This window comes from Lygodium microphyllum, chromosome 4 (assembly GCF_053477565.2).
Source record: "Lygodium microphyllum isolate KBCC chromosome 4, Lygodium_microphyllum_v1.1.10, whole genome shotgun sequence".
NCBI lineage: Eukaryota > Viridiplantae > Streptophyta > Polypodiopsida > Schizaeales > Lygodiaceae > Lygodium > Lygodium microphyllum.
The window spans coordinates 4,933,936-5,078,114 of NC_141138.1; the positions used below are offsets into that span (position 1 = coordinate 4,933,936).

Below are 144,179 nucleotides of genomic sequence, written 5' to 3' on the forward strand. Positions count from 1 at the left end.
AAGCTGGCTATGGAAAAAATGGCAACACCCAGTAGTCTAGAATAGCTGATTTCTTAGTGGAAATCCCCAAAGTTGTAGTTCTAAAGCCATCTCCCTTGGTGCAATGTTCCCTCCCTAGGTGCTACTACATGGTCCCTGCCATGTTGGATGTGTGGTGAGTTGGTGGTACCTCCTATGGACGACTCCGACTCAGATTGCATTGACAATGGTCCACATCAACCAACTAAATGGGCCAAATGTTTCTAACCCTACCTCTTGCATTCATATATATGTGTTATATCTTAAGTGTGAGGATGTAAGGGTACAAATCATGGTCATGTGCTAGGCCCTTATTGATTAGCCAAACCAACTTGTTCAAGTTTTAAGTGTGGGGACACATCCTTGCATGTCTTATTTGTATATATCCATGACCACATTGTTATTTGATATTTAAATAATATCATGTTTTATTTATACCCTGTTGGGGTCCCTTCCTTCCCCATCCATCCTTTTCTACCCCATTTTTTAGGTCTTTTCTAGCCTCTTTGGCCTTTTTTTTTCCATTTTGTTGATCTTCCATGTGAACACATCCTACGTTCACCAAAACTCAAATATGATCTTATAGCCCTATTTGTCCCTGTGAATTTGATATTTTTTCTTTTTCTTTCCTCTATTTCGAGCAACAGTTCTCACGCCAAAACTCCAATTTGACATGATAGCCTTGCCCCCTCTCCTAGACACTTTTGCTTTTTACAATCTATCTTTTTGATGCATAGATTGGCCATTATTTATTTTTTGCGTATTTATGGGTATTTTCATATGTGATTTTTGCTATTTTTCCATGTGAACATACTCTTTTCACATCAAACAGTATCTTGCTTGGATAACCTCAAGATATCAATCAAACTAGATATTTTTCCTTTTTCCTCCCCCTCGTTTTGGCCCACGAATTTCGTGTTATCAATGTTTGATTGGATTTTCCTATGTAATTTTGATCTTTTTCAATGTGAGCATGCTTTTCTTACACCAGAATCTCATTCTAACCTGACAGCCCTATCAAACACCACTCCCCTAATATTTTTCATTTTCATTGCCCCTCGTTTCAACTAACAGATTATCGCAAAGTAATTTTTATTTCACTTTTTGTGTGCTTTTTTATTGTTTTTTCCATGTGAATGCCCCAGTTTCTCATCGAATCCATGTTTTGACTTGATGGACATGTCCATCTTCCCAATGAGATTTTTTCTTTTCATTGTATTCAATTCCGGCCAATGGATTTTTGGTTATTAATTTTATTTTTTTAGCAAAATTTTTATTGTTTTTTCCATGTGAATGCATGTTTCTCTTATCGAACATCTCGTTTTCCTCGTCCATGATGTTTCTCCTGTTACTCTACCCACTTCCCCTTTTTGGCACATGCCAATCCGAGGCCCAAATCTTTGCAAATCAAAATTTTCTCAAATTTTTAGTATTTTCATACTTGCATGTCCGCGCAAACACCTCGTTTTTGGCTTGAATCACATGTCGTTGAGGCCCTCATCAAGGTGGCCAACCCACCCATCCTCCTCCCATGAGTGCTGACCATTCCCATCGCCATAAAATCTTTTACCTTGCCTTGTGGTTATGCACGGGACCGGGGGTAGCCATTGCATTTCTATTCTTTCTTTTATTCTTATTATTATTTAAATTATTCAAACTACCCTCCCCCACTTCCCAGTTGTCCCCCCTCCCTTCTTCTCTCTCTCTCTCTCTCTCTCTCTCTCTCTCTCTCTCTCTCTCTCTCTCTCTCTCTCTCTCTCTCTCTCTCTCTCTCGTTCTTTCTTTTCTCTCTATCTTTTCTCTCTCCTCCCTCCCTTCTTCCCTTACCCACCCTCCCCCTGTTTCCCCTCCCCCCGGCCTTCCAACCTCCCTTCTCCACTAGCTTCCTCCACTCCAAGCTTCACCCCCCGCTTCTTCTATGCCCCACCTACCACTCAGGCCGTTTTTGGCTACCGTCCCCACCACCTCCAACGGTTACCACTGTCATTGCCATCGCCCTTGCCGCTAGGCCACTACCCTATTGCCACTAGGCGCCCCTACCGCCCACTCTTCCGATAGCCACCGCCATCGTTGATGACAGCGTCGCTTGTGCTGCTAGCCATGCCATCCCCATCCACCACCTGGCACCATGCATCTTCCTTCTCGTCCACCCCATGATCCCTCACGCTTCAGTGTCGCCAACTACTATCATGCCCCCGCCTACCCCCACCCCCCCAGTTCCCTATCATCCACCCACCCGATTGACCCCCTCAGTTACCTATCGCCCATCCACCTCGTGATTCCCCACCCTGATTTCCATTGACCCCTCCTCCCATTGACCCCCCTCCCTTGTGATACACCTGCACTCATTAATCACTCAACACTGCATAGAAAGGTAACATGATATGCGAGAGCAAGGTATACTCTTGTATTATTCAATCAAAGAAACAGTACAACATAGGCACATCCCAAGACTACACCCTCGTGACACCGCACATAAGAGGGTTCACCACTGGGTATAGGGAATCACACGTAGAGTGGAAACCAAGCAGGGCTCTAAGTCACTACTACTCCTTATATAGGTGTTTTCGGTGATAAAGCCAAAGTATAGCTACAAAGCCCTTACACTCACCCCCGCTTATTGGATTGCTATCCTCAGCAAACTAAGGGTAGCGTTTATTTAACTCATCCGTTGTCTTAACACAGCTTTTTACTAACAAGCTAGCCAATGTCTGTCGGTCTAGGACGTGAGATGATTGCGGGGTCTTAACACAGTTTATACTATCAGACTGGTCAATGTCTGCCGCACTAGGATTTGGGGGTCTTAACACAACTCTTTCTAGCAAGTTGGTCAGTGTCTGCCCATCGAGACTTAGTAGGGCTCTTTGGGTTTATTGTTTTTTGGGTTACCATGCGAGTCCACCCTCGACTCAAGTACATTTGAGGAGTGGAGTCATCATTGAGCCTATGATTGAGATCCATTTGTTTGAAGAGGCTCAAGGGGCATTGGAAGGAGTAGTGGGATTCTCCTTGAGCCAGATGGCGAAGGCGTCTTTGCTGCGTTTGTGCACCTCCACTTCCGAAATCCAAGTGGCTTCGTTGAGGGGATGCCCACACCACTTGGTAAGATACTTAGGGTATCCTTTTTGTTCTCGACGTCGGAGGAATGCTTCTACTTCGAAGGGACTGTTGGAATGGAGCATTGGTACGTGCCATCCCCATTGGTTGTTGGGATAGAACCTGCATAGAAGACGAGCATGAAAAGCATTATGAACACATATACTTTCTAGCAGGTCGAGTTCATAGGTGATTTCATTCAGCACTTGACTAATGCGGTAGGGTCCATAATAGTGGTGATTGAACTTGGGCTCATATTCTTTGGGAGTGACATATTCTTAGAGTTGACTAGGACCATGTCGCCTTTAGTGAACAGTATGGCCTTTCTCTTTTTGTTGGCTCGCTCTATCATGGTGATTTTGCTTTGTTCTAGCTCTGCTTGGCCGGTGCATTCCAATCTCTCCATGTCTTCAAGAATTGTTATGTAGATTGATCTTCAAATTTGGCCGCTCTAGATGCTAAGGCAAGGGGGGTGATGACTTCTTTTCCTATGGCCAATTCAAAGGGCATGTAACCCACGGCGGAGTCGATGGAACTATTGTAGTGAAATTCCAACACATCAAGGTACAAGGCCCAATCTTTTCGGTCCACCCAGGCGTAACTCCTGAGATAATCTTCAATGCCTTGGTTGACTCATTCTGTTTGTCCATCTGTTTCAAGGTGGAAGGATGATGAGAATCTCAACTATGTTTCCAGAGTCTTGAAGAGTTCCTTCCACATGTCACTCATGAATCTTCCATCTCTATCTAACACTATGACTAAGGGTAGGCCATGTAGTTTAAACACATGTGTGAAGAAGAGGCAGGCTACCTCTTTGGCATTCAATGGTGGTTTGGCAAGGATGAAGTGGCCTTGCTTGAAGAAATAGTCCACCACTACAAAAATGATGGTGTATCCATGTGATTCAGGGAGCTCCACAATGAAATCCATACTGATTACATCCCACAGGCAACTCAGTACATGCATAGGTTGAAGTAATCCCACTGGCTTTGAGCATGGTGCTCGTACAAGTTGGCAAGTAGGACATGTCTTGATGTAGTCAATGACTTCTTCTTTCATGTCGACCAATGTTTTGCTCTGTCCTTTGTGTCCTCCTAGTTTTCCATCATGTATTTCATGTAGGATGAGTTTCTTCAACTCCACATTGTTGGGGATATACAATCTCTTCCCTACACATAGGATTCCCTCCTTGAGGTGTGTCATGAGGATTAGGTCATGGTGTATGGTCACTAATGTTATGAGGTTGCGAGTGCAATGAGGGTTCTTACAAAACTACGAGGGGTGCAAAATAATGATGAAATGATTAAAATGAGTTCTATCCCAACCTATAAAATGGTGTGGTTCTAAGTGCATGCGCATGAGTTGTGGAAGCCCTAAGTGATTATGTGTGCACTTAAGTAGGAGTTGGGTGCATTCACTTGAAAATGTATATCGAGAGGGTGGGGTTCTACATGCATGTGCATGAGTTGTGGATGCCCTAAGTGATTATGTGTGTACTTAAGTAGGAGTTGGGTTGCATTCACTTGAAAATGTACACCTAGAGGGACTAGTGGCTTTGATTAGTGACCCTATCATGCCTATGTGGATGGAATTAAGGACGTAGATAAACCACAATGAGAGTAATGCTTGGTGAGAGTTCCCAATGGTAGTCCTACAGTTGTATATGGCTCCAATTCACTGCCAATGCTAATAGCGATTCTAGCTTGAGTAGTAGATGCACAAGGAAAATGATGAGGATTAATGGTTTCTTAGGGTTGGATGTTGGTCTCCCTCAACTTGTGTTGCCTAATTACCCAACAATGATATGAGATCCTAGTATCCTACGTCTAAGGGTATTGTACCGTTGATGACCCTAATACAAATGCACCTAGTTGGAGTTAGTTTTAAGTGCATGTCATGACTTTGTAATGCATGAGATTCTAGTGATGAGAGCTAGGGTGGAACAAGGGATGCCTAAGGTGAGTGTGCAAGGGACTCAACTAGGGGGTACTAGGAATCTATCATAGGGTTGGCATAGTTGTAGTAGAGATGGAACACCTAGGAGGTGGGGATGATGCACCTAGGAAGGTGGTGTGTACTTTTAAGGAGTGGGTGGGCATGTGGTACCTATCCTGATACTAGGATTGAGTGAGTACTACATGTATGTGCCGTGATATGAAGTGCTTAATATTTGTGTGTATGTGTGTAGTGTATAGTGGAGTGTGGCATGTGAATGGGGTATCCTAAGTGTGGATGAGCATTCTAGTGTCAAACCACTGAATGCAGGGCAAGGGAAGTAGTTCTTAAGGAAGAATCTATAGTGGAACTTCTTGCTAGACTTCTCCTACTGTGTATGTGGGACTTCACAAGTTAATAACTATTTGTGGCCACCTCTTTCACATAAGCAATCTAGTGCTGCTGAACTCCTAACAATCTCTATCTATTCCTCTTCCTTGGATGTGGATTGCTATTGCCAACACCCTAAGGCATAATATTAGATGAGATGATGACGAAGCACTTCTTGAGTCAAAAACATATGTCTATGCATGTGCTTAGTCCTATTGGTTATCACACTGTACCACACAAAAGTGGGTCTAGGGTCGAATGTCCTCATCTACCAAGGGTCATGATCAGGTACTACTTCATGTAAAAAAGCCTCCAATGCTATGAGCTCCAACATCCAAATACACAAGTGCACACGCGTTCTTTTCTTGGCTAACCTATTGTCCTTACTCAATCATGATCGTTAGTGCTACCTTCTTTGTCCAACATTATTTATGATGCCCATTGCAATTGTAGCATCATTTCATGATGACATGATCTAATTAGGGTGGTTATAGGCTTATGTTGGAACAGGTGGTGGGGTGTGGATAAGATAGTGGACTAAAGTGGTACACTATTGGCTATGTGCACGTGGATGGACGAATTGGACTTGGTGGCCGATCTGTGATGTGGGGTGGTATGTGCCATGTGACTCAATGACTAACTGGTCACAAGTGATGTGACTAATGCTTGTTTGAATTCTATTACAGCTGGTGATTGAGTGGCATTTTGAATTGTCCATTGATGTGGTTGATGTGCACTATAACTGAATGAGCTATCAAAATAAGCCACATCCAAACGAGCCATCCAATTGTGCTATGTTCCAAAGCTCCATGGTTGATGTGGTTAACATGTCACATAGTGCATGCCACATGGTGCAACCTTAGTGCCAACTCAACATCACATAGTGGGCTATTTGGCGTGGTTGTTGGCTGTTGAAAAGCCACACTAGGCCTTGTTAAAAGCTTATTCAACCATGAACAAGAAGGCGACCGAATTGAAGCAAGAACAACTATGTGATGACATCAAGGTGGTAGCCAAATGGTAGCTTGGGTTGCATTCAAGAGATAACACAAGGAGACATGGGTCATAAGATGCCAAGGTGGCATCTATATTTGGCCATTTTCCAGATGACTTTTAAAAAGAACAATAATATCAATAATAGCTTGTAAAAGGCCTTACAATCGGCCAAATGGCTTGCTGACAATTGAATGGCCTTCTCACAAGACTGAATGGGGGAGAACTTAGACCAAATGCCAAGGTGGCAGCTGAATTCAATGAGTGGAGCCTTAAGGCTCATAAGCTTTTGGAACTGCAAAATGGCATGGCCAAAAGCAACTAAATTAATCTAGGGAAAGCCAATAGACCAAGCTTGCCACTTTGCCCAATTGATGTAAGCCCAAGTCTTAAGGCTTAAGTATGGCCCATTCAACATGAAGTCAATTCTAAAAGCCAAAAGGCTTGTAAAATTCAGCTAATTGACATGAAAAAAAGAAAAAGCTTTGAACCAACCAATTGTTGTGTGGACGAAGCATTAAGGCTTACATTCTTCATCTGAATCAACACCCTTTAAGCCCTTAGTAATTGACTTTGTACTCGTGATCAAATAACAAGGCCTAGTAATCAACTACAAAGACATTGTAGGCAATGCCTTCCCTCAATGCCCTTATGGACAATTACTAAGGCCTTATGGCCTTATAGTCACAATCACCGACCAATCAAGCTAATTTCTTATGAGGGGGTCCTATTGGCCAACAACATTAAGAGACCGCCACTTGATATGAGAGGGAACAAAAGGAGCTTCACTATGCAAGGAAAGTAATCACTCTGTAGCTTGAAGGGTGTACCTGGGTGCTCCATTGAAGATTAGAGTCAATCCGTACCTTTTGTCTCATTACTTTCCTCCTCCTTCCTTCATGAGCAACCACAAGCTGCCTCCTTCTTCTCTCCTTCTTCTTTCCCTGTTTTCAATGCTACGAAAGACAATTTTTGTATCCCAATAGCTCAAAAGTAAAATCAATCTTGCAGAGATAACCCTTTCATTCAAATATGGCAACTATAGAGAGTTACATGGCTACTCAACCTTCCTGCTCCTACAAGTCCCCTAGTTCTCAAACCCCTCATTTTCAACTCACAAGCAAGTCCTCTGCACATCCCATAAGGTATTAAACAAAGATTAAAAATTTAAAATATTTGATGGTTTTTCTTGCCTAAGGTGTATTCCCAAGGTTACATTAATTCCCTGATCTACGTCAAATAAAAAATTTCAACCTAAGTTATTCAAATTTAGCCTACTTTGTCTATCCTACATGCACACTTGTTTCGAGCTCCATTCCTATTTTGGTTTGGAGTCAATGCTCCTATTCCGTTTTGGAGTAGTGCTTCTATTCCAATGCATGATAAAGAGAATGTTTACCTTCATGGATGATTTCATTTGTCTTGGCAACAACATAACTAGTATATTAGAGCTTTCAAAAGCTCAATCGCCAAACTTGATAAGATGCTCATTGACTCAAGCGCTTCATCTGATTTGGCAACAACTACCTCTCACATAGCCTCTATATCCTCTACACTCATTGATCTATCAATTCTTCTCCCAAACCACAATAAAATAAGAACGAACAAATTGATGAAGGTTCAGTGAACTATGATCATACCTTACCTTCTCAACATTTGCAAAGTGAAAGCTCGATGGTGGCTCCATGATTCATGCAATGGTACTCGATTTGCATCTTTCACTCCATGGCTCCCAATCTAATCAGCAAGCACTTGATCCATGAGAGGAAATGTGAAGAAGAAAAGAAGCAACCCAACCTCTCCTCCAATGTGACTCTCACCCAAGAAGTGGAAGAAGAGAAGAGCATGTGCCAGGAAGAAGCTTCACCTCTCAAGTCCTTCACTCTCATACTCTCACTCTCTCTTGTATTCAAGATGAATCACAAGTAGATAGATTAGAAGCAAGAAGAAGAAGCATGCTCTCAAATTTGCACACGACAAGAATGAGCTTATCCATTTGCTTTTTGGTTTTCATACATGGCATTTTGAGTTTGGGCTTCCACTTAAGTTGGGTGTGTATCCCTCCTATTTGGCACTTGGCCGATCTTTCCTAGTTTATGCATACATATTTTGATTGCACTGATTGTCAAGAAAGTAAATGAAAGATAGTGCACACACCCTTGCCAAGCTATGGGTCTTCTTGATAGAAAATATTACAAATAATTGTACACTTGTGGACATTGACCATAAATCATTGCATTTGCACCTTTCACTTGATTTGCACTTCTCTTTGCTTTTGCCACCTTTGTCGATTTATTCTGCTATCCTTTGTTGATTTATTATGCCGTTCTATCATCTTTTCATTTTACGATTAACATCTTTCCACTGTCTACTTGCCCTTCCTATTCTTGACTTATTGCCAACCTTCTCCTTCCTCTTCCTTCAATGGAGCTAGCTCCTTATTTTTGTTACAACTCTAAGTGGATTTTGCCACCTTTGCCCACGATGATCTTCGTATTCATCAATCCTCCTCTTCTCCCTCATCATCCTCAAGGCACTCTTTGCAATAATGATCCTAATGGCTACATTTGAAATAAGAGCTAACAAACTTACTACATACAAATTTGAGCTTAATGCTTCTGAGACTCGATATGCGTAGGTCATAATAGTCTAGCTTCTTTTCCTTCGTACTCCAAAGCAGGCATATGATTTTCTTGAAAGGATTAGCCAAATGGAGGAATGTACGAAGGCTTACCCAAGCCTTATGTAATGTCAAGGATTGTATTCCACAATAAGTAGGCAACTTAGGGATCTCAACCCATATTGGGCACTCCTTGGGAAGAGTGTCCTCCTCCATATCAATTGATTGCCATGCCATGATGTAGACAAGATCCATCCCCCAAAAGTAGGTGCCATGATTGAGCACCCTTTTGCAACCTCCTTGCTATTGAAGAGAACTTCAAAAAATCCTTTGTCGCCATGATATATCTACTCCAATTGGCCTTATGATTTGATAATCATGTTGAACCATGAGGCGACCTCCATTGCCTTGGGATGCTTCCTTGTAAAAAAAGACCAACATTGCCTTGGGGGGCATCCCTGTAAAAAAAGCCCAACATTGCCATCGTATTGAATTGGAGCACATTGGTGTAGTCCTTTGCTTGAGTCAAGAATGACTTTCTTTGAAGACCCTTCTCAGCATTCTTCCATATTCCTTTGTAGCATAATAACCAAAATATCATAGGCCACTTGAGGATTTGTCTCAAGTGTAGGTAGTAGTCTTCCTATGAGTTTTGCAATTTGATGCGTGCAATCGAGTTGCTAGCCTCCTTGCTAGCAGCTTGTATAGAGTTTGCAAATTTAATTTTTGCCTTGCTTCTTTTGTGCCTATGTGACTCCACAATAATCTCTCTTACCAAATTTCTCTCCTCATTTGGACGGTGGTGCCGAATCCGCTTAGGATGCAGTGAGCTAGATCCCAAGCACATGATTGCATGCAACACGAGCCTCGAGAGGAGTACGGGCCCTTAATTGAGATCTATTAGTATTAATCGAACATATTATCTTAATGGCAATACATTAAAGTCATCTAGTGCCTCACTCACTCATCCCTTAATCACCTCGCTCGAAGGCACACCACGTATCAACGTTTTTAAGATTGTCTATTGATTGAACATATACACACCAGTTAATGCTGCTAGGATATTTATATTGTGTAGTTACAATTCTTAGTGCTGGTAGGAGACAAGTTTAGTGGGAGCGTGATGATCGCAACACCATCTCAGGGGAGGATTGCCTCATCAGACTGGCCTGTCAGTAGCTCTGGTTTCTGCTCTTGTTCTTCTTCCGACGCGACGATACGTCCTCTTCGTCGCAGGGTAGCTGTACAATTCAAAACTGTCAGAAAATGCTTCACGAGCCTCAATAGACATAGCCAATGTTCCTGGCGTGCATTGCTGCCACATGACAGCGTCTCAATCGAGCGCTCACCTCCCGAAGATAGGTATTGTTCTTTTCCTTCTTTATCCATGAATGGCTGGTGTGTTCTTCTTTCTCAGTCGTACTACTAATGTGTTATCCTCATAATGCATTTCTTCATTACGTCAATATCATAATTTATCTCTTCTAACAGATGAGACGTCATGAGAGATAGTTCTGGATGCCCTTCTTACTCAAATTTCCCACTCAACAGATGTCTCCAGTGTGTGTACCGTGGTACCTTAAGGAATAGACTCACCACAAATCCTTGTCTCTTTCATCCATAAATGCAAGAGCTTCGTGGATGAGACGGTTCTGGGCTTTCCGTCCAGGTTCCATCCCCATCTCGTCCCATGTTAGAGCCCCTTCTCATGGTGAGAGGGGATCCTGATTCCTATCCCCGACCCTGTTCCATCCCCAAAACCAGTCCCATGTTACCATGCCCTTCCTACTCGAACGTTTCTATGTTATCTGATGACTCCAATGTATGTACCATGGAGACTACCTCAAGGATTAGACTCAACAACGATCTAGCAATCCTTGTTGTCTCTTTCATCCGAATATGCAAGAGCTTCCATTCTGTCCTTGGTCCTCTTTACAAGCATTGCTAGCTTGAACTTACAACCTACAGTGCCCCAAAAATTTCACACACACTAAGCCATGAAATCAATGAGGGTAGTGACTTGCAACAAGCACGTCCTTAGGGCCTTGGGATGGAGGTATGGTAGGTGATAAGACTGCAAGTGTATGAAGCCAGACCAAAACAATCTCACAGGTTATCAGAGTACACTGACTTCTATTCATTAATCTTTCTAGACTTGGGCATTGAGTGTTGAGATGAAAGCATGCAAGCGTCACTGATCGTGTAGCATCACAAACACTACCAAGCATATCGAGTATCCTTCGCCATTCCTTAGCGGTTCCTAAAACTTATGTAGGAGTTTGAGAGTTACAGCCTTCTTACATCGAGGACCCGTGAGAAGCTTCTATGGGAGGAGCTATCCCCGCTTGTCTTGGAGCATGACGAGCGACTCAGAGAGGTCAGTGCTAGTGGATCCGACTCCACTAGAGCCTTTGTTGTAGGTTCGGGAGGACAGAAGAAGAAGAAGACGAAGTCAAAGGCTAAGAAGAAGGACAGTTCTTTAGGCTCTGACTCAGATTCAGAGAGACCGAAGTGCCCACACTGTGGGAAAGGGACACATCCAGAGGAGAAATGTTGGAAGAAGTACCCTCACCTTCGTCCGGGAGCGAAGGGTGGATCTACATTGGAGCCTTCTTCTACCTCTACACCAGCTGTTACCCATGAGTCAGTGTTCCTTCATATCCATGCTTTGGAGGAGGATCCTTCTTCCGTGGTTGCAGTGTCTTCTGCGCAGCCTTGGTTAGTGGACAGTGGTGCTTCGAGTCATATGACTCCCCGAGGTGATTTGTTACAGGATCTCCGTCCATCAAAGGGTTCAGTCACTATTGGTGACATTTTATCGGTGCCTATTAGTGGTGTTGGCACATTGCCTTTGTTTACCGACCGACCTTCGAGCTCCTTTTCCCAGGCCCTACATGTTCCGGATTTGGGCCTTCCCCTCCTCTCAGTTTATGGTCTTACGAGGCTTGGCACACGAGTGATCTTCACCGAGCATGCCGTTGTTATTGAGGATTCTTTTATAGGAGCTGTCTTATCTACAGGTTGGCAGGAGAGCGGGCTTTACAGGCTCCATTCCCCTTCTTTGATGCAGGGTCCTCCGAGGCAGTCTATTGCTACACCCGTTCCCGCTTGTGCACCTTCTATTCCATAGGTTTCTTCCCATCCCCCACCTTCTCCTCCGGTGGTTCCCTCGTACCCTCCATCCCTTTCAGAGAGGGACGATCTCGGTGATGCGGCTGTGGATTTCCTGGCCCCTACTGTTTTAGAGGGGGCTTCCCAGGATCGCGAGGAGTTTCTTCAGCAGCAGTCTACATCGACGGACTTCATTCACCTTGGCATTCCTCTTGCCACCCCAGGATCCGTTTCTCCCTTGGTCTTCAGCCACATCCAGGATCTGAGAGGGGGTGTTAGCAGTCATGTTTGTCATGCCTTGTCATCTCCTGCCTGTGAGCCTCAGTCTGAGTCAGATGAGGACTTTAGGAGCTCTGACTTGTCTATCACTTGTTTTGACGGAGGAGGTAGCTCATTCTAGAGCACTTAGTTTATTGCATTTCAGTGCATTTTCTCCTCCAGTTGGGATTTTATGTGCATTTCCCAGGGCAGTTTCTGCATTTTTCAGCCTGCCTCACCTGCCGGACATTGTCCACCCTTTCCGGGATTTTTCTGAGCATTCCTGGCATTTTTACCAGCATTAAATGCTGGTCGGACATATTTATGGCCTCAAATTTCAGGTCGGCCAGTTTTTGGGTTTTTTGGCTATTTATAGCCATTTCCCACTTGCCAGTCAGTTGTATTATCATCTTCTCTCCTTCTTTGGCAGGTGCACACTCCGACTCTGTCATCTTCCTCCATCTTCGGTGCTGCCGTCATCATTAGCCTGATCTGGTGCCCTCACTGACGCTTCGGGCTGCGTGCAGGGACTGATCAGTCCACACTTTTGTATTCAGCATTCATTACAGTCAGTGCAGATTTTCTTCCTTCATTTTCTGCTGTCTCTCTCTCCTCCTCTGTGTTCGTGTTCTTCTTCCGCAGCGCACTCTCACAAAAGCTTGGTGTGTGTTTGTGAAGAAAGAAAAAGAGAAGAAAAGGAAGAAGACCGCATCTTGTAGAGTCCATTCTCCTCATGTCTTGCACAAAGAACTTGTTGAGAAACACCATCAAGAACTCGGAAGGAGTCCTTATCAAACTCGACCATCAAACCAAGCGCACAAATCTTACTTACTAAAAGTAGACGATACCCTAGACCCGGCACATACAGCACCTCTGATGTGTGGGCACTATCTTGCCGATCCAAAATCAACTGTATATCACTCGTCTTGGATGGGGACTGAAGAACAATCACCTATGAGGATTTGCCCATGCATTGGACAGATATGGGCAATTCCATTTAATGGAGTCGTGTGGCGGGAAGCGCCATTGCCCATAATCCATTCATGATACTATGGGGCCATCATTGTTGCATTAGTGGCGGTTAGAGGAATATCTTCTATCGCCTCCAAATGGAGGAAGGCGGCCAATGAAGGCGCAACTATCACTCATGAGTGCTTTGTACTCTTCTCCTTCTTGGTATTCGGTCTTGTTCTTGTTGGGGCAGTCTTTCTTCCAATGACTTGTCTTGCCACATATGTGACAAGTAGACTTATTCGCTTTGTCCTGGTTAGACTTCTCGTCCTTCTTCTTATTGTTATTCTTCCCTTTTTGTTGGGAAGATTGACCTATCAAAGCCTTTGACTTGGGGAGCATTCTGTCCTTTGAGTTGTTCCTCTTGGTTGAAGACCATAGGAATCAACTCCTCCCACTTCAGAGTCTTTGTCCACCCTGAAGCAATTAAGGCAGAGTAGAATGCATTGAATCGGGGCAGTAATTGAGAAAGAAGAGTTATTGCCATGTCCTTCGAGGTAATTGCCTTTCCTACGTTTTGGATATGCTGTGAAGAAATACTCTAAATTCAAAAAACACAAACCAATCGTACGACAAAGCACATATCAATAAACATAGAACAAAGTTAGGGTTAGGGTAACTTAGAGATAGTGAACACAATGAATAATAAAGTGAATGAATAATCAATGTATAGTGGTATATAGCAAACACACTATGTAGTAAATATTGAACCTTGAACTTTCGTATCTTTGGGATCAAGGCTGAAGTTATGAGTTGTAGAGTGTGTCGTACTTTGAACGGATCTTGAATCGCAGCAAAGGCAGTTTCGAGTATTGAACACCAACAAACGTAGCTAAGGAAGGCTGGATTTGATGCAAACGGCAATGCAGGAGATGTTGAGCTTAAAATGCATTAGCTTTGCAGGCCTTGGTAGGCCATTGGGTAGCCGACGTGCACCCTTTGTCCGATGCCTTGTCCTCTCTGGGGTGATCACTTGGGCTCCCTTGGTAAGATAACCATTGCCTCGATAGTCTTAGTAGGCCATTGGGTAGCCGACGTGTACCCTTTGTCTGATGCTTTGGCTGCTTTGGGGTGGGAAGCCTTGGGGTAAAAGATCTTTCTCGTGGCATCGTTGTTGGGTCTGAGAGGGGGTGTTGAGCTAAAAATGCTTTAGCTTTACTTAAACAGCCCCAAAACTTGCTTATTTAATGAAGAAACCTTGTTTATTTAAAAGAAATGCGGTTCTAGAGAGTTTTTGTGTACCATAAGCCCAAACCCACTTGGGAGGGCCCAAACCTTCTATAAATATGTATGCTGCCCTCCATTCAGTCCTCAACTCATTGTTTCAGATTTTAGGTGTTTCAGCTTGCTGCCCGCACCTCGTTTGCAGAGGACATCTCAGTCGAAGCTGTCCATTGCTGTCTACATGAGTTGGCGCTTGATTTCCAGCCCTCTTCTCGCAGTTTGGAGCTGATCCTAGCCAGACGACTGCTGTTCTTGCACAAACCTGTTGCCGTATTGCCTGCCACGTCATCTGCAACCTGTGTTTGGCAGTTTTCTCTCCTCCAGCTGTCGCCTACCTTCTACAGGGTGTTGCTAGGCTATCTAGCTTGCGTTTGGTAGTTTTCTCTCTCGTGCAGACTGTTCTACCTGCATTTGGCAGTTTTCTCTCTCTCGTAGACTGTCCTGCCTGCGTTTTTAGTCTCTCTGTTGCAGGTTGTCCTGCCTGCGTTTTTAATCTTCTCTCTCTTCACTGTTGTGTGATTTAGATCCAGCTTCTCACTGTTGCGTTGTTGGTCTTTGACATTCAGAGGTTGCCTTGCTGTGCTTTGGGATCCGTTCAGAGTATGACACTCTCCAACTCATTACCCCTACCGTGATCCTTAAGATACAGGAGTTCGAGGTTCTGTTATGCCCAGGAGAATGCGAGGATTGAGACACGCAATGCTTTCTCACAGCACACAAAGAGAGAGAGAGAGAGAGAGAGAGAGAGAGAGAGAGAGAGAGAGAGAGAGAGAGAGATGTGTGTGTGTGTGTGCACGCGCGCAGAAAGAAAGAAAGTTATATTAACGTCTACAACAGGCCAAGTTGGCCTATGAGACCAAAATGTTGCATACAAAATGTTTGGGAGATTTCAAAAGTCCCAGTGAAGCTAACGTTTATGCTATGTTGAACTAAATTGAGTAGGTACAAAATGATGTCTAGACTAGATACAATCTAGAGATACTCCCAGTGCGGTGTGGAACTGCTCCTGGAGTGTTCATCCTAGGATGTCCCGCATGGGTCGGTCTAACATGGAGAGACTAAAGCGGCAGGGCAGGGCTCTCCGATGGCGGCGTAGTATCCCTTGTATCTTCGACATGTGTCTTCTGCGGGGATGGGGGCCGGCGGGGCGTGGGCGCCGGGCTTTGCCTCTCGCTGTGGCTATTTCTAAGGTGGTCCCCCGGGGTCGGGAGGCCGGTTGGGCTGGTGGGGGCTCGGTGGTGGGGAGGGTAGTTGGTATTTGATAGAATTCGTTGAGTGTGCGTTGGTTGGTGGCTCCTTGTCTTTGCTCCGTGGTTCGTAGGAGGTGGTCTCTGTGGCGTCGTATTTCCAGTAGAAAGAGTCCCAGGCATCTCTGGTCTTTGAATTCCATCACCTTGGAGAGTTGTCCGAATCCTTCGCTGAATAGGCAGTGGAAGCGTCCCCGGATTTCGTAGTACATTGGGCATCTACAGATATAGTGTTCCTCTGTCTCTGGCTCGAGATGGCAGAGCTGACAGATTCGGTCTTCTGGGGGGAGGGGGTTGGCCCCGTATCTGCCCGTTTCGACCCGTAGTTGGTGTGAGGACGTGCGGATCTGTCCGATGGCACTTCTGACCCCGTGAGACAGATGTGTGTCCATGTAGCTTGGGCGGGTGATGAAGCCATCCGGGGGGATGTGCAGGAAGTGCTCTTGGTAGAAAGCCTTCTTGGTTCCTAGTTCCGACGTGGGGGTCATCCATGTCCTGGCTGTGTCTGCCTGGATGATATCCATTCTGATGATGCGATTCACCTCCTCTTGGCTGAGCTCCAGGTGTGGGCAGTCTAAGCTGTATTGTAGTGGGGAGAGGTGGTCCATGTGTAGGCCATGGAGCCGTAGCCAGGTCTCTGTTTGGGCATACCAGCACTCAATGTCCCCTTGTGTTGCTAGCCGTTTGGATGACTCCAAGGCGAGTCTGGGGTACCGGTGCCGGGGCAGGTCCCATATTCGGTGCAAGAAGGTCACGGTCTGGAAGAGGGCCTCAGCCATGAGGGGCGGTGCTCCCAACTCTGCGCAGATGATCTTGTGTGGTACGGAGGGCTTGCTTCGGATCATCCGTGAGATCATAAGTATTAAGGGTCTCTCCATCTGCTCCCATCCCTCATAGGTGGCCTCCTCCTTAGGCAGTGGTTGATCCTGTGGGGCCCTTCGCGTGTGGTAGAGACTGGACCCCCATATGGGAGCCTTGTACAGGAGGGCTGGTGTGACCAAGGTGTCAAAAAGCTAGAGCTTTGTCCGGGGTTCCTGGAACTGTATGCGAGCACATTGGTTCTCCATTGACCCGAGGGCTGCATAGCCTCGGGTTAGTCTATCTTCTGCTGCTTTTCTCAGGGGCAGAGTAGAGAGGAGAGTGAGCATGACTTGTGGGTATAATGACAAGTGTACCTCTTTAGGTTTTCAAATAGATATATATATGAAAGTACAAATGTGCTAAGGGTATGTTCACACCTGAGCACATATAAAAGGCACAATGGCTCTTTATTCCCAATAACACTTGTATGTGCTTCGTCTTTGCATGAAAGACGGGATTCCGTGCTAGCATGATAGCACTCTGACTATCACAATGGAGAACATGTAACTCTGTCTTGCCAAGCTCTCCCACCAGACGTGAAAGCCATAAAGACTCCTTACACGCCTTAGTGGCAGCCACATACCCTGTCTCTGTAGTAGACAATGCAATACACTTTTGTAGCCTGGAGATCCAAGAAATTGCTCCTCTTGTGAAGGTAAACACATACCCAGAAGTGGACTTTCTGCAATCCGCATGACGAGCATAGTCTGCATTTGTAAAGCCAATGACAGATGCCTTCTGCTTTCCAAAGCATATGCACAAATCCTTTGTGCCTTTGAGGTATCTCATAATACCTTTCATTGCTTCCCAATGCTTTTTACCAGGGTTTGCCATGTATCTGCTAACCACTCCCACTGCAAAGGCAATGTCAAGACATGTAGTAACCTTAGCATACATCAAACTGCCAACAGCTGAAGGATACGGTATCTTGGCCATTTCAGCCTTCTCATCATTAGATGTAGGGCTGTCCTCTACATTGAATTTCACATACGGAGGCAATAGAACCCCAATTGTTTTCCTCCCCTCCATATTGAAACGCTACAAAACCTTGGAGATATACTCATGTTGAGATAGATAGAGTAATCCTTTTGACCTATTTTTGAGTATTCGCATGCCAAGAATGTGATTTGCATCATCGAGATCCTTCATGTCAAAGCTGCCATGAAGACTTTGTTTCAGTGAGTCCAAGGCATGAGTATCTACTATCCCTGCTAGCAATCAACATGTCATCAATATCCAAAACCAAGATAATCAGGCTGCCATTTGCGGCCTTCTTGGTGTACAAGCAGTGATCCACTTGACTTCTATGAAAACCTTGAGATTGCATAAACGTATCAAACTTATGATACCATTCTCTTGGTGCTTGTTTCAGCCCATACAAACTCCTTTTGAGTTTACATACCATCTTCTCTTTCCCTTTTGCCACAAACCCTTTAGGTTGTTGCATATATATGTCTTCATGTAGATCACCATGTAAGAATGCAGTCTTTACATCCATCTGTATGAGCTCCATATCTTCAGCTGCAACCAAGCCCAAAATGCTTCTCAATGTAGTCATATTGACTACAGGAAGATCTCATCAAAGTCAACTCCATGTTCTTGCTTGTACTCCTCAACCAATCTTGCTTTGTACTTTGGCGAGGAACTAGAAGTGACCTTCATCTTGTAAATCCATTTGCATGGAAGGGTTTTCTATCCTTTAGGCAACTGCACCGAGTTCCAAGTGCTATTTTTCTCAAGAGATTCCAGTTCTGACAATGTGGCTTTATACCATTTCTTGCTGTCCTGTCTATCCATTGCTTCCTTGAAGCAAGACGATTCACCACAGTTTGTCAACATGACATAATCAACCACATTGTTTGCACCAGGAACGAATCTATTAGGTTGTCGAGTAGCCCTAGACGATCTCCTAACCCAATGATCATTGTTTGCTGGCTGTTCTTGCAAATTTCCATTTTCAGCTTGCTGTCTTGGCATTTCAGCTTGCAAATCAGCGTTAACAGCTTGCTGTCCTGGCTGTTGGCTGTTCCTGCACATCCAGTGGCTTATCATTATGGGCAATGGCTAGTTGATTATTTCTAGCATTATTTTTTGCATTTGCAGGTTCATTTACAACAGGTATTTGCTGCTGTACAACGGGCATATTTTGCTGTCCAAAAGGTATTTCTTCCTGGAATACAACCCTATGGACCTCCTTAGTGTTTTCGGGCTTTTTATGCATGCGATCTTCTCGGTAGATAACATCATCGCTGCGTACTACTTTCCTTTTCTTGGGATCCCATAATCTATACCCCATTTCACAATACATTTACAGGACTTTCGCTCAAGTTTGTTGCGTTTTTCCTTACGTATGTGTACAAATGCTTCGCAGCCAAACACTTGTAAGTGTGCATACGAAGATGGCGTGCCCAACGACGCTTCTTGGGGAACTCTCCCCCCAAAAACCAGTTTGGTGACCGATTAATCAAGTGTGCGGCTATCATGACAGTCTCTGCCCAAAAACCATGGGGTAATGCAGCATGAGATAGCATCGTACGGACCTTATCTTGCATGGTCCGATTCATACGCTCTGCAACTCCATTTTGGGGTGGATTATGAGGGGTAGTGAGCTCCCTCTTTATCCCTTTGCTGTCACAAAATGCCTGAAATGCCTTGGACACATATTCCCCACCATTGTCAGAGCGAAGACACTTAAGTGTCTTATCAGTCTGATTTTCAACCAATGCCAATAATTTTTTAAACTTGTCAAGCACTTCATCCTTGCTATGAATACCAACGTACTATACTCACTTGATGAGCATGGCATGAAGGTGCACACCCGACTCACAAAACAAAACAAAAACTTGCTATGAATAGGGTAAATCCATACCTTCCGTGTAGCATCATCGACAAAGGTGACAATATTTATTTCCCCCTAAAGATAACCCTAGCATCTGACATACATCGGAATGTACTAACTCTAGAGAAGATTTTAGCGAAAGAGACTTGTTATGAGACGTCTGTGCATGTTTATCATAAACACAATGATCACAATGCTCAAAATCAGCATAACGAAGACAAGACAAGTAACCCAAACGAGAAAACACTTTCATTCTAGTTTGACTCATGTGTCCCAACCAGCCATGCCACAAAGAAATACTTGGCTACTCGGTCACGGCAATAATATGATTACTCACACTAGATACATGGAGAGGATACAAGGTATCACTTTTACAACCTCTAACAATCACTCTAGATCCCTTACAGATCTTCCATTTCCCATCACCAAAGGTGGTATGAAATCCATCGTCATCTAGCTGCCCTGTGGTAATCAAGCTCTTATTGAGCTGAGGTATATACCATACATGCTGAAGTGTGAAGACAAAACCATGCTGAAACTGCAACTGCATACTGCCAATACGTGCAATGTCACATGCATAGTTGTCCCTGAGATGAACAACACCATGTCGACCCCCTGTATAGTAAGAAAACCACTTACGATGAGGGGTGACATGAAAAGCACTTGAATCTAGAATCCAAGTATGCATGTCATCGTCCGTATCTGTAAGTAAAGCATGTGTACTAAAGTGTGAAGAGACCAAGAGTACGTCATTCCCACTGTCATTGTCATGAGTGACTACATTCACCTCTTCAATTTTGACACTGCTTTTCTTAGGCTGACTCTCTTTCTTCTCTTCCTTGCTATCATCTGTCTTCTTGCCCTTTCATTTTTCTTTCTTCCATTTGTAGCAGTCACGTTTAAAGTGTCCCTTCTTGCCACAATGATGGCATTCAACATCCTTGCCACATGATTTACTGTGTCCCTTGCTATCAGATTTGTCTTTCTGCTGTGATCTGTTCCTAGTATGCAAAGCATTGGAAGACTTACTGGATGCATTGTTTGTAGTGATGGGTCAGACACGAAGATCGAGACAGTAGGAGTTCCTTAGGCGTGAAGAGATAGAGAGAGTAAGAGAGAGTAGAGCAGAGAGTGTGCATGATTTTAGGTTCAATGACGAGTGTGCACCTTTAGGTTTTTAGATAGATATATATGTGTTAGTACAAGTGCTAAGGGTGGGTTTACACCTGAGTACATTTAAAGGCACGAGGGCCTTTATTCCCAATAACCTCACATCTAAAGGCAATGTGCCTTAAGAGGAGAAAAGAATCAACTAAGTCCTGGTTTGTACAAAGCTGAAATACATATATTTATCCAACTCCAATCATCTGTCAATAATGATTAAACCGCTCTGCTAGAAGACCCTTCGTGAGAAGGTCTGCAGGATTATCATCTGTATGCACTTTGACAAGCTCAATGCTCTTGCTGTCAAGTACATCTCTAATGAAGTGATACTTCACCTGTATGTGCTTTGTCTTTGCATGAAAGACAGGATTCCGTGCTAGCATGATAACATTCTATCACAATGGAGAACAGGTAACTCTATCATGCCAAGCTCTCCTACCAGACGTGAAAGCCATAAAGCCTCCTTTCATGTCTCAGTGGCAGCCACATACTCCGCCTCTGTAGTAGACAATGCAACACACTTTTGTAGCCTGGAGATCCAAGAGACAGCTCCTCCTGTGAAAGTAAACACATATCTAGAAGTGGACTTTCTGTAGTCCGCATGACTATCATAGTCTGTATCTGTAAAGCCAACAACAGATGCCTTTTGCTTTCCAAAGTAGATACACAACTCCTTTGTGCCTTTGAGATATCTCATAGTACCTTTCACTGCATCCTAATGCCTCTTGCTAGGGGTTGCTATGTATCTGCTAACCACTCCCATTGCAAAGGCAATGTCAGGACGTGTAGCAACCATAGTATACATCAAACTGCCAACAACTGAAGCATACGGTATCTTGGCCATTTCAGCCTTCTCATCATCAGATGTAGGGCTGTCCTCTGCACTGAATTTCACATACGGAGGCAATGGAACCCCAATTGTTTTTCTCCCCTCCATATTAAAATGTTGCAAAACCTTGGAGATATACTCTTGCTGAGATAGATAGAGTAATCCATTTGATCTATCTTTGAGTATTTGCATACCAAGAATGTGATTTGCATCACCAAGATCCTTCATGTCAAAACTGCCATGAAGACTTTGCTTCAGTGAATCCAATGCATGAGTATCCCTGCCAGCAATCAACATGTCATCAACATACAAAACCAAGATAATCAGGCCGCCATTTGCTGCCTTCTTGGTGTACAAGCAGTGATCCACTTGACTTCTATGGAAACCTTGAGATTGCATGAATGTATCGAACTTATGATACCATTCTCTTGGTGCTTGTTTTAGCCATACAAGCTCCTTTTGAGTTTACATACCATCTTCTCTTTTCCTTTTTCCACAAACCCTTTAGGCTGTTGCATATATATGTCTTCATGCAGATCACCATGTAAGAATGTAGTCTTTACATCCATCTGTATGAGCTCCATATCTTCAGCTGCAACCAAGTCTAAAATGGTTCTCAAGGTAGTCATCTTGACTATAGGAGAGAAGATCTCATCAAAGTTAATTCCATGCTCCTGCTTGTATCCCTTTGCAACCAATCTTGCTTTGTACTTTGGTGAGGAACTAGAAGTGACCTTCATATTGTAAACCCATTTGCATGGAAGTGTTTTCTACCCCTTAGGCAACTGCACTAAGTCCCAAGTGCCATTTTTCTCAAGAGATTCCATTTCTGACAACATGGCTTTATACCATTTCTTGTTGTCCTGTCTGTCCATTGCTTCCTTGAAGCAAGTCGGTTCACCACAGTCTGTCAACATGACATAATCGGCCACATTGTTTGCACTAGGAATGAATCTATCAGGTTGTCTAGTAGTCCTAGACGATATCCTAACCCAAAAATCATTGTCTGCTGGTTGTTGATTATTTTCAGCTTGCTGTCCTGGCATTTCAGCCTGCATATCTGCATTAATGGCTTGCTGTCTTGGCTGTTCCTGCACATGTAGTGGCTCATTATCATGGGCAATAGCTGGTTGATCAGTTCCAGCATCATTTTCTGCGTTTACAGGTTTATTTACAGCAGGTATTTGCTGCTGTACAGTGGGCACATTTTGCTGTCCAAAAGGTATTTCTTCTCGAATACAACCCTACGGACTTCCTCAGTCTTTTCAGGCTGTTTATGCATGCGATCTTCCCGGGAAATAACATCATTGCTGCGTACTACTTTCCTTTTCTCGGGATCCCACAGTGTATACTCCATTTCACCCTCATCACCATATCCTAGGAAAATGCATTTATAGGACTTTGGCTCAAGTTTGTTACGTTTTTCTTTACGAATGTGCACAAAAGCCTTGCGGCCAGTCTTAGGCTAATTGTCTTTCTTCTCTTCCTTGCTATCATCTGTCTTCTTGCCTTTTTCTTTCTCTTTCTTCCATTTGCAGGAATCACATTTAAAGTGACCCTTTTTACCACAATGGTGGCATTCAACATCCTTGCCACGTGATTTACTGCGTCCCTTGCTATCAGATTTGCCTTTCTGCTGTGATCTGTCCCTAGTATGCAAAGCACTGGAAGACTTACTGGATGCATTGTTCTGCCAATTCATTTCTTCCATGAGTAGAGCACTCTCTACATCAGCATACAAAAGGATTAGAATTGCTCATAGTAGTCTTGAATGTACTCCAACTCTTTGGTAGAGTGCAAAACAAGAAAGTAGCCTTAAATTCCTCATCAATCATGAATTTCAAGGCAACCAGGTGGCTGAGAATGGAGTTAAACTCACTCAAGTGAGTGGACATTGTTGTACCCTCTTTCATACGCAAATCCATGAGCTTTTTCAGCCAATACACTTTGCTTGCAGCACTTTTCTGTGCATACAGTTTTTCAAGTGGAGTCCATATAGCATATGCAGAATCCAAGCCTTCAATGTTGAACAACAAGGCATCAGAAATTGATAGCTCGATGGTTGAGCGTGCAAGCTCATTTACTTCATCCCAATCTTCCTGTTCCATGTCTACGGGCTTTGCCCCTTTGGTTTTGATCAGCTTTGCTTGCTTCTTTTGCAACAGGATATTGAAGCATTGTTTTTGCCAAACTGCAAAGTTATGTGCTCCTTCAAGCTTCTTTATGTGCATGAGAGTACTGTTGTCACTGCTGCCAGCCATGATTTTCAGCCCAAATGTGACAAAAAAACAGCAAATGCAGGCCCAAAACTGTCAGCCAAGTGACCAAAGTACAAACAAGTACCAACCTGCAATAAATGACCATGTAGAAGCACAGAATTCAGATCTGTAATTAAATTTTCAGAAGCGCCAAACCATGTGCTACAGCATTCCACAACTGATTACAGCTGTTCCAAGGGCATATGCATCACATTACATGAGAAATCCCAAATTTTAGCTGCAATTTCTGTTGTACATGTACCCACGGGCATAAAATTTGACACGCACTGTCAAAAGCCCCAAAATTTTTGTGCTCAAATCATCAACCGCACATTTGCAATTTCTTTGTCATGCATAGAATATGGCAATTCTGCCAAAATAGAGCAATTTCAGCAAAACCCCCAAATTTTACCAAGTGTTGATGTCCAAATTGCATGGAATTGAACTTGCATGTACATAGAATGACCAAATGGTGCACAAATTTTGCCCAAACTGCAAAAGCCCCAAATTGCATGGGGTCCAATGTGCATCAATGTCGAGAAATCGGGTAAATTTCAGCCCAATTTGTGCATGTACATGAAAAGCCCCAAACGTCGGAGGCAAAATGTCACAAACTTTTGCAATTTTTGAGACAAATATCATTGTTGTACCTTGCTCGCACCAAATCTGGACAAATCCCCAAATTTTCCAAGTCCTGCGTGCACTAATTTCAGTGAAATTGATAGAATTTCATTGAAATGTGAAAAATCCTGAAATTCTCGGGCAAATGTGTACTGACTTTTTTCAATTTCTGAGTCAAATTCTCTGATTCTGCATTAAGATCCCCAAATTCCAGAAAAGCCCCAAATTTATGGGCCTAAATCTGCACAGATTTGCACACTGTGCTTGTGCGCGCGAACACCCAAAGGAGAGGAGGTAAAAGAGGTTTTTTAAAAAAATTGATTTTTGAAAAAAAAATGTGAGGGGGGGTCCGTTGACCCGCTCGACCGTGCCGCCACGTGCTAGATTTGTCCCACCGACTGTTGCCCCATCACGCGCTGGACCCGCGTGGACTAGTTGCCGACTGCTGCGCCGACGCTGCCCAGTCAACTGCCCTGTCGCTTGATCTCCAGCATTCACGATTACCTTTTGCAGCTGATGACTTGTCATTTATCTATAGAGATGATGTTTTTGTCTTGTGCCTGCACCTTGAAACTGTCTCCTAACAGAGACGTGACTTGTTGACCTGCACGAACTCCGAGAAGTGCGAACACCTTAACTGCAGCTCTGATACTAGTTTGTAGTGACAGGTCAGACATGAAGATCGAGACAGTAGGAGTTCCTTAGGCGCGAAGAGACAGAGAGAGTGAGAGAGAGCAGAGCAGAGTGTGCACGATTTTAGGTACAATGACGAGTGTGTACCTTAGGTTTTTAGATAGATATATATGTGTAAGTACAAGTGCTAAGGGTGTGTTCACACCCAAGCACATTTAAAGGCACAAGGGCCTTTATTCCCAACATTGTTCTGCCGATTCATTTCTTCCATGAGTAGAGCACTCTCTACATCAACATACAAAAGAATCGCATTAGAATTGCTCATAGCAGTCTTGAATGTATCCCAACTCTCTGGCAGAGTGCAAAGCAAGAATGTAGCCTTAAATTCTTCATCAATCAAGAACTTCAAGGCAACCAGCTGGCTGAAAATGGAGTTAAACTCACTCAAGTGAGTAGACATTGCTGTACCCTCTTTCATACACAAATCCATAAGCTTTTTCAGCCAATATACTTTGCTTGCGACACTCTTTTGTGCATACAGTTCTTCGAGTCGAGTCTAAATAGCATAGGCAGAATCCAAACCTTCAATGTTAAACAGCAAGGCATCAGAAATCGATAGCTCGATGGTTGAGCGTGCAAGCTCGTTTAACTCATCCCAATCTTCCTATTCCATATTTGCGGGCTTTTTCCCTTTGGTCTTAATCGGCTTTGCCTGCTTCTTTTGCAACAGGATATTGTAGCACTGTTTTTGCCAAATTGCAACGTTATGTGCTCCTTCAAGCTTCTTAATGTGCATGAGATTATTGCTGTCACTGCTGCTAGCCATGATTTTCAGCCCAAATGTGACAAAAAAAAAAAAAACAGCAAATGCAGGCCCAAACAGTCACACAAGTGACCAAGGCACAAACAAGTACCAACCAGCAATAAATGACCACGTAAAAGCAGAAATTTCAGATCTGTAGATAAATTTTCAGAAGCACTAAACCTTGTGCTACATCACTCCACAACTGATTACAGTTGTTTCAAGGACAAATACATCACATTACATGAGAAGTTCCAAATTTTGGCTGCAATTTCTGTTGTACATGCACCCATAGGCACAAAATTTGACACGCATGGTCAAAAGCCCCAAAATTTTTGTGCTCAAAGTATCAACCATACATCTGCATTGTCTTTGACATGCATAGAATAGACCAATTTTGCCAAAATAGAGCAATTTCAGTAAAACCCCCAAATTTTTCCAAGTGCTAGATGTCCAAATTGCATGAAACCCTCATGTATATAAAATGACCAAATGGCTCACAAATTTTGCCCAAACAGCAAAAGCCCCAAATTGCACGGGGTCCAATGTGCATCAATGTCGAGAAATTGGGTAAATTTCGGACCAATTCTTGCATGTAAATGAAAAACCCCAAATGTCGGAGGCAAAATGTCACAAATTCTTGCAACTTCTGAGACAAATGGTCTTGTTCTGCATCACAATTTCCAAATCCGGAAAAAGCTCCAAATTTTTGGGCCAAGATTGCACAAATTTGAACTTTGTGCTTATGCGCGCAAATACTTGGTAGTGGAAGAGGAAAAATTGCAAGAATTTGACAAAAAATGATGAAAAAAGGAGTTCGTCCGTTGGACTCGACGTGTTGACCTGTCAGCGTGTCGTCAACTTACTTCGTCCAGTCGATTGTCCACGCTTGCGCTTGGTCACTGTTAGTCAGCTACCTTGTCCTGCCCCTGTCATGCTGTCACAACTCTATAGAAACAGAATTTGTATCCTTTTTCATTAATTTGTCTATATAATGATTTATTAAATTTATTTCCTTTGCACTAATTAGATATAAAGAAAAGTGCATTGGAGCTGGCCACTGATGAGTGGTCACAGGTTATGGTGGACCCACGCGGTGGGTTAGAGAAAAAATAGTTCACACTTCCACCTATATGGCCTGATTGGGCACCTGTGACTAGAACTCCCGCATATCAGGGTTAGATTCGCACACAGAAAGGATTGATGCCTTGAAGTGTGGGCTAGATCCACCAGAATAAACAGTTACAATCAATAAGATGGCATGATCATGAAATGCTTGTATAATGTGCATGTGTGGACTAAAAGCTTGAAATGCACATTTCTTTGCATAGGAAAGTCACATGAAGATTCGGATACCATTTTTGCGATGTACACGGAAAAAGCTTTCATATGACACCCATATTGGGGGGGTCCCTAAATTTTAGGAGGTCCCTAAATTTTAGGAGCCTCGAATTAGCCTAAAAATGCTAGTCCTAAAAAATAGGGATGTCATTCTAAAAATAGTAAGTTCTGTACTTTGACTGTGCTTACTAAATTTGGTTGTTTCTATTCTTGACAGTATTCAACCCAAAAAGGAAGGCCATAGAGAAGAGACAAGTGTCAAGACACTTGTCACACAAGTTTCCAAGTGTCCCACCACTTGTCACATCTCATGACATGTGGTTGGACACTTGTCTTGTGCTACTCCACTTTCCCCTTTTGTACTAGCTCTCCCCTCTCCTATAAATAAGAACTCGTTTTTCTTCATTCAACAGTATTTTTCTTTGCTTTAAACTCATGTACAACACCCACAGATAGCCAGAAACTGGCCCCATCCATCCCCATCATCATCCCCCACTTCTCCATTATCAAATTCCTCCATATTCCCTCTTCTATCACTGCTGTTTTACAGGACAGCAAGCCTGTAAATTCATTACAGCACCTCCTTCTCGAGCTCTTTCTTCTATTTTAGCAACAAGAAGCAAGCCCTATCCATGTACTGCTGATCAACGATGGAGAAAGGCTGATTTCCCCTTTTTCTTCTCTCATACTGTAAAGAAATCAGTTCTTATCATTGCATAATAGATAATGCATGTGTGTTTGTACATCTTTGCATGATCTTGTGAGAGTGAGAATTACTTCTTCTCACTCTCAGGTTGATTGTAACTGAGCTCTTCCCTAAGGGACTTGGGTTGAGCAGAAATACATTCCTTCCGGGGAGGGGTTGCCCATCTTCAACCCTCAATCTTGTCTCCATTACTTTTACATTTTCATGGCTGTAATTTTGTGAGTAATTTTCATTTTCAGCTTTAAGTGTTCATTCTCTTTTATATTAAATCTCGAAAACAAGCGAATATCATAATTGTTAAGCATACTACGTTGTTCGGGGCGTTTACAGTGGTATCAGAGCTTTGGCTCGGTCCTCACCCCCAACACTGGTAGTGCTTACAATTATAAGTTTGTTTGTTTCAGCCCTTGCATTGAGTGCTTGAGCATATTTTTTTTCTTAAGAGTCTCAATGGATCAGTCGAGTGCTATCCTTCAAGCCATTCAAAGTCTTAGAGAGAAGAATCAGCAAATTCGTGAGCAACTTCTCAAACTAGAAAAAGTTGAGAATCCCAAAGAATTCAAGGAAAGAAGTCCATCTACTTCAAGGAGACAAAGCCATACCAATGAAAGGAGCCGATCAAGAAGTCCAACTACTTCTAAGAGGCAGTCCCATTCTACTTCAAGACAAAGAAAGAGATCGCGTCGAAGCTCATCCTCTTCTTCAAAGTCATCTGGTGCCTATTCTGATGGATCCTCTTCTAGTAACGAAGAGTCACACCCTTCTCGTGGAAGACCTCATCATCGTCAAAGGCGTCGACATTCTTCACCCTCGTCTCTATCCTCATCCCCATCAAGCACTTCATCATCTTCAACCTCAAGATCCGAGCATGGACGAAGGCATAAGAAGAAGAAGAAGACTAAGTCACTATCTCAACTTGAAAAGAAGATCAAGTTCAGTATGTATGATGGTTCCCGAAATCCTGATCTTCTTTTGAAGTTTATTCGTCAATTTCAAATTTTGTATGGTCGTGACAAGTATAAAGAAAAAGAAAAGATTAAGTATGCAGCTTTACATTTAACCGACTTAGCCCATACTTGGTGGACGGGGTTGGAATATGATCATGCTGCCCCAAAATCATGGCGGTCCTTTGTTCGCATGATACAAAGCCAATTTCTTCTTGTTCATTTCAAAAGAGATGTAAAAATGGAATGGGATCGGCTTTGGCAAAGGAAAAATAAGTCACTTGGTGACTATACCAAGAGATTTTGGGAGCTACTTTTGAAGGTCCAACATTTCAAGAAGATCAGCAGTTCGGAAAAGCTTAGGAAGTTTCAAGGAGGTTTGCATTTTAAACTTCGTACTGCTCTTAATCATTATCATTGCTCTAGTCTCAGGGAACTCATTGACCATGCTGAGACATGGGAAATGGAGCACAATGGCAACAAATCATTCCAAAAGAATGATAACAAGAGAGTAGCTGACGATGAGGAGTACTCAGCCCCAAATGAAGGACAAAAACAGCGGCAAAAGCAGCCATCAAATCAAAAGAAGATGAAGCCCTATGCATCTCCTAATGCTCCTCAATTTCGCTCCAATCTATACCCACAAGCAAAGCAACTTTCCGAAGAAGAAAAGCAACGCTTCATGAAAGAAGGGAAGTGCTTTAAATGTGGACAAACAGGCCACATAGCGAAGCAATGTTCAAACAAGGGACAAAGCAAGGTTTCTGACAACAAGCCTAAGTCGCCAGTGAAAATCAATGCTATCAGTGATGTAGTTGCAAACACAACTCACACTCTAGAGACGCGCAAATTATTAAAAGCTTGGGGACAGTTGCAAGGTAAGCAAGCACTATTCTTGATAGATCTTGGGGCAAATGAAAATATCATTTCCTTGCAATTAGCTAAAGAGCTTGGATTAAAGAATGAAGAGGTGGATACTCCGGCAGAAGTTCGCCAAGCTTTAAATGCTGATGAAGGTGACACAGTGAAGACTGTGATACCCTACATTGGCAAGCTCAAGTTTCAAATTCAAGGCTACAGTGACGAAGATACCTTCTGTATCGGAGACCTTGATGGTTGCGATGTGATTCTTGGCATGCACTGGAATCATAGAGTAGATTCAACCATCTTCTCTCAGAAAAAGAAGGTAGAACTCACCAACAAAGGCAAGAAGTACGAGATCCAAGCTGGAGTTTCTGGAGACACCATACCTATGGTAAGCCATATGCAAGTCTCTAGAGCAATTAAGCATTGTGTTCAATGTTGTCTGCTTTATGTCACTGATGTAAAAAATAATATGAATGCTGAAAACCAAGAGCAACTTCAGCTCTTGGAAAAGTATAAAGATTGTTTTTGGGAAGATCTTCCTTATCAGCTTCCCCCAGAAAGGCCAGAAGACCATCATATTGATATTATCCTGGGCAATTCTCCTCCTAATATAGCACCATACCATGTGAGCCGTCCTCAACAAGAAGAAATCAGAAAGCAAGTCGAAGACCTACTCAACCGTGGGCTAATTAGGCCAACTAGCTCACCATTTTGTTCACCGGTTCTTCTTGTTCAAAAGAAAGATGGCACATTCAGGATGTGCATTGATTATCGAGCCCTCAACAAAATCACTGGGAAGAATCGGTTTCCTATTCCCAGAATTGACGACATTTTGGATTGTCTAGGAGGCTCAAAGGTTTTCAGCCGCATTGATCTAAAGAGTGGTTATCATCAAATTAGGGTAATACCACAAGATGTACACAAAATTGCTTTCCGCACTTTATACGGTCTTTATAAATTCTTGGTGGTTCCTTTCGGATTAACCAATGCACCAGCCACCTTTAATCGAATGATGGAGCGCATCTTTAGAGAGCATCGACAATATGTCGGTACTTTCTTTGATGATATTCTTGTCTTTAGCAAGAATGAAGAGGAGCATCATCAACACTTGGAAATTGTTCTACAATTACTACAACAAAATCAACTCTTGGTAAATGGTAAAAAGAGTGAAATTTTCATGTATAAAATAAATTACCTTGGGCATGTCATCTCTTCTGAAGGGATTCAGATGGATCCTGAAAAGATCAGGATAATCCAAGAATGGCCTCATCTTCATGATGTACATGAGGTGCGATCGTTTCTTGGCTTATGTTCTTATTACCGCCGCTTCATCAAGCATTTTGCATATATGGCTTCTCCACTTCATGACCTTACAAAGAAGAAGATCTCTTTCCAATGGAAGGAAAAAGAGAAGGCAGCCTTCATAAGGCTGAAAACAACTCTTACTTCTGGACCTGCTCTTATCATTTCAGATCTGGTAAAACCATTTGTGGTGGAAGCAGATGCTTGCGGTGATTGTATTGGTGCAGTGCTAAATCAAGAAGGCCATGCCGTAGCCTTTGAAAGCTGCCGTCTAAATGATGTGGAGAAAAGGTATGACATTTATGAAAAGGAGCTCTTAGCAGTGGTTCATGCTTTAAAGATATGGAAACATTATCTTTTAGGCAATGAATTCCTTATTAAAACTGATCATCAAAGCTTGAAGTATTTCAAGACTCAAAAGCATTTGCAGGAGAAACATGCAAGATGGGAAAATTTCTTGTCTATGTTTCATTTTCAAATTATGTACACTCCAGGGAAACAAAATGTAGTTGCTGATGCACTTTCTAGAGTGCCTCGCATTGCAACTATTACAGTGGCTCATCATGAAGATTTTCAAACGATGAAGAATACTTATGATAAAGATACTGATTTTGCAGCAATTTGGTCAAATTTACAGCAAGGAGGTTCTCATCCAGATTATTCCATCAAAGACGGTTACCTTCTCATGAACAATCGCCTTGGTGTCACTCTTCCTGTTCGACAAAAGGTGCTTAAAGAAAGTCATGAACCCCCTTATGCAGGGCATAGAGGGAGGGCAGCTACTCTAAGTGCAATTGAGCGCTACTTTTATTGGCCAACATTACGAAGAGATACACATAACTTCATTGAGGCTTGTCTGGTATGCCAAAAATCCAAATATGATAGGCAGAAGATTCCAGGATTGTTGCAACCTCTTCCAGTGCCCAAAGATCCATGGGAATCTATTACAATGGATTTCATCTCAGGTATTCCAAGAACACCTCAAGGTCATGATATGATTTGGGTCATAATTGATAGATTCAACAAACAATCACATTTTATTCCATGCCATAAAACATTGAAATCCGCACAAGCTGCAAGACTTTTCATTCAACATATCTTCAGATTACATGGTATGCCTTCTGAGATCATTTCAGATAGAGACTCCAAATTCACAAGTAACTTTTGGCGTGCTTTATTTGAGAATTTGGAAACCACTTTAAAGTTCTCCTCAGCTTTTCATCCTCAAAGTGACGGCCAAACAGAGGTGATGAATCTCACTCTTTTGGATATGTTGAAAGCTTATGTTAGTGAACATAAGTCACAATGGGAGAAATATCTTCCATTATTGGAGTTTGCTTACAACAATACAGTGCATTCATCCACAGGGAAAGCTCCAAATGAAATAGTACAGGGTAAAGTGATTTCTCCTCCAATTATTCGCACTAAAGATAAGATTTTTGTTGCTGATGAGTTTGCTTCAGATTTAAAAACCACAATGGATCAAGTTCGAGCCACTATCAAAGTTTCCCAAGAGCGACAAAAGAAGCAAGCAGATAAACGAAGAAGACCTTTGGCTTTTGAAAAAGGTCAATATGTCTTGCTAAAGTTTGATAAAAGCAGACTCAAACAAGGTTCTGGTCAAAATTCATCTTTTCCAAAGCTCTCCAGTAGATACTTTGGACTCTTCAAAGTGATTGAGAAAATAAATGAAGTTTCTTATCGACTTGAGCTTCCTGCTCATTGGAAAATACACAACGCTTTTCATGTAAGTTTGCTAAAACCTTACATAGGACCAGAACCAAAGGAACCCATTACTGAAGATCCCCCAGAAGTTGAAGAAACAGAGCAACTCTTGGAACCTGAAAAGATTTTGTTTCTCAAGGATCGAACCACGAGAAGTGGCCTTGTGACACGAAAATTCTTACTAAAATTCAAGAATCTACCCACAACAGATGCACAGTGGGTAGATGAAAATTCATGAAGGATTACCCAAATATTCTATAGCAATATCAAGAAGCTTTTCAGCTGAGGACAGCTGAATAAAAGCCAGAGGGCTGTCACAACTCTATAGAAACAGAATTTGTATCCTTTTTCATTAATTTGTCTATATAATGATTTATTAAATTTATTTCCTTTGCACTAATTAGATATAAAGAAAAGTGCATTGGAGCTGGCCACTGGTGAGTGGTCACAGGTTATGGTGGACCCACGCGGTGGGTTAGAGAAAAGATAGTTCACACTTCCACCTATATGGCCCGATTGGGCGCCTGTGACTAGAACTTCCGCATATCAGGGTTAGACTCGCACACAGAAAGGATTGATGCCTTGAAGTGCGGGCTAGATCCACCAGTACAAACAGTTACAATCAACAAGATGGCATGATCATGAAATGCTTGTATAATGTGCATGTGTGGGTTGAAAGCTTGAAATGCACATTTCTTTGCATAGGAAAGTCACATGAAGATTCGGATACCATTTTTGCGATGTACACGGAAAAAGCTTTCATATGACACCCATATTGGGGGGGTCCCTAAATTTTAGGAGGTCCCTAAATTTTAGGAGCCTCGAATTAGCCTAAAAATGCTAGTCCTAAAAAATAGGGATGTCATTCTAAAAATAGTAAGTTCTGTACTCTGACTGTGCTTACTAAATTTGGTTGTTTCTATTCTTGACAGTATTCAACCCAAAAAGGAAGGCCATAGAGAAGAGACAAGTGTCAAGACACTTGTCACACAAGTTTCCAAGTGTCCCACCACTTGTCACATCTCATGACATGTGGTTGGACACTTGTCTTGTGCTACTCCACTTTCCCCTTTTGTACTAGCTCTCCCCTCTCCTATAAATAAGAACTCGTTTTTCTTCATTCAACAGTATTTTTCTTTGCTTTAAACTCATGTACAACACCCACAGATAGCCAGAAACTGGCCCCATCCATCCCCATCATCATCCCCCACTTCTCCATTATCAAATTCCTCCATATTCCCTCTTCTATCATTGCTGTTTTACAGGACAGCAAGCCTGTAAATTCATTACAGCACCTCCTTCTCGAGCTCTTTCTTCCATTTTAGCAACAAGAAGCAAGCCCTATCCATGTACTGCTGATCAACGATGGAGAAAGGCTGATTTCCCCTTTTTCTTCTCTCATACTGTAAAGAAATCAGTTCTTATCATTGCATAATAGATAATGCATGTGTGTTTGTACATCTTTGCATGATCTTGTGAGAGTGAGAATTACTTCTTCTCACTCTCAGGTTGATTGTAACTGAGCTCTTCCCTAAGGGACTTGGGTTGAGCAGAAATACATTCCTTCCGGGGAGGGGTTGCCCATCTTCAACCCTCAATCTTGTCTCCATTACTTTTACATTTTCATGGCTGTAATTTTGTGAGTAATTTTCATTTTCAGCTTTAAGTGTTCATTCTCTTTTATATTAAATCTCGAAAACAAGCGAATATCATAATTGTTAAGCATACTACGTTGTTCGGGGCGTTTACACATGCAGCTACAAGTCACTTGCCGCCTGCTTGCTTTGTCGCTTCCGTTGGACACTGGTCACAGGTCTGGTCGCCTGTAGTGACTAGTCGTCTGCAGCCCGCCAAATATGCCGACTGTTGCCCACTAGCGACTCCTGCTCACCAGCGACTCTTGCTCACCTGCGACAGTTGCAACTCTGCCCGCTAGTCCGAATGACTCTCCTAAGGTGTCTCGAGAAGTGTGCACTCCTTGCTTGCTGTGATACCAGTTTGTTATGGCCAGGAGAACGCGAGGATCGAGACATGCAATGCTTTTTTACAGCAGAAAGAAAGAAAGAAATAAAGATATATTAACGTCTACATAAGGCCAATGTGGCCTATGAGACAAAATCTAGAGTACATCCATGTCTAATGTCATCTCATCAGTAAGGCAAAGATAACATTACAAATAAGTGGATGGCCTATGAAACAATATTGAAAATAACTATACGATGGGACTATACTAGGGTTGAACCATGTGTAGTGTTGTTCCATCGATAGAAAAGAAAAGGAAAGGAAAGGAGAACCAGATCTGATAGAACCATGTACAAAAGTGTGGTGGGGACTATGGGCTGTAGGTGATCTCAAGATCTGCACATGATCTCAGCTATGATGCGGTTCCCAGTTGCTTCACTGATATGCCTGGTGGTGAATCTGCGGTGTCTCGTGATAATGCATCTAATCCGACTGTGGTGTGGCCTCCTCGGACGTGGTCTTGGTAGACGGGGTCGTTGTGCTCGACGAAGAGAAATGGCTCTATCCAATGTGACTCCACGGTGTGGCCTGTAAGGTGTCTGGTAGGGTGGCTCTGTCTCTGCTAGGCTGGTAGTGTCAGTAGGGTGGGCTCTGTAGAAGATGTCTGTCACTGCTCTTTGTGTGCGTCCCTCTGGGTGAGCTGGCCTCCTGTCTCATAGTAGTGCATCTTGGCGCCTCTCGAGTTCCAGGAGGAAAAGACCTAGGTATCTCTGGTCCTCGTACTCCATGACGCGACGAAGGGGTCCAAATCCATCACGGAAAAGGTAGTGGTACCGTCCTCGTATGTCATAATATACTATGCATCTGCATATATAGTGCTCCTCCGTCTCAGGCTCTCGACCACAAAGCTGGTAAGTCCTATTCTCTGCTAGGGTATTTGTCCATCTGCTTGTCTCCATCTGAAGCCTATGTGAGGAGGTGCGAATCTGTCCGATAGCAACCCATACGCCATGGGAGAGATGGGTGTCGATATATACTGGCTGAATAGTGAAACCATCATCAGAGAGACAAGAAATGACTCCTGTAAACTCCATCCTCGATCCTGGAGGGAGTGGTGGATGGATCCATGTCCTTGTTGTCTCAATCCTCAAGATATCAGCTCTGATCACCTGGTTCAACTCTGATCGGCTGAGAGAAAGTGTAGGGTAGTCAAGGCTATAATCCAAAGGTGAAAGACAGTCAATATCCAAACCATGTAGGCTCATCCAAATAGTCATCTGTGAAAACCAACGGTCTTCTTGCCTCCTGTTGCTAGTTGTCTAGATGAGGTTAGTGCCAATCTAGATTATCTATGGTGTGGAAGTTTACTTAGTCTGTGCCAAAAGGTCATTGCCCAAAAAAGTGCCTCCGTAACTATAGGTGTTGCCCCTAGCTCTTCTCTGACAATGGGATGTGGGGTGGAGGGTTTGCTCCTAATCATGCGTGCTATCATCATGATCAATGGCCTTTCTATCCCAACCATCATAATAATCCCTCTCTACTCCAATCTGATCAGTGAGTGGACTAAGACGCTTGTGGTACAAGCTGCAGCCCCATACCTCTTCTCCATATAGTAATGTAGGTGTGACTAGGGTGTCAAAACAACCAGAGTTTGGTGTGGGGCTCTTGGAACTGTATGTGAGTACATTGACTCTTGAGTGTCCCTAGTGTTGCGTATTCGCGTGCCAGATGTGCCTCTGATGCCCCTCTCAATGAAAAACGTGGGCGAGAGAAGGTGACTCCCAAATAGACATATTCCCTCACATGCTCTAGTATGTCTCCCCCAAATGTGAACTGGTACATAGATCTAGTCACCCATGTTGTTGAAGTATTGAAAACCATGGTTTTGGTCTTCCCAAGGTTCACTGTGAGGTCTTTATCTCTACAGAAGATGTGCAAAGCATCTAGATGGCACTGCAATCTCTCTGGTGAATCTGAAATGAGAACAATATCATCTGGATATAGTAATATCGGTATCAGGACCCCTGCCAGGCTGGCTTTAGCTCCTCCTCCTCGGTCTATGTAATCAAACACTTCATCTATATATAGACCAAACAATGTGGGTGAAAATGGAAATCCTTGTTTTACTCCTATGGTACTGTCAATTCTCTCTGATAGCCCCCCAGGTGCTCGTACATGACTTGTCACTGCCTCATATAATGCATAGACACCCCATCGTATACCCTCTGGTACTCCAATGTTCTGCAATCTCTGCATGATGCATGTACGAGGCACTATATTAAAAGCTTTGCGAAAGTCTACAAAGTAACAATAAATCCTCTTGTCTCGGGTTCGACCCTCCTCAATAATGGCTCTAAGTGTGAGAATATGGTCCAGCGTGGTATATCCTCGTCTGAAACCTGCTTGTCCTTGTGCTCTCTTGCCTTGCATTTCAGTCCACTCACTGAGTTCATGCTCCAATATAGATCCATATATCTTGGCCAAAGTATGACCGATCATGATAGTCCTGTAGTTTCTAGGAATCAGGGGATCACCACTTTTAAATAGCAGAATTATAGTATTGTCTGACCAACTCATAGGGAAATGTTCACATACTACTCTATTGAACATATGTGCTAATATGGGTGCTAATATGTCACAAGCATGTGAGAAATGTTCTGCTACTAGTCCATCTTCATCCTGTGCCCTCCCATTTTGTAATCTATAAATTGCATCCCTAACCATTTTCCATGTGAAGAATGACCACTGTGTTGGCCGACAAGCTTGTGGGGGCTGCATAGGTGGTTGTCGTGGCAGGTCATACAGCTATTTCCCATAGTCAAGCCAAGCATCTGGTGATGTAATCTGTATGGGGGGTTGTCTTTCATGAAACATCTTCCATTGGCTTTTGCTATCCCGCCCCAAAAATAGCTGATATATCTCTGCTTCTGCTTTCGCTAAGTAGTCTCGTTTCTTCTTCCGCACAAGATGTTGAAGAACGCCTTTGCTTGGCGATGTGTGTGAGTGCCTAGCTTCAATTCCCTCTGTAAGCGAGCTTGGGTGACTACATTCATTATCATACCAGCTATTTTGGGGAGTAGTGGATCGTGTGGGTCTACATCGGGGCAAGGTGTGTGGGAATGCATACATGGTTGATCCATGTATGACCTTTGCTAAATCCCGTGTACATTCTTCCAATGATCTACTCAAGTCCAATGTATGTAAACTAGTCTACAGAGAACCACTATAGATGTGTGAGGTGTCTTCTGCAAAGTAGTATTTGGGATGTTTAGGGAGGCATGGTGTTTCGTGTTTCATATGTACACAAGAGAGCACGAGTGCCAAAATAGCATGATCTGTTGCTATGCCAATTGGTCTCTTAGATATCTTAAAGTTTTGGATGTTTGATATCAATGCTGGTGAGCCTATCAAGTAGTCCACAGAGAGAGAGAGTGCAGAGTAGAGAGGAGAGTTAGCACGACTTGTGGGTACAATGACGAGTGTACCTCTTTAGGTTTTTAGATAGATATATATATGAAAGTACAAATGTGCTAAGGGTGTGTTCACACCCGAGCACATATAAAAGGTACGATGGCCCTTTATTCCCAACAGGTTCAGTATTCATTCATTGCATAGTATGTTTGTTGCATGAGCATTGTATATTCAGCAGTTGTATCACTTCAGTTATGTTTTGTGTTCATTGTCTTTGAGTTACCCTAACCCTAACTGTGTTCTTTTATTAGTTTGTGCGTTGTTGTACGATTGTTATTTGTGTTTCTATGTCAGAGTATTTCTTTACATGGTATTAGAGCTTGGTACTCTCTAAGAGACCTAGGTCTTTGATCTGAAAGTTCTCCGCAAGAAGCAAGAACAACAGTAGGCTCAAATGACTTCGAACACATCAACACCAATTCAATCTCTAGAACAACCTATACCGAGAACCGAGCAAGAATGGGCAGAACAGATTGCTCCACAAAGTTTCAACACGGTGGAAGACACTTCTGATAACACGGAAGAAAGGCTATACAAGCCTTCACTGAAGAATATCATGTGATTATGGACTTTAGATGAAAGAAGATTGAGGAGCTCGATCGAAGGATTGCCCTTCAAGAGAAGCTACTCAATGAAAGTATGCATGAATTTCTCTTTTCAGATGTTGGACATAAATCTGATGATATTGCAAGGCCGTCAAGACCTCCATGAGGGATAGAACCCCCCTGTTGAAGAAAGAGATCCGAAGTATGTTCCATTCTTTCATTCTCTTTCGTCTACTTCGGTGCAAGATACTTTAGGTTCGTCTTTTGTTCCTTCGTCTTGAAAAGATTCTCTTGAGGATCAATTCATGTATATCAACACACGTCGTGGGGATTATAAGAAAAAGCCAGGTACCTCTTCTTCTAATCTTCCTTCTTTTCAGGTTACTTCTCAAAATCAGAATAAATTTGGTGTTGCTATATCTACATTGCATGGTGCATCATCATCATCATCATCATCATTTCATTTTCAATCATTAAATGGTAAAAATGAACAAAATACATTTACATATTTCACACCACAACAAAACCCACCCATTTCACCACATTTTTCTGTTGCCTCTCCACTTCCCCTTACACCATTTACATTCCCCTATCAAAAACCTCATGTTGCACATTATATTGCATTGGGGGGTTATGGAAACAGAGGCACTGCCTTTAGGATCTCATCCTTTCCTCCATTGGGTGGTGTTCCATCTACTTCTCATACACTTTTGGGACCATTGCAGCTTGGGTATCCCCCCTAGTCTCTCCCAAGCGTGGATTAGTTGGTACCACAGCTTGCCTCTATAGCATTACCTAGTGGACCTCTTGGTCATTCTGTTGTGCCTTGGCCGAGCTTTGGATAGGGCTTTCGTGTCCTAATGCCTCCACCTCCATCGGCACCTTATGGAAACATTTATGTTCCGATGTCTCTGCATCAATCGGCACTTATTGGACACACCCAGCCTATTTTTGCCTACCCACTTTTTCCCCCTTATTCTTCCTATCAGATACACCCACTACCACCACCACCATCATCTTACCCTCCGCCTCCATCTTATCCCACTTTCGCGACACCTCATAGTTCCATCTCATCTTCTGCCAAGCATGCTTTCAATGATAAGACTCGTTTTAACGAGTCAAACTTTACAACTTAGTCAAACTTGATGAGACATGTCCTTGACTCCCAAAACCTATGGGATCTTGTGCAGGGGTTGGAACCTCAACCTGATCCCGCACTTGTTTCATACGAGGTTGTTCGCTCATGGAAGGCTAGAAATGCCTTCGCTATTGTCGAGCTGATGCAAGGCTTATTGCTTGAGTTTCATTCTCAGCTTCAGCATTTTGACTTAGCGTCAGAACGATGGGCACACTTGACTAACCGCTATGTGGCTCGGGGTAGTGCCCGTTGTATAAATCTTGACCATGAGCTCCAACTCTTTAAAATCACAGATCGGGATGACTTAAAAGTCAAGTTGGCTGAGTATTGGCAACTTCTTGCTGCGAATTCTCCATTACGGGGACTCCCAAGTCCGTTGATGATCAAGTCACATTGCTTTTGAACAAACTATCCAAGAAATATTTCAATTTTATGGAAGGTAGTTTCAAAGTCTACAATGCCTACTTTCTATGAATTTGAGTGTCAACTGTTGCGTTACGTACGGTTATTCGATCAATTTCATATGAATTTTTTCTCAGAGGGGGCTGTTGTTGTTCATTCTCAGAAGGGGCAACAGGGGGATGGCAAACAAAATCAAACCTCCACTCAAAATCCAAAACAAACTCAATCCGGGGAATCACAAGGAAACTCCCAGTACAACTCAAAGAAGGGTGGCAAAATGTACCTTTAAAAAAAGGTATTGTCAAAAGGCTGGTCATTTTGACGACGAGTGTCGCTCAAAGGCTAGAGAGACAACACCCAAATCTAAGTCTCAGACACTCGCCCCTCAGTTAAGAAACCCCCAGCAGGGAAGCTAGGGTGATTGCAAGGAGCAGTTTAAAGGTCAGACTCATACTGCCACCACTCAGCCATCTTAGTTGACAACGTTCTCAACTCCAAAGGGCTTGTTTGACTGGTTTGCAGTACCATAGAGATATCAAATGTGAGTCTCGTCTACATTTGTGAGTTGCCTCCCGACGAGGTTATCGTAGAGGCCGACTCGTCATAGCCGAGCACTTCAGGTTCTGTTTGGATTGTGGACAATGGAGCTACACATCATATGACTACTATAGCGGATATTTTCCGTTTTCGAGCCCCTGCAGGCGGGCGGGTTTGCGTAGGAAACAACTTCTCGCTCAAGATTCAGGCTCGAGGTAGCGTCAGTTTTGCCATTGACAAGGGTTCGGATCTGGCTTCACTGGACAATGTATACCATGTCCCCCAGCTTGGGGTGAACTTGTTATTTGTTTAGCAGTTTTCCCAGTTGGGGCGAGCAGTTTTTTTTACAGGAACCACAGTCGAGATCCTTGACTCTTAGACTGGTTTAGTGATTGCTCACGGTGAGACACAGCCTAATGGCTTTTACCACATGACACACTTCTTGACCAACCCGACATCCGAGGGCTCCGTGTTCCATAGCCTACAAACAATGAGCGTCTTTGGCACTTTCACTTAGGACATATTGGTTATGACTCTCTTTATGAGTTATCCCGCTGCGAGTTGGTTGAGGGACTTCCTCGCCTAAAACTAGCTTGCGATGTCTGTAAAGCTTATCAACTCGGAAGGCAGCATTGTACCACGTTCCCTCAGCAGTCCATACATCACACTGAGAAGCCTTTTAGATTGATTCATGTTAATCTTTGTGGATCGACATCCACTGCCGCCTTGAATGGCACGTTGTACTTATTTTTGAGTGGATGATTATTCTAGATACAAGTGGATGTATTTTCTCAAGCATAAGTCCGATGCTTTCACATATTTTTCTACTTGGGTGCTGCTGGTTCTTAACCAGACTCGACGTTGTATTGGTTGCATGAGTGATAACGGTGGTGAGTTTATCTCCCACGAGTTTTCCGAGCTTCTACTGAAGCATGGCATCTCTCGCCAACTCACCTCTAGTAACTCCCCCTCTCAGAATGAAGTCGTAGAGTATAGTAATCGGACAGTCATGGAAATGGCATGTTCTATATTGTTCCCAGCAAAGCTTCTCCCTGTATGAGACATTTTTTGACTCTCGACCTGCCATTTCCCACTTCAGAGTCTTCGGGTGTAGTGCCTGAATACACACGCTTGATAATAAGATAGAAAAGCTCACTCCCCGAGCTGATCTTCTTATTTTTGTTGGATATTTCTTTGAAGTGAAAGCGTATCATTTGTTCGATCCTCGGACAAACAATATGATCATTAGGAGGGACGTTTGATGATAAGATAGGAAAGCTTACTTCCTGAGCTAATCTCCTTATTTTTGTTGGATATTCCTTTGAAGTGAAAGCCTATCGTTTGTTCAATCCTCGGACAAACAAGATGATCATTAGAAGGGATGTCGTTTTTGACGAGAGGGATATCTTGCAATCCTCTGCACAGGATTCCGATCCTATTCCTTTTTTCACATAATCAGAGATTGTGCCTATTGAGCCTGGTCTACTTCCCACTCTCTCTTGACATTTTTGCAGATTCTTCATCCCCTAAGCCCCCTCTGCGAGAGACCCGTTACCTCATTGGTACCAGTAGACCATGCGAGATTCAGGGATTCTACCACCGGATTCTACTTCGGAGGGACTAAGAAGATCTGCTCGGTTTGCTCCTCAAGCTTCATTTACGTCACTGTTTACAGCTGATTACATAACGTATTTTGAGCCGGATACATAGCAGAGGCTCTTTAGCACTGTCAATGGTGAGAGGCCATGGAGAAGGAGCTAGAGAGTATTGATCGAAATGAGACTTGGACATTGGTGGATCATCCAAGGCACAATAAAGTCATTGAGACAAAGTGGATTTTTAGGACCAAGCTAAAAGATGATGGGACTTTAGATAAGTACAAGGCTCGCCTTGTCATGCAAGGGTTTCGATAGAAGCATGGCATTAATTATGAAGAGACCTTTGCTCCTACTGTGCGGTTGACATCTTTCCGGTTGCTTCTCGTGCTAGGCCACTCACCACGGTTGGCCGATATATTAGATGGATGTTAAGAGTGCCTTCTTGGATGGCTATTTGGAGGAGGAAGTCTATGTGGAGTAGCCACTAAGCTTTCCTTTAGGGAATCCGAGGGATAAGGTATTCCGCTTGTAGAAAGCTCTTTATGGGTTGAAGCAAGCATTGCAATCTTGGTTCCATAGGATGGATGAGTTCTTACGGACTCATGGATACCATTCTACCCCTTATGAATTGAACTTATATGTTCGATCTACTGCAGAGGGGGTCAGCTATATCCTGCTATATGTTGATGACTTACTCATCACAAGCTCAGATTCTGCTGCCCTAGCAGACATCAAGACAAAGCTTAGTGCTACTTTTGAGATGACAGACCTTGGTTTGTTGTCTTATTTTTTGGGGATGGAGGTAGTTCGTTTTTGGGGATGTATTCTTGTGTCAGAGCAGAAATACACACTTCAGCTAGTAGAACAACACTCTTTGGATCAGACATGGCCAGTTGCCACGTCTCTTAATCTTACTATCCACTTGTCGAAGGATTCTCTAGGATAGCCCTTCGATGCACATACCTATCGCTTTGTTGTAGGAAAACTTCTTTGGTTACTTCACACTAGGCCAGATTTAGCTTACTCAGTCAATATTTCATAGTATCTAGGATGTTACATTGGATTGCATGTCTTTGTGTGTTGCGTTATTTATGGTGTACTTATTCTTATGGCATGACATATGGTTTTGGTTTATGTTTGTAGAGGTACACTGATTTTGATTGGGCAGGAGATCTCGACACCCGGCGTTCTCATGGTGGCTATCTCTTTACCTTGGGCACGACTCTCATTTCTTGGTCAAACCGTAAGCAGGAGATGGTGGTGGCATCATCGAGGCTATCTACCTGAGGAGCTTACTAGTGGCACTTTATTTTCCATGTGACTCTCCCACCATTGTCTATTGTGACAACCAGAGTGCCATTGCCCTTGCAGGCAATCCGATCATTACACCACAGACGCGGCATGTGGGAGTCCACTTCCACTTTTCTAAAGAGCAGGTTGAGCTAGACACTATTCGCCTAGAGTTTGTGCCTACATCCGACTATTTTGCAGATATTTTAACCAAACTAGTCAACCGGCCGGTTCTCCAGTACCTGTTACCCAGGATTGGTTTGGTATATCCTCCCCTACTTCTTCAACTTGATGGGGAGAGGTTGCTTCTCTTTTGCTTTCCTTTGCAGTTTGAGAGGGGGCGACTTTTACTCTTGCCAGTGGCAGTGATGATGCTTACAGTTTTTTAAACATTCATTCATTTATTCTTTTGTGTTGTATTATGGACCTTTGTAACTTCATCCGCACTGTCAGGATGATTTGATTGGAAAAGGCGCTTGGGCAAGTGAACAATTTCCTTGCGAGGGCACTGTTCAAGTGGCACCGTTGCATTGCATCTTGCGTGGGCATGACATCTTGTATCACCCTTTGCATTACCCCATACATTGGCATTCTGTTCATGTACACATGCATTTGTGCACATTTATCCCTTTTCGGTCTTTTAGAGTGGTCGACTCTGGATCCACTATATTCGTGGCATTTCCCGTAGCAGTCTCTAAGGCAGTTTTTTCTCCTTAGCTTGCGTGGTTGCTTTGCTTCCCATCTTTGCTATATCCATACCTTAGCCTTATTCTTCTTCACCGACACCCAGTAATCGTAGGGATTGTATGCTTGTTTTGTGAAGGTCTTGGATCTAACCATTCTTATCATTCTCCTGTTTTGGGCACAGATACTCAATAGGACGAAAACTAATTTGAAACCTACTAAATGCTACATCTATCAAATTTAAAGAAAACAACATAGTCCATAGTTGATTCCATTCGCCTTTGTAGGGCTTGGTAGGCCACTGAGCAGCCAACGTGTATCCTTTGTTTGATGCCGTGTCCTCTCTGGGGTGATATCATACTTGGGCTCCCTTGGTAAGTTAAACCATCGCCTTTGTAGTCTTAGTAGGCCATTGGGCAGCCAACGCGCATCCTTTTGTCCGATGCTCTAATTGCTTTGGGGTGGGACGCCTTTGGGTAAAAGATCTTTCTCGTGGCACCGTTGTTGGGCTTGAGAGGGGGTGTTGAGCTAAAAATGCATTAGCTTTACTTAAACAGCCCCAAGATTTACTTAATTAATGAAGAAACCTGGTTTATTTAAAAGAAACGTAGTCCTAGAGAGTTTCTGTGTCCCATAAGCACAAACCCACTTGGGAGAGCTCAAACTTTCTATAAATACGTATGCCGTCCTCCATTCAGCCCTCAATCTCATTTTTGCAGATTTCAGGTGTTTCAGCTTGTTGCCTATACTCCATTTGTAAAGGATATCTGAGTTGAAGTTGTCCATTGCTGCCTACATCAGTTGGCGCTTGATTTCCAGCCCTCTTCTCAAAGTTTGGAGCTGATCCCAGTCAAGTGACTACTGTTTCTGCACAGACCTGCTGTTGTATTGCCTACCACGTCATCTGCAGCTTGCGTTTGACAGTTTTTTCTCTCCTCCAGCTGTCGCCTAGCTTCTATAGGTTGTTGCCAGGCTGTCCGACCTTTGGCAGTTTTTTTTCTCCTGCAGGTTGTCCTGTCTGCGTTTTTAGTATTTCTCTCTCCTGCAGCCTGTGTATTTAGTCTTTCTCTCTCCTCTTTGCTGTTTGCATTAGATTCAGCTTCTCATTGTTGCGTTTGCTGGTGTTCGACATCTGGAGGTTGCCTTGCTGCGATTCGGGATCCGTTAGAGTATGACACTCTCGAGCTCATTATCCGTGCCTTGATTTTTGAGATACAGGAGTTCGAGGTTCAATATTGATTCACTGCATAGTGTGTTTGGTGTATGAGCTTTGTATATTCAGCAGTTATATCACTTCAATTATTTTCTATGTTCATTGTCTCTGAGTTACCCTAACCTTAAGTGTGTTCTTTTATCAGTATGTGCTTTGTCGTACGATTGTTATTTGTATTTCTGTGTTAGAGTATTTCTTTACAAGAGAGAGAAATAATAAAAACGCAAGTACATGAGGAGAGAAAACTAGGTGACAGCTGCTAGGTGCAAATATAGTATGTGGAGGAGAGAGAAGATCAGGGTGGTAGCCGAAAACTATAAACGCAGAATGTTGAGAAGAGAGAAGATCAGGGCGATAGCTCTAGATTGCTAGCGATAGCACTAAATATTGACGTTAGCATTAAATGCAATACAGAGACCGTAGGCGACAACTCGAAGGTTCTAGACAATAGTTGCAGACAAGTGTGGCAAAGGCTGGAATTAGATGCCAGATGGTAGCAGATGGCTAGGGGAAGCTCCGATTGTGATGTCCTCCGTGAACAAGGAGTGGGCAGTAGAGATACGGCTCCTCAAACTTGCAAAAACGAGATTAAGGGAGAGTAATGAGTTGCATGTCTATTTATGGAAAGTTTGGAGTACCCAAATTAGGATTTTGCATGTGGGATATAGTAACTCTCTAGGATTGTGTTTCTTTTTAAAATAAGAATGTTTCTTCATTGATTAAGAGTGTTTTGGGGCTGTTTAAGTTAGACTAATGCATTTTTAGCTCAACACCCCCTGTTAGGCCCAAAACTAAGCCATGAGAAATAAGTCCGTGATATTTATTTTCTGTTATTCCAAGGCGCTCCACCCCAAAGCAGCCAAGGCATCGGGCAAAGGGTGCACGTCGGTTGCTGAGTGACCTATTGAGATTATAGAGGTGATGGTTATCTTACCAAGGGAGCTGAAGTGATCACCCTAGAGAGGCCATGGCATTAGATCAAGGGTTTGTATCGGCTGCCCAGGGGCCTACCAAGTCCTATAAGGCGGATGGAATCAATAGTGGACTCCGTGTTGTTTTTTTTTTGAGGGCTTTTGGTGTAATTTGTACAAAAGATCTAGAATTAAGTGATGGTTTCAAATTAATTTTCTTATCATTGAGTCACTGTGCTAGAAGTACGAGAAAAGAAGGATGGATAGCCCCACTACCTTCATAAATAAGCAAGTCCTCAACCATCCCTTGACTCGACAACCCATAAAGAGAGTTGTAGCCAAGATGTCCTAAGCAAAAATGCCAAAGATGCTCAGAGTTTGTGGGCTCCCATGTGGTAGCCAAAGCTTGGAAGCAATGAAACTCCGAATCACTGGTTGTTGGCTCGATAAGTGTGTCATGTAGTAAAGGCTATTAGGTTGTGCCTTACTGCAAGCAATCACTAAACTAGTCTGAGAGTCTAGGACCTCGATTGTGGTGGTTGTGAAGAAAATTGCTTGCCCCAATTGGCAAAGTTACAGAACAGATAACAAGTTTACCCCAAGTTGGGGGACATGATAGATATCATCTAGTGAAGTGAGATTTGGACCTAGGCTAGTAGGAAAGCAGACGTGACCCTGGGTCTAAATTTTGATTGAGGAGTTGTCTCCTACGCAAATACTCCCAACTGCAGGGGCTTGGGAAATGAAAATGTTTGCTCTAGGAGTCATGTGATGGGTAGCTCCACTGTCCACAAGCCAAATGGATACTGACGTGCTCAGCTGTGATGAGTGGGCCTTTGCAGGCATCTCATTAGGAGGCAAGTCGTAGATGTGAACGAGACTCACATCCGATGTCTCTAAGGAGACAATGTGGACCTCTACAGACTAGTTAGACAAACCCTTTGGAGTTGAGTAGTTTGTCGATTGTGATGACTTACCGATGGAAGTGTGGGTCTAGCCTCGCCAGTGCCTGTGTTGAGGATTGCCACCACCCTGCTTCCCCTGTTGGGGGTTATCCGACTGGGGTGTAGGGGTTTGATTCTTGGATTTTGGTTGTGTGTCTCTTGCCTTAGATCAACACTCATGGTCATAATGGCTACTTTGACAATGTTGACGATAAATATTCTTTTTAGGTACATTTTGCCATCTAGGTTTAGGTGTAGATTGAGTGTTTCCTGGGGATTCACCAGCCGTGTTTTGATTTTGATTTGATTTGAGTTTTGTTTGTTCTCACCTGTTGCCCCCACTGAGAAGATGTAACTAAAGCTCCCCTATTGAGGACTTGTTATGAAGTTGATTGAACAAGCGTACATAGTGCAATAATTGACAATGAAACTCATAAAATGTGGGCATTTTAGACTATGAAATCACATGTTGCACAAAATGGAAATATTTTCTTGGCAACTTGTTAAGAAACAGGGTAACTTGATCGTCAGAGGACTTAGGAGACCCAATGGTTCAGAACTCGGTGAGGAGATGCCAATACTCAACCAACTTGACTTTCAAGTCATCCTTGTCTGTGATTTTGAAGTTTTGGAGCTCATGATCCAAATTGATGCGATGGGTCCTATCTTGAGCCACATAGCGGTTAGTCAAGTGTGCCCAACGCTCAGATACTAAGTCAAAATGTTGAAGTTGAGAGTGAAACTCAGGCAATAAACCTTGCATAAGCTCGACAATAGCGAAGGTGTTATAAGCCTTCCATGAGCGGATGATCTCGTATGGAACAAGGGCAGGATCAGGTTGGGGTTTTAACCCTTGCACTGAATCCCATAGGTTCTGAGAGTCTTAGACATGTCTCATCAAATTTGACCAAGTGGTGTTATTTGATGTGTTGAAATGAGTCTTGTCATTAAATGCATGTTTGGCAGATGAGGAAGTAGAACCATGAGGTGTTTGAGAAGATGGATAGATGTGATAAGATGGTGGTGATGGTGCTGGTGGATAAGGAGGAGGGGATATAGATGGATAGGCACAAATAGGTTGTTGATGTCCAACGAGTGCCGATTGCTGCAGAGGTAGTGAAACGACCATATGATACCATAGGTGTAGGTGGAGGCATTGGGACATGATAGCCTTGTCTAAATATTGGCTAGGACACAACATAATGATCAGATGGTCCACTAGGTAATGCCATAGAGGCAATTGCGATACCAAACGATCCACACTCACATATACTTGGGATGCACTCCTAGAGGGATAACTTGAAAGTGTGTGTGTGGGAGGTCGAGTCTTCGTCATTGGTATACCATTTGGAAATGGGTATATAGAGGTCCTAAAGGTTGTGCCTAAATTTGCAAATCCCCTCAGTGTGGTGTGTGGTGGATAGTGTGGTGTACTTAATGGAAGCGGAAATGAAGGTGCAGTGGAAGATGAGGGAGGGATGGATGGAAGCACAAATGGATTTGAAATGGATGTTGTTGTGGGAAACATGGTTGGTTCCTTTTTGTCCATTAAATGCACTAGATGAAGACACATCTACTTTGTAATGACCATGAGAAATAAAATCATTTGAAGGAAGGGAAGGAATACTCGCAAGTTCTTTTTTTAGCTTCTTACCTAGTTTTGAGTTCATAAAGGAATACCTGTCTTTCTCATTACTCTCAAAATAAAGCTTGTTTTGAAGAGTTGCTTCTTGATGAGCATCTCCCGAGCCAATAGGGTACTAGGTGACAGCTGTAGACAGGTGGCGAAGGCTAGAATTTGGCGCCAGATGATAGAGCAGATGCCTGGGGGAAGCTCTGATTGTGATGTCCTTCGCGAATGGGGTGTGTGAGACATAGTAACTCTCTAGGATCACGTTTCTTTTGAAAATGAGAAGGTTTTTTCATTAATTGAGTGTGTTTTGGGGCTGTTTAGGTTAGGCTAATGCATTTTTAGCTCAACACATGCGTTTGCAATTGCTGAAGCTTATTGATATGCTTCTACATAGAAGAAGACTTGTCAGGACTCAAAGTCCTCATCCGAACCTCCAATGACACCCACTTCATCATAGTCATCTGATTGTACATTTGGTCAAGCTCTAGCCATATCTCCTGAGCCATGGTCAAGTGCTTGATGTGTCCGAGAGAACTCACTGCACCAATTGTAACTTGAGAATGCTAGTGCAAGGGATGACTAGTCTCTAACAACCTGACCTGCTCCTGGACATGGCACAACTGCATAATCTGCCCTGTACATGCGTGTGCCTGTCTTGGAGGTGGCAAAATCACTAATATCGTTAGCATTTATTTTATTTTTGCCATCATCTTCTGTTTGTAAGCTCTTGTGGGAGTTCGATAGATATATTGAGAACTCTAATTGAGTGTCTTTTCATGCATTTGTTGTGTACAGACATGTGTGGCAGCTGGTCAGGCCATATTTTAGCAGGTTGGCCCTATTTTGGGAGGGCATTTGGACCTGTAGCCGGCCAGTTCATGACGTGTGTGCCTGTATAGGCTGCTCTCTTCCTTGCTTTCATCATCATTCATCACCCTCTTCTTTGTCATTGTCTCCTAATCATTGCTTGCTTTCTTCCTCTCCCTGCTTGCAGTCCAGCGCTCTCACTAATGTGTTGTGCAGTCCACATGTACAGGTGCCCCTCTTTCAGATCAGAGTTGTTCCTTCTTTGTTCTCTGCTTTCCTTCTTCTCTCTCTCAAACACGCATGCACGCATACATGCATGTTGTGGGTGTGCTTGCTTCTGTATTGTGCACCCACAGTTGAGTGAAGCTGGACACTATCTTGACACTATGTAAGTGGTAACTTGTAAATGTGACACTGCCAATAGCAGTGGAGAGTTCAATTTAGAAAGTTGATGGTTTATATATGTTGATACGTAAAAATGGAACAGCAGATATGTACATGTTGCACAAAGTTTATAGTTAACTTGAAACACCATTAAAATCATAGCACATTCTGGTGGTGGTTGTCATAGCTTTTTGATTTGGTTGAGTGCATTTAGAAGTCTCACTCAACTCCATCAGTTTCAGCCTTCAGGTTTAAAGACCATTGTTTGAAGTTTAATCGTGTAGTAGTTGGTTGTGTGGTAGATTATTTCAGCTAGCTGATATCTATGAGGTAGTGAATTTCATCTTTCAGTTGGCTTACAGAAAGTTTTGCAACAAACTTTTATTTTGGCAACAGGAAAATGAGTTCTAAAAGCTTTTAGGATTTTATAAGCTATTGGTGATGAAGCTCAAAAGAGTTCCATTTCTGACTTGTCGATGCTATGCAGCGTATTGCCACTCTTGGATTGCACTGAGGATTTGAGACTTTATATGGATGAGCTGAAAGCCCTCCAGAAAATGGTGGAGGATATAATTAGGGGAGGAGACATTGAGAAGGCTATGGTTCTTGTAGAGGCAAATTATGAGGCCTTGATGGCCCAATTAGAGCAAGGTTCAAAAGGGTTGGAACAGGCTGCAATGCTTGATGTTTTGATTCAATTATCTATTGGTTTACGAGATCCAGAAGCTATCCAACAAATGCTTGACCAGGTCTGTATCGGCACTTAGGAACATGTAATTCCTGATCCAGTCTGTTACATTAATCAATAAAACTTACCTATCAGTTTGTAGGCTTTTGTTTTATGACCTATTTACATTAGTACTCAGTTTTTGCTCTCCAATTACGAGTTAAGATATTGGAAGAAAAGTGAAGATGTAAATGCCAACATCATAAATGCCAAACATGGTTTTGAAACTCCATCCCCTGAATTAACTCCACTCTCTTCGGCAGTTTGTGAACAGACCGTAGTTAGCAAACTATCATCTTTGTTGATTATTCAGGGAATGAAATTTAGCGTTGTTTTACTTATAGATGTTTTGAAACAAACAGGGTCTCTTTTCATTTCATAACATCTATATAGATATGGTTTCAAGGGATGTAGCTAACCAAATCTTAGGATGAAATTGTTTTAGCAAACCTTCTAAAGTGGAAATTGAAGTGCTAATTAAAGGAAACATAGCTATTTGTGGATGTGATGCTTTAAGCAGATGAAGGATGTACTATTGGAATTTGGACTGCTTCAGCCAATGGCTGATATGTTTTGGGAGCATTTGGGTAGTGCTTATCTTGCCCTTGGCCAGGATGAAGATTCCTTGATTTGCTACCAGAGAAGCATTGAGATACAAGAGACTGTGTTAGGTAAGCACTTTGTATTTTGTTCACAAGAGTTCTTTTTCAACATTTCTTAAGAAACTAGATGGAATGCTTTACACATATAATCTTGAATTGGGATGGACTTATGGAAGCCTCAACTTGTTGAAATTAAGCTTTCTATTTTTGTAAAATTAGTTTTGCCCATCATAAATTGCATTCTTGGGACATTCAAGATGGGTGACCACATTATTGCCCACTTGGTTCAGGTGTGAACACACCCCTAAATATTAGAGCAGTTAAGAAGTCTTACAGGAAGGACTCAAGGGCTTGTATGTGTCACGTTGGATATGGTCACCACACTTAAGACTCTAGGTCTGTAAGTAGTCTCATCCACATAGGACGGTGGTGTGGGTCACCAGTCCTAGTAAAGGAAGCTTGGCCTGATGTGCGATTGGTTTTGAGCTTGGGATGAGCCGCTATATAGGGTTTATGGCTAGAAAGGTTGGATATCAAGTTGGCCTCCTAGCCTAAGAGGTCATTAGCCTTGGGCAATGCCCAAAATTCAGGAGGTTAAGGGGGCAATGAGGTCATTCTAACTTGATTAAGGGGGAAAATGTGTCAAAAGGCAAAGTACAATATACAAACAGCCTTGTAAAGGACCTCCAAACGGGAAAGTATGGATAATCTTTGTCTAGATTGTGGAGAGAGTTTCTGGAGTGGATATACCAAAGAGATCAATAGTGTGGGTACATCTAGTGGTCCATATGTAGCAAGTGATGATGCTAGCTGTGAGCTCTTATCTATGACAATCTCATTGAGTCTACTACCATTAGGAGTATTATTGCCCTTGCTGTCCATTTCCATTGGGAGGTGCATCAGTTGGACATCAAGACAACATTTCTCCATTGTTATCTCAATGAAGTGGTATATGTCACATAGCCTCTAGGATTTGAAGTCAAATGGTTCGAGCACAAAGTTAGTTCAAATGGTCCGAGCACAAAGTTAGTCGTCTCAAGGAGGCTTTGTATGGTTCAAAGTAGGCTCCACGGGCCTTGTATACTTGCATACATCCTCATCTATTGCATCTTGGCTTCCAGAATAGCCCTATAGAGGCTACTCTCTACACTCAATATAAGGGATTTGATTTTATTATTCTTGTATTTTATGTTGATGAAATGTTTGTCAGTGTGAACTTGGTCTACTTCACACTATTACTTGGGTATCAAATTTGCCACCATCGAGGGGGGCATCATCATGACACAACCCAAGTATATTGGACAACTTCTTTAGCACTTTCAATTTGAGAACTACAAGCCCATGTCTACTCCCTTGAAGCCTGGTTTCAGATTCACTTCTATGATGCTAGCGGATCTATTTATATCTGCAGTTTGTTGGATGCTTGATCTATTTATGTCACATGATGCTAGATCTTTAGTTTGCTGTCTCCCAATTGAGCAAGTTCGTGTACAACCCTTCAATTTTGCATTGGCAGGTAGTGAAGCTTGTCTTTCGATATCTTAAAGGCACCAAGGATGTTGGCCTTTTCTGCAAGGTTGATCCCTCACTTTCTTTGCATGGATATTTAGATAATCATTGGGCTGGAGGTTTAGATTCTTGTCTCTCTCTCAATGGTAATTGCTTCTTGGGTACATCTCTTGTTTCTTGGTTCTATAATAAACAAACTATAGTTGTAATTTCAGTTGTGCGGTTGAGTAGGCAATGTTCATAGCCACAATAGAGTGTATTTGGCTTTGCAAGTTACTCGTAGATCTTCATGTGCAACAGATGACTCCAACACTTATCTATATTGATAGCTAGAATGCTTTAACCATTGTGCAGAACCCAGTGTTCCATGTCTACACAAAGCATATAGAAGTTCACTACCATTATGTTCGTGAGTGGATGTCAGCTGAAGTTATAGATTTGTCTTACATATCCATTAAAGACAACTTGGCAGATCTTTTCATGAAGGCTTGTTTTCAACCAAAGTTCCATTCCTTTTGGCAAGCCTTGAACTTGGTTCCATTTGTTCCATGATCTCTCATACTCTGTATTGTCATAGGTTGCTATGTCCACTTGGATGAACTAGTGCAATTGTGACCTTACATCCGAGTTTAATTTTCTAGGATTTTGCTATTGTTCATAGATCAGTTTGCCCATTTCATGGATGGGGTTTTGTAGGCCATCTCATGGCCTATGTGTTGATGCCTTTTGATCCATGATCCGGGCTCCATAGGCATTTAAACTATCATTAACCACAATTGTTGCTCCTAGTGTCCTAGACCCTAAGTTGTTGAGCTCAAAAATGCATTACAAATTGATTAGCTTTTTTACATAGTCCCAAAACATGTAATTACTGAAACTCTCATTAAAGAAGAAACATGTTCCTAGAGAGTCTCTATATCCCATTTCTGTAAATAGACAAGCTGCCTACAATTTAACCTCATCCCGTCCTTGCAAATCATCTTCATTGTCTATAGATTTTAGCCATCAATTGGCAATCTCCTTCTATTAGACACCTTCTCCAGCTGCTACCGTGGTGATCCACAGCTGATGCCCATCAGCATGATGACCTATTCAGCTCGCATTTCACTCTAGTTTGCTCTTGCCTTCTTCTCAAGGTGTTGTCGAGGTCATTTACCGGCTGTTGCCTTCATCTAGGGGATGTCGTATGGTTTGGGTTTGCTGCCCCAGCCTGTTGCCTTTATCTGACACTTGTCTCAGCATTTGTTTTGGAGCTAATCACACCGCCTTTCATCAATATACCTTTATCCAGCCGTTGCTGATCGTTTTGAGCCTCGGTGATCAGTTTCCAGCACTTTTTGGGTGGTACAATACTGCGTTCAACTAGATCCAGCCTTGAGACTACTGTGTTGGTTACCAGCTTATTGTCTTTCCTTTCTCAGCATTATCTCAGCTCCCATTGGTGGTTACATCACTTGGGATTTGTCTCTTTGGATATTACACTTCGATTACTCTCATTGCTCTGCATTTGAGCATCTTGTACACTCCTTCCATCATTTACAACCTTGACTCATTCACTCAGAGTTCTCTTTCTTCTTTGTTTGTGTTTGTGCTTTTGTATTTTGCATTTTTCATTAATATTTGAGTACATTTTTTTTTTTCAGTGCAAACCCTAGCATATTTTCACATGGTATCAAAGTTGGTGCTCTTGTAAAGAATATCCTATAGTTATCTTGGAGGCTTGGTTTTATGTGGATACATGAATTGCTTGTAATAAATTCACAATGTCTTAGACTCCTCGGGATCCTACTATGTCTTATTACGCTTTTCCATCATTGGAGGCCCTGAGGAGGCATTATGGACTCGATGAGGAAGACAATGCTTCACCTTCTTCTTCTTGGCTAGCATAGTACCCCCGAAATGGCGTTTCGGACCCTTGTTTCGGAAACACCGTTTTGGGAACGTTTTTGAAACCTGGAAACACATTTTGGAATAATCTTTTTTTTTGGGGGGAGGGGGGTGAAAAAAGGTTTTTGCCAAGGGGGAGAGCCCTTGAACTTTACCTACCTATGTTTCAATTTTTGGCTGATTAGCAATGTGTTTTAGTTCTCAACTTTCAATTCTAGCCTTTTGATTACACTGTTATTGCATGTGTTTGAATGCCTATATCTATTTAGTGAAGCCATCTATAGAGTCTGAAAGTAGTCACACAAAGATTTGTGTTGTGAAGAAGGCTACACATGTGGTAGAGCCAGAGTCAAAGTCAGAGAATGAGTTAGAGATTGGGGGAGAGGTTACTTCATCACCCTCTTAGTCAGGGAGTGAGTCCTTGGACAAGGAGATGGTGCAAGGATCCTTAGATGATGGTTAGTGTCTAGCATGTGTGACATGTCATAGCGCCATAATTAATCATGCAGATTCCATATTCCATCATTCTAAGATGGTAGGCAGCACAGATGCACATGTGACATCACACATAGACTATAGCTTTTTGATTACATGATCATCAATGTATGATGGTGCTAGTTGGGGGATGCGTACCTACATTACTTGCCTTGGTGGAAACTAACTCCAGAGATGCTCAACTTATTGCTGCTCAGACCATCCTTGTTGTCTTCCAAGGAGGGGTTATAGATCATGTTGGCTATAAGAATTTTGCTACAAAGGGCATTGTACTAAAATTGTGGGAATTGCTGCAAACAAAGTAGAGGCTTGAGCTCTTTGTTGAGGGCTTGATAATAGAGGCATTGCAGATTTTGTGTGATCATACTGAGGGCTTTTGGCCAGCAACACTTGAAGCAAGGGGTGGGCAGCATGTATACTATGTACCATGTCATGATGGAGAGCATTTCTCCAATGATCTTGGATAGCATGTTTATGGTGGTCAAACAAATGTAATAGTGAACTCTTTGCTTATTCAAGGTGTTGATGATGAAGATGGGGAAGAGCAAGAAGATGAACAAGAAGGGGACAATGAGCAATGGAGTTTGGACAGATATATGCATCTTGATTTTACTTAGTACTCTTATGTGTCTTGGTTCTTGATGTTCGTTTTTAAATGATTCATGAGTCATGACTCATAATTCATCTTGTTGTTTTGAAACTTGAGTCTTAAGTTTTAACATTTTGTCGTTTTGAGTTTGAACTTGTAAATGGTATGTCAATAATAAGTATTTTATGTTTTTCAATCGTGTAATGATCATGTTTGATATAAGTTGTAACATCTTCAACTTCAAACTTTATGAAGTCAATCATGCAACATGAAGACTTGAAGTCTTTTGTGAGATTTGGGTAGATATTGTTGTGGACATTGATATATTTAGATATCTATATATTTGTCTTACATCCAAAACTCCTCCCCCTATTTTTGAAGTTGGTAGAAACTTTGAAACTCCGGTTTTTGCCATTTTTGTTTGCCCCATTTTTGAAACTCCTGTGTAGTATGTTTGTCAAATACACATTTCATGACAAACGAGGAGTTCCAAGAATTCTTGCATATGGGGTATTGCAACTACCAAGTAGAGCACGTTTTGAACCAATGAGATAGCTCCAATGATGGCAATCTTTAGCTGAGAGAGAGAGAGAGAGAGAGAGAGAGAGAGAGAGAGAGAGAGAGTGTGTGTGTGTGTCACAAGGCTGTGACAACTATTACCTTTTTGTTGATTTCTTTATTACATATTTTATTTGGTTGTTCTTTTTGGAAGGATCCCTCTTGAAATCTAAACGCCTGAGTTGCATGGCCAGTATGTGAAACGGACAGGAATGTCTAGTGAGTCAAGACTGGACAGTTAAGGTCCAGTACAAGTCTAGAAGAGACTGATGGCATTGTAGATTGACAAGCCTGGAAGAGACTTGTGAAAGTGTTGGAAGAGACTAGTTCAAAGTGAAGATGGACAAATCTTCAAGAGATTAGTCCATGTGGGGTCATTAGTGGAAATTCACTTTCAGTCGAGCTACATTACAAATTTGGATGTAGCCATAGTTTGCAAAGATGTTCAGAAGACTAGTGGGATGCAATGGAAGCAACTCCTAAAATTTAGGGAGTTACTATTTTTGGACCCTAGAATCTGTTCGCGTCATTATCTTCGTTTTTGCAGGAGGATCAATCCTCTGGCCTGTGCCGAGGTCAAATTCTGCATCGAGCATGGAGAATTTTAGACCGGAAGGCTGAAACGGGAAATATCTTCCAGTGCTGCCATTTGGCACAAATTGGTGCACTTACCTCTTTAAAGAGGGTTGGCGTGCAGTTTTTTGGGTCTTGGAGGGCTCATTTAAAGAGGAGGAACAGTTGCTGATGCAGAATTGGTTTTGGAGAGCTTGCCTACCTTGACTATGATGCACAGAGGGTTGAGCTTGCTTCCTACTCTCTCTCTCTCTCTCTCTCTCTCTCTCTCTCTCCTTGACAGTATGGTTTCTCTAGAATCAAGGGCCTTTCTTCTGATTCAGGTACAACTGTGTGGAATATGCTGATTTTGCATGAGGCAAGTTCCTCCTTTCTTCAGGAACAGGAGCAGTTGTTTGCTGTTCCCACGCAGGAATAGGTGAGGGTGGTAATCTCACCAAGCAGGTGCCTGAAACAACACTAAACCAGAACTGATCCTGGACTGTTCAGAGGGTATTTCAGAGCCCAATTGATGTCAGAATCAAGGGGCACTTGGCTCAGATGATGCAGAACAGAACAGGGAACAATATGAGCTGAAAACAGGTTTCAGAACAGGTCTGAATCAGTGATTACAGTGGGCTGAACAGTATGAGTTGAAAATAGGTCTCAGAACAGGTCTGAACCAGTAATTACAGCAGACTGAAATGGTCAATTCTGCACTCCAACCAGAAGTTACAGACTTGGGCAGAGTTTCCCCTCCTGGTCAACTTGATTTGGGTCAGTAATTGTATTGCTATGCTGTCAAATTTCACCCAGAATAGGTGAAAGACAGTCCATTGTATTTTCTCTCTTTTAAAAATAAAGAAATACTGCAAGGGGCGCCTGACTTAGGGGCCAACAGGGTGTCTGTGTGGCAACAGGAGCATTCTAGCTTCCTGTATTTCTTCTTGATTCTGTGTCTTTAAGTTCAGGTAAAGTGGGCGATTGTTAAATTGGGTGAAAGCATTTATATATTTTGGTTGTACACTACCGCCCTTCCCAGTGAACAGGCCGGTTTCATGGTTCCATTGCCGGGACCGAATCACTTTTTCCCTAAAGAGTGAGCCAGGGTTTGTTTGGGTGTAAGACACAGAATTGTGCATTATGGCTGATAGAAAGGAAGACACCAGAGAGGAAGCATCTTCATCACAGGAGATCCCTGTTGTTCATGAGGTGGGAGAGTCTTCTAGACCTCCACAGTTTGTTACTCCTCCTGTTATGGTTGAGCCACAAGTTCTTACGGGTTCTTCTATGGATGAAGACATTTTCAAGACTCAGTTAGTTGCTGCTGTGAGTATGTTTACTCAAGTGATGCAGAATCCAAGGTTTTTGGCATTTTTGCAGCCTTCCCTTCCTTTACAGCAAGTTGGGCAATTTGCAAAGATTTCGGATCGAGTAGAGGTCCAGAATAAGGGTAAGCATGCTGCAGATTCAGTGGAAACACCAAGGCAGCTTGCGGAGTCAATGGAGACTCCAAGATTGGTTCCGACTGTCCAGGAACAGGTGGCGGAAACGCTAGTTACACAGGCATTGCCAGTTCAGCTCGCCACTTTACAGCAGCCAAATGTTGGTTTAAATGGACAGGGAAACAGTTTTCAGGCTTTACCACAGGTTTTCCCACCGACCTCTGTACATCCTGGGTACTTTGGAGGTGGATCTGTATTTCAGAGTATGGCTGGTTATGCACCTGGAAACCAGATTTATGTACCAGGAACAGTGTTTGGGGGTACACAGGGTTTTATGCCAAACCCATGTATGGTAATATAGACATGCAGCCTGGATTTCAGGGTGTTTAGGGCAGTTTTGGCATGCCACAAGGCACTTTTGGTATGGCAGGTTATCAAAATCAGCAAGCAAGTATTGTGTCTACAAGCCCTGTAGTCAGTGGTCCAACAACTCCCATGCCACCTGTTAGTGTTCCTATGTTACAGACATATCCTATGGACCCTTTGATGGCTCATGAGAAGCCAAAGCCATACAAGGAAGGTGGTGCAGCCGTACAGTTTGACGTCTTTCAAGGATTTGAAGATAGGACTAAGGCTCTCTCTTTCTTACAGCAGTTTGATGCCGCATTTGCAGGAGGGAACTTTATAGAGCCTTCTAAGGTTCGGAAAGCTGCCACTTTTCTTAAGGACAATGCTAGCCAGTGGTGGAGTACACTGTTGATGCAAGGACAGGCTCCTGCCACTTGGACTTACTTTAAGTAAGTATTTGCTTCTGCTTGGTTGACCAATGAATTTGAGATCGATGTTATGTCAGCTTGGCACAATTTGGATGCAACTAAATGCAAGGTTTTGGAAGATTATAACAAGAAGTTTTGGGAGGCTTTGCTTCCAGTCACTTCTTACAGGGTTGTGCCATTGACCGAGCAGATAGAGAAATATTGCTGTGGGCTGCCCAAGGAACTCCGGAATTATTGTACAAAGACAAAGGTCACCACTTTGACTCAGTTAGTATTAAACAGAACAAATCTGAAAAATTTTCAGCAAAGAAGCCATTTGGTAAACAGGTTTATCAGAATTCTCAAAGCACAGGTAAACCTTGGCAGTTCAAGAAGAAACCAGCCAAGTCCTTTGGACAGTAGTCAAAGGACCAGAGGAAACCTTTTGTGCGCAAGTCTCTTGAAGAGAGAAAGGCTTTAATGGCTGAGAGGAAGTGCTTTATCTGTGAGCAGATTGGTCATATTGTGTCTAACTGTCCGGACAAGAATAAGAGATCAGCTGATGATGATAAGGAGGACAGGAAAGGAAAGAAGCCCAAACCTTCAGCAGGTTTAGTGCTAGATATGCTGGGAGACAAGCCACACTCGGATGCTAATGAGCTCTGCTTGGGGTAAAGTTAGGAATCAACATGTACTCATTTTCTTTGATCTTGGAGCTAAGGCAAACTTTATCTCACCAGAGTTGGCTTCTACTTTGGGCATCAGAGCAGATGAGATGGGCTACACAGCAGAGGCAGGGTTGGCATGTCCTGGCCACTCAGAGTCTGTGACACCCATTCTTGGAAAGCTGTGTCTTCATATACAGTCTTATGTTGATGCAGAAGAATTTTATATCATGCCACTTGAAGGCTGTTATGTCTTGTTGGGAATGCCATGGATGTTCAGAAAGCATGGTGTGTTGGATGCCTTTAACAAGACACTGACTTTGGAACATAGGGGAAAGACTCATGTGTTTGATGTGAAGCTTAAAGGAGAGTCTGTACTTGTTGTATCGGCTTCTGCCATTACATCTGTAATAAAGAATTATCTTTCTGCGTACTTGATTTTTGCACGTGATGTCAAGGATAATGATGAGTCAAATTTTTCTATGTTAGATAGAGATAGGTCTGCTTTCTTGTCTCAGTTCAGTGATTGTTTTTCTGACTCATTACCATCACAGTTGCCACCAGAGAGGTCTGAGGATCATGCGATAGATTTGGTGCCAGGCAATAGCCTACCAAATAGACCTCCGTATAGGGTTAGTGCAGCCCAACAGAAAGAGATATTGAGCTAGGTGAATGAGTTGTTAGAAAAGGGGCTGATTCAGCCAAGTTCATCTCCCTTTTGCTCACGAGTGCTCCTAGTGCAGAAGAAGGATGGCTCTTGGCGCATGTGCATAGATTATCAAGCGTTGAACAAGAGTACCATCAAGAACAGGTTCCCCATTCCAAGAATTGACGACATCCTTGACCGTTTGGAAGGAGCGTCAATTTTCAGCAGGATAGATTTGAAGAGTGGATACCATCAGATGAGGATTAAGCAAGAGGATGTGCATAAGATTGCATTTAGGATCACGTTTGGTCTCTATGAGTTCTTGGTAATGCCATTTGGACTTACTAATGCTCCTGCTACGTTTAATCGAATGATGGACATGATTTTTTGTCCATACAGGCAGTTTGTTGGCACATTCTTTGATGACATGATTGTCTTTTCAAAGAATTTAAGGAGCATAGAGAACGCTTGAAAGCAGTCTTTGATGAGCTTCGCAGTAATAGGTTGCTTATCAATGGCAAGAAGAGTGAGTTCTTCTTGGAAGAAATCCGGTTTCTGGGGCACATAGTGTCAAAGGGTGGTGTCCGAATGGATCCTGCTAAGGTTGAAGCAATTAGAACATGGCCAGATTTGAAGACTGTCCATGATGTAAGAAGCTTCTTGGGTTTGTGTTCTTACTATAGGAGGTTCATTCGCAATTTTGCAGAGATTGCTTCACCTTTACATGCTTTATAGAAGAAAAGAGTCTCTTTCCAGTGGACACAGAAAGAGATTTCAGCTTTAAATCTTCTTAAAGAAAAGATGACTTCTAGTCCAGTGATCATTTTGGCAGATCTTAGGAAGTCATTTGTTGTCCAGTGTGATGCCTGTGGCAATAGCATTGGTGTAGTGTTAATGCAAGATGGCCGGGTAGTGGCTTATGAAAGCAGAAACTTGCGAGGGCCAGAGCAGACTATGCAGGTCTATGAGAAAGAATTGCTGGCTGTGATTCATGCGCTTTCTAGTTGGAAACACTACCTACTTGGGGCAGATTTTGTTGTCCAGACAGATCATCAAACATTGCGTTATTTCTTAACTCAGACTAAGCTGTTAGAAAAGCATATGCGTTGGGCAAACTTTTTGTCAATGTTCCATTTTCAGATTGTGCATGTGGAAGGCAAAAAGAATGTTGTGGCTGATGCTTTGTCAAGGAAGCCACAAATTTCAGCTGTGTCAATTCCTTATCATCATGAGCTTGATGATATGAAGGAACAATATGCTGATGATGAAGATTTTGCAAGGATATTTGATCAGCTTGTCAATGGACAACATCATGAGCATTATCTTCTCAAGGATGGTTTCATGTTGATGCATGGTAAACTGTGTGTGACTATTGTCAGAGTGCAGCGGTGCGGAAGCGTAGGACTGAGAGAGAGAGAACGCAAAGAGAGAAGAGAGAGAAAGAACAGTGGAAGATGAAGATCTGCTGTATAAAGTGTGCTGAATACAAAGATATGCAGATATATACACGGGCACAGTGCGCTGGACTGCGTGTCTCCACCTCGACGATGCAACCTGCTGTTCACCTCGAAGTCCGCTGCAGTCTGCACTGTCTCCTGTCTGAAATCTGCGAACAGAGATGGAATCTGCGCGTGTCACCGGTCTGTAATCTGCGAGCAAAGAAGTGTAGGAGACTGTGGAAATCTTCGGCTATTTATAGCCAGAAAAACAGGGCGCAAACAGGACAGGTCGGCTGCATTAAATGCAGCCGACTGGGCTGCAGGCAGTCGGACTGCCACGTGGCAGTCCGACTGCACAGTCCGACTGTGCAGCCGACTGTCTGCCTGCCTGGCTGTGATCTCTAACACCCCCTCTCAGAGCCGGGGCTGGGCAGAAGCCTGAGGGATCTGGAATGTCTCCGAAGTAGAGCCTGGGGAAGTGCCTTCGTAAACAAATCCGCAAGATTGTCCTCCGTCTTGCAGCACTCCACAGTGATGGTCTCATCCAGAAGCTTCTCTCGGATGAAGTGGTACTGGATCTCTATGTGCTTCGTCCGGGCATGAAAAACAGGGTTTCGTGCCAAGGCAATGCAACTCTCATTGTCACATTGCAGCAAAGTAGGACGAGTCTGGGGGCACCCAAGCTCCTCCAATAATCTCCGAAGCCACACAGCCTCACAGGTGGTGGAAGACGCGGCCCGATACTCCGCCTCAGTAGACGAAAGGGCTACCGTGGGCTGCTTCTTGCTACTCCATGAAATAACACCTCCACCCAAGGTAAAACAGTAACCTGTAGTAGACCGCCTGTGGTCCACATCACCGGCCCAATCCGAGTCGCTCCAACCTGCAAGTACAAGATCTGAACCATCTGTCCCTGCGGGGTAATGAATCCCTAAATCAGACGTCCCCCTCAAATACCGAAGTATCCTCTGAGAAGCCTGCCAATGCACCGTCTTAGGTTCACTCATGAACCCTGCCAAGAGCCCAACAGCAAAACATAGATCAACCCTAGTGTTGAGAAGCCAAATCAAGGATCCAATCAATTGACGATAGCGGGAAGCATCCGCCAAAGGAGAAGCTGAATGGGAAGTGGCCTTCCAGTTCAGATCCATAGGAGTAGAAAGGGCCTGACAATCCTCCATCTCAAAAGACACCAAGAGGTCCTGTACATATCTCTGTTGAGAGATGAAGATCCCCCTCTGAGATTGATAAATCTCATGGCCCAAAAAGAAATGAAGTAGACCCAAGTCCGTCATCTCGAACGTCCGATGTAAAGCTGACTTCGTCTCTTGGACCTGCTGTGCATCATCACCTGTGACAATCAAATCATCAACATATAAGACAAAAAGCACACAACCATCCTCGGAAGTGTGAACATAAAGCTGCGGATCGACCTTGGAACGCCGATATCCCAACTGAGATTGGAGGAACGAATCAATCTTCTCGTTCCATGCACGCGGAGCCTGCTTGAGGCCATACAAGGCCTTCTTTAACCTGTAGACTTTCCCATCTGAAGATCCAAAGCAGGAGGCTGCTCAACATAGATCTCCTCCTTCAAATCACCATTGAGGAAGGCCGACTTCACATCCAATTGGTAAACAGGCCATCTCCTATGGCCAGCCAAGGCAAGAACAGCTCTAATGGTCCCCATACGAGTTGTGGGGGCAAAAGTATCATGACAGTCAATCCCTGGGCGCTGTGCAAAACCTTTAGCAACAAGGCGAGCCTTGTGCTTATCCAAAGAACCGTCGCTAAGGTATTTGGTCTTGAAGACCCACTTGACGCCAATCACCTTCTTATTCGGGGGGCGGGGCACGAGTGACCAAGTGCCATTCCTCTCAATAGCCTCCAACTCGGCTTCCATAGCTTTCTTCCATGGTGCGGACTGTAAAGCCTCCTTCACGGAGGTGGGCTCTCGATCCTGCATAACACGGGTCATCAAACAATAGTTAGAGCAAACAAGCTCCGTAGAATGTGCCTGGTGCCGCCGTGACCGCCGCGGACCATCCTGCGGTCCCCACTCCTCAGGAACACCCTCGATCCCTGAATCACGGCGTGTGTCACGAGCCTAGCGAGGAGGAGGCCGAACCTCCCCTCGTCTCTCTCCATCAGCAGAGGACTCTGGAATATCCACCGGTGGTAACTCCTCTGAGGTGACCGGTGGAACAGTAGACTCTGTGTCAGAAATAGAATTATAATCAAAAGGCACGGGCTCCAGTGGAACTGTAGAAGCAGCCCAACTCTCCCCTGGATCTCCAAGAACGGGATGCTCCTCACCCATTGAGATAGCCGGAACCTCCACAAACCGCACATCGCGGCTATCCCGCTTGACGGGATCATACAATCGATAGCCTTGGGACTGGGAGCTGTAGCCAACAATTACCTGTCTTCGAGAAGCTGCTTCAAATTTATCACGGTGAGCCTTGGGAATGTGAACATAGGCATCACACCCAGAGACCCGGAAGTAAGAAACATCTGGCTTCGTCCCAAAATAAGCCTCAAACGGGGTCATCCCTTCCACGGCCGAAGTAGGGGATCGATTAAGGATGTGGACGGCAGTAGCCACAGTCTCGGCCCACAGAACCTGAGGGGTCTGTCAGTGCTCCATCATGGTGCGCGCCATCTCGATCACACTGCGGTTCTTCCGTTCAAGAATGCCATTTTCTTGAGGAGTGTTGGTATTGGCAAACTCCTGGTGAATTCCTTTATCTGCACAAAACGGAGCAAACTCATTAGAAACAAATTCACCGCTCTTGTCGGATCGCAAGGTCTTCAACTTCCGGCCCGATCGGTTCTCCTCAAAGAGAAGCCAATCCTTGAAGTGTGAGAAAGCTTCTGACTTTAATGCCAAAAAGTAGGCCCATGTCATCCTGCTGTAGTCATCCACGATCAGCATGAAGTACGAGCTCCCACGCAAGGACTCATTCCTCATAGGGCCACATAGATCCGTAGATACAAGCTCCATCGGTGAAGTAGACCGCCGCGAAGCTGTATGGGGAATGGCATTCCTATGCTGCTTGCCTCGAATGCAGGAGACACATGATTGCTGGCTCACCACTATATCCTGCAACCCTCGAACAAGTAGTCCACGTGACGCCCTCCGAAGATAATCATAGTTCAGGTGACCAAACCGAGCATGCCATAACTCTGACTGTGACTGAGAGGTAAGAAGAAGAGTAGAGAGGGCGGTGGAAGACTTCAGTTTATAAATGCCGTTCTCCTCATATCCGGATGAGAGAATCTTCCTCGATCCACGATCAAGGACTCGCACCGTAGTACTGTCAAACTCCACCAAAAGGCCAAGGGAGCAAATCTTATGAACTGAAAGGAGATGGTACCCTAAGCTTGGTACATGCAAAACCTCTGAGGTACGGGTACCACCTCGTCCATCTGGAATAAGCTGCATCTTACCCCGACCTGCAATAGATACTGAAGAGCTATCTCCAATGAGAATCTGCCCACGCGAGGGTCGCAACTGGGCAACACCATCTGATGAAGGAGTCATGTGCCGTGAGGCACCACTATCAACGATCCACTCTCGAGCCTGGGGGGACCGTCATCGCAGCATCAGAAGCATTCGGTGAAGCGTCCTCAATGACAGCTAGATGAAGAAATGCAGCTGATGAGGGTGTAGCCACCGCTTCAGAATCCTTAGTGTCCTTCTTGTTGGTGTCCTTTTTGTCTTTGTCAGGGAAATCCTTCTTCCAATGGCCAGTCTTTCCACAAATATGGCATGTGGATTCTTTGTCCTTGTCCTTGTCCTTGTCCTTCTTAGACTTGGTATCCCCCTTCTTCTTCTTTTGGTCCTTCCCCTTCTTCTGAGAGGCTTGACTTGTCAGCGCCTCCGACTTGAAAGCATTCTGTCCCTTTAACTGTTCCTCTTGGTCCAAGACCATAGGAACCAACTCTTCCCACCGAAGAGTAGACTCTCGCCCCGAAGCAATAAGGGCAGAGTAAAATGTACCGAATCGTGGCGGCAACTGGGACAAAAGTGTGATCGCCATGTCTTCGGAGGAAATCGGCTTCCTGGCATTCTGAACTTGCATCTGAAGCTGCCTTAGCTTGTTAATGTGCTCCCGCAGCGAAGAAGACTTGTTTACGGACAAGGTCCGCATCTGTACCTCCAAAGAAACCCGCTTCATATCAGAAAGTTAAGCATGCCCTTGAAAGGACTCAGGCAAAGCAAAAGAAAACTACTGATCATCACCGTCGTGAATTGATATTTTCACTTGGTGATTGGGTACTGTTGTGGTTTGAAAAGGCACGCTTAAAGAAGCGGGAAGGCAAGGAAAGTCTTTTCACTAAGCTTAGTATGCGATACTATGGGCCTTTTCAAGTAACAGAGAAGATTAGTGATGTCAGCTATAGGCTGAAATTGCCTGACAATTGGAAGATTCATAATGCTTTCCATGTAAGTCTTCTTAGACCCTATGTGGGTGATGTGCCAGAAGATATGCCAGCTGAGGAACAGCCCGAAGTTGAGGAACTTGATGAAATTCTTGTTCCAGAACAGGTATTGGCACACAAAGAAAGGAAAAAGAAAGGCAAAGTTGCTAGAAGGTATTTGGTTAAGTTCAAGAACTATCCAGCTATAGATGCTAAGTGGATGGATGAAGGTGAACTTGCAGAGTCACCTAATGTGTTGGAACTTTACCTTGAAGCATTTCGCTTGCAACCTACCTTGACCCCTTGTATCTCTAAGCTGAAATAGATTGTCAAAGTGACAATTGCTTAAGAAAGAAATTATGTACAGAAACAGATTTTGTACAGGTTAACACTTATTGTGTCCATATGGTTTTCTCAGTGCTAAAGAAGTAAGTATTGCTTGCAAGAATACAGTTTTTACTTCTATTGAATTGAATACATGTTGTAACAATGGTTACTCGATCGGGCATGTATTTTGTGAATTGACTCAGTGGGGATATCATTTTGATGTACCGGCCACTAGATCTCTAGTCAGGGTGATGTGGAGTCATGAAATGAGAATCTGCCACTATGGGGATATCATTGTGGTGTACCGGCCACTATATCTGGAAACAGTGATGTGGAGTCACATGATGATAGTCTGCCATGTTTCACAGTTAGAACATACATGTGTTAACAGTGTGTTCAGTTCACAATGTTAATTGATAGCATGTATGTGTTGTACATGTGTTGCCAAGTGTAAGTTCACTGGGTTAGCTGATAGAATGCATGACATTCATGCAAACGAGGACGTTTGCGATTTCGAGAGGCAGGTATGTCACAAGACTGTGACAACTATTACCTTTTTGTTGATTTCTTTATTACATATTTTATTTGGTTTTTCTTTTTGGAAGGATCCCTCTTGAAATCTAAACGCCTGAGTTGCATGGCCAGTATGTGAAACGGACAGGAATGTCTAGTGAGTCAAGACTGGACAGTTAAGGTCCAGTACAAGTCTGGAAGAGACTGATGGCATTGTAGATTGACAAGCCTGGAAGAGACTTGACTGGACAGTTAAGGTCCAGTACAAGTCTGGAAGAGACTGATGGCATTGTAGATTGACAAGCCTGGAAGAGACTTGTGAAAGTGTATATGGACAAGTGTGTTGAAGAACTAGCCTGGAAGAGACTAGTTCAAAGCGAAGATGGACAAATCTTCAAGAGATTAGTCCATGTGGGGTCATTAGTGGAAATTCACTTTCAGTTGAGCTACATTACAAATTTGGATGTAGCCATAGTCTGCAAAGATGGTCAGAAGACTAGTGGGATGCAATGGAAGCAACTCCTAAAATTTAGGGAGTTACTATTTTTGGACCCCAGAATCTGTTCGCGTCATTATCTTCGTTTTTGCACGAGGATCAATCCTCTGGTCTGTGCCGAGGTCAAATTCTGCACCGAGCATGGAGAATTTTAGACCGGAAGACTGGAACGGGAAATATCTTCCAGTGCTGCCATTTGGCACAAATTGGTGCACTTACCTCTTTAAAGAGGGTTGGCGTGCAGTTTTTTGGGTCTTGGAGGGCTCATTTGAAGAGGAGGAACAGTTGCTGATGCAGAATTGGTTTTGGAGAGCTTGCCTACCTTGACTATGATGCACAGAGGGTTGAGCTTGCTTCCTACTCTCTCTCTCTCTCTCTCTCTCTCTCCTTGACAGTATGGTTATGTTGTAGAATCAAGGGCCTTTCTTCTGATTCAGGTACAACTGTGTGGAATATGCTGATTTTGCATGAGGCAAGAGCCTCCTTTCTTCAGGAACAGGAGCAGTTGTTTGCTGTTCCCAAGCAGGAATAGGTGAGGGTGGTAATCTCACCAAGCAGGTGCCTGAAACAACACTAAACCAGAACTGATCCTGGACTGTTCAGAGGGTATTTCAGAGCCCAATTGATGTCAGAATCAAGGGGCACTTGGCTCAGATGATGCAGAACAGAACAGGGAACAATATGAGCTGAAAACAGGTTTCAGAACAGGTCTGAATCAGTGATTACAGTGGGCTGAACAGTACCGGGGACAGTATGAGTTGAAAACAGGTCTCAGAACAGGTCTGAACCAGTAATTACAGCAGACTGAAATGGTCAATTCTGCACTCCAACCAGAAGTTACAGACTTGGGCAGAGTTTCCTCTCCTGGTCAACTTGATTTGGGTCAGTAATTGTATTGCTATGCTGTCAAATTTCACCCAGAATAGGTGAAAGACAGTCCATTGTATTTTCTCTCTTTTAAAAATAAAGAAATACCGCAAGGGGCGCCTGACTTAGGGGCCAACAGGGTGTCTGTGTGGCAACAAGAGCATTCTAGCTTCTTGTATTTCTTCTTGATTCTATGTCTTTAAGTTCAGGTAAAGTGGGCGATTGTTAAATTGGGTGAAAGCATTTATATATTTTGGTTGTACACTAGCGCCCTTCCTAGTGAACAGGCCGGTTTCAGAGAGAGAGAGAGAGAGAGAGAGAGAGAGAGAGGGAGGGGTGTATTAATGTCTTATGAGGCTAAAATTTGCCTATGAGACAAAATCATGTACAATGTTGATCATCATTGGACATCAAAATGTGACGTGCTAGAAGTGATATACTATAAAAGAAGCCAAGGTGGTGTACAAGGCTAAATAGTGCTCATAGAGGGGTAAAATGGGAGGTTGGGATAGTACTTGTCTGTTGTGTGGCTGAATGATACCCCTATATCTAGATCCACCTAGTTAGGATTGGTGGGTAGAGTATGTCATACATCCTAGATGAAATAGTACGAGGGTAGCATCTAGGTTGGGTCATCAACTCTGTTGGTTGCTTCTCATGTTTCTAGCAGATCTTCCTCATCACTCTTAGATGTAGTATCTATGTTCGGTACCCCTGTATCCATGGGTGGCATGTTGCTTTGATCTCCTCAGCTCTTTGGATTGTCACCCCTCTTTGCGTACGTGTTGTGTGCGTAGTCACTGTTTGGAAGAAGTCAGTAAGCTATGACTAACGCCTATGCGAACAATGTAGATCGCTGTACGAAAGACCGAGATGTCGTTAAAACAAAGAACCGTAGTAGTGATGTGCGGAGCTTTTGAATCTCAACTAAGAATTGGCCCAAGTGGCACTACTGTGGGGACTCCGTAATTAGTCTAAGCAAGGTGTCTCCTCTAAATGTTGTGGGGTATCTAGCTCGAACTGTGCTATAGACTTTGCATTTGCAGACATAGTGCTCCTCGCTCTCTACCTCTTCTTGGCATGATTTGCAGATCCACTCAAACTCTAGGGATGTGGGCTGCTCTTCTAGTCTTGATGTCGAGTTGGTGAGAGGATATCCTAAGCTGGCCAATGCACCCACCTCTGACATAACATATATACATCTAGGTATCTAGGTCTCTCAATGAAGCGAGCTAGCTGAGAGAGAGAGAGAGAGAGAGAGAGAGAGAGAGAGAGAGAGAGAGAGAGATTAACGTCTACATAAGGCCAATGTGGCCTATGAGACAAAATCCAGAGTACATCCATGTCTAGTGTCATCTCATCAGTAAGGTAAAGATAACATTACAAATAAGTGGGTGGCCTACGAAACAATACTGAAAATAACTATATGATGGGACTATACTAGGGTTGAACTATGTGTAGTGTTATTCCATCAATAGAAAAGAAAAGGAAAGGAAAGGAGAACTAGATTTGATAGAACCATGTACAAAAGTGTGGTGGGGACTATGGGCTGTAGGTGATCTCAAGATCTGCACATGATCTCAGCTATGATGCGGTTCCTAGCTGCTTCACTGATATGCCTGGTGGTGAGTCTACGGTGTCTCGTCATAATGGCTCTAATTCGATTGTGGTGTGGCCTCCTCGGACGTGGTCCTGGTAGACGGGGTCGTCATGCTCGACGAAGGGAAGTGGCTCTATCCAATGTGACACCACGGTGTGGCCTGTAAGGTGTCTGGCGGGGTGGCTGTGTCTCCGCTAGGTTGGTAGTGTCAGTAGGGTCGGCTCTCTAGAAGAAGTCTCTCACTGCTTTGTGTGTGTGTCCCTCTGGGTGAGCTGGCCTCCTGTCTCGTAGTAGTGCAGTTCGGCGCCTCTCGAGCTCTAGGAGGAAAATACCTAGGCATCTCTGGTCCTCGTACTCCATGATGCGACGAAGGGGTCCAAATCCATCACGGAAGAGGCAGTGGTACCGTCCTCGTATGTCATAGTATACTGTGCATCTGCATATGTAGTGCTCCTCCGTCTCAAGCTCTCGACCACAGAGCTGGCAAGTCCTATCCTCTGCTAGGGTATTTGTCCATTAGCCTGTCTCCATCTGAAGCCTATGTGAGGAGGTCCGAATCTGTCCGATAGCAACCCGCACACTATGGGAGAGATGAGTGTCCATATATGCTGGCCGAATAGTGAAACCATCATCAGAGAGACAAAAGAAATGACTCCTATAGAACTCCATCCTTGATCCTAGAGGGAGTGGTGGATGGATCCATGTCCTTGCTTTCTCAATCCTCAAGATATCAGCTCTGATCACCTGGTTCAACTCTGATCGGCTGAGAGAAAGTGTAGGGCAGTCAAGGCTATAATCCAAAGGTGGAAGACAGTGAATATCCAAAGTCAATATACAAACCATGTAGGCTCATCCAAATAGTCATCTGTAAAAACCAACAGTTCTTCTTGCCTCCAGCTGTCTGCTAGTTATCTAGATGAGGTTAGTGCCAATCTAGAGTATCTATGGCGTGGAAGTTCCCATAGTCTGTGCCAAAAGGTCACTGCCCTGAAGAGTGCCTTCGTAACTATAGGTGTTGCCCCTAGCTTTGCTCTGACAATGGGATGTGGAGTGGAGGGCTTACTCCTAATCATGCGTGCTATCATCATGATCAATGGCCTTTCCACGCTATCCCAACTATCATAATAATCCCTCTCTATTCCAATTTGATGAGTGAGTGGGGTAAGACGCTTGTGGTACAAGCTGCAACCCCATACCTCTGCTCCATATAGCAATGTAGGTGTGACTAGGGTGTCAAACAACCAGAGCTTGGTGTGGGGCTCGTGGAACTGTATGTGAGCACATTGACTCTCGAGTGGCCCTAGTGCTGCATATCCACGTGCCAGACGTGCCTCTGATGTCCCTCTCAACGAAAAACGTGGGCTAGAGAAGGTGACTCCCAAATAGACATATTCCCTCACATGCTCCAGTATGTCTTCCCCAAATGTGAACTGGTACATAGATCTAGTCACCCATGCTGCTGAAGTATTGAAAACCATGGTTTTGGTCTTCCCAAGGTTCACTGTGGTGTCTTTATCTCTACAGAATATGTGCAAAGCATCTAGATGGCACTGCAATCCCTCCGGTGAATCTGAAATGATAAGAATATCATATGCATAAAGTAATATCGGTATTAGCACCCCTGCCAGTCTGGCTCCAGCTCCTTCTCCTTGGTCTATGTAATCAGACACTTCATCTATGTGTAGACCAAACAATGTGGGTGAAAGTGGGCATCCTTGTTTCACTCCTATGGTACTGTCAATCCAATTTGATAGCCCCCCAGGTGCTCGTACATGACTTGTCACTGCCTCATATAATGCATAGACACCCCATTGTATACCCTCTGGTACTCCAATGTCCTGCAATCTGTGCATGATGCGTGTACGAGGCACTGTATTAAAAGCTTTGCGAAAGTCTACAAAGCAACAATAAATCCTCTTGTCTCGGGTTCGACCCTCCTCAATAATGGCTTTAAGTGTGAGAATATGGTCCAGCGTGGTATATCCTCGTCTGAAATCTACTTGTCCTTGTGCTCTCTTGCCTTGCATTTCAGTCCACTCACTGAGTTCATGCTCCAATATAGATCCATATATCTTGGCCAAAGTATGACCGATCATAATAGTCCTGTAGTTGCTAGGAATCAGGGGATCACCATTTTTAAATAGTGGGATTATAGTATTGTCTGACCAACTCATAGGGAAACGTTCACATACTGCTCTATTGAACATATGTGCTAATATGGGTGCTAATATGTCACAAGCATGTAAGAAATGTTCTGCTACTAGTCCATCTTCATCCTGTGCCCTCCCATTTTGTAATCTATAAATTGCATCCCTAACCATTTTCCATGTGAAGAATGACCATTGTGTTGGCCTACAAGCTTGTGGGGGCTGCATAGGTGGTTGTCTTGGCAGGTTATACAGCTGTCTCCCATAGTCAAGCCACGCATCTAGTGATGTAATTTGTATGGGGGGCTATCTTTCATGGAATATCTTCCTTGCGCTTTTGCTATCTAGCATGGTGTTGTCAGAGTGCAGCGGTGCGGAAGTGTAGGACTGAGAGAGAGAGAACGCAGAGAGAGAAGGGAGAGAAAGAGACAGTGGACGATGAAGATCTGCTGTATATAGAATGCTGAATACAAAGATATACACAGGTGCAGTGCGCTGGACTGCGTGTCTCCACCTCGACAATGCAACCTGCTGTCCACCTCGAAGTCTGCTGCAGTCTGCACTGTCTGCTGTCTGAAATCTGTGAACAGAGACAGAATCTGCGCGTCACCGGTCTGTAATCTGCGTCAGAGAAGTGTGTCCAGACTGCTGAAAGTGTCGACTATAAATAGCCGAGATCTGCCAGAAAATAGGCGCCAGAAATACCCTGTCGGCTGCATTAAATGCAGCCGACTGACTGTACAGGTCGGACTGCCACGTGGCAGTCCGACTGTGCAGTCTGACTGCACTCTGCCTGTCCGAATGCACAGCGATCTGATCTCTAACACCCCCTCTCAGAGCTTGGGCAGGGCAGAAGCCTGAGGGATCGGGAATGTCTCCGAAGTAGAGCCTGAGGAAGCGCCTTCGTAAACAAATCCGCAAGATTATCCTCCGTCTTGCAATACTCCACAGTGATGGTCTCATCCAGAAGCTTTTCTCGGATGAAGTGGTACTGGATCTCAATGTGCTTCGTCTGGGCATGAAAAACAGGATTCCTTGCCAAGGCAATGCAACTCTCATTGTCACATTGTAGCAATGTAGGACGAGTCTGGGGGCACCCAAGCTCCTCCAATAATCTCCGAAGCCACACAACCTCGCATGTGGTGGAAGACGCGGCCTGATACTCCGCCTCAGTAGACGAAAGGGCTACCGTGGGCTACTTCTTGCTACTCCATGAAATAACACCTGCACCCAAGGTAAAACAGTAACCTGTAGTAGACCGCCTATGGTCCACGTCGCCGGCCCAATTCGAGTCGCTCCAACCTGCAAGTACAAGATCTGACCCATCTGTCTCTGCGGGGTAATGAATCCCTAAATCAGACGTCCCCCTTAGATACCGAAGTATCCTCTGAGCAGCCTGCCAATGCACCATCTTAGGTTCACTCATGAACCCTGCCAAGAGCCCAACAGCAAAACATAGATCAACCCTCGTGTTGAGAAGCCAAATCAAGGACCCAATCAACTGTCGATAGCGGGACGCATCCACCAAAGAAGAAGCTGAATGGGAAGTGGCCTTCCAGTTCGGATCCATAGGAGTAGAGAGGGCCCGACAATCCTCCATCTCAAAAGACACCAAGAGCTCCTGTACATATCTCTGTTGAGAGATAAAGATCCCCCTCTGAGACTGATAAATCTCATGGCCCAAAAAGAAATGGAGTAGATCCAAATCCGTCATCTCGAACGTCCGATGTAAAGCTGACTTCGTCTCTTGGACCTGCTGTGCAGCATCACCTGTGACAATCAAATCATCAACATATAATACAAACAGCACACAACCATCCTTGGAAGTGTGAACATACAGCTGCGGATCGGCCTTGGACCGCCGATATCCCAACTAAGACTGGAGGAACGAATCAATCTTCTCGTTCCATGCACGCGGGGCTTGCTTGAGGCCATACAAGGCCTTCTTCAACCTCTAGACTTTCCCATCTGAAGAACCAAAGCCAGGAGGCTGTTCAACATAGATCTCCTCCTTCAAATCACCATTGAGGAAGGCCGACTTCACATCCAGCTGATAAACAGGCCATCTCCTATAGCCAGCCAAAGCAAGAACAGCTCGAATGGTTGCCATACAAGCTGTGGGGGCAAAAGTGTCATGACAGTCAATCCCTGGGCGCTGTGCAAAACCTTTAGCAACAAGGCGAGCCTTGTGCTTATCCAAAGTACCATCACTGAGATATTTGGTCTTGAAGACCCACTTGACTCCAATCACCTTCTTCTTCGGGGGGTGAGGCACGAGTGACCAAGTGCCATTCCTCTCAATAGCCTCCAACTCGGCTTCCATAGCTTTCTTCCATGGGGCGGACTGTAAAGCCTCCTTCACGGAGGTGGGCTCTCGATCCTGCATAACACGGGTCATCAAACAATAGTTGGAGCAAACAAGCTCCGAAGAATGCGCCTGGTGCCTCCGTGACCGCCGCGGACCATCCTGCGGTCCCCACTCCTCAGGAACCCCCTCGATCCCTGAATCACAGAATGTGTCACGGGCCCAGCGAGGAGGAGGGCGAACCTCCCCTCGTCGTTCTCCATCAGCAGAAGACTCTGGAATATCCACCGGTGGTAACTCCTCAGAGGTGTCCGGTGGAACAATAGACTCTGTGTCAGAAACAGAATCATAATCAAAAGGCACGGGCTCTAGTGGAACTGTAGAAGGAGCCCAACTCTCCCCTGGATCTCCAAGAATGGGATGCTCCTCACCCGTGAAAGTAGCCGGAACCTCCACAAACCGCACATCACGGCTAGTGTACACATCCCGCTTGACGGGATCATATAGTCGGTAGCCTTGGGACTGGGAGCTGTAGCCAACAAATACCTATCTTCGAGAAGCCGCTTCAAATTTATCACGGTGAGCCTTGGGAATGTGAATATAGGCATCACACCCAAAGACTCGAAAGTAAGAAACATCTGGCTTCGTCCCAAAATAAGCCTCAAATGGAGTCATCCCTTCCATGGCCGAAGTAGGGGATCGATTAAGGATGTGGACTGCAGTAGCCACAGCCTCGGCCCATAGAACCTGAGGGGTCTGTCGGTGCTCCATCATGGTGCGCGCCATCTCGATCACACTGCGGTTCTTCCGTTCAAGAATACGATTCTCTTGAGGAGTATTGGTATTGGCAAACTCCTGGTGAATTCCTCTATCTGCACAAAACCGAGCAAACTCATTAGACACAAATTCACCTCCCTTGTCGGATCGCAAGGTCTTCAACTTCCGGCCTGATCGGTTCTCCTCAAAGAGAAGCCAATCCTTGAAGTGCGAGAAAGCTTCTGACTTTAGTGCCAAAAAGTAGGCCCATGTCATCCTGCTATAGTCATCCACGATCAGCATGAAGTACGAGCTCCCACGCAGGGACTCATTCCTCATAGGGCCACATAGATCCGTAGATACTAGCTTCATCGGTGAAGTAGACCGCCGCGAAGCTGTGTGGGGAATGGCATCCCTATGCTGCTTCCCCCGTATGCAGGAGACACATGGCTGCTGGCTCACCACTATATCCGGCAACCCTCGAACAAGCTGTCCACGTGACGCCCTCCGAAGATAGTCATAGTTCAGGTGACCAAACCTAGTATGCCATAGCTCTGACTGTGACTGTGAGGTAAGAAGAAGAGTAGAGAGGGCGGTGGAAGACTTCAGTTTGTAAATGCTGTTCTCCTCATATCCGGATGATAGAACCTTCCTCGATCCACGATCAAGGACTCGCACTGTAGTACTGTCAAACTCCACCAGAAGACCAAGGGAGCAGATCTTATGAACTGAAAGGAGATGGTACCCTAGTCCTGGTATATGCAAAACCTCTGAGGTATGGGTACCACCTCGTCCATCCGGAATAAGCTGCATCTTACCCCGACCTGCAACAGAAACTGAAGAGCTGTCTCCAATGAGAATCTGCCCACGCGAGGGTCGCAGCTGGGCAACACCATCTGATGAAGGAGTCATGTGCCGTGAGGCACCACTATCAACAATCCACTCTTGAGCCTGGGGGGCCGTCATCGCAGCATCAGAAGCATTCGGTGAAGCGTCCTCAATGACAGCTAGATGAAGAAATGCAGCTGATGAGGGTGCAGCCACCGCTCCAGAATCCTTGGTTTCCTTCTTCTTGGTGTCCTTCATGTCTTTGTCAGGGCAATCCTTCTTCCAATGGCCAGTCTTTCCACAAATATGGCATGTGGAGTCTTTGTCCTTGTTCTTCTCCTTGTCTTTCTTGGACTTGTTATCCCCCTTCTTCTTCTTTTGGTCCTTCCCCTTCTTCTGAGAGGCTTGACCTGTCAGCGCCTCCGACTTGGAAGCATTCTGTCCCTTTAACTGTTCCTCTTGGTCCAAGACCATAGGAACCAACTCTTCCCAACGAAGAGTAGACTCTCGCCTTGAAGCAATAAGGGCAGAGTAAAATGTACCGAATCGCGGCGGCAACTGGGACAAGAGTGTGATTGCCATGTCTTCGGAGGAAATCGGCTTCCCCGCATTCTGAACTTGCATCTGTAGCTGCCTTAGCTTGTTAATGTGCTCCTGTAGCGAAGAAGACTTATTAACGGACAAGGTCCGCCGCATCTGTACCTCCAAAGAAACCCTCTTCATTAGGGTCATCCGATTGTACATCTGATCAAGCTCCAGTCATATCTCCCGAGCCACCGTCAAGTGCTCGATGTGAGCGATCACGGCTGTAGTGCATGATAGAAAGAGAAAGGATTGAATCCTCGCATTCAGTTTGTCCCAATGAGACTGGGCCTTGGCCAACTCCGCATGAGCATCGGAAGAGAGTTTGGACTCATCTCTTATCGAGGGCCGGTCAATCTCCTCCTGTACCAACTCCGCCAAATCATAGGACTCAAGAATGGCCAACATCATGACGCGCCAAATGCGGTATTTGTCGCCGTTGAGCTTCTGATCTGTAGGAAGAGCCGGTAAGACAGGCACCTTCCGGTCCATAATCGCCTGGAACTCCAAGTCAATCTCTGTAGACATCTTCACCTGCAATGCCTTCACAAACGCAAAAGCAGCCCCCTCTGACTGGGAAAACTCAGCCTGCTAAGGCTCTTCCGCGTCCTGATCCTTCTTCACCCGCCGGAGGCGATGAAAAAGCAAAACCTGCACTTGTAGGCTGAAAACTCAAACTTCCTCCGCGTCAAACAGCAGTAAACAGCAGCAAATCCACCACCTGTACTCCTTTCCTGTGCGCCCACACTCGTTTCAGCCTTGTTCCAAGGCGCAGCCCTCCTGTCTGCCCTTAAACGCAAAAAACGCAAATTTGTGTCGCGATGGAAACTCCTCTTCGGGTTGATTCTGCGCTCAGTCAGCCCTCAAACACTGCTCTGATACCATGTCAGAGTGCAGCGGTGCGGAAGCGTAGGACTGAGAGAGAGAGAGAGAGAACGTAGAGAGAGAAGGGAGAGAAAGAGACAGTGGACGATGAAGATCTGCTGTATATAGAATGCTGAATACAAAGATATACACGGGCACAGTGCGCTGGACTGCGTGTCTCCACCTCGACGATGCAACCTGCTGTCCACCTCGAAGTCTGCTGCAGTCTGCACTGTCTGCTGTCTGAAATCTGTGAACAGAGACAGAATCTGCGCGTCACCGGTCTGTAATCTGCGTCAGAGAAGTGTGTCCAGACTGCTGAAAGTGTCGACTATAAATAGCCGAGATCTGCCAGAAAATAGGCGCCAGAAATACCCTGTCGGCTGCATTAAATGCAGCCGACTGACTGTACAGGTCGGACTGCCACGTGGTAGTCCGACTGCACAGCGATCTGATCTCTAACAGGTGTTTCATGTTTCATATGTACACAAGAGAGCATGAGTGTCAAAATAGCATGATCTGCTGCTATGCCAATTGGTCTCTTAGATATCTTAAAGTTTTGGATGTCTGGTATCAATGCTGGTGAGCCTATCAAGTCGTCCACAGTACTTGCCCCTCCTTTGTGATTCCAACACGTCAAATTGTCAGATCCTGGCCATTGTGGCAGACCATTAAAGATGGCTAGTCTATGTGCACTTCCCAAAGTCAATAGGTGTGTTCCATAGGTACTCACTTCTTTATCCTGGGGTCTCCTGCGTAGGCCTATTTCATCTATGTTGATCTCTTTGAACATGGCATTATCATGCATATAAAAGTCACTCTGTCTATCTCCGGTGCATGCATTGAAATCTCCTACTAATAATATGCCCCCAATGCTAGCATATCTCATGATATCCTCATAAAGTACTTCAAAGGGTGATCCATCTCGTGTGGCATAGGTAGAATTTGCAAGAGGAAAGTAGCATATTGCGATGAATATATCCCGTGGTCTTCCTGCATGTATCCTAATCCATAAATATCGTGCATCATCATCTCTTTTCATTACTTGCACTATCCCTTTGAGGTCTTCTCGGTATAGTATGTCCACACCTCCAGAACCCCTAGTGCTTCCTGGTTTTCTAGCTGCTGGACGAAATGCACTTTCCCACCTGTATCGCCGCACGTGTGGTAGTCGGCTGCCTTTACATTGGTGTGTTTCTATGTACATTGCTATATCTATGTTTCGGAAGCTATCTTCAAAGTAACCAGCATCCAAGCGTAGGGCTCCATTACAATTCCATATTGACATCCGAAGTGTCTCATAGGCCTCATACCGTCATGAAGTTCTTTTGTCAGTGATGATGACTCGTCCATCCCTATAAACAGCCCACTTTCCCTCTTTGCGAGCCTCCAATACCTTGGGCATGTGTTCTCTGCGATGCACTATTTGAGCTGGGGTAAGGTCCTCATCCAGATAAATCTTCTCACCCTTGAGGGCTCTCCTCTTGGAGAGGAAGGCCTTTAGCCTCTTCCTGTGGGCTGCTCTTCTCCTCCCATCCTACTACCCGTACATGTAAATACCTAGCCCGTCTCCTAGCCTCTTCCTCTAAGGTAACATTCATTACTTCAGTTTTGTTCATTGATGTTCCCTTATTCTTTTTTACTACCTCAATCCATGGGCTGGCTTCTTCTATCTGCTTCTGTGTTGTCTTTGCCACTTCTGCCCATGAGTGAACCTCCCTTTCACATGCCTTCAAAGCCTCTTTCTCTTTTTGTAATTCTTCTTGCACGTTCATTTCTTTTTTCTTAAATGTATTCAGTTCTTCCCTCAGTTCTAAGATTTCAGATTTGTAGGCATCTACAACATTCAGCATTTCAGTTTTCAGCTTGTGCATCTCAGACAGCATTTGTGCTTGTAAGTCATTTCTAATCTTTGTGTGCATGTCTTGCATTTCTGCCCTTTGATTTACCATTAGTTCGGCTTTGATCTGCTCTCGTATTTCTTTCTCCAATTCTTGTCTCATAGTTCGTAGTTCAGAGCGAATCATGACATGAATTTCTTCATATTTCTTTTCATTCATAGTGCGTGAGGTCTTTCCATGCCTGTCAGATGCTGGGGAGACCGTCCAATCATGGACCCTACGGCCATATGTCTTGTATCATGTGTTCTTAGAAGGGGTGTTGAACATTGCTTCCATGGATGGTTGTGTTAGTTCTTGGTCAGATTCGTCTCCGAGATATTCATTTTCCGCGGTTTGATGCTTGCATTTGTCTACATTATCCATCTCTCACACACTGTGTGCAAAGCCACTCAACTTGTACTTTGTACTGTCAAATCAGAGCAATTTCTATGATTCCTGCAAATTTCCAGGGTTTCCCTAACCCCTCACTAAATTTTTGTAAGCCCAGTAATCTTTTACGAGCCCAAATGCTTTCACACTGTTTAGAGTCACTGCAGAAATTCAGATTGTAGCCCCAGTCAGTGTATTACTGCATACTCCAGGACATGATCAAAATCAAAGTCAATGCATCATTGCCTGGTCCACAAGCCAGTGCATCAGTACATTCATCTAGGTCTGCATTCATGTCATTCTGAGTACATTCGTGTCATATCAATTTGATTATGTCTGCAACCTCAGTACATTGGTATCTGGGTTTGTGTCAGTACCTTGCTGTCAGTACATTACTGCATACAGTACGCCTACGTCAATGCATTCAGTACATCTCTGCAACACTATATTGCTAACGACAGGTCTGCCTCATGCCAGGTACATTCTTGCGCACGACAAGTCTGCCTCACGCCAGAGAGGTGTCTGTCTCACGATAGGTCCGACGTCACGCTAGGTACATCGCATTAGGTCCTCACGACACGTCTGTCAATAGTTAGTACAAGTGTCAAGTGTCATCCGTCAGGTGTTAGAGAGGTGTCCTCCGTCAGGCATCATTCGTCAGAGAGAGGGAGTCCGTCATTCGTCAGGTGTCAGAGAGGCGTCCTCCGTCAGGCGTCAAAGAGCTCCTGCCATGTCACAGCATCCTCGTCACGTCAGAGAGCTCCCGTCACGAGAGAGAGAGAGAGAGAGAGAGAGAGAGAGAGAGAGAGAGAGAGAGAGAGAGAGAGAGAGAGAGAGTTTACACGATGGCGTAGAGCCATCGTGTATCTTGTAATCATGTAAACTTGTACTTTTTTTCGTAATTAATACAATTACCTTTTACGAAAAGAGACAGAGAGGGAGGGGGGGGGAGTCCGTCATTCGTCAGGCGTCAGAGGCGTCCTCTGTCAGGCATCAGAGAGCTCCCGTCACACCACAGCATCCCCATCATGTCAGCGTGAGTGCCGTCACGTCCATCATGTGGAGAGAGAGAGAGAGAGAGAGAGAGAGAGAGAGAGAGAGAGAGAGAGAGAGAGAGGAGACAGTGAAATGCAGAAAATCTGCAGTGTAGTATGCTGTATAGGAGTGCAGAAATATATACGAGTGCAGTGAAAATATCTGCGTGTGTCTCTGCCTTGAGGACCTCGATCTCCGTTAGCTCGGGTGCTGTCCGTCTTTGTAGTTTGTCTTTGTCAGCAAGGTTGCACTCGTACGTCGAACAGACAGGTTCGTACCATACGAACCGTACGGTACGTACCCATACTGTTTCGTATGAGATTTTAAACTTGTTTTGGCCACGTATCCTGCGGGACAAGGCGAGCTATCCAGAGAGTTTCCGTGCGAAACGGGTTAGGGAAAAAGGCGCAAACTGGGCAGGATTGATCATTTGCGACACACACATGATCCCCTCCCTCTTCAAGGCTCAAGCATCATCTCACTCTCTCCTCTTCCCCTCATCCCCTCCCTCTTCAAGCATCACTGCTGATCGGAGTGACAAGTCTCGACTCTCTCCTCTTCATCGGGCCTCCGGCCTCGCCTCGGCACCATGACACGCGAGAAGCATGAGGCCTTCAACTTGCACGCCATCCATGTGGAGAGGGACACAAAGAAGTCCAACTCCCACAATTGGATATGTGAGTATTGCAGGAAGAGCTACACAAGTGGTGCGACCCGGCTTCTCCAACATCTTTCCAAGACGGGGGGGCAAGTTGCTCCTTGCAAGTCGATCCCTCAACACTTTGCGAACGAGATTCTCGCTGAGGATTATACTCTATACTTCAGCATTGAAGTATTTGGTTGGACATTTTTGTCTATCATTGATAGCATGGCATGTTAGGGGAATAATGATTAGAGCAACATCCTTGGTGTCCTCACTCAGGAGGACAAACTTGATGGCTCAAACTACCTACTGTGGAGTTTTATGGTCTGTAACCTTCTTGTGGCGAAGGAGTTGTGGGACTATATTACAGGTGATTTGTAGTGACTAGGATGTCTTGCACCTCAGACACCTCAGCGTAACGCTCGAGGATAGGTTGCCGGTGCTGGTGGTGGTGTTATTGGTGCTGCTACTACTACTGTCCCTCCTCTCCCTCCTACCGAGGATTAGAGGAAATGGGACTCAAAAGATGCACATGCACTTTCTTTGATTGCCTTGTCAGTGAAAAGGGAAATTATTCTGCACATTCGGTCTTGTAAGACCTCAAAATCAGCATGGGATGTACTTGAGCGTATGTTTGCAGCACGCAATGAGGCCAAGATATCCTATCTCCGCAGAGAGTTGGCCAATGTGACCATGGGTGAAGGTGATAGCATGATATAGCACCTTACTCACATACAGGATTTGCGTGAGCAGCTACTCAATGTTGATGAGGTCATTCAGGATGTTGAATTGGTAAACATCACACTGAACTCTCTTCCAGAGTCATATCTTGGTTTCCACACCTCTTTGATATTGTCTTTGAGGGGGAGGCAACATTCCCTTACTTTGTGGAGTTGGAAGGCCTCTTATTGCAAGAGGAACAGACTCAGAAGAATGTGGCATTGCGTTCAGGTGATGTGGCTATGCTTTCCAAGTTCAAAGGCAAAGGAAAAGTCAAGCAAAATGTAAAAAATCAGTAAAAGGGTGATGTTGGACAGCTATCAAATAAGGTTTTCCAAGACACAAAAAAGACTAAAAAGAAGGGGAAATGCCATTATTGCAAGAAACCCGATCACTATGTCGATGAATGCAGAAAGAGATTGGCCAAAGACAAGAAAAAGAACTCCAGTTTGGCTGCCCAAGAAACATCAGCCAGCAAATCTACTAATGATGATACTTCAATCAACTTTGTAGAGGCGGAGTATGCATTTCTCACATGCAGTTATGATTCTTCAATGGCTGATTTAGTATTTAATGCTGCTGAAATGCAGTAAACATGGTATTTTGACAGTGGGGCGTCAAAGCATATCACTCCTAGGAAGTGTTTCTTTACCTCTTTGCGTTCAGCTCCTGGTGGGAAGCGTGTTACATGTGCGAACAACAACAATTATAATGTATGTGGCATTGGGACAGTCACTATTACTGTTGCAGGTGATTGTGATTTCATGCTTCTAGATGTCTTGTTTGTACCTGGCATTACAAAGAACTTGTTGTCTATCTCTGCTTTTAATAAGCATGTCTTTCAGGTCATCTTTGAGGATGACAAATGCATTATTAGAGACAGAGAGATGGATTATGCACTTAGGCTGTCCGGCACCCTGCATAAGTGTCTATTTTTGTTGGATACATAAGACATATAGTCTCATGATGCTTTAGCAGTCACTACTCTTTCGCCCGTTATGCAAAATGCAGAGCTATAGCATGCTTGCTATGGACACATGAGCTTTGGGAGTTTTATGACCCTTCAGAGGTGTCATAAGGTAGATGCATTGCCTCCAGTGGAGATTCCATCTCCTCATGTATGTGAGGGATGTATTTTAGGCAAGATTCATAGGTTTGCCTTAAAAAAGAATGGTGCGGTGCATGCTGTCCAAAAAATGCAGCTTATTCACTCTGATGTTTGTGGTCCCATGAGGACACTTGCACTTGGAGATCATCAGTACTTTGTTACATTTATTGATGATTACTCTCGGTATACATGGGTGTATGGGTTGAAGGAAAAAGCCAATGTGTTGATGCATTTCAAACATCTTGTTGCAAAGCTTGAAGCTGAAACTGACTTAAAAGTGCAGACACTTTGCACAAATAGAGGGGGAGGGGAAGTACATGTCTCGTGCTTTTGAGACATATTTGCTTAATCATGGCATTATGCATTAAGCCACTGTTAGAATGACTTCTTAGCAAAATGGTGTTCTTGAGAGGAAGTATCGGACTCTTATGGAGATGACTTATTGTATGCTAAAAAGCAAGGGGCTACCTCATAAATTTTGGCTAGAAAAGAAATAAACTCCTGCCATCATGTTCGTTGCGCTCCAATCCCCGCCATCGTGCTAGCTCCCCTCACCTGTGTCCCGCTACTTCCATATCCGCATCTGCCCCTGCTCGATCCCTCCCCCCTACTCGACGCCCCTGTGTGACCCCTCCCCTTGCTTGATGCCGCCTCCGCCCCTGCCCGACACCTCCCTTGCGTGACCTCCCACAACACCGCCTCTGCCCTTGCTCGACGCCTCTGCCCCCACGCCACCTGCTCGCCCCTGCTTGGAAACCCTTCCTCCCCTTGCCTGTCCCCTTACTAATGCCCCACTTGTGATCCCCCCCCTCCCCCCCTTAGCGCGCTGCCCCCGCCTCCTCCGCCTTGAGGCTCGGCCAGGCAGACACATCACTTGCTTCGAAAACATCAACTTTCCCACCCCCCCTCCAGTTGCTCCCTCCCCTTGCAACAACTCTCCCCTCCGGTAGTAAAGCAGCGTGATAGGTAGGTTCTCAGCAGGGACACGCAATGGAAACCTCTGGTCAGACGCTGACGCATTTTGCGAGTGCCCCCCAGTCAAACACCTTGCGCATCATCCTCTTTGAGGAACAGCTCTTAGCAGTTCGTGCCATAGAGCTAGAGTTGAAAGAAACAGTGATCTTTGGTCAGGTCGTTGAACACTCCCCATTGAGGGCCCAGCTGCGGGATTGGCTGCTCTCCACGCTGCGCATTGACACAGTGCAGATTGCGGAAGCACTCCTCATGGGCCAAGGGATTTTCATGGTTTGACTCACCTTTGCAGACGCAGCTCATGAGTTAGTGGAGAGCTCACTCTATGCCTCCACGAAGGGGGCCATGTACATGGTTCCCTGGTATAGCGGCTTCGCAGTGGAGACATTTGCACTCCATAACAGATTTCTCAGACATCCAGTCACCTTACTTTTCCCCGGACTGGTGGTAGAGTGCCGCCAGTTAGTGGAGGACTTTGGACGACTCTTCGACACAGTTCCTGTCTCCTTCGTGGATGCAGTGACATCTACAGGAGTCCCAAAGGTATGAGTGGCCGTGAAAGACACAGAGTATGCCAAAGTTCCTGGAGATTGAGATAGGAGATCACTCCTTTAGGTAGTAGGTCATTGTGACTGGGCAACTAGGTCAGTGCTTGTGTTGCCACGACTTTGGGCATCAAGCAGCAGATTGCACTCGTTTCGGAGCCAAGGTGGCTTCGCCGACAGGCCTGCAGGTAGACGTTGACGGCTTCACACAGATCCAAAGACGATAGAGAGGGAGACGGCAAGGGGGGCCGCAGCTAGCTTCTCAGACACAGCCTCGGCAACAGGGAGCAGGAGGGCGAGCGACGCCCCCTCAGCAGAGCACTCCGCAGCCCCCACTGCCCACCCCACCTGATAGGATCCCACGCGATAGGTCCCACACTTAAGAGTATTATTATCTTTCGAGCCCCTCCACAATTGAGAGCTCCGATAGATGTGATCAAGTGGCCCTTGGCACAGGCGGCCTGTTTCTACCAGTGTACAGAGTCACGACTCTCAGTATGGTTGATAGATGCATTGGTAGTACCACTTGGAGCATCTATGACCCCTATGGTTCGCCGCCTGAGGGCCACCATGGGGTATTGGAGCTTGCTGTCTAGGCTTGCGACAAAGCGTACTTGCATGCCCCATAGTTCTTCCTACTCATCAGCAGCTTCCACACCGAACAGATGTCTCTTCGATCAGTCAGGTTTCCCCATGAGTTTACACCTTGCATCTTGGAATGTGAATAGTCTCCACTACAGTGGGGCACATGGTTCCAGGAAGTTGATTGTTTGGCAGGATTCGTAGCCGGCCCTTTCGGGACGGATAGACATCCTACTTTTGCAGGAGCACAAGCTCATCCTCGCCCAAGCCCATCAGGTAGGGAAGGTTCTCCTAGGTAGGTCATACACCTACTGGGAGTACGCCATTGGTGCCCATGGCAGGAGTGGAGGCATATGCACCTCTATTGGCCCGAGCCTTACTGCCCGAGTACGAGATCATGGGGCGACATGGCAGGGAGGGCTCTATAGGTCAGGTTGGATATTGGGGACTCGTGCCTCGGAGTCCTCAATGTCTATGCCCCCACTGAGGTCAGGGCACGCAGCAGGTTTTGAGTGGAGATTGCAGCAGGACTCCCAATGTTGGAGGAGACTTCAACACCTAGAGGCCTTAGAGGACCAACAAGGTAGAGGCAGAAACTACTAGGGCATGGCTTTGGAGGACAAGAGGCATGGAAGGTTTTTCTACTGGCAGTAGGAGCTCGCGATGTTTGGAGAGACCCAACTTTCCACAGGAGGTAAAGGTCGTTGGACTTCTCGTGGGGATACAGGCGGCTAGGCGTGTTGAGAGAGAGAGAGAGTACGAGAGAGATACACAAGACATGCTCCCAAAGAATGATTCATATTGATGTAGAGTTAGTATATATAGGTGAGACCCAAGTCAAGTGAGAGATGATATATATAGTTGTAACATCCCCACTCAAACAAAGGTCTCTGGCTGCGAGTGAAAAAACCCTTGGGGAGAACAAGGGAAAAACCCGAGCCCCTACACATATCTACGATACAAAAATGATTTACTATAAAGTTTTCTTGAATACAATGATACATGCCTCAATCAATGAGACAAGAACTTGGAATAATACCAAGTGCATGTCTTAATGAACTAAAGCGAGCTTCACTAAGAGCTTTTGTGAAGATGTCTGCAACCATTTGATCACTGGGACAATGCTCCACCATAATGGAACCTTTCTTGACTTCATGTTGAACATAATGATAATGAATAGCAATATGCTTTGATTTACTATGTTGTATATAGTCTTTGGTAAGACTAATAGCACTTTGGTTGTCACATCGAAGAGGTGTACTAGATGATGAAGTATGTTCCAAATCCGCAAGTAGTTGTCGAAGCCAAACTAGCTCGCGAGATGCTAATGATGCAGCAACATATTTGGCCTCAGTTGTAGAAACCGCAACACATCGTTGTTTCTTGCTGGACCAAGAAACCAAACATCCATTTACAAAGAAACATAGTATCATCCAAGAAAGCAATATTATTTGACACAAGAATAGTATCATCAACATATAGAGTAAGAATAATAAAACATTTGTCCTCCCTTTTGATGTAAAGATTTGGGTCAGCAAAACATGTAACAAAAACTTTAGATGTGAGGAACTGATCAATCTTAATATACCAAGCATGAGAGGCTTGCTTCAATCCATATAATGCACGATGAAGTTGGCATACAAGATGCTCCTTTTCTGCAATCATAAAACCTTCAGGTTGCTCCATATAGATTTCTTCTTCAAGATCTCCATTGACAAAAGCCGCTTTAACATCCATTTGGTGAATTTCTAGATCAAATAGTGTTGCAAAAGCCAAAAGCATACGAACAGTTGTGGAGCGCACAACGGGAGAAAATGTTTATTGATAATCTACTCCTGCAATCAGCGAGTAACCTTTTGCAACAAGTCGTGCTTTGAACTTATCAAACGAGCCATCAGCTTTGGTCTTGGTTTTATAAACCCATTTACATTTGATAGGAATACGATTTGGGGGGAGTTCAATAAGAATCCATGTACCTTTGGAGATTAAAGAATCGTACTCAGCTTGCATAGCGTCTTGCCATTGATCCCTTTGAGACGAATTGATAGCTTCCATATACGATATTGGATCCTCTTGGATAGACATAGCATCATCAAAGACATCATATTCAATAGAATAGAATCCATGCTCCATCTCAATAGGAAGATCGACATATATCTCCAAATTTTCATTAATCTTCTTTGGAGGTGAAGGAGGTTTATGATCATCAGAATTAGTAGACTCACAAAGCAAGTAAGAAAATGCACTAAGCAAAGACTGTGTATCATCTGAAACATCTGACGACCATGTGCCACCCATAGTCTTATCATCAAATATAGCACCACGACTAATGATAACCTTTTGAGTAGAAGGATCATAAAATTTGTAACCTTTGGAATGATCTGAATAACCAAGAAAAATAACCTTCAAACCTGGAGGATCCAACTTATGTCGAGTGTCCTTGGGCACATGAATATAAGCAATGCAGCCAAATGTGCGAAAGTGAGAGACTGAAGGTGTCTTCCCTGTCCAGATTGATATAGGAATTTTACCAGCAGGTGCAGTTGTTGGAAGATGATTTTGAATAAAAACGGCTGTTAGAAGTGCTTCAGTCCAAAACTTTTGAGACAAACCAGAGTGTATAAGCATGCAACGTATAGCATTAAGAATAGTGCGATTTTTGTGCTCAGCAACACCATTTTGCTGAGGAGAATAAGGAACTGTAAACTCATGATGAATACCTTGATCGTTACAGAAGTCATCAAATAGATTAGATACATATTCACCGCCATTGTCACTGCAAAGAGTCTTTATAGAGAATCCAGTTTGAAGCTCCACACTTATCTTGTATTGTTTAAATATAGATAAAGCCTCGGACTTATGTCGAAGAAGATAGACATGTGTGTACTGTGAGAAATCATCAATGAAAGTTATAAAATATCGATATTGAGACTTTGAGGCAGGAAAATGACCGCAAATATCGGTATGAACCAAATCCAAGAGAGCACAGGAATGTGATGAAGTAGAAGTGTGGAAAGGCGAACGATGGTGTTTTCCAAGTGCACAGTACTCACATATTCCCATACGTGGATGAGATTTAAGATCCATACCTTGCACAAGACCATGACGATGAAGATCAAGAATTTTGGCAAAATCGGAGTGTGCAAATCGTTGATGCCATAATTTGCAATCTGCATCTCCAAGGGCAGTAACAACATTTGCAACCGTATCGTTCAATGATAGCTCAAATAGATTACCATGTCGAGGAGCCACTGCTATGGTATGTCCGTTTTTCTCTATATGACATTGATTATGATCAAAGCCAACAGACAAACCAAGATCAACTAGACGAGCAACAGAAAGAAGATTTCTTTGCAAATCTGGAACATGAAGAACTCCTCTTAATATTCTAGTGGATGAAACAGTCCCCAAATATAAATCACCCACTCCTTTGACTTGACAAGTTGTATCATCCGTAAGGTAAACAAACTTCTTGACAGGAAGAGAATGATAATTGTGAAGCCACTGCGATTGGTATGTCATGTTTCCAGTGGCACCTGAATCAATGATGAATAGAGAACCATCATGAACATGAAGTATCTTTTTTGGAGAGATATTATGATGGACGAAATTAAGCTCTTGATGAGTATGATCATCATCAATTGTAGTTTGTTGAACAATATAAGCTCGAGAACGTTCTTCATTATATCTGCGTTTATAACAACGACGAGATGGATGATTTGTATGTGCACAATAATCACAAGGAGGAAAACTTTTGGACGAGCGAGGTTGCTTTGTAGTAACTCCATGCTCCTCATCATATTGACGTGCCCAGCAATCAGAAGCCACATGGCCTTTCTTATCACAATAAGAACAATGTTTGTTAGGATAAGCAAGACGAGAAGATTTACCACCTTGATTAGGGTGTCCACCCTGCTGAAAACGTGAAGCGGGACGCTTGCGAGCAACAAAAGCAACATCAAAATCCCTTTGTTCGCGAGTGACCAAAACAGTATCAGATTTTTCCAAATGATGCTCATGACGTTGAGAATATTCAATAAGAGATATACATGCTTTGTCAAAGTGGATATCATCCTTGTTAGACAAAATAGTGATGATATTGTCATATAAAGGATCTTTGATGGTATGAAGAAGTTGAGTAACAATCTGATTTTTAGCAACAGGAGCGCCAGCAGCACCAAGCTGATTGATAATGTCTTTAAAAGCCTCGATATGAGAGTGCATAGAAGTACCAACCTTATTGAAGATTCTTCAAACGAGTTTGGAGAGAAAATTTTGGTGACCAATTTCTTCTCAAACGTTGAGATAAGATACTCCCAAACAGCATGAGAGGTTTTCAGATGAAAGACATCCAACATAAGTGAGTTAGGAAGTGCAGACAATATATAACGACGAGCCGCATTGTCACGATGAATCCAATCAGTATGATCAAATTTCCATTGTTCAAATAACAGGCCATCAGTAATCAGAGAACTGTCATTAATCACATCAATAGGTTGAACTGGGCAAGACAGGTCGCCCAAAACAATATCAAATAATTCGTCACCTTCAAGAATTAGCATCATCTTTGCTTTCCACCCAGGAAAGCCTTGTCCTTGGAAGAAGAGAACCGAACGTTGGCCAGACGGATATCCGTTAACAATTACGCAATTGGCCATGCTTGTATCTCGAGAGAAAACAAATAAGATGAGATTGCAGAATCTGCAAACCATGAACAAGACGAGCGTAGTTGAGACACGTGACAATCAAAATAGGGAGATGCACGTAAGAACGACGAAAAGTATTGAGTGACTAAAAGAAAGCCCGAAATAGAGAGACGTAATGTGTAAGACGAGATGAGCGTATAAGAAAAGTGCTATTTCGGTCGAACAAAGAACGTGAACGAGAATAAAACATCGCTAAAAATAGCAAGATGTTTGCTTGTCGTAATCAACGTCATTAACGAAGATGAGTGATTAACGAACTGTAATTGGGGATTAACGAACTGTAATTAGAATTATAGTTTCAAATAAAGAATTGCAGATTCGAGCAGAATTGTTGTCTTGAATCCTGAACTGTCATAACTTTTGATTCAGAACTCCGATTGACAAGCAGTTTTGACAAGATTCGAGAGCACGACGAGAGCTACGCACCCAAACCTGGTTTTGTTTTTAAAGACAAAATTAACTAATACTTCTAATTTGAACAAGTTCATGTATCAAATCATTACTTGTGCAAAGAATTCAATCAAGTATAAACAATGAAATAACTTATTTTCCTTGTTGTTGCTACGCATCCATAGCTCTGATACCATGTTGAGAGAGAGAGAGAGTACGAGAGAGATACACAAGACATGCTCCCAAAGAATGATTCATATTGATGTAGAGTTAGTATATATAGGTGAGACCCAAGTCAAGTGAGAGATGATATATATAGTTGTAACAAGGCGGAGTCTTGCTGGTGCAGTTGGACATGTTCTAAGTGAGAGAGTGGGGATGCTCTTGCGGAGACCAGATAGGGCAGTTGGCTGGCACCACTCTGTTCAATCACTACGCGGTCCTCTTGAAACTTGATCCCCCCGTATCTTCCCCAGGTACAGGATCCTGCCGGAACCTTGACTCGATCTACAGGAGAGAGGAGGTGAAGAGACAGATTAAGCAGATTTGGACTAGGGAGTGGAGTAGGAGGGACATGATCGCAGAGGAGGTTGCAGAGGTCCTAGCCGAGTCAAGCAGTATTTGCTAGGAGGTAGCCCTTCAGGCCAGGCAACAATGCTGGGAGGAGGAGAGAGCACTCCGGCGGGACCTAGCAACCACGCAGAGATTATTATAGGAGACACCAGGGGATCCCATCCTCCACTCATAGGAGGTGCGCGTACGAGCAGCCATCACCGGCCTAGAGGATAGGCGCTCGGAGTTCTCATTCCACACCTCAGTAGCCTTCTGGGCGCGAAAGGGAAAGACGATGTGCAGGGAGTTCTTTCAGGCACACCAGTCCTGCACCTTAGGAGAACATATACGTAGCCTTTGGGATCAGTATGGGAGGACTTGCTCTAGCCCAGACAAGGTGATGGAGATTGCCACCGACTACTACAAACGCCTTTTCCAGCACGAGATAGCCTCAATCAGAGGATAGCGTTGTAGACAGCAGGTCTGGGATCACATCCCATCTCTCGTCATAGAGGAGATGGGATGCTCCCTCCTAACCCCCTTCACAAAGAAGGAATTAGAGGAGGCTTTCCACACACAGGACAGGCAGAAATGCTCGGGAGAGGATGGCCTCTCTAAGGCCTTCTTCACTACCTTTTGGGAGGTAGTGAAGGACCCCTTACTGTTGGCTTTCGAGGAGATTTTCAGTTCAGGTCGGATACTAGTTGGCAGGTCTTATCAGTCTTCTTCCCAAAGGGGGAGACCGGTTGGAGCTATCCCAGTGGAGATCGATCACCCTGTTGCTAGTTGCCTATAAGACACTGGCAAAGATGATTGGTAGGCGACTCTGCCTTGTGCTTCTAGACATCATTCATGACACACAGACAGACTTTGTCCAGGATAGGAGCATCCTAGACAATGTCTTTACCTTCTTTGAGGCGACAGAGTGGGCCCGGCACAGTGGTCGGTTGCACTACTCCTGGATTTTGAGAAAGCCTATGACAAGGTGGACTGGGACTTCTTGGAGGGATCCATGGAGAGGTTGAGCTTCCCCCAAGCATGGATCCATGGAGTCTTTGCACTCTACAGATCAGCTACCAGCAGGGTTCTCATAGGTGGCAGGAGAGGGGAGGAGTTTTGGTTGGAGAGATTGGTATGGCAAGGCTGCCCACTGGCCCGGTATTTGTTGCTACTCTTTGCAAAGGCGATGTCTCACTTCCTTAGATCACAAGTGAGCGGGTTACGTAGCTTGCGATTTCCAGTGAGAGAGGAGATGGAGCTGTTAGACTTAGAGTATGCAGATGATACAACACTTTACATAGAGGACGATGAGTTGATGCTGGAGAGAGTGAGACTAGCTCTCAAGGTGTTTTGTACTACAGCAAGAGCGAAAATCAACTGGCCGAAGTTGGTTGGTTTCCTTATAGACCGAGACTTTGGTACAGAGTGGGGCGTCCACTTGGGATTTAGATGGGTGTGTAGAGGGCAGACCGTCCGCTACCTTGGGTTCCACGTGGGACTCGACATCACCCCCACCCAACAGTTGATCCTAGTCCTTGACTCTATTCGGAGGAAGCTGACCTATTGGAGTATTGCTCGCCTCTCCCTAGCGGCCCGAGCCTTAGTGGTCAACTAGGTCCTCCTAGTGACGGCTCGGTACATCGCCTCATGATGGTGCTTCTCCTTGTCCTGTGTTTCTCAGCTTCGTCGCCTAGTGCAGAATTTCCTTTGGGCCGGGTTGGACGGTTGCAAGGACTCTCGGGCCAAGGTGGCGTGGGTGACCATCATCCGACATCGGTTAGAGGGACGGCTTGGGATCATTGACCCAGAGTATCAGAGTATGGCTCTTTGGGCAAGCTTGTAGTCCGTGGTCTCACACCAGGAGGGCAGACTTGGAAGGTTCTACTACAGGAGGGTCTCCAGGAGTGTAGATCGAGGATTGGTGGGGATTGGAGACCGTCCTTGAGATGGATTTTCACGACAACCCAAATCACGCCCCCCCCCTAATGCAGAGACCCCCGGGTGCCAAGAGGAGATAGACTGTTAGCTGGTGATTTGGAACCCCCAGGTCACAGATCAAGAGGGGGTACAGATCGGCGAGTACCCCCACATCCAGTGGGCTGGTTGGGAGGCTCGGCTCGGCTCGCACCATTAGGACCTGGCGGGAGGTGTACAAGTTGGTGGACGAGGAGGTGTTGTAGCAGGCATCAGGTTGCTAGAGAGGAGTCGAGTTGAGGAGAAGGGAGATTGACGCAGCAATACCTTAGGAGTGGCTTGGCTCCTTCGGTATGAGAGCCGGTAGAGCTTAGGGAGGTATGGGCCACAAAGTTTTCACCGACAGGTATCCCCCTACAGGTGGCAGGTAGAGTGGGTGGCGCTCCGCATGGGACTTTCTTCACCGTTTAGGAGGGGGGGTGTCTGGCCCTTGACAAAGGGCAATAGGATGAGGGGATAGCTGTCCTTTCGTGGAGGATTCGGGTGGTGGGCCTTCAGGAGAAGACATGGCGACTGGACCCCTATGTTTGTTGGGAGGAGCTCCGCGAGTGGCGCCTCTGGATTTGGGAGGGTAGACCACTTGATGAGCTGGAGTGGGATCCAGGAGAGTGGCTATGGCTGGCCACTGCGGTTGCCTAAGGAGCTACTGAGGTTCCTAGAGTACACAGCCAGGATTGGCAGACATGTGTTGATGCAAGAGGACATGGATTGGGCGCCGTCGCATAGCAGGTACTGGGTGGAGCATAGCATCACGGATGCTTTCCAACGGACTTTCTGGTGCGGCCTATGGGACAGCTGGAGGCCGAGGAGGGTATTGTATTTCGTATGGCTGGTGGCACATGGAGGCCTGGCGGTAGGGAGTTGGTTAGCCCAGATGGAGAAGGATGGAGGATGTAAATGCTGCACACAGCAGCTTCTGGAAACTCCAAAGCATTGCCTTTGGTCATGTGAGGTAGTGCAGCTAGTGTGGAGAGGAGCATGCCGCATCCTCCGTCGCATAGCATCCAGCCTTGGATGTATCTCATGGGGAGCTTTTTGCTGGCAGGCAGTCAGCCAGGGTTGTCACCTTCTGTATGAGGCTGGGATGCAGGACACAATCTTATTGAGGCTAGGTCGTGCACAGTAGCCGGCTTGGAGGCTTTATCCATCCGCCAGGAACTGGAGCCTACAATAGACTGCTCTGAGGTGTGGGAGATCGTAGGGAGTCTCACTGGATGGCATATCTGGAAGGCACGGTGTCAGGAGGTTTTTGGAGGAGAGAGACTTTCTGCACAGGCGACTTTGGCAGAGCTTTGGACTTCCATCATCCACTCCCTTTGCAGCTAATGGGACTAGGTGCAGGGCGAGTCTCGAGCTCGTTAGGAGCTCTGTCTTCACTTCATGCGCACTTGGGGCTGTCAGGACTTGTTTTTTGTGATGCAGGCAGGCAGCCCCAAATGGCGATACACGCCCCCTCCATGGCTTCTTGCCCCCATCCCCCCTAGACTGCCCTGAGAGGCGTGTATATTTGATATTTCTGTGACTCTATATCAGCTCCAGCTAGTCTATTGAGCAAGAGACTTCTTTGTATTCAAGGTTTACTGAAGTAATATAATTAGCCACACTTTATTTGCAAAAAAAGAAAAGAAAAAGGCTAGAAGGCCTTCCGCGTGCAAATCATGTGTTGAATCGTGCACCCACTAAGGCACTAAAGATGATCACACCGTTCGAAGCTTGGCATGGCAAGAAACCCAAAGTAGACTACTTTCCGGTGTTGGTTGCATAGCCTATGTACATGTTCCAAAAGAGCTTCATGAAAAGCTTGATGACAAGGCTGTAAAATGCATATTTATTGTCTATAGTTCAGAGAGCAAGGGCTATTGCTTGTATGACCCATGCACGAAGAAAGTCTTTGTCAGTAGGGATGTCCTATTTGCTGAAAATGCTGTATTTTCACATGATCAGTTTCAAAGGCCAGCCACCCATGACTTTGGTGATGTCTTTGAGGGTCTTTTGCCACTTATTTTGGAGTTTGTGCCTGTTGTAAATGGCAGGACAGACTTAATACAGCAAGTTGTTGCTGCAACATATGCTCCCGAACAGAAGGGTATCGATGATGGTTTGCCACATGCAGTGGAAGAAGCAGTACAACATGAAAGGGCTGCTGTAAATGCAGCCAAAACAGTCCCAAGATGGCTGTTATAGACTCTCCAGGAGAGTAAAATGGATGCTCCTATACCTCAACGCACTAGAAGGGCTGCCAGAAATGCAGCAAATGGTGGAGGGGGGGCACATTTGATTGATTTTACGGAAGTAGATGATTGTGATGAGCATGTGTTTATGAGCTCACTATTGGATGATGCCATCTCTTGTCTGTGAGCCTCAGTCTAAGTTAGAAGGGGACATTCATAGCTTTGATATTCAGTTTGTCATGTGTTTTGACAGAGAAGGCAGCTCTTTCCAAAGTATGCAATGCTTTTTCAATCAAGTTTTAGCTGTGTTTACATTGGCCTGTTATTTTCCAGCACAATGCATTTCTTTTCTAGTGGTTTTTGATTCCATTGACACTGGCCTGATGAGGCGACCAGCTGATCCAATAGACAACGGCATTTTCCCCATTATATTATTCAGGCCGGCCAGATTTTTGGCATTATTGGACTGCAATCCGTCAATTATTAGGGGTTTTTGCTATATATAGCAGCCCCATAGCTGGCAGGTCATTCTGTCTTGCAACTTTCCAACACACTCCGACATTTGGATCATTCCTTTGTCTTTCAGTGTTTCCATCCATCATCAGCCCGATCTAATGCCCTCATTGATATCTTGGGCTTTGTGGAGGGATTGATCAGTCCTCATTTTTTTCAGATTTCTTTCAGAGTCTAGTCTAGATTTTCTTCTTCCATTCTCTTTTTTTATTGCAGTCATTCCCTTCCCTTCTGTCTCCTTGTTCATATCCCTCTTCCATTGCGCACTCTCACAGAAACATGTATCTTGCCAAGAAGAAGACCGTGAAAGTGAAGTGTCTTCTTCCATTGAATCCACAATGCATTGTGAATTGGTTACATGATGCCCATGTATTTTGCACAAAAACCAGCTCTCCGTGATAGGCATAGGTTACTCTTTAGAAGAGCATCAACTTTGATACCATGTGAAGATATGCTAGCGTTTGCAAAGATGCTCAAAGGCAGAGCAATGGGAGTAGTTGAAGAGTGACTTTCACTAGAGATGGATCTTGAGGTCTGTGACCACTAGTTAGAGCTGAAAGAAAGCTAGAAATGGAAGGGCAGCAGGTTGATAACCAAAATGCGGCCATCTGAAGGCAGAATCTGGCTGAATGCAGTAGTGTACCACTTGGAAGATGATGGCAGCTGACGGCAATAGAGGAAGATTGGGCAACAGCTAGTAGAGTGTGATAAGGTGCTGGGCGGCCTATGCAACAGTCAAACACAGACTAGAAACTGACGATCATGTGCTTGGCAGCCTGTGCACCAGCCAATTGCAGGCTGAGTTAATGCCCAAGTTGCTGTACAGCTGGGCTGCCTGCGCAGCAATAAACACAGTAAGGTGGGCACCAGTTGAGGAAGGTGTGGCAGCAGCCGCAAGGGCTGGACAGTCACTGAATGATGTGGGCTGCTGGCTAAAAATCTGCAGAAGAGTGATGACTTGCAAAAACGGGATGGGTTAAATGGTGGCAGCTTGTCTATTTGTAGAAGCAAAAGCAACCTCCCAAATTAGGATTTTGCTCATGGAACACGAAAATCATTTAGAAATGCATTTCTTTTTTAATGAAGCTTTTGGTAATTACATGTTTTGGGGTTTTTTAGAAGAGCTAATAAGTTTATAACACGTTTTAAGCACAAAATACCAATGAAACTCATGTTGAGATGGGGATGTACACTCTTTCCATCATTCACAACATTGATTCATTCACTTTAGAGTTCTCTTTTTTCTTTGTTTGTGTTTGTGTTTTTGCGTTTTTGTCTAAGTTATTGTGTTTTAGTTCTGCTCATACATTCTATGTTTTCTCAATGCAAACCCTAGCATATCTTCACATAAGTGGCACTAGGGTTAGGATTTTCTATGACGCTTAAGCCATTTAGGGTTAGGATATACTATAAAAAGGCACATTGTGCACCATTAGCACCTAAGTGTGGCATTATTTATTTTGGTCACCTTGAGCATCGTACTCTCTTTCAGTCATTAATATGTTGCCTCTCATTTTGTGATTGAGTTTCATTATGTATCTATTTGTTCTTGCATTATCTTTCATTCTCTATTAAATTCATGCAATCACTCCACACCTTGGCAACACCATTTGAGAGCACTATATTAAAAGCCCTTCATGTTTTGGACTTGGGCTTCGATCTTGTCTTTGTTCATGGCTTCACGAGACTTGTTACTTAGGTTTTCTCTGAGCAGGTACTCAAGTTTTCTCTGAGAGCAGGCCGCATTTATTGAGGACTCATCATTAGGTATTATCCTTGTGACTAGTTGATAGGAGAGGGCTTAGGGAGCTATATCTACCCCATTCCTCTTTTTGTGTGAAGGACCCTTTGAGGCAGCTTTCATTGCTACACCCATTTCCATTTGTGTACTACCCATCCCATAGGTTCTACGGTCTACCCCACCCCTATCATCTTCTTTGGTGGTTCCCTTGTACCTCCCATCCCTTTTGTAGGGGATGATCTTCGAGATGTGGCTGTGGATTCCCTGGCCCTTCTTGTTTCAAAGGAGAATTCCCAAGATCATGAGGAAATTCTTTAGGGATTGCAAACTTCTATGGGCCTTGCTTTCATGCGGTGGTCTCTTTCCTTTGCCATTGAGCCACCATCCCTTGCCATGTGCATGCCCATTTCATGGCCCTTGGTCCCTCTTGTTGTTTTCTGGTAGGTCATGGCATGTTTGATAGCTCCTCACTATTGTCTCTCATCAGTGGGTTTGCAGCTTGGCTGACCCATTCCTAACTGGATCTCACTAGAGTGATCCATTCAAGGTGTCTCCCACTGGCCTATGATGGCTCCTATTCAATTGGGCTTTCATCTAGAAACGGGATTTTGCTCCTTGGTTGGCATTCATCCTTGATGGACTTCATCGGCTAGTGACACTCTTCCTACCACTCTTGGACCCATTCCATCTCCTTTGGCCGTCTGACACATTTAGGATGGTAGAGGGGTGGTTGGTAGTCATGTGGTCTATTTTGGCCATCTCCTACTTGTGTCCTAGTTTGAGTCAAAATAAGGACATTAGGAACTTGAATAGTGTTTTTGTCCGTCAATTTATTTTTCTTTGACATTTTAGGTGGAGATTTGTCATTGCAATTGTCACCTGGCAGTCTGTTTTTGTCATTTCCAGGTAGGCATTTACTGCAAGAGATGGGATGTATTTTATCAGGAATGGGCAGCTTTTTTAGTGCAAACATTTTGTCAGTTGTAGGTATTTGTGTTGGTCCGGACTTGCATTCAATGCAAATTGGTTAGTTAAAACATTTCTTGCTGTTTACAGCTGCTTGCACTCTCCACCAATTGGTCATTCAGCCATTCTTTTTTTCAATGTGATTCCTCCTCCTCATCTTCATGTCCTGCCTCTGTCTAGTGCTTTCACTGACTCTCCGAGCTACGTATAGGGGTTGATTGAGACCAGGCTTGTATCATTCAAATTTGTGTCTGTTCACTCCTTCAGTTTACTGCATTCCTTACATCTCCTCCTTTTTCACTCAGTATTCATTATCCCCTTTCCATTGTGCACTCTGGAACAACTGATAAGAACCGGACTATGAGATGATGAGTAGAGAGCAGGAATCCTGACATTGGAGCAGGGTGGTTTGACTCTCTAAGAAAGAACTAGCTGAACTGGTGAATGGTCTGAGAGTCATGCTAGGTATGATACCTGCTAGGCCACCCTTGTCGCAAGCCCAATCATTCGCATTAAATCGGTCAGTCCTGGAGAGTCCTAGCTCCAGCTGCCAGATGAGAGAGGGAGAGGAGAGAGAAAAAGAGAGAAAAAACATTAAACCTGGTAGGGAAAGAGAGAAAGAGAGGAAGAGAGTGAGGGAGGGAGAGGAAATGAGAGAGGGAGAGGAAGAGAGAAAATGAAATTAATTGTTGTTGTATGTTGTAGTAGTAGTAGTAGTAGTTTTTTTTCTTTTCTTGTTTATTGTTGTTTAGTTTTCTTGTTTTTTGTTATTGTAGTAGTAGTAGTAGTTTTTTCTTCTTTTCTTATTTATTGTAGTAGTAGTAGCAGTTGTTATTGTTTTTTTTTTTCTTCTTCTTTTCTTGTTTATTATAGTGGTCGTCTCTTCTAGAGAATTGGAGTGAGCTTGTGGATTTACCAAACTCTACTATGAACCATGGATCCTATCTTTTGGTCTGAAATAAAAGCTCCTCTGAGGCAGCCTGCTCATCTTCCCTAATGATCTATTTGCATTTGCCTCTCCTATCCTCGAAGGCCTACACCATGAAGAAGTCATCCCCCTACTATCCAATGGTCAAGTTGAGGCAGGGAGTGAGACTTGTCTCCTGTCTTGCTTGCTGTTGAGGGCATAGATGAACAGTAGGAGCATGGGTCGAGGCCATCTTGTTATAATTTGATAGGAAAGAACATGGCTGGGGTTATTTTTGTCTTCATTACCACATGTATGAGTGCAACAAGCTGCAAGTGTGTACTTCAGGGAGCAAAGAAGTTGTATCCATGATGTAAATTAGTGTCATGTATATGTGGAATTTAGAATTAGTTTTCGTTGTTATCTGACTCTAATTGTTGTGGATATGCATATATACTGAGCTTGATTTGTGAATGTACTGGTCCCTCAGTTAACATTGCTTTCCCTTTGATGTCAGGTAAAAATAGCCCGGTTTTGGTTGATACACTTCTAGGTCTGGCTGGAGTTTACAAGGTTACTGGGGAAAGTGAGATGGCAAAAGATGTCTATAGACGTGCTATATCAATACTTGAGGGTTTGCAAGACATATCATGTGAAGAATTAGTGGAGCCTCTTTTACACCTTGGTTACTTACTTCTTGAAGAGAGAGATGTAGATGAAGCGGAGGCATGCCTGAGAAGGTTCATATCTGTTTTAAATGCTTTACTTTGAAAGAAAAAAGGTTTCACAAACAAACAACATAAAGAAGTGTGTGTGCACAGTCTTTACTGAAATTCTGCACATTTATATTTGATAAACTACACACTATGCTGGTGTCTTTTGTTAGATTTTGTACTCTTTGATCACTTGACTTGTTTGGGAGCTTTATATAGAAACGTGCTGTAGGGAGAACTTTCTTTAGGCTCACGTTACTTGTTGAATTCAGATTGTTGAGACTTACTACATATGCTGCATCTCCATTCTTTTTCTCTTGAAACATCTTACCATAAATTTTACTTTTTGTGATTTTGAACCTACTTTATTATAGTTCCAGTGCTTCTAGTTGAAATGTCCTCTGGGGAGTTCCCTAATGCTGAGGACCTTACTTTGTATGTATCAAATGATTATTGACAGTGGCTTGATATCTATATGTATATGCACATGTGGGCACCTCAATTCTTGCCTGTTTTCTATGCAAGCCTTGTCTTTATGCCGAATTAAGCTTGAAAAGTGATGTCTTTTCATGCTTATGCAGCCATATTTTGTTTATGGGTGAGTCAAAATTACTCTTCATGTTATAAAAATCTGAAAGTCTACAGCTTTATGTGAATAGAGCTTTGAACATTGCAAAGGAAACAATCAAAGAAGGCATTGGAAGGGTTGGTATTGTGACTTGTGCACTTGCTAGAGTTAAATGCACCAAAGGTGGGTAAGTTTGCATATCTTTGTTTGGTTTTGGGAGATGGAAAGCAGTAGCTGATTGCTCATTCAAGATGATGGTTTTCTCAGGTGATTATGACAAGGCTGCTGACTTGTATCAAGAAGGGCTTCAAATCCTTAGAAGCTCAGGTTACTGGTCCAGACAAGATGCTGTGGTTGAGAACATACGCATAGAAATTGCTGAGTTTCTTAGCTTGATTGGAAGGTACTCAAATGACATTGCGATGTTTCTTAGATGCCGCTTCTCTCTGGTTAAACAGGGAATTCTGTTTTAATTAAGCACCTACATTGTTTCCATGAAAAGGATATATGTGTACGTGGTTTCCAAATATGCCAAATTGAACTTGAAGTCTGGATTTAGATTCTAATCATTAAGGTACTTATCATTTCTTTAGCTAGATAGAAGCTGTCGCTGAAAGGAAAGGAAAGAGATGTCGATCTGATTCAAACAAAAGATTGTTGTCACGAGCATTAGATTTATGCTCCAAATTAAAGGTCTTATTCACGGGTGCAGCTGTACTTATGGTTCATTTCATGATGCTGTTTGGACGTGAAAGAAAATTGATATACTTTGGAAAAAAGAATATATTTGCATGGTTAAGAGTGTCAAGGTCAAATGGTTGGGATGCTGAGGCCATCTTGGTTCAGTAAACATGATACCTTTTGTTTTATAGCATGTCAATGCCTTGCCATCATCTTGATCTTAGAATCCTTTCTTATTTTCTTTGCAGACAATTTCTCCTTAGTCAATTTGAAATTGTACTTTCATAAAAATTGTGTCCTTTCTTGGAAGGCAAATGGAAACTTGGCAGGTTAATGGATGATATCAATATCTATGCTTCAACAACACTCAGCAATGCTACCATGCAGACATGTTCTCTCACACGTTTTTTTGCTCTGGCCCATTGAGGACTTGGAGTTGATACTTGCGACATTTATGAAACATTAGCCCAAAAGATACACAAGGAATGAGTTGTCAAAGCTGTTAAAATATTTGCCTACCTTTGAATTGGAACCATAAATAGGAGGCAGAGAAGTTCAATGTATGCAACTTGTAGTGGACCCTCTCAAATCCATGTCACCTGCCCAATCAGAGTCACTCCATCCAGAAAGAGTGGCCCCCTCTCCATAGAGGATCCCGTAGGATCAAGTCCCCTGTAGATAGTGTAGAGTGCACAAAGCAGCTCTCTAGTGAACCTGTGTAGGAGTCTTGATGAGAGAAGACAACAAAGCCATCACAAAAGAAATATCTGGCCTACTATGAATGGGCCAGATCAGAGAGCCAACAAGACACTTGTAATGAGTAGCATCTCTAAGGGGATCTCCTACTACGAGAAGCTTGGACTCTTTTTTTTTTTGCAAGTAAAATGTGGTTGATTATATTACTCAAAAAACTGATTACAATAGAGTGCTCATGCTCAACAGACTAGCTGGAGCTGATGCAAAGTCACCAATACATCATGTATACAAGCCTCTCAAGGCGGTTTGGGGGGGATGGGGGCAAGAAGCCATTGGGGGGGGGGGTATATCGCCAACTGGGGCTGCTTGCCTGCATCACGAAGAATAGACCTTGGCCGCCCCAAGTACGCATCATGAAGTGACCACGGAGCTCCTGATGAGCCCTGGACTCACCCTGCACTTGATCCCATCGGCCGCGGAGGGAGTGGATGATGGAGGTCCAGAGTTCTGCTAAGGTCGCATGTGCTGAAAGTCTCTCTTCGCCGAAAGCCTCTTGACACCACGCCTTCCATATATGCCATCTAGTAAGACTCCCTATGATCTCCCATACCTCTGAGCGGTCTGCTGTGGGCTCTAGTACCTGGGGGATGGGTAGAGCCTCTGGACCGACCATTGCGCACGACCCTGCCTCGATCATGAATATCGTGTCTTGCATCCCGGCCTCATACAAAAGGTGACGGCCCTGGCTGACTGCCTGCCAACAGAAAGCTCCCCATGAGATACACCCAAGGCTGGGTGCTATACGGCGAAGGATGCGGCATGCTCCTCTCCACATGAGTTTTGCCTCCTCACATGACCAAAGGTAGTGCTTTGGGGTTTCCAAAGGCTGCTGTGTGCAGCGCTTACAATCTCCCTCCTTGTGCATCTGGGCAAGCCAACTTCCCACCGCTAAGTCTCCATGTGCCACCAGCCATAAAAAGTACGACACCCTCCTCGGTCTCTAGCTATCCCATAGGCGGCGCTTGAAGGTCCGTCGGAAGGGCTCCATGATGTTGTGCTCTGCCCAGTGCCTGTTGCGTGACGACACCCAGTCCATATCCTCCTGCATCAGTACATGTCTGCCAATCCTGGCAGTGTACTCTAGGAACCTGGGTGGCTTTTTGGCGACCGCAGAGGCCGGCCATAGCCACTCTCCTGGATCCCACTCCAGGTCATCAAGTGGTTTGCCCTCCCAGATCCAAAGTCGCCACTCCCTGAGCTCCTTCCAGAAAACATAGAGATCCAGTCGCCATGTCTTTCCCTGAAGGCCCACCACCCGAATCCTCCTTCACAAAAGGGTGGCAATTTCCTCATCCTGCTGTCCTCTGTCAAGGGCCATACGTCCCCCCTTCTGAACGATGAAGAAAGTCCCCTGTGGGACTCCACCCACTCTACTTGCCACCTGAAGGGGGATGCTTGCTGGTGAAAACCTAGCTGCCCATACCTCCCCGGGCTCTATCGGCTCTCGTATCGGGGGAGCAAGCCACTCCAGAGGTATTGCTTCGTCTATCTCTCTTCTCCTCAACTCCACTCCTCTCTGGCAGCTTGATACTCGCTGCAACACCTCCTCGTCTGCCATCCTATACACCTTCCGCCATGTCCTGATGGTACGAGCCGGGCCGACCTCCCACCCAGCCCATTAGATGTGGGGGCGCTCACCTATGTGTTCCCCTTTCCGATCTTTGACCTCGGGGCTCGAGATCACAGGCTGACGGTCTATTTTCTCCTGGCAGCTTGGGGGGCTTTGGATTAGGGCCTTACAGAGGCCTTGCCACACGCAGAGTAAGCTGCGAAGGAAAGGTGATATGGGGGGGGGGGGTGATATGGGCTGACGTGAAGATCCATCTCAAGGACGGCCTCCACTCACGGCCAAGCCTCGGTCTACAATCCTGAAGGCCCTCCTACAATAAGACCTTCCAGGTCTGCCCGCCCAATGTGAGACCGCGGACAACTAGCTTGCCCAAGAGAGCCATACTTTGATACTCTGGGTCTATGATCCCAAGCCCTCCCTCTGACCTATGTCGTATGATGGTCGCCCACACCACCTTGGCCTTGGAATCCTTGGAACCATCAGACCCTGACTAAAGGAAATTCCGCACTAGGCGGCGAAGCTGCACTACGCACGATGAGGAGAAGCACCAACACGAGGCGATGTACCAGGCCGTCGCTAGGAGGACCTGGTTAACCACCAGGGCTCGTCCGGCTAGTGAGAGGCAAACCGTGCTCTAGTAGGTCCGTTTCCTCCGAATAGAATCAAGGACAGGAAGAAACTGTTGGGCAGGAGTAATGTTGAGTCCCACTTGGAACCTCAGGTATCAAACGGTCTGCCCTCTGCTCACCCATCTAAATCCCAGGTGGACGCCCCACTCCGTGCTGGAGTCCGGGTTATTGAGAAAACCAACCGACTTTCGCTAGTTGATTTTCGCTCCCGCTGCAAAGTAGAACAAGTCAAGAGCCAGCCTCACTCTCTCTAGCATCAACTCATCGTCCTCTATGTAAAGGGTTGTATCATCTGCGTACTTTGAGTCTAACAACTCAGTCTCCTCTCACACTGAAAGTTGGAGGCCGCGTAATTCGCTCATACGTGACCTGAGGAAGTGAGATATCACCTCTGCAAAGAGTAGGAACAGGTATGGGGCCAGGGGGCAGCCCTGTCGAACCGATCTCTCCAGCCGAAACTCTTCCTCTCGCCTTCTGTCTATGAGAACCCTGCTAGTGGCAGATCTATACAGGCCGGAGACCCCACGAATCCAAGCCTGGGGAAATCCCAACCTCACCATGGTGCCCTCTAGGAAATCCCAGTCCACCTTGTCATAAACTTTCTCGAAATCCAAGAGTAGTACTGCTAGTCTCTGCCCACTGTGCTGAGTCCACTTTGTCGCCTCAAAGAAGGTAAATACATTGTCTAGGATGCTCCTATCCTGGATAAAGCCTGTCTGTGTGTCATGGATGATATCTGGAAGCATGGGGCATAGTTGCCTACCAATCATCTTTGCCAGTGCATTATAGGCCATTGACAATAAGGTGATCGGCTTCCACTGGGAGAGCTCCAACCGGTCTTCCCCTTTGGGGAGAAGATTGATAAGGCGTGTCGAGAGACTTCCTGGCATCTGTCCTGAAGTGAAAATCTCCTGGAAATCCACCAGTAGGGGGCCCTTCACCAGTTCCCAGTAGGTAGTGAAAAAGGCCTTAGAGAGGCCATCCTCCCCCGGGCATTTCTACCCATCCTGTGTATGGAAAGCCTCCTCTAGTTCCTTCTCTGTGAAGGGGGCTAGGAGGGAGCGTCCCATCTCCTCTATGACGAGGGAGGGATGTGATCCCATACCTGCTGTCTACATCTCTGTCCTCTAGCTGAAGTTGTCTCTTGCTGGAAAAGGTGTGTGTAATAGTCGGTGGCAATCTTTATTACCTCATCTGGGCTAGAACAGGTCCTCCCATACTAATCCTGAAGGCTGCGTATTTGCTCTCCTGCGGTGCGGGATTGGTGCACCTGGAAGAACTCCCGGCATATCGTGTTCCTCTTCCGCTCCGAGAAGGTTGTTGAGGTGCGGAAAGAAAACTTCAAGCGCCTGTCCTCTAGGCCAGCAATGGCTGCTCGTGCGTGCACCTCTTGTGCGTGGAGGGTGGGATCCCCTGGTGCCTCTTGCAATAATCTCTGCGTGGTTGCAAGGTCCCGCCGGAGTGCTCTCTTCTCCTTCCAACATTGCTGCCTGGCCTGCATGACTGCCTCTTGGCAGATTCTGCTTGACTTGGCTAGGACCTCTGCAACCTCCTCTGCTATCCGGTCCCTCCTGTCCCACTCTCTGGTCCAAATCCACTCTATCTGTTTCGTCACCTCCTCCCTCCTATAGATCGAGTTAGGGATCCGATAGGATCGTGTGTCTAGGACAGATGCTGGGGGGTCAAGTGTCAGGAGAACCTGGCAATGATCGGACAATGTGGTGCTTGCCAACTGCTCAATTTGGCCTCCACGAGAGCCTCCTCACTCTCCCACATAAAACCTGTCCAACCGCTCCAACAGAACTCCACCTAGCCGCTTGTATCCCCAAGAGAAGTCCAACGACCTCTCCCTCTTGTGAAAGGCAGGGTCTTTCCAGGCATTACGTGCTCCGACTGCAAGCAAAAAGACCTTCCATGCCTCCTGCTCCTCCACGGCTATGCCTTGATAGTTTCTGCCTCTGACCTGTTGGTCCCCCAAGGCCTCCAGGTTGTTGAAATCTCCTTCAACAATCCAGGAGTCCACCTCTGGGAGTCTATCTACGATCTCCACCCAGAACTTGCTGCGTGCCCTAACCTCCGTAGGGGCATAGACATTGAGGACTCCAATACACGAGTCCTCAATATCCAATCTGATCCATAGAACCCTTCCTGGCACTATCGTCTCGTGGTCTCGTACACAGGCAATGAGACTCGGGCCAATAGAGGTGCATATGCCTCCACTCCTGCCGTGGGCATCTATGGCGTGCTCCCAATAGGTGTGCGAGCTGCCCGGAAGTACCTTCCCAATCCGCTGGGCATGGGTGGGAGTGAGCTTGTGCTCCTGCGGAAGCAAGATGTCGATCCGTCCAGCAAGGGCAGGCTGCAACTCCTGCCAAACAATCAACTTCCTAGAACCACGTGCCCCATTGTAGTGGAGACTATTCACATTCCAGGATGCAAGGTGTAGCTCATGGGAAAACCTTTGATTGACCGAACATGCATTTGTTCGGTGTGGATGCTGTTGATGAAGAGGAGAAACTGTGAGGCATGCAAGTGCGCTTTGCCGCCGGTCTGGATGGCGAACTCCAGTCCCTCATGGTGGCCCTTGGCCGGACCATAGGGGTGATAGATGCTCCAGGTGGTATTATCAATGCATCTATCAACTATGCTGAGAATTGCGACTCTGTACACTGGTAGAAATGGGCCGCCTGCGTCGAGGGCCACTCGATCACGTCCCTTGGAGCTCTCCACTGTGGAGGGGCTTGAAAGATAATGCTCAAGTGTGGATTCTCGGCACTAGCCCACCAGTTAATGTTCATCATGCAACTTGGCCATTGTTGTGCAAACAGTGCTAATCCTTCATCTCTCATCCACTGGGAGATGTGATCCGCCACATGACTCTTCAACTCCTCACTCTGTGTAGTCGTCCACTTCCCTGAGAAAGAGGATTGAAGAAAAAAGGCGTAGTTTGGTCTATCCGATGGTGCTAGTAGATGGACCTTGCCCCTCCTTGACTTACGAACCAAGAAGATCCCTACCTCTAGAGGTAGTGGGAACTCTCCGCACTCCGCAACTCGCAGATAGGACCATGGGCCAATGCAGAAGAACTCATGTGGCAACAACTGCGCCTGTCTCGGGAAGGTGTGGCGGGTGGTAGGGGCGGATGAGCTGGTGGTTGTGTGGGAGGGGGAAGACTGCTGGTCTGCAGAGGAGGTAGGTGTGTGTGGCTTATCACCTCTTGTGGGAGGAGGGGGGGTGGGTTTGGGGGGGCTCACCTGACTCGGATGCGGATCAGGGGGGTTGCTCAGTAGGGGGGGTGGTGGGGGGGAGGAGGATCGAGGGATGGTGGGATGAATGGAGATGCATGGCAGGTGTTGGGGGGGGGGGGTGGTGGCCCTAGCAAGGGGGGGCTGTGGGGGGGCATGGGATGTGTTGGGGGGGTGGGTGAGGGGACTGTGGGAACTTAGGTGAGGCAGTCTGTGGCGCGGATGGAGAATGTGGGGGGCTGTGGTCCTGTCGGGTGGGACGGATAGGGGGGGTTATGGAGTGCTCTGCCAAGGGGGGGTCGCTTGCTCGTTTGCACCCTGCTAATGAGGCTGGGTCTGGGTAGCTGGCTGTGCCCCCCCTTGCCGTCTCTCTCTCTGTTGTCTCTAGACCCGTGTGAAGCCGTCAACGTCCACCTGCGGACCTGTGGGTGGAGCTGCCTTGGCTCTGAAATGTGTACAAACTGCTGCCTGATGACCAAAGTGGTGGCAGCGCAGGCACTGCCCTGGTTGCCCAGTCACAATGACCTGTTGCCTAAAGGAGTACCCACCTGCCTCAATCTCTAGGAAGTGTGGGATATTCTTGACCTCTTTCACTGCCACCCGTACCTTCGGGACTCCTGTTGCTGTCACTGCATCCGCGAAAGACACGGGAAGGACAATGCTGAAGAGCCGTCCAAAGTCTTCCACCAATTGGCAATACTCAATTGCCAGGCCGGGGAAAAGAAGGGTGATCGGGTGCCGAAGAAACCTATTGTGGAGTGCAAACGCCTCCACAGTAAAGCCACTATACCAAGGGACCATGTATATGACCCCCTTCGTGGACGCATATGGTGAATTGGTGAGTAACTCGCGAGCTATGTCTGTCGAGCTGAGCCGGACCATGAAGATGCCTTGGTCCAATAGGACCACCTCCACGATCTGCGTTGTGCCGATGCACAGCGTGGAGTGAAGCCAGTCCCGAAGTTGGGCCCTGGCTGGGGAATGTCCTACTACCTGACCATAAATCGTTGTTTCCATTAGCTCCAGCTCCTTAGCTTGAACGGCTAAGAGTTGCTCCTCAGAGAGGACTACGCGCAAGGTGTTTGACTGGGGGGTGTCTGACCATAGGTTTCCATTGCGCGTCCCTTCTGGGAGAATCTACCTATCACGCTGCTGTGCTATTGGAGGGGGGAGTTGCTATAGGGGGAGGGAGCAACTGGGGGGGGGGGGGGGGATTGCTGTTTTCGATGCCGGTGGTGTGACAATCTAGACAGGGGGCCAAGCCTCAAGGCGGGGGAGCGCGTGGGGGGGGGGGGGGGGGCGAAGACAGGCGTGGGCGGTGGCCAGGGGAGAAGAGAACGGGGCTGGGGCGGGCGGGCCAGGTGCAGGGGGGGCAAGTAGGTGCAGGCGGGGGAGGGCAAGGCGGGTGCAGGAGGGGTAGGGGGCAGGGTAGGGTGGGCGCAGGCGGCGCGGAAGCGTAGGCGGGGGCGTAGGGGGATGGCGATGGGGCCCTGGCGCTGGCGATGGCGAGGAATCCGGCGGGACGCGACGATTAGACGGGGGCGGGGTTAGCGTGCGCGACGTGACGGGGTTCGAGTAGAAGCTTGGACTCTAGGTCCATGGGGCAAGAAATTGGCTGACACTCGACCATACCGTAGGATCAAGTCCCTTGTAGATAGTGTAGAATGCACAAAGCAGCTCTTTAGTGAGCTTCTGTAGGAGTCTTGATGAAAGAAGACAACAAAGCCACCATAAAAGAAATATCTGGCCTACTGTGAATGGGCCAGATTAGAGAGCTAATAAGACACTAGTAATGGGTGGCATCGCTAAGGGGATCTCTTGCTGCCAGAAGTTTGGACTCTAGGTCGATGGGGCAAGAAATAGGCTGACACTCAACCATACCAAACTCCAAGAGTAACTCGGAAATGTACCTGTGCTGGGAAACGAAGATGCCCTGTGCCATCTGATAAATCTCCAAACAAAGGAAGAAGTGTAGGATCCTGAGATCCGTCATTTCAAACTCCTGTCTCAATATCTCTCAATCCGATCAACCTCTTGTGTGTTACTCCCTATGATAATGAGGGCATCAACACACAAGATGACAAAGACACACTTGTCCTCCTCAACCTTGTAATGCTAGCCATTGTTGAGCCTTTAAGCCGTGTGTGTGTACCTTAGTCATGCTCTAGTTTTTCTCTCTATATTAATAAGAAGCTTTAAGTTGCTGCCACAGCCACATACAGTGTTTGCTGTCTCCTTTCTCATATTTTCCCACCAGATACTTGGGGCTTGCCACATTTGGGGAAAATTTGTGCAATTGTCTCAGCAATATTCAGTCTTGATGCAGATTTGCTGTTATAGCCTTTAGAGTACATCAGGGATCTACTTTCACTTTGGATTTACTTGCATGAGTTGGTAAGTTGTATAGTGGTTCATGTAAAAGGTCATTCCTAGGAGGAAAACTTTCCCCTTGGGTATGCTCCTCTTAGGCTCTTAGCCATGAAGTTCTTATGTCCTGGAAGTTAGGAGACTCAATACTTATCCTTTTGTTCTCCTTGAGGCAGGTTAGATGCATGTATAAGGCTAGAGTTGCCATTCTTTGCTCTCAACGCATGTCAATGATGAGCTGTGTAGACTCAATAGGCTTTTGCTTCTTAACCGCCTCTATCCAGTCAGAGCCTTGACATGTGCTCGTGTTTTCTTTGCTACATCAACCCATTTGCTCACATATGTTTCCATTTCTTTTATTCATTGTTTTGAATTGGAGATGGGACTGATTCCACTCAGAAGAGGCAATGGTATCATCCTTAGAATCTTATTGTTGGCAAGGCAGTTGCATATGTGATGGTCTTTTCTCTCTATCTCCTGCTGGTGCTCCTGAAATTCTTGTCCTCCTGATTATCTCCAGATTATCTCCTTGTCTCGACTTCGAGCTGATGCTAAGGGTTGACTGTAGTAACATCACATCCCAAACGACATGTACTCTATGTACCCTGGTTTGATGACAAAGCCATACTTTGACAGTTGTAGAAACTGCTTTTTGTAGGGTGCCATGTTTTTGCGAAGTGGTGCTCTGAATGCTGTCCAAGTTCTCTGTGTCTATTGTGTGAATGTCCATCCTGATGATTTTGTTCAGTTCTGTACGAGTGAGGTGAGAGGTGAGTGCATGTAGGCTTCATTTAATCTTGATAATGCATCCATCTGTAGACTGTGATTTGTGGATCATATACCAACTCATGTGTGTGGATACACTGTCAGTTCCAGTTTGAACTTGCAAGCTACAAGTGGACTGCAAGCTGTATTGTGAGATAAGCTGGGAATCAGCATTATTGCCCACATAAATGAATCAAAGGAGGAGCACTGCCTATCTTCAATCAAGATGAGGTGTGATATTGAGAACTGCTCTGATATCACCAGTGCCTATGTTTCAGGGTTCTAGATATTCATTCCACACGAGTAGAAGAATGGAGTGGAGATGGGGGAAAGTGCTGATGTGCTATAAACTGAATCTGGAACTGCAAAATGCGATTACCCTAACAAGAGCTTTGGATAGCTGGCAATTGTAAACCAAGTTGGCCCCTGAAACTAAACATATCCAAATAATGTTGGACTCTTAAAATACCCAGTCAGACGTGCAAGTAAATGAAGAGTTGACATACCAAAATCTTTTGGAAGATAGTGAACAGTGCCAGACCAAGGTGTGTGCGGTAGGGGGGTTTCTAGGCTACTGTTGGGTGCTACTTTTTGACTGCATTACCTGCTTAGAAGAAGCTCTGGTGAACTTTATGTGCAGTTAAACTTCTACTTTGTGCATACTGATGTTGTTCCAGTCATGTGTTTTGACGGCTAACTTTCTGTAGCTGAAACTTTTTCAGGACCAGGGAAGCTCAAGATTTGTTCGAAGAAAGCCTTCATGAGAAACAGAAGGCAGTTGGAGCCAACAGTCCTAGACTGGTGGTTCATCTTCAAAATCTAGCAACCTCTTATGCTGAAGAAGGGAGGTTTGAGCAATGTGAACCACTTCTAAGGCACAGCTTGAAGCTGGTTACGACAAGCTTAGGGCCTAAAGCTCCCCAGGTTTCTGTCCCGTTGTTGTTCCTAGCAACAGCTTTGCATCATCTTAAGAAAGATACAGAAGCAGAAAGTCTAGCACGGGAAGCTCTCAAGATTCGTGAAAATAATTTTCCAGAAGATCATCCTCTGATGGGTAAGTTTGCAGGGGTATCACATTTTCCCATTGTCACTTTTCAGATGCTTGTAAGACAATCTTACTCTCTCTGCTTAAATATTCCAATAACGAGCAATAACTTTGTACAGGAGAAGCTCTTCAAGTATTGGCTACAATCTTACACTCCAGACACAAAAATGCAGAAGCTTTGACTTTAGCAGAGCGGGCTTTAGGCATAAAGGAGAAACAAGTGGGTAAGGATAGTCTGGAACTTGCTGTTATATTGGACTTACTCTTAGAAATTATGGACAGTTTGGGAAGAACAGGGGAAACATTACCGCTTATAGAAAGGCTTGAACGGCTTACTGCCAAGTAGAAAGGCACAATCTGTTTTAGTCCAAGGCCTGGCATGTTCTTACAGAATTAAGGTTCATGAGGCGACAGCAATTTTGTAGAAATCTTTACAGAGTGAAAATTTGTGCCTAGTTAAAAGTTTTTCAGGTAAGCTGAAGGACTTGCTTGCTGCTGTGACTTTGTCCATTCTGTAATGTTTCATTGTTTTCTTTGCTGATTCTGAAACATTTATTGTAAGGGGGTCAATAAGCAAGCAGCCCCACTATAGGGCTTTTTAAGCCTGCCAAAGGTTAGCTTGAGTGGTTACTTTAATGTAATATTTTTCTGTTAAGAGGAGAAATTTAGCGAAAAGAAAACAACTGGTAAGGAATAGTCCATCATAAGGCCGTTTTGTTAAGGGAAAAATTTTAGTGAAGCGTATGAGCTGTTTAAAATAAGGCATGTCTATGCTTACAATATTTGGGCTTAAAACAATAGCTTGCATAAATCAAAATATCAGCTGCCTGATTGGACGGGGTCTCAACATGGTAGTCCATCACAGGGACGCCTTCACTTTATTCAGCAGTAGCACACGGGGAGGAACTAGCACTTTGGCATTTGGCGGTTGATAGTGGGGGTCTGATAGACATGGTGGATTACCTGGGCTCCCTGCACTCGGCATTCACCTACAATTCACTCTCCCATAAAGGATACTGGTCTTGTCTTGACTAGTGGCACTGCCACAGCCAGGGGAGCAGCTTCCCAATGTGGTAACAATGGTGACTGATGCCAACTGCCTCCTCTCGGACCACCTTCCTATTACCCTTGAGGTGAGATCATTTGAGCCCTCTAGAACGATGGGCAATCACAGACGTCTAATTGCTAATTCAAGGTATTATGGCCAGATTCCATTCCGATGTATGCTTCTTGGTGCCTCGGCCAAGCTAGGAGATGACTGGAGCATTGGCAAGCGGGATTCCTGCACGATGCAGCACTTGATCACCATCTAATATCTAGGGAGTGTAAGGAGGAGTGGGCAGGCGCCTTGATGGCCAACCTCTCTGTTGTTGCATGCCACTGACCCTTGCTTCTAGATGAGATCGGATCGCTAGCCAAAGCTCAAAAGATAAGCGGCACAGCCCTGGAGAGGGAGACTGAAAAAATCAGCATAATATTTGGCAGGAAACTCATGCTTGACCCTGACAACTTCTCTCCGCAGTTCATTAGAAGTCGATATTAAAGAAGAAGACGTGACAGTCTAGTGGCTCTGCAACTAGACAACGGTCTTTGGATCTCTGACGAGTTACAGATCGGTAATACGTGCAGATCCTTCTTTGCCAAGCAATAATAGGAGATTCCAGGCAAAGTCAAGGTTGATGCAATCCAGAAACTTCTAGGTGCAGTCCCTACCTTGATCTCAGAGGAGGAGAATTGTCACGTGATCTGTCCCTTATCGTAGAATTCCTTCGGTCCAACTGGGGGCAAAAACTCAGACAGAATGTATGCACTATGATTAACCTGTACTGGCAGAGGGGGGAATTTCCTGATTCCTGGCTGGAGAGTACTACCACATTGGTTCCAAAACAAGATCATTGCCTGCAACTTAAGGACTGGAGGCCAATCTCTCTGCTACACTTGGAAACTCTTTACACTTGTCCTCTTGATCAGAGGAGTCCGTGCTTTACCCAAAAATCCCTTATAGTTTAGGGATTTAAGCACCCAACCATTCCCTTCTTACTCATAAATGGTCACGAACATACACTTCACTCATCCTTGCTTAAGCCCAACCATTCCCTTCTCACTCATAAATGGTCCGAGTCACGAACATACACTTCACTCATCCTTTCTTAAGCCAAAAGGAAATCTATTGCTCCTAGACTAATGACTTGGAGGACTTGACCACTCACGAACATACACTTCACTCATCCCTTATAGTTTAGGGATTTAAGCACCCAACCATTCCCTTCTCACTCATAAATGGTCACGAACATACACTTCACTCATCCTTGCTTAAGCCCAAAGGAAAGCTATTGCTCCTAGACTAATGACTTGGAGGACTTGACCACTTAGTAAAAAGGATGACAATTGCAATGCCTTATTGTAGGATCATGCCACAAAGAGTGCAAAGAGATGTATAGTGCTCAAACAAGCTTTAATCAAACAATAGTTAGGTGCACAAATTACCTTTACACTTTCCAAATGTGCAATCCCATTGTGTGCACGACGTTGTAGCACAAAACCATTGGTTCTGATGCAATTGACCTCATGCTATCAATAGTTTGAAGTAATTACAACATTGTACTTAAAGATGTTTAATAAAAACAATGAAATTGAACTTTAATGCTCTTTTTTTAACAACACAAATGTGCATCTTTTACTTTTGGTTCCATGTAGAGCTCAATGTGTAGAGATGAATGATGTAACATGAAGGTTGATTTCTTAATTTTGATGTGTCCTTATGTAAAGTGTGGAAATATTATATGTTTTTAAAATGCAACCCTTCCACTTATTTTCCATTTTCATGTTGTTGTTTTGCACATTAAACCACCATGAGCGACATTGAGACTACTTTTTGCTACCAAACTTGTATAAACACATCATTTGACATGAAAATTGTTCAAGAATAATTTAAAAGCTTTAAGATATGCTCTTTTACCATCTTGTATACATGTTATAAATTGTCTTAAAAATTTTGTATTTGTCAGTGAAATTTATGTTCATTTATGCATTTTTAGTGTTTATATTTTATATTTTTGGTTCAAGAATTATGATATTTGTGATTATTTTTGGATGCACACATAAATGATGAATAATATAGTCATAAAAGAATCCATGTGAACAAATTGTTCCATTACTTTTATAAACTATGGAATAGTTGCACTAAAAAAAACTTCATTTCTTGTAATTTCTAAGAGCAAAAGAATGAAAAGAGTGACCATTGACACATTTAACTATAGCAAATGCGCTCCTCTTGGACTCCATTTCGTTCCATCATAGCAAGAATCAAAGTGTGTAGCAGTTTCTTGAAGGACTCAAAGATCAAGTTGACAAAGGCTTTTCAGAAGAATAGAAGGAAACATAATAGTGAAGCTTCATTCAAAATTTGTTGGTGCAGACTTCATAAAAGCAACAAGAAGCACATGCACAAGTTCAATAAGTAATTGGAATTATGGCTCATCAATAGAAAGTTGGGGCCTCAACATCATAGAAGCAAGAACCCTTGAAAGAGATGATTGGCTAGGCAAGCCTTTTTACTCTATGTTGATCCATGTGAAACAACTCATAACATGTGTTGAGACTAGCAAGTCACCAATGAGATGACATTACTGTCACCTTTACCATTGGATCAACTCTCCCAAGTATCTTGTGGTATTTGAATTGGTGTCTTATGTCTTATTAGATTGCACACTTCCTCGATACAAGTGCTTCAAAGAATGTTACCTCTAATAGTATGTGACCCTTGGGTGGATCACTATGATTTCGCTTATAAGGAGTCCAAGATTGAGGGTATCATGATTGAAGACCCATAGTAGTAGGTGAAGAGAAGAGCATTAAATATTACGAAGCTTTGGAATCAAAGCTCCTAAGCATCTTGTGGTATTTGAATTGGTGTCTTATGTCTTATTATATTGCACACTTCCTCAATTTGGGTGCTCTAAAAAATGTTCTCTCTAATTGTATGTGACCCTTGGGTGGGTCAATGTGATTTCATTTGAGGAGTCGTTTGAGGGTATACTAATGTGTGGAGGTGGTATTTGTGTACCCTATGCATCAAGTCTTTGTTACCCTATGCACTTTATTCATTTTATAAGGAGTCAAATTTCTCATGCAAATGCAATAAGTTATTAAAAGACTCACTTATACACTTGAGTTCCATCTTTAGGTTGGATGTTTTTTTCTCGCGATTGAGCTTAGAGGGAGAAATAAAATCATATACTAGTTGCAGATAGGTGTAACAAACCAAGTATAATAAGTGATAAGTCAATGGACATGTAAGAGTCATAATGACCATTGACATGCTAAGTGTAGAGATGCAGACCAATACAGTTAGGGAGTCCAATATCAATGTTCACACGTGTTGAGCTTGCTATTTCAATACTCTCCCTTAAGCTCAACTGCATCTCTGTAACTCTAAGTAAGCTTTGAAACTTGCGAAAGATTTTCTCCACCCAATGTCTTTGTGAAAATATTAGCTATCAGGTCTTGTGTGCTAAGATATACTAAGTTAATCTCACTTCCGAGTACATTTTCTCTTACATAAATTAGTAATGCACATCAATGTGTTTATCCTAGCATAGAATACAAGGTTCCTAGCTAATTGTATGTTGCTCATGTTACAATGAGTGATAACTGGACCATCTACTTGCATATTCAAATCACACTAACTTTTGTAGCCATATCACCTCACATGCTACCATAGCACTATCTCTATATTGAGTCTCTATACTCAATAAATCAATTGTAAGTTACTTTTTGTTGTATCATGTAATGGTTGCACTACTAAGAAAAATATGAATCCACTAGTAGATCTTTTATAAGACATGCTATCAACCCAATTTGCATCTGTGTATCCAAACACTTGGATATCCTTACCTACTTTATAAAAAAGTTCATAATGCAAAGTGGATTTTACATGTCTAAATATATGTCTAATTGCATCCAAATGAGGCTTTTTAGGTATTTACATAAACTGACTGATAAGGTGAATAGCATAGCTCAGGTTGGCCTTGTGATAGTCATGTAAATCAAACTCTCTACTATTCTCGTGAACATAGTATGATTTTCTATATCATCCCCAATATCAATACTCAACTTCACATTTTGCTCCAACGACATTGAAAAAGACTTAGACATTGGCATAGTATACTTGGACAATATATCCAAGCCATACTGCCTTTGGGATAGCAATGCATTATCATCACATCTAATAACCTCAATAGAAGAAAGTTCATCTTCATCTTAAACTTCTTCATCAAAAGGTCATTAACTTTAGCAATCCCATTGTCACTATCACTTGTAATAATTAAGTTATCTACATACATGACTAAAATTTGATCTTACTTTCTCACATAAAGTGAGTGATCATCATAAAAAACATAAAAGCCAATATTGATAAGATACTCTTTGATATTATCAGACCATGTTCTATGTGCTTACTTCAACCCATAGAGCATCTTTTGTAACCTGGACACATGTGGGATGCTCAAAATTCTCATAACCTAAGTGCTGCTCCATATATACATCTTCTTGAAATTAACCTTGCAAGAATGCATTTTTACATTCATTTTTTGCAAACTCAAACCTTTGGTTGTTGCCAAAGCAATCATACATGTAATAGCTACCATCCTAGCAATTGGATTGAATGTTTCTTCATAATCTATGTCATATGTTTGAGCATAGCCTTTCATAACTAGTCTAGTCTTAATTCTACTAACAAAACCATGTGTATTATGCTTAATTTTGTAGACCCACTTACAACCAATAGCTTTCTTGGTATTAGGTAATGGTACTAGATCCCAAGTCTTATTGGCCTTTAATTCAACCATCACCTCATCCATTGGTTGCTACATCCCAATGAGCATGACTAATATTATCTTCAAAATAAGTGGACTCAATATCCTCAACCACCTTTACCATATAAGCATAATGGTGAGGTACATAACCTTTAAAACCAAATCTTTTAATAATGTATTTGATCCTATTAGATCTACATATCGCTAGATCACTCAATGGAGTCTTTACATTATTGTGTGCTTTTTGTACACTTGGTGTCTTGACCAAAGGAATACTAAGCTCATCATCCAAACTCTCAACCACTTGAATCTCCATAAAATCCAAAATGACTGGCAAATGCATCATTACCATCTAACACTTTTTTCTTTCCTTTGTCTTTACCTATAACACATATATGCATATGAAGATGTGGAACTGTTTGGTCTTCCAAACCAAGGGCTAACTATAGATGTAGTATCGGATGATATTTATGGTCTACTAAGGATTGATGATTTTTACTTTTCTTTTTATACATAACTATCATGATTATCATTATCATCCAATGCATCACCATTATATGCATAACAACTGCTCATCTCATTAAAAATAATATCCCTACTCACTCTAAACTTATTTGTGAATAGGGTCATAACAATTATATTCTTTTTGCTCTAAAGAGTATCCAATGAAAATACATTTTTTGGCCTTTGGATCAAGCTTTTTTCATAGCTTATCAAGCACATGAACATATGTAATACAACCAAACACTTTCAAGTGTGACACATTGGGCTTCTTGATTATAAAGCATTCTTATTCCATGAACTGCAATTCTGGGAATTTTGTTCTTAATATTGACACTAGTATAAACAACTTTTAGGACAAAAAAGTTTTGGTAAATTCTTTTCAGCCATCAATACTCGTGCAACTTAATTTTGTTTTCTGTAATCCCATTTTGTTGTGGGCTATATCTACAAGTAAACTATCTCTTTATCTCATGAGACCAAGCAGTCAATGAACTCATTAGAGAGACACACTCCCCCTCCATCTAGCCTTAAGCACTTAACTTTCAAGCTTATTTCTATTTCAACAACCTTGAAATTTTTGAAATGCTCAATTACATTACTATTTTCCTTCATGAAATACACCCATAACTTTTTTGAACAACCATTAATAAATATGATAAAATATTTGTTGTTACCAAGAGATATGTTTTGTGTATGCCCCTAAATATCTGCATATACAACTTAAATTTGCTTCTTGGTAAATATCTCAGAACTTATAGATTCAAAATCTACAACTTGTGAATCCACTTTTAGTTAGCATAATTGAAATCACAATATACCTTGAAATCGCTATTTGCAGCCTTGGAAGTGTGAAACATGGCTCGAATCAGCCTTAGATGGCCAAAAAAGTAGAGGAAAAGTCCTAACAGGCCTATTTACAGAATATACAATGCTCTGGATATTGGACACCAAATCTCACAGAAATTTGGGATTTTTGCTTTTCCCTACTTCCAGTGCCTTGACAAGCACTATCTAAGAGAAAAACTAGGAGAATGTGAGAGCTTCTTAACTATTGCTTTCTATGAAAAGCACACAATAAGAGATGACTAGTCTTGAAGGCCAAATGCACAAGAGGGATGGGAAAACCCGAACCCTAAAAATCATGTATAAAAAGGATGAGAATGAATAAAACAAGTTATTCATGTGTATGCAAACTTTGTGCACTTTCCTTCTTGCTTTCTTGTGAGAGAGAGTGAGGGTGAGAGTGAGAGAGTGAGAGCAAGAGAGTGAGAGTGTGAGAGTGAGGGATCAAGAGGGTGACACTCCTTATATTCTCTCCAAGCACTCTCTCTTGCCATGCCCATGCTTTTATTTCACATGTGGAGGTCGTAGAGGTTTGATAGTCGAAGGAGCACTCACTTGGATCATGGAGTCTACAAAGTGTATCCTTCATGGGATTGAAGGAATGCTATGCCACTCATTATAAAATGAATGCTTGCATTCATGTACAAGAGGCTATGTGAGAAAAGTCATCGATTATTGCATGTCGAAGCTCTTGAAGGAATAACAATGTGTCCAATTCCTTGTGGCCACTCCCTTGGCACTGATCTTATGGTTTCAAGCACCTTTTGAGCTCCTTAATCATTGCTTACTATTGTATACAACAGTAGACTTGCTATAATAGACCTTAAATAGTGTCTACTCACATATTATGGCTCATGTATTGCTCTATTGATGTTCATTTAATACTGGCATACTAGTAGATGCTTGGTTATTACTTGAAGATGCTTTGTGGGCCACATTGAGATCATTTAGATCAGTTTGGAGAGGTTGTTTCATTTTCGGAATGCTTACATTTCTGGAATAATAGGGCAACACTAGTCATTTCTGGAATGCTTACATTGAATAATGCCTATTGCTATTGGATGCTACACTAGTCCATACCATTGATGTTACATGCTTGGTTGTGCTCATAACATGTTATTGAGATGAGATTGGAGCTCAATTATATTGACATTGGATATCTTTCATTGTTATGGATGTTACTTGGATGCCACAATAAGAGCGTTGCAGACTACTTAGATCCCATGCTTCCAGATGTCTATCTTATGGATCTTAGATGTCTAGATGCTACACACATGATGATTTGAGCTTCTCATGCTTGTTTGGTATTCGACGTGTTTCAGTGGGAGCCGATACTTGACACTTGGATGTTACATAGAGCACTTGTTGCTATTTGTAGTTGAGCTTGAGTGTATTAGAGTGAGATAGGGGACTCATTGTGGCATGTACATGCTCTCTTGATATGTATTGAACGTAGTTACCCTATCGTGGGTTGATTTGATCTCTTGACTTTGACCTAGCACTTATGTCCATCAGGGTGTTATCAATGGTATTTATGTGCTTCTAGGTTATGTATTGAGCATTGGTTAGTGGGTTATGCATTTGGTAGTTCTCTTCATTTACTCTCGAGACCTACCTTGTGCATGATGCCTATGCCTATCACATATATGGCTAGTTACACATTGTAGTTGTGATAGTCCTCAGTGCGCCGCTTGTTTTTGGATTTTTCATCTCGATTGCTCAGCAGGTTACTGACCTATTGCTATAGTTTATTGTAGTAGCATGTCATTTCTAATCTATGCATTCTTTATGAAGGCAATCACTTGCACTTGGTAGTTTCTTGATTGCAGCTTGTGGATAGCTCATTACCTTGGCAATCTTTCTTGTTTATGGCTTAATTTGGCAATGGTTTCGGGGTTGATTTGCAAGAAATTACAATAGCTTATTTTTCCCTTCTGTGCACTTACTAGTATTATTATGGCTAGTGGTTCTCATGACAATGCTATCTTCAATATTGAAAAATTGAATGGGACTAACTACAACTATTGGAAGACATAGATATGGTAGGTTTTAGTGTAGAAATTGTAGGTTAGATCACTAAAAATGAGGGTGCCAAACTCAAAAACATTGATACTAAGGATTGGGCTGAATTGGATGAGCTGTGTAGGTCCACAATAATTTTATCACTCTCTAAGAAAAGTCACTACAAGTTGTGAATGACTGATAATCAGAATGCATATTAGCTTTGGATACAAAGTAAGAATCTTTATGACAAGTAGAGTCATGTATCTCAAATGTATTGATTGAAACAGTTGATAGACCTTGGTATGAAGGAAGGGACTTCTATGTCTGCACATTTGACTGCATTTCACTCTATCATCAGCCATCTAGCTTAGTTCAAGGATACTTTGTAGTTTCTATTTTTGCTTGGTACTCTACTTGAGTCATTGTACACTTTTCGTTCTGTGTTAACACATCAAAGAATAGGCTAAAAATGTAGGATGTTGAGAGTGCCCTCTTGATAGAAGAGGTGAATAGAAATAATGTGGATGCTTTTCATATGTCACATGCATTGAATGTGAGAGGCCGACTATACGCCAAGGGCCATGGTAGAGACTCTCAAAGATCTTAGTCTAGGAAACATGGACATTCTCATAGTAAGTCCCATGGTTGTAACTCCAGCCTTACTTGCCATTATTGTGAAAAATCATGTCATATTTGGCCAGAGTGTCATAAAAATACGCAAACAAGTGCAAGGTCATGAACCAATTCTCACAAAGAACCTTATCTCTACTGCTTGGATGATGCAAGTTATTTTGACTCTTTTGGTAATTCCTCATGGAAGATTACCCATGGAAATCTTGTTATTGCACGTGGTGTTAAGTCTTGTACCCTCTATCCCTTGCTTGTATTTGGATCTGTTGAATATGTTTTGGCTGTGGTTGCAATTCCACATGTATCTCTTTGGCATTGTTGCCTTGGGCACAAGTCTTTGAAAGGATTGAAAATGCTTACCAGTTTGTAGTATCTTTTGCCCCTAGACTATAAGTGTTTTGAGTCTTGTGATCATAGTTTATATGGTAGGTAGACATGTACTATGCATAAGAAGTCTGGCATGAAGCGCATGGGCTCTTGTTCATTCAGATGTATGTGGTCCCATGCCATGTTAGTCACTGGGTGGTGTAAAGTACTTTGTCACATTCATTGATGATTTCTCATATAAGCTTTGGGCTTACTCTGTTAAGCAAAAATCAGATGACTTGTCTACCTTTCAGTGTTGGGACTTGCTCTCGTTGAGAACCAGTTTGGGTATGAGACTGAAATACCTAAGGTTAGATCATGGGAGAGTATGTCTTCAAAGCTTTTGAGTAGTTTTATGATGAGCGGGGTATTAAGCATCAGTTGAACACCTTTTACACCCCTCCCTAGAATGGTATTGCTTGCTTAATGCGCATGAATAGGACGATTTAGGAGGATCTGCAGTATGCTTAGCTAGATAGTCTTACTGCAATACTTTTGGGGTTGAGGCAAGTACTACTGTAGTACACTTGATTAATATGTCATTGGTGTGAGGCATTTTGCCATGTTCCCAAGGAAAATCGTAATAAGTTGGATCATAAGTCCATGAAATGTATCTATATTCATTATGGGGATGCAGGTGAGATGGGCTATCGCCTATGGGATTTGTAGGCTCATAGGGTTATCCATAGCCATTATGTAGTTTTCCATGAGGAAAAGATGCATAATGAGCATGAGCAGGTAGTCAAGGTATGCATGGTGATCTTTTAGGAAGAGCCTCCTGCTCTCAGCCCAACCAGGATGGCTTATAATAAAGTAAAAATGCCATAGCCAATATTTAGCCCACTAGGGTTAAGTATAAATGGCTAAGATGTAATTTTCCAAGGATCTTTTTGGCTAAGTCTAACATTTCATGTTTGAGGTATCAACCTCCCACCATCCAAGAGGGTGCATACTCTTAGCCACCATGGCATTAGGGTGCATACCATGGTTCATCAGCTGATTCTCAAACACCATTAATGATGGTAACATGATTTTAGTCTAGTCAGCTTGGCTATGGTTTCTTGGCACTTTGGTCTATTTTCTTGTATTCTAGTTTTATAGTTTGATGTGGGAATGAGGTTCTTTACACTCAACAAAACATGGATGATGAAATGTTGGACTATTTAAAGGAGATATTCCTCGAAGGGGTGTCTACAAATACTGTCATTTTTGCAGTGTGCTTGAAAGCTTATTGCATGAAAATATAATTGAAATTAGGTTGGGTGATAGATGTTGTGATCAAGAAATTTGGTTTGGAAAGAGATTGTTATGTAGAACATGGGCCTTGTGAAGAAATTTTTATGTAGAACAAATACAACTTGTTATGTCATATATGTAGAACATGGGCCTTGTGAAGAAGCATCGAAATGTTACAAAATGATGCAACTACAAAGCATACTTGTAGATATCGTGGCATATTACCTTTGTTATGTACTTGAATGCTTGTGGCACCTTGGGGGCATTATGAGTAGGCCAGGAAATACATATTGAGGTCAAGAACTTAGGCTTAGGAAATGATCCTATGATGGGATATGTGTTGGTGGACATGTATGGGAGGTGTTAGGATGGGGTTGTTGGAGGGAAATATTGTGCTTGGCAATGCCCTAGTGGATATGTATGCCAAGTGTGGCACATTTACAAAAGCACGAGAAATGTTTGATAAACTTTTTGTATAAGGTGTAGTCTTGTGGAAAGCACTAGTTACACGGTATGCAAGTCATGCCTATAGTGCATATGTGTTGGATTATTTTGAACATATGCAATCTAAGGGCATGTCTCCAAACCTAGGTGCCTTTGTGTGCATGCTCAATGCATGCATCTATTGGATGTGGGCCAAATGCATTTTATGAAAATGAGTGCCAAATTTAGTGTCATACTAGATGCATAGAACCAATGTTGTATTGTTGATCTCTTTGGTCATGTAGAGGAGTTTAACAAGGCTTTAGCAGTTATTGAGATGATGCCATCTAGTGATTCTCTTCTAGTCTGGATGGCTTTGTTGGGTGCTTGCTAGTGCTTGCCAAAAGTGGAAGAATGTGAGGCTTGGGAGTTGGCCTTTGATTGTATCCTTTAGATAGATAGAATTATTGCTTAAGCCTAAATCTGTATCGCTAATATTATGCAATAGCTACTAGGATGCAAGAGGATGCATTGGAGATTGAGGTCATGCAAGTTGCAAATAAGACTTGGAAGAAGCTAGGATGTTGTTGGTGGATTGATGCCAAAGAAAACACTCATTGCTTTTTATGCGGGGACAAAAAAACCCCACAGCAAATACATTTATGAGATGCTACAATATCTTATAGAAATGATACCATGGCATAGTTATTCTTTGAGCTTGGGTCTAGTTTCACAAAACATATATGATGACATGAAGAAATATGTGCTCTATAGGCACAATGAGCAATTGCCTATGTCTAGATCAACACATGAGAAGGGTCAACTATAACTATTTCTATGAATATCCGAGTCTGTAATGATTGCCATAGAGCTACAGCTCTCATACCCAAGATAGAGAAGCAAAAATTTATGGCCAGAGATGGTAATTGTGTAGTATGTTGAGTTAGCTGCAATGGAGCTTCTGTGTAGAGATGCATGTTGAGAGAGAAGAGACAAAGACACACGATTTGTGGTACTGAAGAGTGTATCTCAATAATGATTTTAGATAGGTATATGTACTATGTACAACCTAGCCCTTACGGGTGGACATGGGCATTGCCCTTTATCCCAACAACTTGCCCCCTAAAGATAATATGTCCAAAGGTAGAGAAAAAGAATTAGCTAAGTCTAAGTATGTACAAAGCTGAAGAGACTATACCTATCCAACACCCATCATCTGTTGGCAATGGGCAAACCTCTCTGCTAGAAGACCTTTCATGAGAAGGTCTACAGAGTTATTATCACTATGCACCTCGACTAGCTCAATGCGCTTGCCATCAAGTACCTCTCTAATGAAATGATACTTCACCTGTATGTGTTTTTTCTTTGCATGAAAGACATGGTTCCATTCTTACAAGATAGCACTCTGACTATCATAGTGGAGGACAAGAGCCTTAGAAATCCCAAGCTCAGCAACCAAACGTGATAGCCATAAGGCCTCTGTATGCCTCAGTGGTAGCCACATACTCTGCCTCTATAGTAGATAGTGCAACGCACTTATATAGCCTGGATATCCAAGAGACAAATCCTCTTGTGAAGTTAAACACATACCCTATAGTAGTGGACTTCCTGCAGTTTGCATGTCTAGCATAGTCTGGATCCGTAAAGCCAACGACATATGTCTTTTGCTTACCAAAGTAGATGCACAAATCCTTTGTGCCTTTGAGGTATCTCATAATACCTTTCACTGCTTCCCAATGCTTCTTGCCAGGGTTTGCCATGTACCTGTTAACCACTCCCACTGCAAAGGCAATGTCTGGACGTGTAGCAACCATAGCATACATCAAATTGCCAACAGTTGAAGCACATAGAATCTTGGCCATTTAAGCCTTTTCACCATCAAATGTAGGGCTATCTTTTGCACTGAGTTTCACATGGAGGCAATGGAACTCCAATTGCTTTCCCCCCCTCCATATTGAAACACTGTAAAATCTCGGATACATACTCTTGCTAAGATAGATAGAGTAATCCCTTCGATCTATCTCTAAGTATCTGCATCCCAAGAATGTGATTGGCATCACCAAGATCCTTCATGCCAAAGCTGCCATGAAGACTTTGCTTCAATGAATCCAAGACATAAGTATCCCTACCAGGAATCAACATGTCATCAATATATAGAACCAAGATAATCAGACTGCCATCTGTTGCCTTCTTGGTGTACAAGTAGTGATCAACTTGACTTCTCTGAAAGCCCTGAGACGGCATGAAAGTATCAAAATTATAATACCATTCCCTCAGTGCTTGTTTCAACCCATATAAACTCCATTTCAATTTATAGACCATTGTCTCTTTACCTCTAGCCAACAAAGCCTTCATGCTACTGCATATATATATCCTCATGTAGATCACCATGTAATCATGCACTCTTTACATCCATTTGTATGAGCTCCATATCTTCAGCTGCAAGCAAGCCCAAAAATGGTTCTTAGAGTAGTCATCTTGACTACAGGAGAGAATATCTCGTCAAAGTCAATTCCATGTTCCTGCTTGTACCCCTAAGTGTGTTTTGTACTTTTGGCAAAGAACTAGAAGTGACCTTCATCTTATAACCCCACTTGCATGGAAGAGTTTTCTTCCCTTTAGGCAGCTGCACCAAGTCAAAAGTACCATTCTTATCAAGTGATTTCATTTTCGATATCATGGCTTTGAACCACTTCTTGCTGTTTGGTCTAGTCATTACTTCCTTCAAGCATGATGGTTCACCACAATCCATCAACATGACATAACATGTAGCATACTGCACACAAGAAATAAACCTATTTGGATGCCTTGAAGGTTGGGTTGACCTACACAGTAAAGGCTGCATTTGCTGGCTGTTGGGCCTACAAATCTGCATTTACAGGTTGCTGACTTGAAATATGAGCCTATAATTCTACATGTACAAGTTGCTATCCTGAAATACGAGCCTACAATTCTGCATGTGCAAGTTGCTGTTCTGACAGTTTAGGTTGTCCTAACTGCATGTTTTCAGGCTAAAGCTGTGTGTATCATGGAAAATACCTTGCTGGTCATTTCCATCACCACTTCTTGCATTTTGAGGATCATTTACATCATGTATACACTGTTGTCCATTGGGCACAAATGGCTGTCTAAAAGGTACATCCTCCCTGAAAACAACCCTCTTGACTTCCTCAATCTTCTCGAGCTGCTTATGCATGCGATCTTCATAGAAGATGACATCATTGCTATGTACTATCTTTCTTTTCTCGGGATCCCAAAATCTATACCCCATCTCACCCTCGTCATCGTATCCTAGGAACATGCATTTACGAGACTTTAGTTCAAGTTTGTTGGATTCTTCTTTCCGTATGCACACAAAAAACTTGCAGCCAAACACTCACAAATGAGCATAAGAAGGTGGCTAATGGACTCTTCCCCCCAAGATCTATTCAATGACCTGATAATAAGATGAATGGCTATCATAACAGCTTTTGTCCAAAATCCATGGGATAATGCAGCATGAGATAGCATCATACGGATCTTATCTTGTATGGTCTAGTTCATGTGCTCTGCAACTCCATTTTGGGGTGGATTATGAGGGACAGTAAGCTCCCTCTTTATCCCCTTGCTGTCAGAAATGTTGAGAAGTAAGCATGGGAACTCTCCTTATACTGGAGAGGATAAGGGTAGCTAGGTGTGAATGGATTGGAGGATAGGGAAGCAAGGGAAACCCTAACCCTAACTCCTCTAGAGACTATATAAACAGCATAAAATACACACTCATTGTTGAGGAGAGTGTACTAGTTGTACCTTGAACAACTGACTAAGAAAGATCTTATTCTTGTACTTGAGCTCTCTCTCTCCCTCTTGTGCACACTCTCTCATGCTTCCAACTCTGATTTGCAACAAAAAATGCCTGAAAGGCATTGCACATACTCCCGACCATTGTTAGAGTGAAGATACATGTCTTATCATTTTGGTTCTCAACCAATGCCAAAAATTTTTGAAACCTGTCAAGCACTTCATCCTTGCTTACGAATAGGGTAAACCCATACCTTCCAAGTAGCATTATCGACAAATGTGACAAAGTATTTCTTAAATTTCTTTGAGTTGATTTCTCTACTTCCCTTAGCTCCACAAGTGGGGTAGGTAGTTGTGGTAATTGCTCATTTGGTGGTTGCTGATTCCAGCCTTGTGAATTCCACCCTTGCTGATTCCAATTCTACTGATTCCAATTCGACGGCTATTGCCATCCTTGGTGTTGATTCCGATTTCCTCCCCATGGTCTAGAATTCTAAAATCCACCAAATCTTGGTCAAAACCCTTGATTGAAATTCCCTCTGAATGGCCTATCTTGATGTTGAAAGGTGGTCTCCATCCAAAGAACTATTGTTGTTGCCTTTGCCATCCCAAATTGTTAAATGGCCTCTACTGTTGGAGCATCAAGAAATACTCAGCTTGCTTGTGCCAAATTTTGTTGAATCTTTTGCTAAACCTGCTCCGAAATTTGTCCTTGAAACTTTGGGTTATACCAACAATTAGTTGTCAAATGACCATCCTTTTCACAAATGTCACAATGAGCTTTCTTGCTACCTCCTGCTTGACACCCATTTCCTTCAACTTCTTCTCCACCATCTTTTGAACTAAACTCCCCTTGATCTTTTCTTTACCCTTCTCCTTATGCTTCCTCTTCTTATCTCCTTTATCTGAATTAGAATCAGAATCTAAATTTGAGTGAAATCTGAACTGCTACTTGCTTTTGAATCGGAATTGGAATTTCTGTCTGTATCAGAATCATAATCTACTGTCATCCAATTTCTTCTTCTTCTTCCCCTTCTTTCCCTTCCTTTTCACCCGAGAACTCTTCCTTGAAGAACTCGGACTTATAACTCCAAATCTCTTTTCTGCTCTTGTTGCAGTGTCTACCAAGGCATTAAAACGAGCTCTAACATCTACACCTACTTCTGCATTCCACAGTTCTTTCCGTAGACCATGCATATAATATCCAATCAACATTTCATCTGTAGGCCTTTCAGCATTTGTAAGCCTCTTCAAATGCTGATTGAATTTCTGAGTGTAATTCTTCACAAACATTTTCCTTTGCTTAATCCCTTTGATTTTCGTAAGCACATTATTCGGAGTTTTCTCCTTTCGGAATCTATTTCGAAATGCATCCGTTGATGCTACATAATTTGCAAAATGCCCTATATTAAAATTGCTCAACCACTGCATGGCTCTTTCCTCAAGTGTTGCTTGGAATTGTCACATCTTGGCTTGCACATCATACACTTCGTCAAATCATTTGGCTTGCCACCTTATTTCAAATTGAGCTACATGGCAATCAGGGTCTTGTTTGGACTTCCCGAAAACGGTCCGAACTTGACATGTAAATCCACGCTAGCCGCCGCTGCTGCCATATTCCTTTGTGTATTTGGGGTCAAATGCCTTGTTGAAGATAATGTTGATGTTGTATGTACTGAAGGATGCTTGCCACTGTCTTCTCACCACAAATGCTTGCTGCAATACTACTCCTCCTACAAAAGTTGGATCCAATTTCCGAACTTCTCTAGGTTCATTGAAAAGTCCTATCCTCCAATTCCTCTGCACTCTGATCTCAATCACCCTCCAAATTGTCACTTTGCATTCCACTATCTTCACCACTTTCATGCCCTTTTGCACGCTGTTGCACACTGCGCTGCCGCGGTGCCCACCTTGTGAAATATGGGTGAACAAGTTGTTGTGAACTCTCCAAAACGAAAAATCATTCAGTATTTGACTTCCAAAAACATAATCGCCAATGTAACTACCCCCAAAACCACTACTCACCATGGCACTCGTCCCTCCCACAGAAGAGAGAAAACTCGACCATGAACACCCTTCATAAACACCGTGATCGCGAGTGTATTATGGTTACATGACTGAGCAGTAGTTACATAGTTTTACTATTTGAAATGACATTCTAACATTCGATCTGACAATTGAGAAAATTAGAATTCACACTAAACTTCATCTTCACATCACAGGCATTTCACTTTCTACATCACTGCTTATCTCACTACGCTCAGATATGAACTCGCAAAGGATCAGAATAGAGGAAATAAGACAATGCAGGTTGACAAACTGCATCTGCCTCTTTCATTTAGGAAAATTTGCCATAGTTACATAATGATCCGATTGAGCATACATGCGAACATAACTAAATCCCAGGCGTGCTATGAAAAGCTACGACCTTCCATTTTCAAGATTCCAAAAATAATCAAAATTGACAAACGTCCGAAATGTTGAGATGACAAGCTCAACACATGTGGACATTGATGATGGACCGCCTGGTTAGATGGGTCCACACGTCTACACAGCATGTCGGTGGTCATTATGACTCTCACATGGCCACTGACTCAGTACTTATTATATTCAGGTTGTTACACCTATTTACAGCTGGCATAGTTATAGCGCCAGTCGACTAGTGTAGTCGGTTATGCATTGTTTGACTTAGTAGGCCACTTTCCTTTTATCTTGTATCTTATCTATACTTTGTGTACATTGTGAAGTGTGTGGAAGAAGAAGAAGAAAATCAGCAAGAAAACGTTTTGGCCTCCATCTCTCTTCTTGTCTCTTGAGTGAGCTTCTCCTTGTGCATTCTGTGTGTTCGACGCAGCATCTTGAGCAATCCCCTCCACCACGCGATTCTTGACATGGTATCAGAGCCGCACCACTGAGAGAGGCTGATTTCGAAGGTTGAAGCAAAGGGGAAGAAGCAAGGTTCGAGCAAGCAAGCCACGGGTAAGAAGCTCTCCCATCCTTCCACTCTTTCTCTTGGATAGTGCCTGTGGAGGCACCGGAAGCAGGGCAGAGCAAAAATCTCAGATTGCAGTGAGATTTGGTGTGCGCGAAGAGCACTGTATATTCTGCAGATAAGCCCTTTAGGCCTTTCCCGCAGTTATTTTGGGCATTTGAGGCCGTTTCAGGGCCCGTTTTAGAGTCGCAAGTTGCGGACAACAGTTTCAGGGTACACTGTGACTTCAGCTGTATCGACCGACAGTGAGTGCGCAGGTTACAGATTTCAGATCTGTAAGATTAAAGGTGTTTACCAGTGAGTAAACACGAGGTTTATCTACAAACAGGTTGCAGATTGCATGTATTGTTGAGCAGACAGTGAAAAAGGCTGTCTAGTGTATTGCTGTGCACTACAGGTCGAGGATTGCAGAAGATTTGCTTGCTGTTTGGTATTATTCTTGTGATAATGGCAGAGAACAGTGGAAGCCCCATCATTGAGAAGCTTGACAAGAACAACTACCCTTCATGGAAGTTCCGTGTCACGAACTTTTTTATTGGAAAAGGCCTCTACGAGTTCGTTTCAGGTGAAGAAAAGGAGCCGGAGGTGAGTGATCCTCCAACTGCAGAAGAGATAAAGGCACGAAAGGAATGGAATGCAAAAGACAAGAAGGTCATGTATTGGTTGTCTGCAGTAATTGACAATAATATGTTGGGACACATTAGAAATGCAGAGAATGCATATGCAGCTTGGACCATACTTGAAAGTATGTTTTCTGTAAATACAAAGGCACGAAAGATTCAACTCAAGCAAGAGTTGAATACATTGAAGAAAGGGAAGATGTCTATCAATGAGTATGCATTGAAGGTAAGGAGCATTGCAGATGCATTGGCAGCGATTGATGCAATGCCCGATGATGATGATTTGGTGTCGTCTACCTTGGGTGGACTTAACAATGAAAAGGCTTGGAAGTCTTTTGTAACTTCCGTATATGTCAGAAAGCCATTTTCAGATTTTGATAAGTTGGTCTCTCTAATGATCACTGAAGAAATCAATATGCAGAGTGAGACATCTGAAAGAAGTGGTGAACAGGTCCAGGCTTTCTACTCCAGTTCAGGAAGGGGACGTGGTAGGTTCTCTTCAAGAGGCCGTGGTACAAGACGTGGTAGTGATAACCAGCAAAATAGATTGAATCAGCAATTTGGCGATATGCAGGTTTCAGGAGGTCGTGGTAACTTTAGAGGCAGGGGGAGCTTTAGAGGAAGAGGTGGATGGCAAAACAGAGGTTCTAACAACTCTGGTATTGTGTGCAACTACTGTGGCAAAACAGGTCATATTGCAGCCCAATGTTATGCCAAGAAAGATGATATTCGGAGTGGTAAGTTGTAGCAAGGAAACTATGCATCGTCTTCACGACAGAATGAAGACAAAAATGAATGTTTGTTTGTTATGCAGCATATGCTGAATGCTGTTACAGGAAAGGGAACACATGAAGATGTTTGGTATGTCGATTCAGGTGCATCCAATCATATGACCAGCCATGCAGAATGGTTTGGAGAGATGCAGGATTTGCAGAATGCAGATTATGTGCAGACGGGTGATGACTCATGCCACCCAATTTCACACATTGGAAAAGTTCCCTTGTCCTTGCATGATGGTAAGACAAAGAGTCTTTCAGATGTATTACATGTGCCATCTATTACAAAGAATTTGGTGTCAGTCGGTCAAATGGTAGAGCAAGGGCTGCAAGTCAGATTTAATGCAAAGGGCTGCTTTGTAGAAGACTTCAATGACAAGTGCAGGTTGGTAGCAAAGGGAAGTAGAGTTGGACGTATGTTCACTCTAGATGCCGGAATTCCTACTATGAATGCTGCTATGTATGCCAAAGGAAAAGGTGTTGTTGTAGACATTGAAATTTGGCACAAATGCATTGGACATGCAAATGTACAAAGGCTGAAACTAATGCAGTCCAAAGGGTTGGTTACAGGTTTGCCTACATTTAGAGTTGCAGAATTTCAGAAGGTATGTGAAGCATGTCAGTTTGGTAAGCAGGCAAGGAAACCTTTTTCACATGATAGAAATGTAAGCAGAAATATTCTTGATGTTGTACATACAGACATTTGGGGGCCTACACAAAATGTATTTCTTGGAGGCAGTTCATACTTTGTCACATTCATTGATGATTGTTCTAGAAAGCTGTGGGTATATTTTATGAAGGAAAAGAGTGAAGCGTTTGAGCACTTTAGAACTTTCAAGGCTGTAGTTGAAATAGAAACAGGCTTGAAAGTAAAGTGCCTGAGGTCAGATGGAGGGGGAGAGTACCTCTCAAATGAGTTCAGTGATTTTCTGAAGTCTCATGGGATAAAGAGACAGTTCACATGCAGGTATACCCCAAAGCAAAATGGGGTTGCAGAAAGGAAAAACAGGCATATTGCAGAAGTTGCACGCGCCTTGATGGCTGAAAAGAATATGCCTAAGCATTTTTGGTCTGAGGCTGTTCATACTGCTGTTTATATTATGAACAAAACTCCCACAGCTGCAGTTCATGGTATGACCCCCGAAGAATGTTTTACAGGTAAGAAGCCTGATGTTTCACACTTGAAAGTATTTGGCTGCATTGCGTATGTTCATGTGCCAGATGAGTTGCGGAAGAAACTGGATCCAAAGGTTAAAAAGTGTGTCTTTATTGGATACTCTTTAGAGCAGAAAGGGTATCGCTGTTACAACCCTGTCACATGTAAGTTCAGAGTGAGCAGGGATGTCATCTTTGATGAAATGAGCAGCTGGTATGCATCTAGTGGTGATGCATTGGATGTTGATGATGATCATGACACTCATGTGCAGGCTGAAAAGCAAGAATCACGGACTCTTAGTGGACCAGAGACATCATCTAGTAGTCCTTGGTCTGGGAGACTAAGGAGTACCTCTACATCTTCAGGTGCATCTAGTAGCACTACAGGTAAAGACAAAGGAAAGAATAAAGTGTCAGAAGGCATTGATGCAGTTCTTGATGGAAACTCCAGTAGCTCAGAGAGCTTAGATGATGAGCTTGACATTCCTTCAGTGAGAACTCCAGGTGTGCAGAGAGCACGGGCTGATACAAAGACTCCATTGAGTGATCCAGTGGTACGCAGGTCTAGCAGGGTGAGATACCCTGTTAAAAGATTTGGTTTTGAAGGTTATGCAGCTCACCATTATGCTTATATGGTGAAACTAGTTGAGGATGTTGAGCCTACATGTTTTGAGGAGGCTGTTGGTCATGCTCATTGGGATGCAGCAATGGATGAGGAGATGGCTGCATTAGAGGCTAATAAGACTTGGGATCTAGTATCATTGCCAAAGGGAAAGAAAGCTATTGGATGTAAGTGGGTTTATAAGATTAAGCACAATGCAGATGGTTCTATTAGCAGGTACAAAGCTAGGCTGGTTGCAAAAGGCTATGCCCAGACATATGGCATAGATTATGATGAAACCTTCAGTCCAGTTGCTAGGATGGCAACTGTCAGATGTGTGATTGCTTTGGCAGCAGCCAAACGTTGGAGGTTGCAGCAAATGGATGTAAAGAATGCCTTCTTGCATGGTGATTTGCAGGAAGAAGTGTATATGGATCAGCCAGCAGGTTATGAAGATTTAGAGCATCCCACGTATGTGTGCAGATTGAAGAAGGCACTCTATGGGCTCAAGCAAGCACCTAGAGCATGGTCTGACAAGATTAGAGAGTATCTTGTAAATATTGGTTTTTATGTTTCTGATGCTGATCGCTCACTTTATGTGAGAAAAGGAGATGCAGGTTTGGTCATCATAGTCATCTATGTGGATGACTTGATTATTACAGGTGATAGTGATAGTGGGATTGCTGAAGTCAAGGGTTGTTTGAAGATGAAGTTTGAGATGAAGGATCTAGGTGAGCTAAGGTACTTCCTTGGCATTGAGGTGGTCAGATGTGATGATGGTATATGGCTGTCCCAAAGACAGTATGGCTTGGATATGTTGTCCAAGTATGGTATGACAGCATGCAAACCACTTTCAGTCCCGTTGGAGCAGAATGTAAAGCTGAGTGCTGATGTTGGGGATGAGATAGAAGACCCTACTATGTTGAGGAGGATAGTGGGGAGTTTGATTTACATGACTATTACAAGGCCAGACTTGAGCTACGCTGTTGGTCTTGTGAGTCAATTTATGCAAGTACCTAGAAAACCACACTTGGATGCAGTGAGACGCATATTGAGATTTGTCAAGTCCACATTACATTATGGACTTTTCTATGAGGTAGGTATAGACATACATGTGTTTGGATACACAGATGCAGATTGGGCTGGTAGTATGTCAGATAGAAGATCTACCAGCAGATACATGTTCTCTCTTGGTAGTGCAGCAGTTGCTTGGAGCAGCAAAAAGCAATCTACAGTTGCTTTGTCGAGTACAGAGGCTGAGTATAGAGGTGCTGCTGTTGCAGCATGTGAGGTAGTATGGCTGCAAAAGTTATTGGCTGATTTGGATGTGCAGGTGGAAGGTCCAGTTGTCATTTATTGTGACAACATGAGCAGTATACAGTTGGCTAGAAACCCTGTGTTCCATGCCAGGACAAAACATATTGAGGTACACTACCACTTTGTGAGAGAGAAGGTACTAGCAGGTGAGATTGACTTGGTGTATGTCAGTACACAGGATCAGATAGCTGACATCTTCACGAAGGCATTGGGTACAGAGAAGCTTCAAAAGTTTCGAAGCTTACTTGGAGTTGCAGAGATGCAGTTGAGCTTGAGGGGGAGTGTTGAGATGACAAGCTCAACACATGTGGACATTGATGATGGACCACCTGGTTAGATGGGTCCACACGTCTACACAGCATGTCGGTGGTCATTATGACTCTCACATGGCCACTGACTCAGTACTTATTATATTCAGGTTGTTACACCTATTTACAGCTGGCATAGTTATAGCGCCAGTCGACTAGTGTAGTCGGTTATGCATTATTTGACTTAGTAGGCCACTTTCCTTTTATCTTGTATCTTATCTATACTTTGTGTACATTGTGAAGTGTGTGGAAGAATAAGAAGAAAATCAACAAGAAAACGTTTTGGCCTCCATCTCTCTTCTTGTCTCTTGAGTGAGCTTCTCCTTGTGCATTCTGTGTGTTCGGTGCAGCAGCATCTTGAGCAATCCCCTCCACCACGCGATTCTTGACACGAAATATACAAAAGACCATACATATTTTACTAAAATGACTTCTTCTAAGGTCTTCTAAGGTCTAGCCTAAATAGCTACCCTTGATACCTAAGAGAAGACCCAAGAACCTACCTCTAACTTGGTGGAATTGGAAGTTGCCGCAATAATGTGTGCCAAGAAAGAAGAACCCACAATTCCAAGAGAGAACATTCCCCTACCAAAATGGTGAAGTTTAGCCTTCCCAAGGAGAAACATATTAGCGCAGAGCAGAACAATGTAGTACAGAGCACTACAGTGCTGCATAGATAGTTGCAAAGATAAGACTAGAGGTCCAGGAGATAGAGGAGGTAGAAGTATCTCCTATAGTAGAAGAAATGTAGATGTTGTCGCTCCTAGGAGAAAAAGGAAAGATAAAGTGGGTGTTGCCCCATTTCCTAGCGGATTGGAAAAGCCCATGGATCCTATCAAAGAATATGACTTGGTCAAAGACCTAAACACCTTCAAACCAAACCTAACAGTCCGATAATTGCTGATGTTATCTCCTAGCTGTTGAAATAAATTCATAAGCCTACTCACCAGAAGAAGAGGCCTAAGGATTGCTCCCTCAATAGCAACCAAGTCCAAGAAGGCCCCAAAGCCTGCAAAAGAAGTGGATGTAGCTAACGTCTTCATAGATCTTGGTACCCCAGAGATTAGTGTGTGAATTGAAGGATGCTTTATAGCAAATGCATTGATTGATGGAGGTTCTTCAATGAACATTATGATAGATATAACAATGAAGGATTTAGGCTTGCAAGGTATGTAGCCTATGCAGTGGCTTATCGAACTCGCAAACCAAAGAAGAATTAGGCCTTTAGGCATTCTCCCATATGTGAAGACAACCCTCATAGGAAGAGATTATAAAAGGAACCCTAACCCTAGGTAGAGGACCCAAAAAAGTGGTGCTGAAGTTGTATGGATCATAAAAGGGTAATAGATCCACTTCCATTGAAGTCGTCACATAGTCTTCTGATGAGATAACAATATTTTTCCCAAGAAAATAGAAGCATAGTCCTTGACAGTTGGGCAATATAAGCCAACTCCCAAAAGAAGAAAAGTCTTTATCAATGGGTGAATACCTCTTGCCTAGACCCGAATTGACTTATGAAATCACATTTGATAGCGAGATAGAGGCGTGAATGTATTGTCCCTCCTATTACATGGATGTAGTAGAGACAGAGACAAATGTAGAAGCAAAAGCAGAGGATTCAACAGAGGATCTGGTCTTCTCTATAGAACCCCTACAGTGGTGGGCGAAAATAGATCCTGAAGAGGACGAAGATGATAGTGAGGAAGAAACTATGAAAGCGAGCTGGAAGAATCTATCCTACCTGTAGAGGACAAAAATACAAAAGAATTTCCAAAAGCCTTAGAAGCTGAAGACCCCATTCTGTAGACAGAATGACTATGCTACCCTTTAAATTATGGCTAATGGGTCATGTCATATGCAGAATATCCATAAGAAATGGATTAAGAAAAATAAGCCTTCCTTCATTAGTGGCTCTTGCTACCTTAACCTACTCTTCTCAAGAGAGAGTGATGACGATGCACCTTACCAACAACCACCAACCCTGCGACCCAACTAGAACTCCGAAGGTTCTTGTTATATGTGATGTTCTTAGATGCATCCTTGGAAGACAAATCCTCGAGTCAAGAGATAACTAATCCCCAAATAAAACCCAAAACATCTACGATACCATTTGAGCATCCCAAGGAGCGAGCTAAGTCTCCATTGATAGAAGAGGTCGGTTCTAGTGGAGTATCAAAAGAGGAGACTACTCCCTGAAGGAGTTGGATTTGTAACCAAAAGTAGTCCATGTGGGACCTTTATCCGAGAAGTGGAAGGTAAATTAACTTTCTTGGATGATAATGGTATAGAATGCCATCTGAAGGTGGGTATTAATCTTCCAGAAGACTTGTCGATCCTGCATGACCTCCTAAAAGAGAACTTGGGCATGTTTGCATGGCCGTACAAAGATTTGAAGGGGATTGATCCTATGATGTGTCAACACCACATCGACCTGGAGCATGATGCCAAGCGTGTGAGGCAAAGATAGAGACACATGAATCCAAATTACTTCGCCCTAGTGAAAGCCCAATTACTAAAGCTCCTTGAAGTAGAGTTTATCTATCTAGTGACCAATAGTGGATGGGTTTTGCCCATTGTGGTAGTACCTAAGAAGAAAAGAAAGCTACAAATATGTGTGGATTTCTGAAAGTTGAATTTCAAGACTAAGAAGGATCATTTCTCTATCCCTTTCATAGATTAAATGCTGGACACACTGGCAGGCCATGAGCCTTGGACGGATTCAGTGGATACAACCAAGTCCAGATTGTAGAAGAAGATCAATTCAAAATAACCTTTACAAAAAATGGGGAACTTATGCTTACAAAGTGATGCCATTTGGGCTCTGTAATGCTTCTGCTACCTTCCAATGCGTGATGATGGCCACATTTCAAAACCATTTGCATGATTTCATTGAGGTGTACCTAAATGACTTCTATGTATATAGCCTAATTCATGAGCATCGGGGACACTTGGAGCAATGTTTTGACAAATGTCGAGAGTATGGGATCTCTCTCAATCCCAACAGTCTCGTTAGGAGTTATTTTGGGTCACATTGTCTCTGCATAGGGGATAGCAACATAGCATGTCAAGATCAAGAAGATTTCAGCTTTAATAGCGCCACTAACCTTAAAAAGTTGAGGGGATTCCTTGGCCATGTGGGCTACTATAGACGGTTCATTGCACAATTTGCAAAAAAGGCAGACCCATTCTTACATAAGCTCTTGAGGAAAGATGCAGAGTACATGGACTACTCATTGCAATGAAGCATTTAACACCCTCAAGTAGTGCCTGATATTGAAGCATCCATCTTGCAACCTACTGATTGGATGGAGTTCCATGTGCACACTGATGCATCAGTGGAAAGCCTAGGTGTAGTCTTATGCCAAAAAGGCTCCTCAAAGTTAGATCAATCTATCTATTATGCTAGTTGAAAAGTAACTAATTGAGAAAGGAACTACATAATGATGGAGCTTGAGTGCCTAGCAATGGTGTTCGCTTTGGAGAAGTTCCGATACTACCTTTGTTGTCACAATGCACTTCAAATTCTATGTGGACCATGAGGCCCTATCCTTCTTAATGAAAAAATAATATGTGAAGGGAAGAATGATGAGATGGCTCCTTCTATTTTAGGAGTTTCACTTTGAAGTGGTTACTAAACTTAGTCGTTCCCATGTCCTGGTTGACCATCTATCACTGATCCCTTAGAGCAATAACGAGGAGTAGGATGATCCGGCGGACCTCACGGATGCTTCCTTGTTTCAAGTTGAGATTGTAACCCCATGGTATGCAGACATAGCCAACCTCTTGGCAATGCAACAATATCCCTCTGGTTGGTTTATGGTACAAAAGCTGTCTTTCGTATTGAGTTAGAGCTACCCTCTCTACATGTGGCTATTAAAGAATGTTTGGAAGATGACGAGTCTCTGCAATGCTACCTCCTACTACACTTGGAATATCTGGATGAGACTCACAGGATAGTCCTACAGTGCATGGAAGCCATGCAAGCTCAATGAAAGGCCTATCATGACAGCTTGATCAAGAAAGAGTTTAAGGAAGGTGACTTAGTCCTTGCTTATGATTCAAGATTTGGCAAGTTTCCAGGCAAACTTCAACAACAATGGATGGGCTCCTATAAGCTACTTGTTGTCAATCCTAATGGCTTTGTCCAAGTGCAAACAGTTAATGCTTCTGAGGATCCCTTTTTGATTAATGGCTATCGCCTCAATAGATGGGGATGTGAGTATGGGCTACCCTATATATTTAACAACAGAGTGTGAGATGACAGAGGGTGCGGTGAGTGACCAGTACTTGCCCTTTAAATTCAAAAGAGAGGTGAGATGTGTGAATGGAGTGTTGCATGCATTGGATGGACCTCTCAATGCAAAAATCACAATTTGTTCCTGTGCATGGCACTATCAGGCTCCCTGGCCTTCCTTCTTGCACCATATGTTGGCACAAGGGGCAGGATGCACCATTGCACCATCAATTGTGCACAAGGCATACAACCTTCACACAAGTGATAGTGAGGCTTATATTAATGGGATTCAGGAGGAACAATTTCCCTCGTGTAATCATCATCAGAGCGTGAGATAGAGGGGAAGTTTAGTGCAATTGATTTCCCCTACATCAACTGAGAGGTGAGGTTTGAGGGATGCTCTGACAATTGGAGCTATGTATGTTCTTGTTTCCCTATGCACACACGGGATGGGCCTCCTCCATCATCAATACACACATCATTCTGTTTGGTGCACTGCACGATAAGGCTCCTTAGCCTTCCTTCTTGCACCTATGCTAGATGGATTGGGGCACATTGATGCCCCATCAATTGTGCACTCTAGGATACCCCCTTAAACCATCCATCTTGTCGATTTCTAAACTGGGTGTGAGATATGGGTTTTAATCATTCCTATTGAGTGACATGCACTCGGGTAAGCTACTCATAAATATATGAGTGCATCATGTGGGTTCAAAAAAATGTATTTTTAAAATACCATTTTTATACATTTTTTACATACAGAAGGGTCTAATATAAATGTGTTATTTAGAGATTGAATAGAAATGGTGATATTTTATTCAAGAAAAATCCACAGTTAAGAATATTTATAAATAGGACTTGAATTCACGTGATATACATATAATAACTTCCGCGAGGATATGCATCATGGGGCGAGCGATTGATCTATCATTCCAACATGAGCGATTGTCGAGATTGAGTGCTATATATCTTGTTGCCATCGAAAACTTAACTAGCTCTTCCTCAACAAAGCTACCTCCCTGGGTGCTATTGCATGGACCCTGCCATGTTGGATGAGTGTGATATGGTGAGCCATGGTCCCTCCTGTTGAAGACGACTACGGTCCTTCACGTGTCATCCATGGTTCACCTTGATTATCTACAAATCAGGCTAAGTTTTTCTAACCCTACCCCTTTTTCTTACAAGTGTTACTCATGTTTTAAGTGTGGGGGCATGCATGTATAAGTGTTAGACCTTGTTGATTAGTCAACTCAATCTATTAAGGTCTTAAGTGTGGGGACACATCCTTGCATGTCTGTTCTGCACACCCTCATGGACACATCCCAATCAGATCATTCAAGTATACCATGTCCTGATTTTTCCCTAACGGGCGGTCCCTTTCCCACCACTCGTCCTATTTTCACCTTATCCTTAGGCCTATCGTTTGTCTTTATCCTTTGTTTTATTGCTTTTTCATGTGAACGTACCCTATGCTCACAGTCATTCAAATCGAATCTTACAACCCTATTTTTTTTCCTTTGAATTGACCACTTTTTCCTTTTACTACCCCTTGTTTCGAGCTATGGTTCTTGAGTTAGTAAATTTTAAAAAACATTCTATCAATTTGATGTGTTTCCATGTGAACGCATCGTTTTTAACAATTTGATATGAGAGCCCCAACCTACACCTTTCTCTTGATAGTTTTTCTTTTTATTGCTCTTACTTTTGATGCACAGTTTGTTCATTATTAAAATTTTTCGTATTTTCGAGAATTCTCGTGCGTGTTTTTGGCTCTTTTTCTATGTGAGCCTGCCCTTTTTGCCTCAAAAATCAATTCTAATTAGATAGCCTTTTACTCCCCTATACAATTTTTCTTTTTCCTTGATCCTGTTTCGGCTCCTCGATTTAATGTTATTAAATTTTCAGTGCGTTTTGGTGCTCGTTTTTTCTATTTTTTCCATGTGAACGCACCTTAATGACAACTAAAATGTGTTCTAACTTGACAACCCTATGCCACGGGTTTCCCTTGTCATTTTTTATTTTCATTGCACTCCATTTCGATGCACAGATTTTCTTGTATTAGTTTTCGACTCCGTTTTCGTATGTATTTTTGAAGTGAAGGTGCTCTCCCACCCCTAGAACCGTGTTCTACCTTACCCATCCTGTCTGCCACTTCCATGCATACATTTTTCATTTTTACTCTTCTTTGTTTCGATTGTTGGTTTTTTTCGTATTAATTTTTATTTTCATTTTCGCGTGTGTTTTTACTGTTTTTCCCATGGAAACGGGTCCTATTTTTTGCAAAACTGCGTTTTGATGTGCCAGGCCTATCCTAACATCATGCCATATATTTTTCCTTCTATCTACCCTTCATTTTGGTTGATGAATTTTTTGGTATTAATTCCCGTGTGTATATTTGCAAGCTTGGCTTTCTCCTTTTTTCCATGTGAACGCCCTTAATTGTTCTCGAATATCACGTTTCACTCTTCCCTTCTCTTCTTCTCATTCTCTGGCTTATTTTTCTCTTTTTTTTGTATGTTTATCCAGTGCTTGGTTTATTTGTTATTAATTTTTTGTTAATTTGTGTTTTGACGTTTCATGTTTTCATGGAAACACCCATGTTTTCGTGATTTCCATTGCGTTGACACATTCGTGATTTCGTTCTTCCCCCAGATGTACGCCCCAACCACTGTTTTGAACCCATTGTCGCATAAAAATTTTCCTCCCCCCTCTCCCTCCCCCCGCAAGACAAAGGGAGGGATCCTCATTTTTTAAAAAGATAAACAATATATTAAAAAAATTAAATTTAAAAGAAAGAACGAAAAACAAAAAACCCTTTCCCACCCCCAACCAACACCCCCTCTTCGCCGCCCCCATGCCCCCCCCCCCCCCCCCTCCCTCACTCTCTCTCCCCTGCGTCATCTTCCTCCCTCCCTTCCCTTCCCCTACCTTCATCTTCTCCTCCATCTTTATCCTCGCCCTCCTCCCCTCCTCTTCTTCGCCTCCTCCCCCATCTACTCCCCCCATGTCCTCCCCTCTTCTGCTTCTCCCCTCCTTTCTACTTCCTCCCCTCTCCTTCCTCCCTCCTCCTTTCCTCTCCTTCCATGCCATTGCTTTGCCCCTTGTGCCACCCCAGTCGCCACTTGCCAGGTTGATTGAGTCGCCGCCCGCTATGCTGAAGGAGTCATTATTGCCCCACCACCTGCGAAGCCACTACTGCAAGTGCCCGTGTGGTTGCTGCCAAACTCCACCACGTAGCCTTCCACCCCACTATAAGAACGCCGCCAACTCCCTCGCTTGTGCTGCCACCGCTCATTGTTGCTGAGGCAAGAACCACCATGCCCACTACAGTCACCCACCCCTAGATGACATGGCCGACGTATTGCGATGCCCCTTGTGGCCCTCGTCCTCCTCCTTAGCACCGGCCAACCCCCCTCAAGACTATGTGCCACGGGGCAGGAGGAGTTGGGATCGACGGTTGAGGGGGGCCGTGGATCGCGGCGAGGATCTGGACCCCTGCTTTTGGCCCAGGGTAAACCCCACCCCCAAAAGTAAACCCGGTCCAAAATGGAAACCCGGTCCGACTAAAGTAAACCCGGTCCGCCAGAAAAGGGGGGCTATCGGAAAAGGTGAGGGGTCATGCGGCACGTGGATGGGGCCCACGATTTTCGTCAGGTATGAGGCAGGTCCATCACGACAACAAAAGGGGTACTTCGGATTAATGGATACAGTGGGGCTCGGGTTATTATATGGTTGCTGAGGGGTGATTGATGGAAGTCATACAAGACATTTGCGCCCCATGGTCAATAGAATGACGTGGGGAGTCCCTTCTTCGTATGATTTCCAAAGAGGACCAAAAGTAAACCCAACCTCAATAGTAAACCCGGCCGCCTTTTCGCCACGGGGTAAGCACGAAGCTGTTGATGCAAAAAACACTCTCGGTATTACCCAGAGAATATCTCTACATGCAATGAATATTGAAGGAATCTTTGTGCAGGAGCTCTGAGGTTCGTGTGGCAACCATACATGGGCATCACAAGTTGAAATCTTCGTGATCCATCAATCATGGCTTCCCCATCAAGGTGCACATAGCTCTATCTCTTTCTCTTATGTTTGCAATGGATGCATTGTGACATTGTGATGATGTTTTCGTTATATATGGGTGATATGTTCTTATATAGTCAACGGCTATGGATTATGGAGAGTGATCCTGAGATTGAGGAAGTCGATACCGATGAAGAAACATCGGATGAATCAGCAAGTGATGTGGTTGAGATGATTGACTTCTTTGCTAAAGGCAATGATTCAACAATACAAGAAAGCAGCAGCATTGCACGAAGTGTGCTTGATTTCACCTCATCAAAGTACTTCTCATTCGACAGGGAGAGTTATGGATTGATGATAAGTGATTTGAACGAGGAGAAAAAGCCATCACATTGGGGGTGCTCAAGAAATATGACAAAAGGGAGCTATTAGACTTGAAGAAGTGGAGAAGGATCAAAGAAAGTCTTTGCATGGGAAGAAACGATGATGGAAAAGTTGTGCTAGCCCTTAAATCGGAGCCATCA

The 144,179-nt window shown here is 43.8% G+C and overlaps 1 protein-coding gene across 1 annotated transcript; it reads left to right on the forward strand.

The window, feature by feature from the left end:
• The first annotated feature begins 10,104 nt into the window (after positions 1-10,104).
• Positions 10,105-112,685, forward strand: LOC148036755 (Tetratricopeptide repeat (TPR)-like superfamily protein). Its single transcript, XM_087675629.1, has 8 exons — positions 10,105-10,414; positions 50,802-51,063; positions 51,562-51,712; positions 100,206-100,428; positions 101,061-101,152; positions 101,237-101,372; positions 111,705-112,036; positions 112,147-112,685. Exons 1-8 carry the CDS (start codon positions 10,176-10,178, stop codon positions 112,371-112,373), a joined length of 1,662 nt encoding a protein of 553 aa, XP_087531755.1. The 5' UTR covers positions 10,105-10,175; the 3' UTR covers positions 112,374-112,685.
• The last annotated feature ends 31,494 nt before the right edge of the window (positions 112,686-144,179 follow it).

What these genes read in the sequence shown, in the direction of transcription:
- LOC148036755 (XM_087675629.1), top strand. Translation starts at nt 10,176, where the DNA reads ATGATCGCAACACCATCTCAGGGGAGGATTGCCTCATCAGACTGGCCT. An exon ending in TCCAACAAATGCTTGACCAG is followed by an intron (nt 51,064 to 51,561) that starts GTCTGTATCGGC and finishes TGCTTTAAGCAG; the next exon opens with ATGAAGGATGTACTATTGGA. An exon ending in GATACAAGAGACTGTGTTAG is followed by an intron (nt 51,713 to 100,205) that starts GTAAGCACTTTG and finishes CTTTGATGTCAG; the next exon opens with GTAAAAATAGCCCGGTTTTG.